This window comes from Balaenoptera acutorostrata, chromosome 4 (genome assembly GCF_949987535.1).
Source record: "Balaenoptera acutorostrata chromosome 4, mBalAcu1.1, whole genome shotgun sequence".
Taxonomy (NCBI): Eukaryota; Metazoa; Chordata; class Mammalia; order Artiodactyla; family Balaenopteridae; genus Balaenoptera; species Balaenoptera acutorostrata.
In genome coordinates, this window is record NC_080067.1 from 34144686 (window position 1) to 34288864 (window position 144179).

Here is a 144179-nt window from a genome sequence, read left to right on the forward strand (position 1 = left end):
TATTTGGCAAGAGTTATAAACTTATGGGTTCAAGAAGCTGAGCAAACCCTAAACAGGATAAACCTAAATAAATCTATGTGAAAAAGCATCATTAAACTTCTGAAAATTAAAGACAAAGAAAAATCCTTGAAAGTAGCCATAGGGGGGGAAAAAAAACATACCTATGGGGAAAACAATTTAAATGATAGCAGATTTCTCATCAAAAACCATAGAGGCCAGAAGGAAGAGGTACAACATTTTTCAAGTGCTAATGGGAAAAAACTGTCAGCCTAGAACCCTATGCCTATTGAAAATATCCTTCAGAAATGAAGGGGAAATCAAGGCATTGTCAGATGAAGGTAAACTAAGAGAATTTGTCACCAGCAAAAAACCTACTCTAAAAGAATGGCTACAGGAGTTTCTCTAAACATAGAGGAAACATTAAAGGAGGAAACTTTGGAACCTCATGATAGAAGAAAAGACACAATAAGCAAAAATATGGTAAATACAATAGCTTTTCTTTCTCCTCTTAAGTTTTCTAAATTATGACTGACTGTTTAAAGTAAAAGTGTAACACTATCTGATGTGGTTCTAAATTTATGTAGAGGAAATATTTAAGACAATTATAAATGGAAGAGGGTAAAATGACAACAACAGTAGACTGTGAGAAGTAAGATATACATAGTAAAATACTTACAGCAATCACTAAAAAATGGCTATCTAATATGATACTCTCAAAAACACTTTATACAAATAAAATGCAATTCGTAAAACATATTCAAATAACCCACAGAAGTCAGGTAAAGAAAACAGAGAAATGAAAAACAAAGAGAACAAACAGAAGACAGAAAAAAAAAGTGAAACAAGCCCTAATATACCAATAATAACAGTAAGTGTTGGATTGGTTTTCCATTGCCACTGTAACAAATCATCACAAACTTGGCAACTTTAAAACACAAATTTATTACGTTACAGTTCTATAGACTAAAAGTCTGACACAGGTCTCACTGGGATAAAATCAAGGAGTTACCAAGTCTGAATTCTTTTATGAAGGCTATATAGGATCTGTTTCCTTGCCTTTTCCAGCTTCTAGAGGCTGCTTGCATTTCTTGACTTGTGGCTCTTTCCTACAACTTCTAAGCTAGCCAAGATGAGTTGAATCTTCTGACATTATATCACTCTAACCTCCTCTTCTGCCTTTCTCTTCCACTTTTAAGGACCCATGTGATCACACTATGCACACCCAGATAATGCAGGTATCCTCATGTCAAAGACAGCTGATTAACAACTTTAATTCCAGCTGCTACGGTAATTCCCCTTTGCCATATAAGATGACGTATTCACAGGTTCAAGGGATTAGGATGTGGACATCTTTGTGGGGCCATTATTCTGCCTACTATAAATGTAAATGGTCTAAATACACCAATTAAAAGACAGAAATGGCAGAGTGATTTTTTAAAAAATATGACCCAACTATATACTGTGTACAAGAAACTCACTTCAAATGTGATATAGGCAAGTTGAAAGTAAAAGGATAGAAAAGGATATATCATACAAACACTAATCAATAGAAAGCAAGAGTGGCTATGTCAATATCAAAAAAAGTAGACTTCAGAGCATAGAAAATTACGAGACAGAGGGGGACATTATATAATGAGAAAAGGATCAATCCACCAAGAAGATGTAGCAATCTTAATTTTGCATACACCAAACAACAGAGCTACAAAATACGTAAAGCAAAAACTAATAGAAATAAAAGCAAAAATAGACAAGTTCATAATTATAATTGTAAACTCCAATACCCCTCTCTCAACAACTGATAGAAAAAATAGGCAGAAAATCAGTAAGGATATAGAACTCAACACCATCAATCAAAAGAATCTGACATTTACAGAACACTCCATCCAACAGCAGAAAGCACACATTCTTTTCAAGTGCCCACAGAATATTTATCAAGATAGACCATATCCTAGGCCAGAAAATAAAAGTCAACACATTTAGAAGCACTGAAATCATATATAGTATGTATTATGGACTGAAATGTATATCTAAAAATTCATATGTTGAAGTCCTAACCCCCAATGTGACTATATGTGGAGATGGGGCCTTTAAAGAGGTAATTAAGGTTACATGAGTGGGGCCCTAATCCAGGTCATAAGAATGGGGCCCTAATCCAATATGACTGGTGTCCTTATGGAAAGAGGAAGAGATGCCAGGAATGTGTGTGCACAGAGGAAAAACCATGTGAGGGCACAGTAAGAGGTGGCCACCTGTAAGCCAAGGAGACAGGCCTTGGGCGAAACTAAACCTTCCAGGACCTTGATGTTGGACTTGTAGCCTCCAGAACCGTGAAACAATAAATTTCTGTTGTTTAAGCCACCCAGCCTGTGGCAGTTTTTTTTAAGGCACTGCTAGTAAACCAATAGGGTGTGTTCTTTGACCACAGTGGAACCACACTAGAAATCAATAACATTAAGATAACAGGAAAACCTCCAAATGCATGCAGGTTTGGAAACTAAATATACTTCTAAGTAATCTATGGGTCAAAGAGGAAGTCTCAAAGGAAAGCAAAAAACACACTGAACTGAGTGACAATGAAAATATATTATATCAACAGGATATAGGTAGCATCAAGAGGGAAATTTATAGCACTAAATGCATACATTAGTAAAAAGGAAAACTCTCAAATCAATAATCTAAGCTCCCATTTCAAGAACCTAAAAAAAGAATAATAAAAAAAAGCAAATATAAGGAAGGAAGTAGAGAGAAGTAAATAAAAAAATAACCCCAGCTTTCTAGAAGTTTATAGCTTATATTTAGAGATAACATTTATATACAACACAAAACAAGGAAGAACCAGAGCCTGTAAAATTCAAGAAGATCAAGGCCACTTCTATTTTTAAAACTCCCAATATACTAAAAAATAAAGAATGCCAAAACAGAGTTTTTTGGTATTGTGGTATATTTTAAAGCTCTACATTTAGTAAATGGATCCTTATAAGACCAAAGAAATGCAGTAATTGTATTATTCACAAGATAATGACATAACCTATAAACATATGAATTTAGAGTGTACTTCAAAAGTCTAGTAATGGCACACAAGGTAAACCTGTATAATAAATGTATTCTTCATTAAGCCTGTCTTAGTACACATGACTATACCTATAGTCATATTAAGAAATAATATCACAAACCTGCGTTAGAGAACTTACAGAGCAGAAAACATAAGATGAACCACCAATTACTCTATTCTAATATTTCTGTGGAAGATGTCTCAACCAATAATAAGTCACTGAAGGTCACAATTTTTTTTCCTTTGCTGCTAATTAAGTATTTGCAAAACTCTGCACACAGCCAAAAGGGCTTACCATTTGTGGTATTATCATAAAGCCATCTTCTGAAATTGCATCAGTCTTCTTGAGTATGACAGTCACGTCTGTTACACATAAAAATGTCAGGATGTCTATTATGCAAATTGAGCAGCTAAACACTCAATTACCCAATACACATGCACAAAATGCAGGCTCTGCATGTGAAAACAGTATCAAAAGTGTACTGTGGTAGAACCTAATAGAATTGTCCTGGAGGGAAACCCAAGGCATCTGAATATATAAATCAGGAATTTATAACCTCTACTTCTACTGTCTCATCTGCCACTGGTTACCTTGGAAACATGCAGCCCCCATGGAGACTTTTGCCAGTGGTCCAGTCTGTTCCAGAACCACATGGAAACAGTTTCTAAGTGGGTAAAGGTAAAAACCTGCCATCAGATCAGGGGTCTGCCTCTGCAAATCTGCCATCTTAGCTAAATACCCAAGATCACACAGCAGCAAGGCCAGAACTTAAACCAGGGCTTTGCTGATACTATAACAGCAGCAATATTTCTGGGGAGTCTACCAGATGCCAGGCACTGAACTAGGTACCTGCTATCTCAGAACAACTAAACTAGTATAATTTTCTTATTTTCATAGATAAAATTTGAGTCAATAGTTATGGCAATTACATGAGGCCAGGTCACTAGTAAACTGGCAATTCAGGATTTGAATCCATGTCTGTCTCCAAAGTCCATGCTCTTTAAAAACACCCCAGATTATTCCCTTGGCTTTTACCCAAGTAGAATTTGTTTCCCAAGATCTCATTTCGCAACTAGAGTTTACAGATCTCAAGATGGAACAAAGACATTCCAAGGAACAAAAATTGTATCTAAGATTTTCTCCTTTATCAAAGTGTATCTAGTATTACTTGTTGTAAGTTATTATATTTTTCCCTCAGAGAAAAATGTTCCCACAGATCTTAGAGTTTGTGAAATGCTCATGAAGAGCCAAAACCTTAAATTAGGTGTTCTCTCGCTCGAAGAGGAACTATCTCACAAAAATGCAAATTTAGTGAGTATTTGTATTAAGATGTAAGGAACTGGAGAAATCATCCTCAATTTGAAAGATGAGAAGAGAGAATTTTGAGTATCTGGTAACTTTTTATAGTCTCACTATAAAGTAATAGAATATTCCTGCTCCAAAGGTACCTTCAAGATCATCTATTCCAGTCCTCATTGTATTTATTCAGGCTTGCTTATTCAGAAAAAAGGATTTGAAGGAACATTTAATTAAAAGATATATGAACTGGAACATTTAAAGTAAAAAGATAAATAACCATATAAAAGAAGGAAACAGATCATTCCATCTGGAAACTAAAGGGAGATCATAATTGTACTTGGGTATCAATTCCATTTGCAGCTTGTTGGCAGCAAAGGCAAAAATGGAAAATGTTATTTGTCTATAACAATTTATATTATGTAATAATGTTAATAGCTAATATATATAAGAAAGGATGAGGTAGTACCTAGCACAACGTAAGTTGCTCACTAAGTGTTCCTGCCTCCCCTTTTTTAAAAGGGCCATTTTTCTTTATTTCACATAAATTCCAGTTAGAGAGTAGCATCCCTTTCTGAAATAACATGGTTTTGAAATTACTTTCTCCTGGGCACAGTTCTTTCCTTATTAAATAAATAAACAACTCCTATATTGTAAGATAAAATTCAACAAATAAGTGATAAATTCTTCATAACCTTAAATTGCCCAAAGGACTAGATTTGAAGAGAAAGAGGAAAGGAAGAGAAGGGAAGGGGAGAGGAGGGATGAGGGAGGAGAAGATTGGGGAGAGGGGAGGAGGGGGGAGGGGATAAAACCGGCATCTAATATGTATGCATGTTTATAAAAGTTTAAGTAAATTTCCTCTAGCTCTCAAGATTCAGCTGACAATATTTTCCCTTAATCACTCAAGGCAACTCACCCACAAGCACCCAGTGATTCCAGGAAAGCCACACCCGTTCATTTATAAATGTTGATGAGGACTAGTGACAGGTAGATGATGGCCATTCTTAAGAGCTATATGCATTTGAGGGTTTGATTACTTAATCAAATAATTTTATACATTTTAAGTGTTGGTTCACTTATTCAAAAGTTTTAAAGTTTTAATAAGTGCAAATATGGCTAAAGCATATGAGAACTTTGAGACCCCACAGACAAAAATCCTAATAAAATAGAGACAACATGGAATAATCCAAGGCTTTCCAATTGGCAGGCCACTGCCAAGGGTACAGATGTGCTAATAGGAAACAGGTGATCTGAGATAGTGCTCTCTCAGCCTCGGGGCTCCGGGAGCAAGTAGCCTTGCCTGTTTACCCCAGTGTGTAAAAATAGTATCATTTTCTACGCATAAAAAGAAGGGGAAAGCACCAAAAGAGACTATGAAACAACAGCAATGAATATGGAGAGAGAATGTTGATGAGAAGAATGATTTGAAACAGAAGAGGAAAATAAAGGCATTGAAAAAACAGGTCACAAATGGTTATAGAGATGTAGTCAATTCAAAAGAACACAATAATTACAAATAAGAGTTACAGTTTGAGCATTTCCAGGCAAGATACTATGGTTAAGAGTTAAACAGGCAAAGAAATACATTAAATGCTCTAACGATGCTAGTGTCTGAAACAACAACTTTATTATAAAGTCTGCTTCTGGGATACTACAGGAAAGTAAACAAATATTTTGTTTTGTTTTGTTGTTATTTTTCTTAAAGCTATACAACTCAAAATTGCATTCCCTTCAGTGTACGCTAAAATGAAATACCCCATTGAACACAGTCACTCAGGTTTTAAATACACAACTGGTTTTAAAATGCATAACTTTTCATTGGTAACTATAAAAATCTGAGTACAAATATATATGCTATTCCACGAACTAATAATTAGTAGTTATTTCCTGTTTCAGTGAGTTTAAAATTCAAAATTTAGTCCTTGGTGCACTAAGAAAAACAAAGATTGGCTAAGTTACAAAGTTTTATTTAAACTTAACTTGGATAATCATATGAAGATTGTTTCTTATTAATATTCAATTCAAACTCAAGTGATAAAATCCCTTTGAGAATGCTCACAATGGCTTGAAATCAAAGTAACTTATTCACTTTCAAAACTTTTTATTCAATCCCAAATGTAGGGAAAACCTTACAACTAAACCTCCTAGGAACTATTTTTACTTTTAAGACACAGCCAGTCAAGACTACTGTTATTATAATTATTTGAGGAATTCTATGGTTTAGGAATGTTTGTCAAAGTTACTTTTCTGTTATCTCTACAGAAAATAAAATTAATTCGATAATAATCCCACAAACCAGAGACAATTACTCCTAACATTCTAATATATTCTTATAGACATTTTTCTTACACGTTATTTTTATTGTTTTACATAATCCTATAGTTTTGTATCATGCTTCCTAACCTAATATTATACTTTAAGCATTTCCTATCTACCTGATATTTCAATCACATTATTTGTAACAGTTACCTATTACTCCATCGTATAACTACATTATAATTTATTCCAGCAGTGTTAACTATTGTTAAACATTTAAGTCATTTGCAAAATTTTATTACTAGAAACAATACAGACTTCCCTGGTCAAACATTAAAATGTGCAACAATGTACAACCAAAAAAATCAAAATAAAAAACTATTTTAATATATAGCCAAGTAAGAGAAAACTAAAAGTCTTAAGGTTAAGTAAGAGATTAAACCTCTCATGAGGGGTATTAGAATCAGATAGGCCATAGGTGCTGGAAGCTGCAATTTAACGAAGTTAGGAAACAGGAGACAAGATGTCACACCCATGAGAGTCAGAACTAAACTCTGCATAAAACTGGGAGCATGAAGGACTGTGCATTCTATTCTACAAGCTCTGGTTGCCAGCCTTGGAAAGCTATAAAGAAACTGAGCATGTACATAGGGATAAGGTTGAAAAAGAATCACCTGTAGGAAAGCAGAGCACCAAACCAGTGCCATGGGTAAGAGGGTCATATTCCCTGGGTATGGAAATTCCAACATGAGAAACTAATAGAACTGTTTGTCCAAATCAGTAAAACTCATAAATCCCTGGAAGAGGCAAGTACAAAATCATTCCACAGGAATGACTCCACAGAGACAATTCCAAAACCCAGGATACTGGGACTTCTGTGGTAAACAACCCCTACTGAAGAACTGCTCACAGTAAAAAATTGTAAGCCCTACACAAAAGTGAGCTACACTGAAGCAGAGTGAGTAGATGCAACTAATGGAATCATCTGAACCCTAAGAACTGGAGATAATAGAGCAGTCCAAAAGAAACCTGCAAATAAATATGAAAGTAAATTTCAAATGGTCAAAGAAATAAAGAACAGAATCTCAATGTCAAGAACAGAGAACAGAATCTCAACATCAAGATTAGATGTACAAATGTGATTTTAAAAAAAGAAACTCTATAAATAAAAATATGTGATCAACATAATTTTTTAAATTTAAATGTTTTAATTCAAAAGCCATTAAGTGGAGTTGAGTATGATGGGTGTCCATGCAAGGTCAATAAGTGGGGGACAAAGATGCAATGAAAAATGGGCCACATACAGGTAGGACTGATGCAATAAATATATCTAGGATAATGGAAGTCAGTTTCCTCATGTTAGAGAAAGGAGTGGCAAATACAAAAAGATAAAAAATAAAGTAGATTGGAATTGAAGGTATTAGGGGAACTCATGGGTGTCAATATAGATGGTTTGGGAAGTAAATGCAGAAGTATATATATGTTTATGTATTTATGTGTATGTATCTAGATAGATACATACAGAAGGAGAGAGAGATAACGTTAGAGCGATCTGAGCGTAACAGCAATGATTCCACCTAACACTCAGGTCTTACTTTTGAAATAACCACTCTCCGCTAAAAGGAACCACAGGGCTCCTTGGAGAAAGGCTGCTTCCTGAGCTAGGGTAAGGAAAGTATAAGGTGAGCCTGAAACATCTTTGGGCCAAAAAGTAATAAAATGCTCAGGGAATCATGGGTAAATATCAAAGACACAGACATCAATGTAAAGAGATTCCCAGCCAATTTTTGGAAAACTTGAGCATCAAAATAAATAATTATTTCAGTGGATTATAATCCATTGAATAAAACAGAAATTCATGAGTCCATGCTGATATAAATAAATAAATGAATATCTAAACATGGAGAAAAGAAAGCTTTTCCTTACAGCAGACTACCAGTGAAGAAATGGAAATAGAATAAAGAAATCAGGAAATCACAATTTGACAACCATCAGAGAAATAATTAATTCAGCCAAGAAACACAATTGGATGCTAGAGCTACTTGGTGAAATTTTAATGAGAAATGGGATGTATAGTTAGTTTCAAAGTACTTCTTCTCAAAACCCTTATTAATTACAAAGGGATAAAGAGCACCTTTACTGTGGAGAATCCTGACAGATACCACTTTAATCATGGTTATGATGATCAGGGATGGGACAAATCAAAGCCATGTGTCACCTGATAGGATGCAATGAGAAGAATATGGTATCACTTCTGTAATATTCCTATCAAAATACACAAGCTGAATCTAACCATGAGGAGATATCAGAGATATGAAAACTGAGGGACAGTCTACAAAATAACTGGGCTGTAATCTTCAAAAGTTTCAACATGAAAGTCAACGAAGACTGAGGAACTGTTCCAGACCAAAGGAGCCTAAAGAGACAGCTACACGCAATGCATAATTCCGTGCTAAATTCTTTTACTAAAAAAGCAATGTTGAGATAACTGGCAAAACCTAAATGGAGTCTAATTAGATGGTAATGTAATGTACCAATGTACCAATGGTTAACTTGTAATGTACCAATGTTAACTTCCTGATTTTGATGATTGTAGTTATGTAGGAGAATTTCTGCGTTTATAAGAATTACACACTACAAGCAGGAAAAACTACAATCCTGCAGCCTGTGGGACAAAAACCACATTCACAGAAAGATAGACAAGATGAAAAGGCAGAGGGCTATGTACCAGATGAAGGAACAAGATAAAACCCCAGAAAAACAACTACATGAAGTGGAGATAGGCAACCTTCCAGAAAAAGAATTCAGAATAATGATAGTGAAGATGATCCAGTAGCTCGGAAAAAGAATGTAAGCAAAGATCGAGAAGATGCAAGAAATGTTTAACAAACACCTAGAAGAATTAAAGAACAAACAAACAAAGATGAACAATACAATAACTGAAATGAAAACTACACTAGAAGGAATCAATAGCAGAATAACTGAGGCAGAAGAATGGATAAGTGACCTGGAAGACAGAATGGTGGAATTCACTGCCATGGAACAGAATAAAGAAAAAAGAATGAAAAGAAATGAAGACAGCCTAAGAGACCTCTGGGACAATATTAAATGCAACAACATTTGCATTATAGGGGTCCCGGAAGGAGAAGAGAGAGAGAAAGGACCAGAGAAAATATTTGAAGAGATTATAGTCGAAAACTTCCCTAACATGGGAAAGGAAATAGCTACCCAAGTCCAGGAAGCGCAGAGAGTCCCACATTGCATAAAACCAAGGAGAAACATGCCGAGACACATAGAAATCAAGTCGGCAAAAATTAAAGACAAAGTATTAGAAGCAGCAAGGGAAAAACGACAAATAAAATATAAGGGGGGCTTCCCTGGTGGCGCAGTGGTTGAGAATCTGCCTGCCAATGCAGGGGACACAGGTTCGAGCCCTGGTCTGGGAAGATCCCACATGCCGCGGAGCAACTGGGCCTGTGAGCCACAACTACTGAGCCTGCGCATCCAGAGCCTGTGCTCTGCAACAAGAGAGGCCGCGATAGTGAGAGGCCTGTGCACCGCGATGAACAGTGGCCCCCGCTTGCCGCAACTAGAGAAAGCCCTCGCATAGAAACGAAGCCCCAACACAGCCAAAAATAAATAAATAAATTTTAAAAAATAAAATAAAATAAAATAAAATAAAATAAAATAAAATACAAGGGAACTCCCATAAAGTTAACAGCTGATTTCTCAGCAGAAACTCTACGAGCCAGAAGGGAGTGGTATGATATACTTAAAGTGATGAAAGGGAAAAACCTACAACCAAGATTACTCTACCCAGCAAGGATCTCATTCAGATTTGATGGAGAAATCAAAAGCTTTAGAGACAAGCAAAAGTTAAGAGAATTCAGTACCACCAAGCCAGCTCTACAACAAATGCTAATGGAGGTTCTCTAAGTGGTAAACACAAAAGAAGAAAAGGACCTACAAAAACAAACCCAAAACAATTAAGAAAATGGTAATAGGAACAAACATATCGATAATTACCGTAAATGTGAATGGATTAAATGCTCCAACCAAAAGACACAGGCTTGCTGAATGGATACAAAAACAAGACCCATATACATGCTGTCTACAAGAGACCCACTTCAAACCTAAGGACACATACAGACTGAAAGTGAGGGGATGGAAAAAGATATTCCATGCAAATGGAAATCAAAAGAAAGCTGGAGTAGCAATACTCATATCAGATAAAATAGACTTTAAAATAAAGAATGTTACAAGAGACAAGGAAGGATACTACATAATGATCAGGGGATCAATCCAAGAAGAAGATATAACAATTAAAATATATATGCACCCGAAATAGAAACACCTCAATACATAGCCTTATGCTTATAGCTGCTAACAGCTATAAAAGAGGAAATCGACAGTAACACAATAATAGTGGGGGAATTTAACACCTCACTTACACCAATGGACAGATCATCCAAAATGAAAATAAATAGGAAAACAGAAGCTTTAAATGACACAATAGACCAGATAGATATAATTGATATTTATAGGACATTCTCCTAAAACAGCAGATTACACTTTCTTCGCAAGTGCACATGGAACATCCTCCAGGATAGATCACATCTTGGGTCACAAATCAAGCCTCAGTAAATTTAAGAAAATTGAAATCATATCAAGCATCTTTTCTGACCACAACGCTATGGGATTAGAAATCAATTACAGAGAAAAAAAACATAAAAAACACAAACACATGGAGGCTAAACAATACATTACTAAATAACCAAGAGATCAATGAAGAAATCAAAGGGGAAATCAAAAAATACCTAGAGACAAATGACAATGAAAACACGAGGATCCAAAACCTATGGGACGCAGCAAAAGCAGTTCTAAGAGGGAAGTTTATAGCTATACAAGCCTACCTCAAGAAACAACAAAAATCTCAAATAAACAATCTAACCTTACACCTAAAGGAACTAGAGAAAGAAGAACAAACAAAACCCAAATTTAGCAGAAGGAAAGAAATCATAAAGATCAGAGTGGAAATAAATGAAGTAGAAACAAAGAAAACAATAGCAAAAATCAATAAAACTAAAAGCTGGTTCTTTGAGAAGATAAACAAAATTGATAAACCATTAGCCAGACTCATCAAGAAAAAGAGAGGACTCAAATCAATAAAACTAGAAATGAAAAAGGAGAAGTTACAACAGACACCGCAGAAATACAAAGCATCCTAAGAGACTACTACAAGTAACTCTGTGCCAATAAAATGGACAACTTGGAAGAAATGGACAAATTCTTAGAAAGGTATAACCTTACAAGACTGAACCAGGAAGAAACAGAAAATATGAACAGACCAATCACAAGTAATGAAATTGACACTGTGATTAAAAATCTTCCAACAAACAAAAGTCCAGGACCAGATGGCTTCACAGGTGAATTCTATCAAACATTTAGAGAAGAGCTAACACCCATCCTTCTCAAACTCTTCCAAGAAATTGCAGAGGAAGGAACACTCCCAAACTCATTCTATGAGGCCACCATCACCCTGATACCAAAACCAGACAAAGATACTACAAAAAAAGAAAATTACAGACCAATATCACTGATGAACACAGATGCAAAAATCCTCAACAAAATACTAGCAAACAGAATCCAACAACACATTAAAAGGATCATACACCATGAACAAGTGGGATTTATCCCAGGGATGCAAGGATTCTTCAATATACACAAATCAATCAATGTGATACACCATATTAACAAATTGAAGAATAAAAACCATATGATCATCTCAATAGATGCAGAAAAAGCTTTTGACAAAATTCAACACCCATTTATGATAAAAACTCTCCAGAAAGTGGGCACAGAGGGAACCTACCTCAACATAATAAAGGCCATATATGACAAACCCACAGCAAACATCATTCTCAATCGTGAAAAACTGAAAGCATTTCCTCTCAGATCAGGAACAAGACAAGGATGTCCACTCTCACCACTATTATTCAACATAGTTTTGGAAGTCCTAGCCAAGGCAATCAGAGAAGAAAAAGAAATAAAAAGGAATACAAATAGGAAAAGAAGAAGTAAAACTGTCACTGTTTGCAGATGACATGATACTATACATAGAAAATCCTAAAGATGCCACCAGAAAACTACTAGAGCTAATCAATGAATTTGGTAAAGTTGCAGGATACAAGATTAATGCACAGAAATCTCTTGCATTCCTATACACTAATGATGAAAAATCTGAAAGAGAAATTAAGGAAACACTCCCATTTACCATTGCAAAAAAAGAATAAAATACCTAGGAATAAACCTATCTAGGGAGACAAAAGACCTGTATGCAGAAAACTATAAGACACTGATGAAAGAAATTAAAGATGATACCAACAGATGGAGAGATATACCATATTCTTGGATTGGAAGAATCAATATTGTGAAAATGACTATACTACCCAAAGCAATCTACAGATTTAATGCAATCCTTATCAAATTATCAATGGAATTTTTTACGGAACTAGAACAAAAAATCTTAAAATTTGTAAGGAGACACAAACGACCCCGAATAGCCAAAGCAGTCTTGAGGGAAAAAAACGGAGCTGGAGGAATCAGACTCCCTGACTTCAGACTATACTACAAAGCTACAGTAATCAAGACAATATGGTACTGGCACAAAAACAGAAACATAGATCAAAGGAACAAGATAGAAAGCCCAGAGATAAACCCATGCATCTATGGTCAACTAATCTATGACAAAGGATGCAAGGACATACAATGGAGAAAAGACAGTCTCTTCAATAAGTGGTGCTGGGAAAACTGGACAGCTACATGTAAAAGAATGAAATTTGAACACCTAACACCATACACAAAAATAAACTCAAAATGGATTAGAGACCTAAATATAAGACCAGACAATATAAAACTTTTAGAGGAAAACATAGGAAGAACACTCTTTGACATAAATCTCAGCAAGATCTTTTTTGATCCACCTCCTAGAGTAATGCAAATAAAAACAAAAATAAACAAATGGGACCTAATGAAACTTAAAAGCTTTTTGCACAGCAAAGGAAACCATAAACAAGACGAAAAGACAACCCTCAGAATGGGAGAAAATATTTGCAAATGAATCAACAGACAAAGGATTAATCTCCAAAATATATAAGCAGCTCATGCAGCTCAATATTAAAAAAACAAACAACCCAATCCAAAAATGGGCAGAAGACCTAAATAGACATTTCTCCAAAGAAGACATACAGATGGCCAAGAAGCACATGAAAAGCTGCTCAACATCATTAATCATTAGAGAAATGCAAATCAAAACTACAATGAGGTATCACCTCACATCAGTTAGAATGGGCATCATCAGAAAATCTACAAACAACAAATGCTGGAGAGGGTGTGGAGAAAAGGGAACCCTCTTGCACTGTTGGTGGGAATGTAAATTGATACAGCCACTATGGAGAACAGTATGGAGGTTCCTTAAGAAACTAAAAATAGAATTACCATATGATCCAGCAGTCCCACTCCTGGGCATATACCCTGAGAAAACCATAATTCAAAAAGACACATGCACCCCAATGTTCATTGCAGCACTGTTTACAATAGCCAGGTCATGGAAACAACCTAAATGCCCATCGACTGACGAATGGATAAAGAAGATGTGGGACATATATACAACAGAATATTAGCCATAAAAAGGAATGAGACTGGGTCATTTGTTGAGACGTGGATGGATCTAGAGACTGTCATACAGAGTGAAGTAAGTCAGAAAGAGAAAAACAGATATCGTATATTAATGCATATATGTGGAACCTAGAAAAATGGTACAGATGAATCAGTTTGAAGTGCAGAAATTGAGACACAGATGGTAGAGAACAAACCTATGGACACCAAGTGGGGAAAGCAGTGGGGTGGTGGTGGTGGTGTGATGAATTGGGCAATTGGGATTGACAGGTATACACTAATGTATATAAAATTGATGACTAATAAGAACCTGCTGCATAAAAAAATAAATATAATTAAATTTAAAAATTTAAAAAAAAGAATTACACACTAGAGTAATCAGAAGTGATAGGGCATCACATCGGCCACTTACTCTTAAATATGTCAGGAAGAAAAGTTCTTCATCCTATTCTTACAAGTTTTCTCTAGGTTTGAAATTATTGCAAGTTAAAAGAATAAAAATGTCAAGCAGTAGAGCAGGCACAGCTAACAGTGAATTATTTGGAACCTGGAACAGAAATGATTTGAAACCAAAGGGACTGTCCAGTAGAAACTAACACAACATTGTAAAGCAACTATGCTCTGATCAAAAATAAATAAATAACAATTTTAAAAATAAAACAAGGAGATTAAAATATGGGACAAAAACTAAGAAAATGAGTGTGAGATTTCAGAATTAAGGATTTGCAAGGGCCTTACATTGGTTCACAGGAGGATACAGATGTACTGTTTAACTTTAGAATTTAAGAAGGCACATAGAAATTTAAAGGTAACATAAGGTAGATATAGAATTAAAAACTTCCAAATTAGTAGAGAAAAATATGAGAAATAACAAAAACATGATCAATCTTATAGAAAGCTGGATAAAGAATAAAACCATAGAAACTGAGTAAGTGTGATTATAAAAAAGTTATCAATACTATAATAAACATTCTTGGATATAATCTTCTTTATATATATTTAATCATATCCTTAGAATTCCCTAGAAATGGAATCACTGTGTTAAAATGTATGTCCACAATTTTATTATAGATGCATTAACTTTTGATACATCAACAAGTAAACTAAGGTTTTATTTTACAAACTACCAGTTTTTAATAAAACGTTTTAACTGCATATCTCTTAAACTTCACTTTGCCGTGATGCCTCCTGTTGATGATGCCCCAGCCACACTATTCTTCTACCTGCTCCCAGAACACGGCAACCTCTTTCTCACCTTAGTGCCTTGCAGGTGTTGTTCCCTCTGTCTGGATGGTCTCCCACTTTCCCTCACAGCCCACGATCAACACGTTCCCTTTGGTCTTCCCACCATCTCCACCTTCCCAGAGAAGTCCTCCCCTAATTCTCCTTTAGCCCTTCCTAGGAGATCATCTCCCAGGGAATCCACAGCCACATTCTCCAGAAAACTTTCCACAACTTTCTCTCCTAAAACTGAGGAGTGCAGTGTCACCTTCTTATATTAATTTTTCTAAAGCAGTCTTTCTCTTCTGACACACTATATTCAATTTTTTTCTTTCATAAATCAAGCTGCTAAGTGCTAATAAAACATGTAATAAAAAGGTAAATGGCCTCTATTAATCTTAAGTACTGCCGCCTGTAATATGATTTTTAAAGCTATATTCTCAAATTATATAAACCCCGTGGGGCTGATTGTCAATGTCTTTCATACATAAGAAAGCCTCATTGTGGCTGTCATGTAACTTATGCCAAATCTGTTTTCTTCTCAAAAAAAAAAAAAAAAAAAAAACCTCGTTATAAGAGACTTCTGTGAACTTAATGCTAGTGAAAGGAGTCACACTAACTAACAGTTCATGACCTTGGCTAAACCACAGGAGAAACACCCTCTTAGATCACTGATATGCCTCACTTGCACTTCAACAAATCCACAGTTTCCCTATTAACAATCATCAAATACTGGTGAAAATTTTTGTCATTTTAGTTTTTTCCATTTCCACTAGGAAATGACTTGGACTACGGCAAGGCAACTGGCTTTAAGGGTCTGGTGATGGCCGCCAGGAACGAGCTGGTGAATTATTAACATTACTAGACCTGTCTGTAGCATTTAGGATTTTCAGAGTGTTTTACGATCCCTTTTCTTAGTCATAACTCACAGACTTGTGAAAGAGGCAGCCCCTGTCATTTTTGCTTTGCGATTTGGATGCTGATCTATGGAAAGGTTAAATACCGTTTCCAAGGTCACCAAGAGTTCTCCTGACAGAGCCTACTTAAGCATTCATTGCTGCTGACATAGGGCTCTGGGGAGAAGGAAAGAGACGAGGTGAGGAAAAGCCCTAGGCTAAGCACATCCTGGGGATAGCCTTTCTCATAAACTACTAAAGACAACTACACCAGGAAATACCCGATTTTGTCCAATTCTCGCTAATATTAAATAGCGCTATCCTTAGAATTCCTGGGAACAGCAAAGCTAGAAACTGAAATAGAATGGGAAGGGGATGAAAGAGAGTACGTTAACTTTTTTCACACCTCCAAGATATACTATTTATTTTCTACTTATATCATGTTGATGCTAATACATGTAGCTTATATTTACAAACACTAATGTAGTCTGTCATATGTGCGGAAAGCATTAATTTTTCTAAGGGTCACAATAGGATCTTAGTGTCAAAGGAACACTCTCATTACTGAGAGTGGTACACTGTCTTCACAAAAGTTAAGTGGCTCCTCCAACATCACACACCCTGTCCCCAAGCCATGCTACCTCCCTCTGGCCTTCCTCTGATAGACACTACTGATACCCTTAAATATGTAGAAAACAACATCCATGAGGACATTTTAATTGGGGGGAGGCCATGAGTGGAGGGAATCAATTAGCAACAAGAGCTACTGATCAACTGGATTTGGATGAAATACTGAAAATATTCCAAAATCACATGATCTGAAGACCTTTAAGAAGAGGAACTCACCATTGCTCAGTAATCGTCAATCCTTGTTTACTGCTTATCCTAAGAACATAGACAAAGAGTTGGAAACCCAGCTGAGCTCTGGAAGCAGGCTGTGCCTCCAATCCTAGGCTCTTAGTCCCCATAATCACTAGTTTAATCAGACTACCTTCTGCACATAGAAGGGTGCAGTTATGGCTATTTCTCACAGAAAGCAAAGTAAGAGCGTAAGAATCAAATCTCTAGTCTTTTCTCTGTTTATTCCAGATACAAATTTATTTCCATCACGCTGTGCTTCATGAATACATTTGATCATAAAATCTTGGCAGCTCTTGGGAGTTAATGTTGTCTAACCTGGAGGAGAATGGATGCCAAGGCAGGGCCTAGAGCAACTAAACAGAACTGGACCTTCAACAAATTTCCTTCATTCACACCATCCTCTAAGCAGAGTCCAAGCATGGCCCTCTTACTCCTGCCTTCAGCAGCAAACCAAAGACTTTTCACTGTGGGATTTGGTTTGTTTTCCCTTAGCCCTGTGACCATGACTTTTCTAGTATGTGAGCGAGTGCGCTCTCTGCCGAGCTCCCCAACTGGTCCCCACAGAACAGACTTGGCACCCAAGGCAACATAGCTAGGCAGACCACAAAGTCTCCAGAATGAGAAAATGTTGGAAGCTGATAATATATCCAGCTGAGCATTCTTCCTGGCAGTGTGAGCGAGAGCCTGATTTGGACCTTAAAAGCTAAGTGGCAACAACAAATGAGCACTGGCCTGGAAAATCCACGTCCTCTTAGGCAAGATAAGGTAGGTAAGGGGATAATAAGGTTAGGTATTTGCAGAATCTCCCTGCATTAAAAAAAATGTTCACAGTCATATACAGGCTACTTTCATAGAATCGTTCAGCTCTACATCCCTTGTGTGTAATCCAAACCTCTTTGCATCTCTGACTGCATCCCAGTACCTGAGGGTCAAGTATCCCACTGAGAGCTTGGAAAGAGAAGCCAAAAAGATTTGGAGCTGATACGGGTGACTGTAGAGCACAGATGGTCAGTTATCGATGTAATCTGTGTATCTGGGAGGCATGTGCTATAAGGAGGCAGCTGCTAAACCAAATGAATTAAGCCACCGTTTTTAAGAAGAGAGGGTGGATTGGAAAAGGATAAAAGTTTTGAATGTATGCAGCTGTGGATTTTCCCGAAGTGCAACCCTATGGAAGTCAGAGGGATAGTCCATTTTACGTGTGTGTGTGTGTGTGTGTGTGTGTGTGTGTGTGTGTGTCGGTGGAGCAGGGGAGGGGGAGGCGGGAGTAATCATTTTGCAAGCTCACCTTTAACTCTCTCAGTCCATTGTTTTCCTGGTATGCCAGAATGTGTTATATTACATCGGTTGTCTGTGCTCTGGGATAAGATAGTAGGTCCAAGTTTAAAAGAAGGTATTGGCCTGCCATTTTCCTATGGAGGGAGAGCAGGGAATGCTTTTACTCCATTTATTGGTCACTTAGACGTGTGGCTTAATCTGTACGGCTGGATAAATTCTGAATTTTCTATCCGTGGTGTAACCCATAATGTTAGTGGAAAATGAGCCAACATTACTTTGTTCTGGCAATGTGAGCAGCACTAAATTCTAATTTTGTTTCTCTATCTAAGCCCCAGAATGGAAACTGCCAAGGTCAATTCATTTCAATAAATCAACTGTTTCAGATGGCCATCTATGCTGAACTACAGCTGCTGTTCTTTTTTTTTTTCCCTAACAAAATGATTATGAAGCAAGCATGTTCCAACTATTACACTGTTTTACTGAACTAATGAATTGCTCTGGGAAGACTGTTACGAAGGCTTTTGATCAATTATCGTATACAAACTAGTTAAAAGGAAATACCTCATAATTAGGCTAACAAAGCTGCTGCGACGCCACCTCTCCTGATGAATGAATTCCTTTGAGACTGAGTGGGCACATAGGGGTGCTTATGTGTGTTTCTTCTGTTTATGGATTTTCATACTTTATAATATGATAGATTAACCAACACTGGCTCACAACTGCTCTTTGTCCAGAGTTTAATGGAGGAAAAAAATACCTTTTGGTCTCTTTAAAAATCTTCTCCTAGATGTGTGAGAGGAATAAGCATATGGTCTCCAGCAATACTACTGAGAACATGCACCTAGATCAAAATGAGGAAACACATTTCAGCTGTCACTACCATGTCATTACAGCCCCTCCTCAACTGCATTTATGTTGCCAACAAGAATCCTCACCAGATCAAAATGATTGGAATCAGGCCCAAGACAGCTGTGGCCTAGATAAAGAAAACCAAGTGATTTTCAGTCCCCTGGATACCAAGGAACAGAATATGTCATCGATGGCCAGTTAGTGATATTATTCTACACTTCAGTACTGCTCATCTGAGTGTGACACTTTCTGTATAGTCCTTGGACCATCATTGTTTGTTACAGTTTAAAAAGGAAAGGATTCCGTTTACTTTAAAGCCTTTTACTACAAAGTTGGGAACTCAGCAAGTGATGCAGAGAAAACTTCAGGAGTCCATAAAAAGAACCAACCATCCAATCAACTACAATGCCCTTTATTCTAATAACTTTATTGTTCAAAAACTGAGGAGAAATTGGCATGTATACAGAGTTTAGATTGGAGAGTACCAAATGACATATGGAGTGTGACTCTGGATTTACTAAAATTTGACCTTATACATTACTTAAAAGGGAGAAAATGACTACATGAAGGAAAAGTCATCAGTCAAACCTCTGGGCATTGAGAAGTTTGGGCATTGAGGAGAAATTAATCCTTTTACAGCTACCCATATTTAAAGACACTGTTAGTGACAGAGACATCAGTGGTTTAATGGATAGCAGGGGGTATCTTACATGTCTGAAGCAAGGTCCTGAGTGACACCCCAGTGTGTGTGGCACAAGGGCCACAGTCTTTGCAGGAGGGGGAGGTTACCAGTAATAGGAGGAAATGACGTCAGTTTGGCTCATCTGTTACCAGGGAAACTAGCAGAAGGGCACTCCCCTCACCGCCCCTTTGATAAGCTCTCAAGGTGGGGATGTTCTGATCTAAAGATTAGAACAATCACCAGCTGGGGCCTGGGGCACGTATGTAGGAAGGTCAGTCTTGTGAGGAGGGTGTAGGTGAAGCAGGCACTGGTCTAACAGGGGATGTACGGAGGGCAAGAGAACAGCCATCTTGGGTGGCCTGATCACTCCCTCTCACCCAGTATAGCATAATTTTATCAGAGTTACTGCACACAAAATAAGCAGAAAACTACAGAAACATTCTGAAATGACAATGCTGGATAATTCCCTAGGCTCATTGTTACCTACGTAACTTGTTCCCTCACATCAACTTAGCATAATATAACTGTTCAGGAAGAGTTTTTTGCATAATTTTTTATATAATCCCAATTTTGACTTAATGTTGGATTTAGTGTTTCATTTCAAAGTGTGCATAAGCATAATAGAAACTAAATACAACCCACAATTTCATTCTCAGCATTAGAAATTATGGAAACAGTGAATGATTTTGTGAAGTTCATGTTCCAATTCTATATGTACTTTTAAGGTATGATGAAATTTTTGTATTAGTGAAATATCAAAATTGAAAACTTAAGGATGTCCATGATAAAAATACACATACACTCAGATGCAAAAAAAAAAACAAACATAAAGACTTTCTCTAAGGAATTCAAAATGCTTCACAGATGATTCTTTATCATTCATGTTAACGAAGGGCAGATGATCTTCATTTTAGTTAATGGCTGTAATTTTCCACCCTACCAAATTTTTAACTGACCCCACTGCTAAATAATTTAAGCTTAATATGCCATTTCTCCCTTTGCATCATCCTTTGAGGGGAGAGCTAGTGAATAATAAAAACACAAAATTGGACGACAGATCTAAAAAGGGCAAAAAAATTCTGAATGGTTCATAACTTGTATAATCAATAGGTGACTACCCTATTTAATCTCATAATTCTCTTGTGAGCTAGAATGGGAAGATGCAATTTGCTAATAAAGAAACAGGCAAAGAGAATATATTCACTATGCTAATTCCACATGATTTATCCAATGTCACCCTGAGCTGAGGCTCAGCATAGAATTGAGTGATTATTGAGATAATCCAAACAGGGCATTGGATTACTAAAGAAGCACATGGATCTCCTTCTCAGAAAATTTAAAAATAGGATTGGTGCTCATGTTGGCTTTGTATAGAGATAATTTTGTCAAAAGATACAATTATTAACTCTGGGGAAAATAATTTCTTTTAAAATAGCATTAGATATTTCAAGTCAAATTAAAATTTTTGTTGTTGTTCCTTTTAGACTCAGGGTACTATGTTGTGCTGGATAGGTGCTGAAGGGCAGCAACATGCAGACCTTACCTTCAACAGACTTTAAATCTAGGAGAGAGTATAAAATGTATGCCAATAGTTATTAAATGCTCACATGCAACATTAGTGCTACAAGAGAGAAACAAAGAGGATGGAGTGATTATGTTCAGCTTGGGATCTGATAAGAGGTTGGGTAGGGGTAGAGATGAAAAAAGACTGGGCATGAATTGATAATTATTGAGCTATTCTAATGTGTACATGGGGCTTCATTACATTATTTTTGTCCATTTTTCATCCATTTATCTTTTTCATAATAAAAAGTGCTTCTTAAAAAGGAAAAAAAAAAAATAAAAAAAAAAAAATAAAGACACTGTTAGCATTATGCTCTATGAGATGAAATTTAATGAGTTAAAATTTTGTAGGTCAGATATGAATGCGGGCAAGATCAAAGTCATTTGAACTTTATGCCCAAACAAATAGAAGAGAGTCTCTGGAACTCAGGGGTAGTACATTTCTTAGGAAGAATCCATGTACCATCTTCCCCTGTTCCACGAAAGAAGCCAAAAGGAGTCCCTTTAATGGGCCTCCATTTTCCCTTGTGAGTGATCTTGTTCTTGTCTGAGAGGCTCTCCCCCACGAACTCTTGAGCCTTCTAGTTTATAGAGCTTCTTGTTACCCTAAGCTCTTCTTCCCCTCTGTAATCAACCCTCACTTTCCCTGAAATAAAGATAATAACACCATGTAGGAGATAATTTGAAAAAGTGTGGTATCCTTGGAAGACCAATGTTAAAAGAGTCCAATCACTAGTAACTTAAGAGTTCTCCCCCAACTTTTCTCATATCACAGGACACATAAAGTTCATATCTGTACAGACAAGGCTGTCTGAGATCAGGCAAGCTGCCTGGGGTTGCTCCAGCTACAAATTGCCACCCTGAGGACTGAGAGCATAAATATCTCAGTTATACTGTAAGCTATTCACGTGGGAAGCTTTACTGTCCAGCAGAGGATCTTAACCCTTTTTGTGCCATTGACCCCTTCAGTATCTGGTGACGCCTATGGATCGCTTCTCAGAATAATATTTTTAAATGCATAAAATAAAATTCATAAGATTAAAAAGAAAACTGATTATACTGAAACACAGTTTAAAATATTTAAAAACCAAATGTATGATATAGTATATATGTTTTTTTAATTAAAGCATGAAATAAGAAGATCTAGTGGCAAGTCTAGTAACTACCATAATTTCAAAGTAGTTGTGAGGATAGTTAATATTTCAAGATATCTGCAACAATTACACTGTAACATGAAAACATTTGTTATTTCTATTAAAGACAAAGTCATGGGTGTTGCTAATATGACAGTGGTTTGTGGCTTAAATTCACAGTTGAGGGCTATGCCAACTTGTAGTTAGAAGTGAGAGGAAATAATCACGTAATTTTTTCAAATCCCAACTCACAAACTCCCTGATTTTTCTCTATGGATCTCACGCTGAGACGCCTGCTTTAAGAGAAGAAAGCTACAGGAGAAAGAGTCTTCTCTGCTGCTTCGTATTCCTCCCTTTCCCCAGACTTGTCCTAAATCTCTTAATCCCCTTCCTGCCCCCTTTTCCTGCAGTTTCTCACTATTTCTTCCTGTATCTGTCTTCCCTTCACTCTTTCCTTACTTCCTCCTCTCATTCTCTTCCTTCACTTCATTCTCTTTTCTCACTTTCCGGAATCCCCTTCCTGACACACCGAGCACAGGAGCAGGCCGATCAGGACAGGCCCTGGAAGTGGTCCATCCATGGCGCGCAGTGGAGGTTTGGGCATAGAGGGAAACGCATCATGAAATGAGGCCAAGGTGTGAGATGGACGCAGCCTGCTCCAGGCCAGGCGTCTCTGTCACGAGTGAAAGAAAGAAAGTAGTCTCCACAGCTCAGAATGGAAATGGGCAATTATTTGCTAACTTTAGTCAATATACAGTCACTAAAGTCATCCAATCTCCAAAGTAGAATGTTTGACATAATTTTTACCACTTAAATATCAAGTTCTTCCTATAGAAACTAAGGTTACATTAGTTAATCCCATATTGTTACAGAAATTAGTATTAACAAAACCCTAAAAATATTTCTGGATACTCAAGAAGATTGGAAGGAAATTCAAGCATTTAAAATTGTTACTCACATACCTCAAATACACAGCACTCAAAAGTGTAGCGATACTACACACACACACTTATCACCCTCCTCCTCAAATAATATTCTAGAAGCATCTTATATGATTATTCTCTTAGAGACCACTGAATTTTCTGGTTGGCCTTCTGGACCATGGCTGAGTAATCCAGAAGATGGTTAAATCCCCAAGTAAGTAGTTAATAAAAGATACCGAATAAAAATGGAAACAATAGGAAAACAAGAGACTCATAAATAAAATTTATTTTCAAATTGTGCCAGATAGATTAGACTTCTCAGTGAGGAAAAGGAATTCATTAAATGTTAAATATTTCATTTCAGTAAAGCACATGTAACAACATTTAACATAATTTTGTGAGACCATCTGAACTAATTCTGCAACAAAAAACTCAGCCACCTGTGTAGAAAACTGTCTGAAAAAAATAATGATAATTTATAAGAATGCCAGTTGGGAGAAAGCACTTAATACTACGTTGTCGAGCCAAAGAAAATGAGATCTATTCCAATTACTTCAATATTCTGACATGAAGTTTTTGTGTTATTTTGTTCTTAATTCACCACGGAGAAGACTCAATCAAGAGGCAGGTAGAAGCATCTGTGTGAAAGTCACACCTGAATTCACACTTTTTTTTTTTTTTTTTTTTCAGATGACTCTCCCCTTTCCAGACTTACACAGGTCTGCCTTCCTGTTCTTTCAAGTACAAATAAACATAATGTCTCTGATTCGGTTCTGGGCTCCCTGACCAATCGTGTGACCTTGAACAATTCCTTTTTTCTAAGTCCCAGTTTCTTCAAATATAATATAGGTGTAATTCATAGAACAAATATGAAAACCACAATAGACAATCTATGGTAAGTTGTTAGTACTGAGCCTGGCACAGAGTAATGTCTTCATAAATAATACAGTGATGGTCTTTAACTGATCCATCCAACTGATCGGATAATATTTCAAACTAGGAGAAGGAAGAACAGTTGAATTTTGTATACTGTGGAATGCCTTTTACCTGTTTAGGAATCTATTTGTTCTCCTTATATTTTGTGAAGCATATACCAATGGCGTGCCAATGCTGTACCATTTTTTACACACCAAAGTTGTTAGAAGTATAATTTTAACTTCAAGTGTAAGCAGTTCATATTCTGCCCGGGACTAACTCTTCTGCCTTGATACAACATAAAGAAAACTCACATCTGCCTAGACAGAGAGAGAGAGGACAGCTATAGCATTGCTTCTATTCGGGAGAACAAATACAAATTTTGTGATTTCTGTACTTTGAAATCCAAAGTACACTGGCTTAGCCTGGGGATTTCCAAAATAATAATTTTTTTTTAAGTAATAATGATCTTTAAAACTAGGAAAATGATTACAAATCCATCTCCTTTATTCAGTCCATTCAAATATAATATCCATAAAAGCTTTGTGTTGTATTAAGCCCTTACCATTTCCTCTCTCTGCTTGGTCTTTTCATTTATTCATTTCCCATTAATCGTAAAATTGAAATAAAAAGAGAATGAATTTTTTAAAGTCACTTTCCATTCTGGAGCTTGGCTAATTTCTTCTAAGTGCACTTTAGTGCTGTTTAATTTGTACCTAGGGGTAGCACACTGTTACTGCACTATTCGCTTATTCCTCCAGATAAAAGCAATTAGCGGGGCTAGCCAAACCCTCCACCTGGCCACCATCCGCATATGCATAACACCGGGAGAAAACAGGAGGCTGAGTGTTCCTTAGGGCATGCTTCCTTGGATAGTCAAAATCCCCACTTTCTCCTGTGGGCCTGTGGTAGTGAAGGCATATTTATGGAACTCAGATCATCTCTGATCTAATCCCGGCAGACAATAAACATAGGTTGTATTCCTATTCTGATAGTTCAAAACCAAACACAGTTTTTTCTACTTAAAAGCTATTGCACTAACAAATAGAGAATCTTTAAATTGCACTTACTAATTTGGCGCTGCTTGATACTTCTGGGGTGTGTGTGTGTGTGTGTGTGTGTGTGTGCGTGTGTGCTTAATACCACCAAGCAATTTTCTGCAACACCAGCTGGGTGTCCTACAATTTAACTCAATTCTAACACTATCTACCTGGAGATAGCATCAGATCCTACAGGTTAAGGGTTCAGACCCACAAGGCTTGCTCACCCCCGCCTCCACTGCTTCAAGATGCCAATCACAAGTCCAGATTATCACCTGTGTTTCTGACCTACCAGCTGTAGACCAGTGGTTCCCACCACCCAATTAATTTGCTAGAGTGGCTCAAAGAACTCAGAGAAACACTTTATTTACTAGATTACTACTTTATTATAAAAGGATATAGCTCAGGAACAGCCAGATGGAAGAGATGCATAGGGCAAGCTATGTGGGAAGGGGCTGGAAGCTTCCATGTTCTCTGGGTGCAGCACTCTCCCTGAATCTTCATGCTTTCACCAACCCAGAAACTCCAAACCCTGTCCTTCTGGAGTTTTATGAAGACTTCATTACACAGGCACAATTGATTAAATCATTGGCCATCAGTGACTGATTCAACCTCCACTCCTCTTCCCTCCCCAACGGCAGGCAAGTGGGACTGAAAGTTCCAACCATCTAATTACACGGTTAGTTCTCCTGGCAACCAGCCCCCATACTTATGTGCTTTCCAAAAGTCACCTCATTAACATACACTCAGATGTGGTTGAAAGGGGTTTATTATGAAAATCAAGACACCTTTATGGCTCTTATCACTTAGGAAATCCCAACGGTTTTAGGAGCTCTGTGCTAGGAACGGGGACAAAAACCAAATATATATTTCTTATTATAAATCACAATGTCACAATACTGGAACTCAATGTTTTGTTAATGTTATATAAGAAAAGTCTAGAAAGAAACAAGAGTGATCCTGGTATGACTCAACCAGTATTATGGATGTCCACACTTTGGAAAATGTAGTATAGATGTTGGACTACAGTAAGATTGTCTTTGTAGGGTCACTGGACAACTCCATAACCCTATGAATTAGAATTTAATAAATTTGAAGTGTAACTTGATATATGCCTGTGTTGAAAATGATTTTCCTCTTAGATGACAGCATCATTAGTTTCTAGGCTTTCTTCCCAAAACTTAGGATGGCATTTTCTCTAGTTTATAAGAAGTTTCACTCCCTAGATGTCATCTGATGAGTGCTCATTTTGATGCAGAAAAGTTTGAATTTAAAAATTAAATCATGCTTCATCTGGAAATTAATCTGGGAATCTGGTACCCAAGAGAGCAGTCATTTTTAACTAAGGATCTATTGTGTCACGCTCAACTGAAGCAAACATTAAGCATCTTGTACAAGATCAATAGTGTAAAGAAATGTGCAAGAATTTTAGGTGAATAGAACACAGCACCACATTTTTATTCTGTGTGAAATGCTTGTAATTAATCTTGCATTTTTATTTTTGAACAATATTTATATCTTTCTCCTTAGGTTTCAACAAGAGACATAGGGTTCAGAAGGCCTCATCTTGGAGGTCTTGGAATTTTCACTTTAGAGAATGATTCTTCTTGTCCTTGGTCATGTTTTGCCTGATCTTAGAAGTTGCTCAGTACCAAATTCATAGGTGATTTAGGAAAAATGCTGACCAAGCTATTGTATCAAAGAGTTGAAGGGAAGCCCCAAGGATCTTTAAACCAAGTAACTCAAAGTTGCAAATTTCTTCTTCCAAAGCAAATTAACTCTTTTTTTAATTAGTTGGGAAAACCATCTGCTAAATAGCTTCTTTCTTTACTATGTACAATTTAAACTGCTGTTCACAGCTGTAGTCAGGGTGCCTAGCTCAGTGTCAAGCACAGGGAAGATGCTACATAAATACCTGTAGAAATAACAAAAGTTTAGTTTAATGAATAGATGAATCAATGAATGAATGAATGACCATATTATAAGTCTTATTCTATCACTACCAACTTAGCTGAAATGTCCTGAGAAGTGTTACTGTTAACATTATTTTAACATTCATCATCATCACATTTTCCCTATTCATACTGTCAAAAATATGCAAATGTAGAATTGGACTCTAGATTGCTCTGCAGTTGTAAGAAGCCAGGCAACAGAGCAAATCAAGGTAGAGGAAATTTTCTAACCTCTTAACTTTTCTGGCAAATAAACTATCTTGCATGTTGTTCTGGATTTGAAAAGGTTTTAAAACAAATAACATTTTTCCTCTTAGCCCCTTTAAGAATCAATCTAAATCCCAGTTGTCAAATGTAAAATGTCCTTCAAACATAAAGGGACAAAAAAGGGAGGAGATGAACTGATACATTCAAGGACACAGTTTTAAAGAATTAGATTGCTACATTGCCTCAGAGCAGTCTGGAAATGAAAATTGCTAGGCTTTTTGGTGGTATTAGCAGAGTAGTAAATATAATGTATGTCATTTTTATTCCAGACAGGAAGACTGGAGGTAGTTACTAGTGAATGACAGTAAATTGTACCAGATGCCAAGTAAATTTTAACAGCCTTTTAGCTGCACTTCTCATATTCACATACTCATTAGTATTTTAATTTTTAGGTATATAACTCAAGGTTTCAATACAACCCCATGTAAAAATGAAAATTGCAAAGATGTCTATAGAACATCCTGCTCTTGAGACAAGAATCCACAGATTCTTGATCAAGAAATTATTCTGTATCTACCCAAGAGAAATGAAAACATATATCCACACAAAGACTTATACGTGAATGTTCTTATTATTATTCATAATAACAAAAACACCCATGAACTGGTAAATGGATAAACAAAGTGTGGTCCATCTAGACAACGAAATATTATTCAGCAATAAAAAGGAATGAACTACTGATAAATACTACAACATGGATGAACCTCAAAAAACATGATGTTAAATGAAATAATCCAGGTGCAAAAGACCACTTACTATATCATTCAAGTTATGTGAAATGCCCAGAAAAAAATCTATGGACATAGAGAGCAGATCAGTGATTGCTTGGAACTGGGGATGGGAGCAGTGATTAACTGCACAGGGGCCTGAGAGATCTATTTGGGGTGACAGAAAGATCCCAAAATTTGGATTTTGGTGATAGTTACACAGCTGTATAAATTTACATCCTCATTGGTTTCTCATCAATCCTCAGATTACATGATCTCTCAGGAGTGTGCTTTTCCGCCTTAGAGTTGATGCTGTAAAGGACTGAGACTGACGAATGTTGGGATGGGTGAATGCATTTGGTACCTTCACCTTTCCAAAGATCCAGAAAGTCACTCCCAAGTGCCTACTGCACATTTCTACTTGGATAACACATTGGCAGTGCAGATTCATATACTGCATTTCATCAAATCTAAATCACCATCAGTTACAAAATAAACCATTACTTTACATACCATTAAGAAAAAAAGTCACCAATTTGATTATGATATGCTATTCATTGTAAGAATCACAGCAAATTAAGACACATTAACACGGGGAGAGTTCCCTGGTGGTCCAGTGGTTAGGATGCGGTGCTTTCACTGCCATGGCCTGCTTTCAATCCCTGGTCAGGGAAATGAGATCCTGAAAGCTGTGTGGCTTGGCCGAAATTTAAAAAAAAAAAAAAAAATGGGGAGGGGGACACTGTGCCTTGGGTTCAAAGAACTGTGGGAAGGAGGTGAAGAATTTCCTCAGCTGGGCTTCAGAAAGAAAGCTATTTCAAGCAGCTGGCAGAGCACAAGCAAACGCATGGGGGTCTGAAAGTGCCAGGTGTGTTTGGGCAACTATGGCACCTGGAAAGACCAAAACTAACTTGAAACAGCCTGTTATCAAAAAGATCTGAGCAACTAAGCAGGCTTTCAACGATCACCCATAATCCCCTACCTCTGAAACGTACTCAGCATCCACATTCAAACTCTCACTGAAGCACAATCTCACTTCAAAAGAAGACGCACCATTCACTTCAGTCTTGAAACCACCCTCTTTTAAATCACCTAGTGAGCAGCTACACATTTTTAAGAATTCTATAACTTAGAAATCAGCAAATTACACTGGTTCTTTAGAATTCTAAATAAACAGAATATACCTTTAAAACATATTCCTTAAAAAATATGTGCTAAATGTAAAATTAAAAAACATAAATAAGGAAGGATGTCTGGTGCTTACACAGATTTTAACTAACAGCATTACGTAGGCTGAAGTTCAGAATGTGCTATGGGGAAATGTCAAGGATAACAAACATCATTTAATTGGATCATGGAGACAAGAATTAACAAGAAATGGGCCCCTCTTCTTTACTTCATTTTGGGGAGGTAGTATCATAACTAAAACAGAAAGAAATTAGAAGTACTCAGCTCCTAGTTGCCCCTGCCCCAGCTTGTCTTCACCTGGAAAGGGTAGAAGGAACCAAGCCCAAGAAATATGGGGAATAGTGAGAAAGCATCAGTCTGTTTACTGCGGTCACAGGCTCTAAGCCCAGCTGGACTGTGCATGGAACTCAAGTTCCTCTGGGGAACTGGAAGTGCTTGCAGATGTTCGGAAGGAACAAATGCCAAGGAACTTTAAAGAATTCAAGTTACCTCTAGTCAAGAAAAGCCTCCCACTCAGTAACTGCCACCCTCTTTGTAGGCAACTGCTGCTGCTTTCCCACTTGTCACATCTGAGCTTCTACTCCTCAGGCCATGTTTCAAGGTTTCTTTTGCCCTGGGTACAGTTGTTCCACTTCACCTCACAAAACCGCAGCTGCCTACAAGGCCACCAACCTCTCTGCACTGCTCAGTTCCAGAAAATAATCCATTGGAGTAAGCATCGTTTTCATGCTGGCATGTAAGTACCTCAGTGTCGCTGATGTTGTCTCGTGATGTAATGCTCTAATAGGTTCTTATGGATGATGATGGAGCCATAAAAGGCATGACTGATGTCTAATCTAAACATACTACACATATACCTTCTTCCTGATTTGCCTCTCCATCTGGGTCTACAGTCTTACTGAAGTTCAGAAGCCTTAGCTTGACTTGGAAGCAAGCTAATCCTACCAGTGGACCAGTGGTTCTCAACAGGAGAGGTTTAGCCCCAAGGGGACATTCAGCAAAGTCTGAAGACACTTTTAATCCTCACAACTCAGAGGGTGTAAGGGGGTTACTACTGGCATCTAATTGGTAGGGTCCAGGGTTACTACTGGCATCTAATTGGTAGGGTCTGCTAAACAGACTAAAACGCACAGGACAACCCCCAAAGAATTACCAGACCAAAATGTCTATAATGTTAAGATTAAGAAACCCTGCAGTAGCCTAACAAAATATCATTAATTCCATGACTTTAAGCTCATTTCTCATTTGTCATGTATTTTTGGAGTACAGAGTTACAGTACTTGCCTTCAAAGATTGAACTAGAATACGAAACTGTTCTGCATACCTACCATGCATACATTTAAACCATATTCAGAGATCACCAGCATCAGATAAAATAATGCATGCCAAAAACACTGTTGACTCTTTTTTTAATTTCCAAAATACATGAAGCTATTAATATGCATAAATCATTAACAATTCATTTAATAAGTGCATGAAAGAGTGAAGTCTTGACAGTTTCTATGCATAATTTTCACTTATGAACCTGTCTCTAGACTCTTTCTCATCCCCATTAAAGTCTTACCTGCCTTAAACATAATATCCCCTACCATAACCAGGAAGAATATATGGAGTTCATCTTTCATATCAGCAGATTTGAGCCACACACCTGACCCTACAGGGCAGGAATGTACATTATATTCTGAATCTGCCTGATGCCATTATGATAGTCTCACTGAGGTATTAATATATATAAACATTCCATTTGATGGACAAAATGCTAAGCAGAAATAAGCAAATGAATGAGTTTAAAAATGGGTATGAGTTAGAGAGTGAAAAAGAAAGAAGACTGGGAACAGAAAAAGAGAGTGAGAGAAAGAGCTTTTCCAAAAAAGAAATCATCAAGGCTTATGCCAGATATGTTGGGGATAATTACTTCAGCTATGTCCTTCTCTCAGCTTCTGAAGCCCTGCCATTGTCCACAATTTGTGACTTGGTCCTGTATTATTCTTGATCAACTTGTCAGTCTGTCGGTTAGAATCTGTCATCAAACTAAACTTTTACCAGCTGCTACCCTTATGCCCATTGGACTTAAACCAGCCACTCTTTCCCACATTTTATATTCTGAACTAAATTGTGTGTGAAAATTACCTTTTATTGACTTTAGTGAGAGCCTTATACAAACAACTGAGGGCAGATTTCAACTGTCCACTGCCAAAATAGCCCTCTGTCCCATCTGTTGTATGCACATATCATTAAGACTTTTATTAGCCTCGGAAATGGAGAACTCATTTTATGGTGTTAGTTAGCTAAAAATCTACAAAAGTCCTTGAAAAGCAGTTCTTACTGGTCCTGGTAACCACTGCATCTGAGCAAACGTTGTTAAAGAGCCAGACTGGGAACAGATATTGAAAGATAAGAATGCCTCTAAATGACAGCACCAAACTGTAATTTCATGTCTATAAATTCATACTTTACATTAAACTGCTCAGAGAAGATGTACCTATTGTCCTTCCAAAATGGAGACTTTTTAAAATTTAAGTTTTGAAAGAAAATAAGAAAAATTCCTCAGAAACATTTGGGAAAACATAATTTCTTAAAGAAACCACTGTGAAGGAAAGACATGGCATAAGAATCACCATCAGAAGAAATCAAGAACTTTCTTGGAAAAGTTATAAAAGGCTTAACCATTAGGGGCCCAGGGAGAAGTAATGATCTTTTACCAGAAGAAGAGAATAAAATCATGGAAGCCTAATATGGCTTTTTACAGTTCTGCTTACAATTACACATTAAACAATTTACCCCTTGTGGATGAGTTCCTGAAGCCTGCTGAGATGTGGCACTCAGAGAAACGAGTACATGCTGCTTTTCTTCTGTTGAGGTTTATTTTTATTAAAACAAGAAACTTACAACAACTAAAAAAAATTCATTTTTGCTGAATTTTACTCTTTCTAAGAAGACCGACAGCATGGATGAATATTTATCCAATGTTTGTAGTAAGTCCAACAATAAAAGACAATGGCTTATACATTCATGCCCAGTCAATGTCCTATGGGCTGGAATTCATAAAATAAAGGCAGCAGATGGCATTCCTAAATTTAATTTGCTATTTGACTCATCCTTGTGTTCCCACTCTGAAATGCAGACACGGAATGTTTATCTAACACTGTTAGAAAACACAAGACCATGCTTTGAGCAAGTTTATCATGTAATCTGATGCTGGATCATCAATCCTGAGAATGAAAACAGTAGCCCATCCACAGAGGCACTCTCTTCAGATTAAGAGGGACCAATATTAAGAGTAATTAAGAGTACTATCAACAGCCAATACGCCATGTATCAGGGATGGCATTGCATACAGTTTGGAATCACTTCTCATGACAGTAAAGCAGTACCAGAGACCATCAAAAAGAAGAATGTGCTTTGATTCTGCTGTTCTAATTTGAAATTAAAGAGGATATTTTTGTGTGTTTCGACCTTACCTCCCAATGTTCCATTAATGTGATCGCTTTTCCTTATGGGTTCTTCTCTTGAATACTGTGCTACTGTCTTTGATTGTCCATTAGTATGTATACATCAGACCAATATTCTAGACCACCACACTCTAAAATGAATACTTTTTGAGACTTACGTTACTGCTTCTGGCAGCTGTCAAAATAATTCCTGCTGACATCATGTTTAACAGACTTGCCTCCCAGTCAGATCAATGTTGGGAAGCAGCATGCAGTGCTACAAAATTAGGTCAATAATTGTGAAGCAAGCTCACCCCTGCTTGCATTTGGAGACCAAAAAACTCTGAAGTTAAAAAAAAAAAAACTGAACAATCAAAGATTCTGGAATCTTCTTTTAAATCTCAATAAAGGTGTCAATTTAGCTATTTAATTCTCAGAGTTCTTCGGAAGAATTTTATTATTTAAAAGTATAGTCCGCCAAAGGGATCTGAAAACATTCCAACATTAAAACATACACCACTCCTAAAGGGTGAAAATCCAAGTGCTAACACCCATTGTACTGACCATCTTTCTGAGCACTCAAATGTTAACTTTTTCAAATGACTACAGAAGAATCTGTTGTTAACCTGTTACTCTCAAGTGTCAACCTGAGTGGTCATCATAGTATTTGCCTATAAAATTACCTCATAATAATATAAAAGAAACACAAGAGTCTCAATGACTTAGAACCTGGAAAGAGAAAAAACCAATCTGGTAGTTAGAACCAGAGTGCCAAATGACAGCATCAGCTGCATTATCTGTGTGCCTGGAGGCTTCCCTTCCAAACTAATTTTAAGAATAAATTGAAATTGAACTGGAGCCATGCAAAGTAGAACACAGACCTTTTTGAAGATTCGTATCAGGTAAAGAGTAAACAGGTTGTCAGAGAATATTGACGTTTTCTTTTTAGAATTGATTTTATGCTTTTATTTTTCTACCCATATGGCATTTTATATTATTAACATTTATTTATTAAAACCCTGCCCTTTCCTCAAAAGGTTTTAAGGAGTTTGAATGTTCTGTTACAGCATTTTAAGATAAAAATAGCTCCCCATTATCTTACAAACTAGAATAAAACAAATATTTCTATCTGAATTAAAGGTGGAAATGTACACCTTCTTACAAGTTTGTTTCCAAAGCTGTTAAGATGGAAATACAAAAAAGGTCATTTATTAATTTAAAAATTCAAAATACCTGGAATCTTTCCCTAAAATCTATCATCTAATACGCAAATCAAAGATCAAAATATTAAGATGGTCTATAAGAATTAACAAAGATAAATCTTTTGTAGATCCAAAAACAGGTTGATTTATTTGGCATCATTCCAATTTACCTCCCCACTCTTCTGTCCTGATTAATTGCCCTCAGCAAGGAGCTGTAACCTAGTTATTCTGTTTTCTTAATTCCTATTGATGGGGTGTTGATAGAAGGATAAAACAAGAACCAACTGCCTTTTAACTAACCCATTCTTCATGAGTTAGTCAATCATAACTTGTCCATTTTAATTATCTCCCAAATTCCTAATAGAGATATGCTTGCAGTTTCCAAATATTTGCATGATTAAAGATGTTTTCCTTGTTTCAATAAGGAACCTCAAATTGATGAGTCAGGTGGCAAGATTTATGGGGTGAAGTTGTCCTGTTTATCTCCCAGCTTTCAAAAATACTGGTCTGCAATTCAGTAACAAAACAACATTCCCACCAGAGATATGCAGACTATGCCGATTAATGATAATGTACATGTTTTAAAAAATATATGTACCAACAGCAGTAGATGCCAGAGAGAAAAGCCTCCAAGAAAATGTTTACTAGCCTCCCTCTTCAGATCCATAAAAAGGCAGTCTGTTTGAATATTAAATATAATTACACAAAGCTAACAGGCCATTGGTACACCTGGATAACATTTTCAGGTCGTTTTTGCCCTCCTTGGAGCCATACCATAGATTGTGTCATCAATCAGTTATACCACTCAAATTACAGGGAAATTCTGGCTGCTTCACAAACTACTGGACAGTTCAGTTATGATAAAAACGTGAGCAGAATTTTCATTGCATTGACTGACAATCAGTTATTTTGATTGGATGCAAACAGAAACAAAAGCTAACTTTTTTCAAAAATAACTTCCCATTTAGGAACTACCCTCTTCTATCACCGAAAATCCTACCATGTTTTAAACATCAGAATTGAAGCAATCATGTTCCTCTTTCATAGTAAATGGTCTAGCAGCTGATGATAGAATATGATGGTGATGACGACAACAATGATGATGATACCGGGTTTCTGAGAGAATAATTTTTATATAAAATTTTTCCTATTCAATATCCAATAGACACAAATATATGTACAAAGTAACTGAACTCCTCCAAGTCATTAGAACTGTTTTCTCTGATTTAACAGAAATTGCACATTCCCTGATTTATCTCTCTTCCCTTGAATCATCTGGTCCTTCAACAGTAAAGAAGAGCCTTCTATTTACTTCTCACCCATCAGTTCTAGGTAGCACTCAAGTTGAGAGAATGGTTTGCCCAGAATCATCAATTGACCCAATTGTTAAACCTACACGCTACAAAAAAGAAGAAAGATGTCAAGAAAACTACTTCCTTAAAATTTGTGTCTAACCACTAACATGCCTGGCACCGCAGGGCTTGAAGAGCAGAAATCAAGCCCTTTTCATCTCTGAATACTCAGAGTCACTTTGAGTCACTCCTCGCAGGAGGGGTGATCATTACTTGCCCCTCCTGAGAGGAGTGACTTATCTGCCTGGTGAAACTTGGGAGAGCCTGACATCCACGACAACATCATCCTGGAGGCAGGGTACTGTTTAGAAACATAGAGAGTGCAGGTCCATCTCTCCTTCTCTTGGACCTGTCTATCCTTCAGTGAAGCTTTTTTTATACAGCTCCAAAAGCAAGTTATACTCCAATATCATAAATCATATAATTAAATGTAATCAAGTGTAACTATATATACATTTGTATATATTCACTGAACTTCCATCTAAACAGTATAACTTATAATCCAAGGTGGGTGTTCAAAACATGCCTGTAAACATTCTTCTGAATATATTCTTAGTATTTTACAATCACACCGATAGCACTTAGCCCACTGACCTTAACACTGAAGTCACAATAAACTTTTTGGCCTTGAATAAAACAGAACAAGAATCCACAAGTTAATGTGATTCCCTTTGTTAACTCAGTCTAGAGTTTCCCAAAATGTGTTCCCAAAATCACTGGTCCTAAGTGATGCTTTTGAGGAAAACGTTCCACAGCCAAATACAATGGTCTAGCAATAGTCCTAAACCTTCTAATTTAGCTGGACTTAACCAACCTGGCACTCTACTGTGAGATAAGTTTGGGAAATGCTGTATCAGAGTCCCTTTTTGATAACTTACAATACATATTAACAACTTTAAAAAGCCCTACACTAAATGAGTTGGTTTATTTTAGTTTAAAGCAAACACATTTGACCTTAGAACCCTTTCCTATTTAACACCATGGAATATGCTTGGGGAAGTGCTCTTCCAGAAAGTGAGACATCACATAGGATGAATCATAACTCCATGGGGCAGTTTACAGCCTCTCCAAAATCTCATGCTGTTACATGAAACACAAACAGATACAAAGGTGCCTCTTGGCTTATTAATCACCAAAGCTGCGCATAAAAAAGAAGAATTTAAATATATAAACATGAGATGGGAAGCAGCAATTTTAACATCTATGAAAAATTATTGCAACTAACAAAAACAAATGTTAATTACTGAAAATCCTAATTGCCCTCCACTTGGATTCACAAAGTACCAATTGAAATAAATTCTCTAGCATGTTTACCATCCCAAGTACAATACCACAAGTCATCCACAAATGATTATGTCATTCTTTTTTTTAGCCATCCAGATCCGAACCCCTACTCGAAGTTGTTACACATGACAGAGTTGCTCTAGACTCCCTTCTTTCAGGCGATGGTGGAGTTTATACAATAGCTAATATTTCCTGTTGTAACTGTACTGTTGTCTCAGTGGAACAGTCAATACTGAAATTTAAGAAGAAAGCTACCTGACTGTCTAAAGCAGACATTGATGTTTTATGGAATTTCTTCAGCCGGTTAGATCTGGTACCCTAGGGAGGCATGGCTGAGGTCAATACTACAGATTGGTTTCCTCATACTGTTGGGAGTCCTGTTGATATTAACCTTAATTAAATGCCGTATTAGGCAAATTGAATGGATTTGGTCCCAGTCCCTGTCAGTCAGATTAGTAAGAGTGACCAACAGAGTAGCACACTCATGGAAAAATTCACCGGAAGTCAAGAGTGTATAGAAAGAGGTAGGAACTGTTGAGAGACAAGTCTTCATGGATCCCTCTGTTTCTGCATGTCTTGGGACAGCTTTTATTTTGGACTATCTTTTCAAAGATGTTTGTACAGCAAACAACTTGAAAGACAGAAATGACATCCTCCTCTAGGGCAAAGGAAAGTTCTGTTTGCCATTCAGGATATTAAAGCTAATGTCTCCTCTGGGGTAAAAGTTGGGCAGATTTGCTAGCAGCTCCCTTATAAGATTGAGAGGTTCCTAAACTTGGTATACCTCAATTGTGACACAAACCTTTGCACCCAGCATCTACCTGGGCCCTCCTCCACATCATCCCTATAGGACTGGGGAGTAAAAGGACTGAAACAAACATAAAGCTTATGCTGTCTGCTGTGCTTGCATAATAAAGTTCTTGAATTTTGATCCAGGAGTTTTGTCTTCTGCCAGCATCTATGAAACTGTGGCTGGATAACCTTTTATCTTGCACGTAGGATAGTATCTCAGACCCTTCACACTTTTTTTTTTTTTAATTTAATTAATTAATTTATTTATATATTTTTATTTTTGGCTGTGTTGGGTCTTCGTTTCTGTGCGAGGGCTTTCTCTAGTTGTGGCAAGCGGGGGCCACTCTTCATCGTGGTGCGCGGGCCTCTCACTGTCGCGGCCTCTCTTGTTGCGGAGCACAGGCTCCAGACGCGCAGGCTCAGTAGTTGTGGCTCACGGGCCTAGTTGCTCCGCGGCATGTGGGATCTTCCCAGACCAGGGCTCGAACCCGTGTCCCTTGCATTGGCAGGCAGACTCTCAACCGTTGCGCCACCAGGGAAGCCCCCCCTTCACACTTTTTGACAAAGACCCAGATTAATGTACAGAGATAACATGCTTATAAGTTGGAAGACTCAAAAGTATAATTATATCAATTCTCCCCAAATTGATCTATAAATCAGTGCAACACCAATCAAAATTCCAGCAGGATTTTTCTATTTTCATAGAAATTGACAAGTTGACACTGAAATATATATGAAAATGTAAAGTACTTAGAGTAGCCAAAGCAATCTTGGAAAAGAACTAAGCTGGAGGATTTATATACTCTCTGACCTTAAGATTTACTATATAGTAATTAAGACATTGTGATAGTTGCATAAAATTAGAGAAATAGATCAATGGAACACAATATGAAATCCAGAAATTACCCCGCACATATACGGCCAAATGAATTTGACAGAGACACCGACTGTAATTCAATGGGGAAAGAAAAACCTTCTCAACAAATAGTACTGGATCTACTAGATACCCATGTTTTTTTAAACGTGTTGATCCATAACTTACATTGTGCATAATGACCTAAACTACAAAGCTCCCATAAGAAAACATAGGCAAATATGTTTGAGGCCTTGGGATAGTCAAAGACTTCTTGGGAAAAAATGTAAAAGACCCAAATTATAAAAGAAAAACAATAATGAAAAGGCAAACAAGGGCTTCCCTGGTGGCGCAGTGGTTGAGAATCTGCCTGCCAATGCAGGGGACACGGGTTCGAGCCCTGGTCTGGGAAGATCCCACATGCCGCGGAGCAGCTAGGCCCGTGAGCCACAACTACTGAGCCTGCGCGTCTGGAGCCTGTGCTCCGCAACAAGAGAGGCCGCGATAGTGAGAGGCCCATGCACCGCGATGAAGAGTGGCCCCCGCTTGCCGCAACTGGAGAAAGCCCTCACACAGAAACGAAGACCCAACACAGCCAAAAATAAATAAATAAATTTAAAAAAAAAAAAGGCAAACAATTAATTTCTTTTAAAAGGCAAAAGAGGGCTTCCCTGGTGGCGCAGCGGTTGAGAATCTGCCTGCCAATGCAGGGGACACGGGTTCGAGCCCTGGTCTGGGAAGATCCCACATGCCGCGGAGCAACTAGGCCCGTGAGCCACAACTACTGAGCCTGCGCGTCTGGAGCCTGTGCTCCGCAACAAGAGAGGCCGCGACAGTGAGAGGCCCACGCACCGCGATGAAGAGTGGCCCCCGCTTGCCGCAACTAGAGAAAGCCCTCGCACAGAAACGAAGACCCAACACAGCCAAAAATAAATAATTTTTTTAAAAAAAATGTTAAAAAAAAAAAAAAAGGCAAAAGACTTCAATAGATGCTACACAAAAGAGGACTTACAAATGGCCAAAAAATTCATGACAAGATGTTCAATGTCATTGGCATCAGGGAAATATGAATTAAAACTACAATTAGATACCACTGCACACTCACTAAAATTACCAAAATTAAAGACTATAACACCAAAATGTTAGAGAGAATGCAGAGCAACTGGATACTGGGGGAAGCTTAAAATGATACAACCACTGTGGAAAAATGTTTGGCAGAATCTTAATAGTGTGAAGCCCTCCCTACATTATTATTTAGCAATTCCATTCTTATATTTACCTCCCTCCAAAAAGAAAACATACATCTACAAAAGGTCTTGTATACAAGGTTTATTGCAGCTTTATTCATGATAACACAAAATTGGAAACAATTTAAATATCCACCAACAGGAAAATAAACTGTGGTATACAATAAAATACCACTCGTTAATAAAAAGGAACAAACCAATAATACAAACAAAACACTAATAAATCTCAAAAATGTTATCTCGAATGAAAGAAGCCAGACACAAAGAAATGTATACCATATGACCTCATTTATATAAAGTTTTAGCACAGACAAAATTAACGCATGAAGCTAGAAATGGGAATAGTGGTTGCCTGAGGGGAGTACAGAAATAGACTGAAAAGATGCTCAAAGGAACTTCTTAGACTGATGAAAATGTTCTACACCTTGACTGGGATGTCAAATTCTATAGAACTTGTTCTATATAATTCTCAAATCAAAAAAATGTTAAAGGCTATAAAATAGATTTTATTTAAAACTCCTTTACCTCCAGACTATTCTAGGTCTGACATCCAAATCAGACAGGCTGAACTTCAGATTATTTGCTCTGTTTCCACAGGTGTTAAGAGAGATATACTCGCAGACCTTACACAGCTACCAGGGCAACAATGCCAGGAAAACCTTTAATCAAGATTTGATAGTGCCTATTTGCAATCAGGAGAAGAAAACAAAGAACACCCCGGATTATAAAAGCAGGTGAAACCCACCAAAAGACCTAATCAGGCACAATGCTGGCGTTCTTGATTCTCGTGACTGTGACCCTAGCATCTGCTCACCATTCTGGTGAGCACTTTGAAGGGTAAGTGACTGACACCTTAAATGAGCAAGCCCTTCCTTGTTAGCCAAAAAATTTGAACACATTACCCAATTTTAAATTTTCTCTCTTTCTTCTGTATCTCACCATTCAGTGAGAAGGTGTTCCGTGTCAGTGTTGAAGATGAAAATGACATCAACTTACTCCGTGAGTTGGCCAGCATCAGTCAGGTAAATAACAATTCTATGCTATAGGGTTTCCTTCACACTTATTTTAAAATCTTAGATTATACTATGATTCCATCAAAGGAAGAATGACATGAAATATTAACTATAGCACTTTTGTAGCAAGAAATAAAAACTTGAAAAACATTTAGTGCCCCCATGCCTTCTTTTTCTGCCTAAATTAGATTGCCATAAGCCCTATAGTATTATAAATCCAGGGTAACTTTTTAAAGAGCTGCCAGAGCATGACAACTGAATGAGCTGAAACTGCTGCAAAGGTCATAGAACATCTAATGTACAGTAACTTCCCTTCTAAGGCAAAAGAGAAAAATGATCAGCTTGGATATTACAGAAAAACTGGGCTTTTGTCCAACTTGATATTCATTTCCACATCCCATGTATCATCTGTTCTCTTTGATTTTCTTTCATTCCAAATCAAACAGCTTGAGTTTTCATGACCTTGATTCAGGCCCTCTTAATGATATGGCATGAAGGGGGTAAAGAAGGTAAAAAGCCAGAAGTGATTTTCATACTTTTACTTTCAAGAAACCAAAATCTCTAGGCTACTTTATTTTTAAAAATCCACTGTATATGGGATGAAAACTGACAGTTTTAATTATATATATATATAGTGTGTCAGGAAGCTATTGCTGACCACAATAGTTTACTTGATCCAATGCTGTCTTTTCATGAATATAGAAACCAAAATATTCTACTAGCTCCTAAGTATCTATCTATCCATCCATCCATCTATCTTTCTATAGTTATCTTTTTAGCTTTTAAGGTGTGGAGGAAAAAAGAAGGTAAAGAGTGTCATAATCTGAAACAGATTCAGAAGGTTAGAATTGAAAGAGAAAATAAAGTCATCTATTGCAGCCTTCCACTCAAATTTGAACTTCCTCACTGGAAACAGCATCCCTGGTTACTAGCCCTGATAAAAACTGTTTATTTCCAAGGATAGTAGGAATACTGCTTTTTCAAGGTAGCAAATTTGCCTTACAAATCATTTTAATCGTCATACTGAGCTGAAAGCTACCTTCTCTATCTTTGACGCATTGGACCTAGCTAAGTCAAATACTGTCTCACTTCTAAGATTTATCTTTTCCAGGCCTTCCATCATTTCTCTTAGTGCTGGTTTACAGACACTTGATCATTCTGGTCACCTCTGAATAGAGCTCAATCTTTCTGTCTATATTTCCTTTTTAAAATGTAGCTCTCAGAATTGACAATGGACTTCCAGGTGTGCTCTGATTAATACATACTGTAGAACCATTGCCTGCTTTCATTTGTAAAGCAGACACTTATTAATGGGGCCTAAGATTCTTTTTAGCATCTTGAACAGTTAGAATGCTCTTAGCTTATAGTAAACCTATTGCCAATCAAAACTACTAGGCTATTTTTTTCTCACGTGAATCACCCTCAAGCAAGGTATTCTTCCTTCTGTACTTGCGTAATTAATTTTTTAACCTAAATACAGGATTTTAGATTTACTCTGTTAAAAATTATCTTGATAGCATATTGAGACAGTTTTAAAAATTAATTCACTCATCCAAATAATTCTTCGCCTTAACTTTGTATCACCAGCAAGTTTGATAAACATGCCTTCTTGACTTTTACCTTTGTCACTGATAAAGAAAAAACATTAAGGAAGTCAGGGGTCAGCACAGAATTAGAGGCACCCTTCATGGTTCATTCATGTAATACCTGTTTATCATGAGGCTCCAATATGCCAGACACAGTGTTAAGTAAGCACTGAAAGTGGTTCATTAACCAACTCTCCTTGGATGAGTTTGCTCTACTTCCCAAGTTACTGTGGTGTGACCTACAGCTAACACTGTGCTTTCCAGCTTGTAAAGAAGAATATAAATGCAGAGACTTGGTCAAACGCTTTGCTAAGATCCAGATTCAGCATTCTATCAGGCTAGTGGTCTCTTTCAGTAATAACATGAAGCTAATTGGGCTTGACTTATTCTTTATTTTTTTGGCTTGACTTATTCTTGCTTTAAACCATGCTGGCTCCCAAGGATCATGGCTTCCTTTTCTGAATATTCGTAGTCCATCTGCTTCCAGTTTACTTCGCCAGTATCCATGCCAGGCCCCTGGAGCTCCCACTTCTGGGATTCATGTGTCTTCCTGTTCACGAAATCCAAGACGTGCCCCCTCCACTCCTCAGTGATCCCTTCAAGCTCTGATTCCTCCAAGATTGCTGGGAAAGTTCTGCAATCACATCCTCAGTATTTTTTTAGTTACCTAAAATTCAGCATTTTCTGGTGGTCAAGAGCAGAGAATCTGGACTCAGACTTCCTGGGTTCGATTCCTGGCTCCACCACTTGCTAGCTGGACCTTGGATGCCTCTCTGGGTCTCAACTTTCTCATTTGTCAAATAAGGAGAATAAGAGCGTTTACCTTACAGGATTGTTGCGAGATTTAAAAGAATTAATATAAGTAAAGCACTTAGAAAGAACTTATATAGTAAAAACTATGTAAGCATTTGTTGTTATTACTGTCATTAGATCCAGGATTTTGAATGCAATTTGCATTACCAGACTAATCCCCTCTCTCCTTATCTATCCTGGGCCTCAATGTTCTCTTTCCAAAGAAGGTTTTTCTGCTAAAATCATAATATTTGAAAATTTCTTTACTTATGGTAATTTCATCTCTCAGTAGAAGTGGAAAAAACAAGAGATAGTATAACTCCTTAGAAAAGACAAAAGCCAAACAAGAGTTCAATCTGGCTACTTCCTCTCTTCCAGCTGCAAACATTATATTTTAGCTCCAAGCAGTGAGACTGCGTGTTTCTTCTTTATTCATTTTATTTCCAACATGATTGAAAAAGAGATTTTTAATCAACAGATGAATGGATAAAGAAGGTGTGGCACATATATACAATGGAATATTACTCAGCCATAAAAAGAAACGAAATTGAGTTATTTGTAGTGAGGTGGATGGACCTAGAGTCTGTCATACAGAGTGAAGTAAGTCAGAAAGAAACAAATACCATATGCTAACACATATATATGGAATCTAAAAAAAAATAATGGTTGTGAAGAACCTAGGGGTGGGACAGGAATAAAGATGCAGAGGTAGAGAATGGACTTGAGGACATGGGGAGGGGGAAGGGTAAGCTGGGACGAAGTGAGAGAGTGGCATGGACTAATATATCCTACCAAATGTAAAATAGATAGATAGTGGGAAGCAGCCACATAGCACAGGGAGATCAGCTCGGTGCTTTGTGACCACCTAGAGGGCTGGGATAGGGAGGGTGGGAGGGAAATGCAAGAGGGAGAACATATGGGGATATATATATATGTATAGCTGATTCACTTTGTTATAAAGCAGAAACTAACACACCATTGTAAAGCAATTATACTCCAATAAAGATGTTAAAAAAAAGAGAGATTTTTACTCTCCTTAGCAATCTTGCAAGTGCAGCATATTCTGGACTGTAGCCTTCCTGATAAGATCACTACAAGGGCATCCAGTCTTTGTATTCATCCTTGGCCATGTGTCCTTCCTCCCTGCTTTTGAACATGTCCTTTTAAAAGTTGAATGTATTGGAGAGACCTGTGACCACAATGGACTCTAGCAGCCTCCCTCTTTCCATATGTAATTGTATAGTAAGGGTTTTATTTTATCTCCTTGCTCCTTTATTGGAGATGTTCACCACAAAACCCATTCTTTTTTCTCAGTACTTTCTTGAACTCTGTTTCTGTAGTTTCAGGTGCATGCCCAAGATAACTTGGTTACAGTCTTCCAATGTTCCCATCACTTCCATTATGATTGTAAGCTTCTCCCTGCTTTCTGGAACTAGGCCTAGAGTAGAAGTCATTTCCTCTTCCAACAAGAAAGGAAAATTCCATCAAGATAAATGAAGAGTCTATAATATGCTCAACTCATAGTCAAACGTAACGTGAAGAAACAAATTTGTGTAAATATGTGAAGAACCAAAATTCCCCAACACAAATATTTATTCTTTTATGAATCCTTCTTATTCCCAAAAGAATTTAAGGTGAATACACTACTTGCTTTTGTGCTGGTTTTGTAATATATTTTAGGAAGGACTCTTTAAGTATTAGCCAGCTGGCTGATTAAGTTGACATTCCCACAGTGGTATCACTTAAAGATATTCCTTTATCTTCCAACAAATTGTTCTTTGTCACTCAGGTTCCTGGATTTATAATTTTATAACCTCAGTTTTGTAACTCCTTTACATATAATAATTCAATTTCCCATATCTCATATCACATATTTTACTCCACTTCCATATTTTAAACATAGATCTCATTCACAAAGTGTTGGTAATTACCGAAATTTATATTTATCTCCCTGTACCAATATTTTAAGTTTATTATTTGTAACCATACTTAATGCATTGTAAACATCTATAGGCCTATAATGTTGCTCCTGATTTTTGGCTCCGTTTCTCCTAAGAACTGGGGACTAACTCCAGGTTACTAAGTCTGCATCATATTTGCAGGACTCCATAGTGCTGGATGTTGGTATGTTTGCTGGCCAATTTTCTCCTTGTCAGACTGGAGTTTTTACAGGACCTCAGGTTAGGTCTGCAAGTCTTCTGTCAAACATGCTTATGAGATTTCTCTACCCCATTTAAAAATATATATATATTTTCTTAAATGGGGTTCAGAAATTATATATATATATATATATATATATATATGTATATATATATAATCTCCCAATATTTGGCAGAGTTGGGACAAACGTTTGCACAAGAGGTTAGAAGATTAGGGAAGGCAACTTTCAACTTAATATCAGAAGGAAAACCATCCAAAAGGCAATTAGGCTGTTCTGAAGTAGTACTAGATATACTCTAGATTGTATTAGAACCATCACCAAGGATATTGTGCAGGTATTTGTTACTCTAAGTGGGACGCTAGCATCTTAATGTAGGTTCTTCCAGAGCAGACCCTTAGACAAAGATTCAAGGGCAAAGATTTCATTTGGAAAGTATAGGGAGCCTGGGTAGACAAGTGAGGAGTGACACAGAGAAGGGAGGGCAGCAAACAAAGGGGGCTCTATGAAGCCAGCTACCACAGAGGATGACTAGAGCTTAATCCTACAGAGAAATTCCAGGAAAGGGTGCAAACCACATGCATCAAAATTATCCCACCCGAGAAATGACAGAATTGGAATATTTAGACATCAACTTGCTAGGGTCATTGGTTAAGCACTTCTCTGGAAAGAGTTATTTCTTTGGCACCTCCTGCCTGCTGCGAGCTGTTAGGCTTTTTCCAGTTTGGGGGAGTTTTCAAGCACAGAGATGCAGATCTTGGCAGTGGGGAGTCTCCAGAGCATGCTAAAAGGCCCCAGTGTTAGGTATGAGTGGGGTGCTGTCAAGTTGCCTACAGATGCTTGGAGGACTTTATGTGCTTTACCAATTCTAAACCTCTGTGTCTATAATAAAGATACAACTCCCTCTCCCATCCCACCATGGAATGACAGGCATTTATTAAGAACACAAATTCAGAGTTAACTTTTTTTTTTAATTTTTTTTTTTAAAGATTTATTTATTGATTAGCTGATTGATTGCTATGTTGGGTCTTCGTTTCTGTGCTAGGGCTTTCTCCAGTTGCAGCAAGCGGGGGCCACTCTTCATCGCGGTGCACGGGCCTCTCACTATCGCGGCCTCTCTTGTTGCGGAGCACAGGCTCCAGACGCGCAGGCTCAGTAGTTGTGGCTCACGGGCCTAGTTGCTCCGCGGCATGTGGGATCTTCCCAGACCAGGGCTCGAACCCGTGTCCCCTGCATTAGCAGGCAGATTCTCAACCACTGCGCCACCAAGGAAGCCCCAGAGTTAACTTTTAAAAATATGCTTTCTCCTATAATGTGCTTGTCTTCATGGCCCTTCTCTTTACAATGCTGGCTAACTAGAATTCATCACCCGCCCTTGCTTTCTCTGTCTTTGTCATGATTAAGCCTTTATACTTCCTCCACTACCTTTTTTTTTTTTAATATTTATCTATTTATTTATTTGGCTGTGTTGCGTCTTAGTTGCGGCACGCAGGATCTTCGTTGAGCTCACGGGCTCTTTACTGCAGCGTGCGGGCCTCTCTCTAGCTGAGGCGTGCGGGCTTCTAGAGCACGCAGGCTTAGTTGCCCCTTGGCATGTGGGATCTTAGTTCCCCGACCAGGGATCGAACCCGCGTGCCCTGCATTGGCAGGCGGATTCTTAACCACCGGACCACCAGGGAAGTCCCCCACCACTATCTTTTAACCTCTCACCTTTATCCTCTCATCTTTGACTCAATAGATCACATTCTGCAGCCAATCCTTGTCAAATTATCAGTACTCTCTCTTTTCAATACCTTAGTGACAACCATGCTCACACTATTTCTTCTGGAATCCCGCCTCTGTGTAATCCTAATGTCCCTGCCTCCCATTCCCCTGACCTTCCCTATGACCCTGACTCATGATTCAGTACCCTCTAGACATCTACAGAGGTTTGAAGATTACCAGGACAGGATATAGGCACCTGGATTCTCCACAGGTATATCTAAAATTGAGTCATCTTATTATCTTACATCATCAGTTTCTATTTAACAACCTCTAAGTCTGCCCAAACTCCCTTCTAAGTTCCAAAGCAATGGTCCTAAATACCACCACCTGTCACATCTCCATCCTGAGGCTAGCTCATAAATATCTAAACAGGTATTGAGTGAGACACAGGGCAGAGAAAGATCCAATGTCAGGGTCACCTCAGGTTTCTAGGCCTTTACTCAGCTCAAGCAAAGAACAGAAAAACAGAGACCTGTGAGAGGCAGAATGTCATTGGTTAATATTTTCCCAAGGAGAAAGGAGATCTGAAACCACACATCCACAAAGAAAAACATTAGAATTATCAAATATGTCATCCTACTTTTGTGCACAATTTCCTCTAAAATCTCCCCATGTTTGATTTGCTCACTAGTGTATTCCTGGTCTCAGGCACAGAGCCTAGCACATAGTAGGTCCTCAGTAATAGCTGATGAATAATTGAACAAATGAAAATGTCAGCACATTATTGGATCCTCAAGAATATTTTGTTTCTGGCCATGGTGCCAACATGGCCACTGTGGAAAGATACATTTTTCCTCCCTGATGGATCCTCCACAGGTCAGGGATGTTCTTGGTTCCACACATTACTGTGACTTGTATAGCACTGAGTTCCAAGATAAACTCATAAAATGAGTCCATTAAAAAGTAAGAGAAAGCTTAATTTCTCACTTTTAAATTTTATGGCTCCAGTTAATTCAGCATCATTCATTCAGCACATACATCCACTACCACAAACATTGCTATCACAATAAGCAACTGTTCTAGAAAACCAATAAATAGAAGAGAGCAGTTACAGAATACTGCAATTAACTAGCATTATAGGAGATAATTATATGCTCTTCATGCTTGTTCATAATCAATTAATGCTATGTATGTATGTGTAAACACTTTTAGTGACATCTAACTGCTTGGTCCCAACTCTTATTCATTCAAAGGAGAGATTTTTAAGAGATTTCATGGATAATTTGAGTCTGAAAATAACTCATTGGAGTACAGCAATAGTGTGCTTGCTGGTGATAATTCACCCACTGAATTATAGGTGTCCAGTACAATATACATCTTATTCCTTATTCAGATTGACTTCTGGAAACCAGATTCTGTCACACAAATCAAACCTCACAGTACAGTTGACTTCCGTGTTAAAGCAGAAGATATTTTCACTGTGGAAGACTTTCTGAAGCAGAATGAACTACAATATGAGTAAGTTTATGTTTTATAGTTATGAAAATTCTCTCTCATGTATGCTCTCATCCTGGTCTCCAAAAAAAACCTGGGAAGATAAAAATAAGACCAAGACAATGGCTTCCCCAGGGCCCCACAAATAGGTCATGGCAGAGCTGGCCCTGAATTCCAAGTCTTAAGATGTCAAGTCTGGTAGATTTTGTGTTTAGTTATTGCTCTAATAAAAACAAGTGTGACTCTTGAATCCCAACTCTTTAGCCAGATATTTGACCTGCTACTGGTTTACAAGTGATATACAGACTAAAGGCCAAACCAGTGGATATTCTATTATCAGCCCGACACAGTTTTAGTCCCAAATCATATCAAGTCTTCTTGCCAGATAATCACCAGACCTATTGTGAGCCATGAGGGTTCTTCATGCTCCTTTAGATTAAGGACCAGACTAGAGTCAGACTGAGTGGTCCTTCTGTCCTTTTTCCTCCCAAAGTCCCCAACTATCTCTAATGATAGGAGAAGGCATGGAGAGAAGGACTGAAAGAAAGGAAAGTGGTTCCCCAAAGGCTTAGAGTAGAGTTGGCTAAGCTGATCACTCCATGAATCTTCCCCAAATACCACACTGATCCATCTAAGCCTTTTAAGATGAGAATGTCCTCTAAGTAGAGACGGCTGTCCATCTGTTGATCCAACACATAGATAGTGAGCATCTACATATAACAAGTGCTGAAAAAACAGATAGGGCCCATCCCCTTCAGAGGAAAATGAACAAAGAATTGCAATATGTGTAACAGATGTCAAGAAGAGTAAAGAGCTGGAATTGCAGGGGAATAGATGAAGTCTAGGGATCACAGAGGGCCACACTAGGAAAGGAGGCTTCAGCTGAGAACTAAAAGACGAGGAGTTAGCCAAACAAAGACAATGAAAAATCATACTCTAGGTAGAGAACAGACTATATGTTAAGGCTTAGAACTTCCCTCAATCTGCATTTGAGGGAAGGAAGAAATGAGGTCTTTAGTCTAAAGCAGAGTTTTTCCTCCACAGAGTGGATCAGCAAGGAGCAAAGAGACAGTCTCACACTCCAGTCTTGAACATTCAAATGTTTATCCAACAGTCCTCTACCACAAGCTCAAGTCTCCATTATATTTTGAGAAACTGTGACCTACATAATTTTAACAGAAATTTTCTCTTATTTTTCACATCCTAAAACTATAGAATAGTATTTATGCTAGTAAAGGTATCAGAATTTTCACCTATAAAATCTGCATCTCCATTAGGAGAAGTGGTACAGCATAATGCAACAAGCAAATGCCTTGGGAAAAAACAGACAAGGCTTAAATCCTGACTCTGCAACTTCCTGGCTGTCTGACCCTGGATAATTTGCTTAACCTTTCTGAGCTTCAGTTCCCTTGTCTTTATAAGGAAAGGATCCTTCTAACCGTATCTTCATAAAGTGAAGATATATATAATGCCACTCTCAGAGGGCTGTTGTGAAGATGAAATAAAACAATATGTAAATAAATTGCAACTGATAGTTTTATTGCTGTGAACGCTGCTATAGTTGACTCTTGTACAAAGAGGTAGATTATACATCTTTTAAAGGTCAACAGAAACTTGTTTAACCCCATTATCATGCTTCACACAGCTTAGCTATCTGCTTCTGCCTGAGGGAAGTGTCAAAATGTGACCTTAAGAATTGACTGTCTTTTTAAAACAAAGATATAATACAGTAAGTTTCAAAATGTGATTAAGATTCACGTCTATGATATTTTGCTCTTTTTATTACACTAGGAAGGACTCCTAAAATCCTAGCCTATAGGAGCCCTTAATAATATTCAAAAAGATGAGTTTCCTTATAATTCTTTAAGAAAAACAGGAGGAAGATCAGTGACCATAAGCTAACCCTAGCCACCTGAATTGACATCCTAATTCTACTCAGATCACAAAGTAGTAAAATGGCTTCTAATCAGGTAACAATCTCCTTTTACCAGGAGGAAAATTCATGTCTTTTTTTAATGGGTAAACTTTTAGGGAACAAAAAGTTCCCTGTGTATGAATGCTGTCTCACGTAGAATATAGGATGCTCCCTGAAGGCTAAGATCTTGTTAATTTTTGCTTAGCACATTTGTGGCATATAATTTTCTAAATATTAAGTAATAATAACTCCCTAGAAATCCTGGAGCAGCACAGCAGCAATATCCTTGCCGGGGCTGCAAGCAGTCCCTGTGCATCCCATTATTACCTCATGTGGTAACTAATATGTATTTAGATGGTTTCCTGCTGGCAAGAATTTGCAGTTGTTTTTCTATGTAACAGGAACCATCTACTGTACAAGTTCTACCAAAATAGCTTTTCAGATTTTTCAGTGGTTCCAACCCTCTTCACTAAGACTTTCATCATTTGGTAGTTTTAATCAGATTCTGAATTACCATGGGAAAAAATTAAAAATGTGTGTACCAAGAAAAATAACTATTTTTTAATAGATCTTTATTGGAGTGTAACTGCTTCACAATACTTTGTTAGTTTCTGTTGTACAAAAAAGTGAATCAGCCAGATGCATAAATATATCTCCATATCCCCTCCCTCTTGAGCCTCCCTCCCACCCTCCCTATCCCACCGCTCTAGGTGGTCACAAAGCACTGAGCCGATCTCCCTGTGCTATGCGGCTGCTTCCCACTAGCTATCCATTTTACATTTGGTAGTGTATGTATGTCCATGCCACTCAAACTTTGCCCCAGCTTCCCCCGCCACCCCATGTCCACAAGTCCATTATCTAAGTCTATGTCTTTATTCTGCCCTGCCACTAGGTTCATCGGTACCATTTTTTTTTTTTTTAGATTCCATATACATGTGTTAGCATACAGTATTTGTTTTTCTCTTTCTGACTTACTTCACTCAGTATGACAGACTCTAGGTCTATCCACCTCACTACAAATAACTCAGTTTCGTTTCTTTTTATGGCTGAGTAATATTCCATTGTATATATGTGCCACATCTTCTTTAACCATTCATCTGTCGATGGATACTTAGGTTGCTTCCATGCCCTGGCTATTGTAAAGAGTGCTGCAATGAACATTAGGGTCCATGTGTCTTTTTGAATTATGGTTTTCTCTGTGTATATGCCCAGTAGTGGGATTGCTGGGTCATATGGTAATTCTATTTTTAGTTTTTTAAGGAACCTCCATACTGTTCTCCATAGTGGCTGTATCAATTTACATTCCCACCAACAGTGCAAGAGGGTTCCCTTTTCACCACACCCTTTCCACCATTTATTGTTTCTAGATTTTTTTATAATGGCCATTCTGACTGGTGTGAGTTGATACCTCACTGTAGTTTTGATTTGCATTTCTCTAGTAATTAGTGATGTTGAGCATCTTTTCATGTGCTTCTTGGCCATCTGTATGTCTTCTTCGGTGAAATGTCTATTTAGGTCTTCCACCCATTTTTTAATTGGATTGTTTGTTTTTTTGATATTGAGCTCCATGAGCTGTTTGTATATTTTGGAGATTAATCCATTGTCTGTTGTTTCATTTGCAAGTATTTTCTCCCATTCTGAGGGTTGTCTTTTCATCTTGTTTATGGTTTCCTTTGCTGTGCAAAAGCTTTGAAGTTTCATTAGGTCCCATTTGTTTATTTTTGTTTTTATTTCCATTACTCTAGGAGGTGAGTCAAAAAAGATCTTGCTGTGGTTTATGTCAAAGAGTGTTCTACCTATGTTTTCCTCTAAGAGTTTTATAGTGTCTGGTCTTATATTTATGTCTTTAATCCGTTTTGAGTTTATTTTTGGGTATGGTGTTAGGGAGTGTTCTAATTTCATTCTTTTACATGTAGCTGTCCAGTTTTCTCAGCACCACTTATTAAAGAGGCTGTATTTTCTCCATTGTATATTCTTGCCTCCTTTGTCATAAATTAGGTGACCATATGTGCGCGGGTTTATCTCTGGGCTTTCTATCCTGTTCCATTACTCTATATTTCTGTTTTTGTGCCAGTACCATACTGTCTTGATTACTGTAGCTTTGTAGTATAGTTTGAAGTCGGGGAGCCTGATTCCTCCAGCTCTGTTTTTATCCCTCAACACTGGTTTGGTTATTCGGGGTCATTTGTGTTTCCATACAAATTGTAAACTTTTTTGTTCTAATTCTGTGAAGAATGCCTTTGGTAGTTTGATAGGGATTGCATTGAATCTGTAGATTTCTTTGGGTACTATAGTCATTTTCACAATGTTGATTCTTCCTCTCCAAGAACATGGTATATTTCTCCATCTGTTTATGTCATCTTTAATTTCTTTCATCAGTGTTTTATAGTTTTCTGAGTAAAAGTCTTTTGCCTCCTTAGGTAGGTTTATTCCTAGGTATTTTATTCTTTTTGTTGCGATGGTAAATGGGATTGTTTCCCTAATTTCTGTTTCTGATTTTTCGTTGTTAGTGTATAGGAAGGCCAGAGACTTCTGTGCATTAATTTTGTATCTTGCAACCTTACCAAATTCACTGATTAGTTCTAGTAGTTTTCTGGTGGCATCTTTAGGATTTTCTATGTATAGTATCATGTCATCTGCAAACAGTGACAGTTTTATTTCTTCCTTTCCAATTTGTATCCCTTTTATTTCTTCTTTCTTCTCTGATTGCCATGACTAGGACTTCCAAAACTATGTTGAATAAGAGCAAGAGTGAACAACCTTGTCTTCTTCCTGATCTTAGTGGAAATGCTTTCAGTTTTTCACCACTGAGTATGATATTTGCTGTGGGTTTGTCATATATGGCCTTTATTATATTGAGGTAGGTTCCCTCTATGACCATTTTCTGAAGAGTTTTTAAGATAAATGGGTGTTGAATTTTGTCAAAAGCTTTTTCTGCATCTATTGAGATGATCATATGGTTTTTATCCTTCAATTTGTTAATATGGTGTATCACATTGATTGATTTGCATATATTGAAGAATCCCTGCATCCCTGGGATAAATCCCACTTGATCATGGTGTATGATCCTTTTAATATGTTGTTGGATTCTGTTTGCTAGTATTTTGTTGAGGATTTTTGCATCTATGTTTATCAGTGATATTGTTCTATAGTTTTCTTTTTTTGTGATACCCTTCTGGTTTTGGTATCAGGGTGATGGTGGCTTCATAGAATGAATTTGAGAGTGTTCCTCCTTCTGCAATTTTTTGGAAGAGTTTGAGAAGGATGGGTGTTAGCTCTTCTCTAAATGTTTGATAGAATTTGCTTGTGAAGCCATCTGGCCCTGGACTTTTGTTTGTTGGAAGATTTTTAATTACACTTTCAATTTCATTACTTGTGATAGGTGTGTTTATATTTTCTAATTCTTCCTGGTTCAGTCTTGGAAAATTGTACCTTTCCAAGAATTTGTCCATTTCTTCGTGGTTGTCCATTTTATTGGCATATAGTTGTTTGTAGTAGTCTCTTATAATCCTTTGTATTTCTGTGGTGTCAGTTGTGATTTGTCCTTTATCATTTCTAATTTTATTGATTTGCATCCTCTCCCTTTTTTTCTTGATGAGTCTGGCTAAGGGTTTATCAATTTTGTTTTTCTTCTCAAAGAACCAACTTTTAGTTTTATTGATCTTTGCTATTGTTTCCTTCATTTCTATTTCATTTATTTCTGCTCCGATCTTTATGATTTCTTTCCTTCTACTGACATTGGTTTTCTTTGTTCTTCTTTCTCTAGCTGCTTTAGGTGTAGGGTTAGATTGTTTATTTGAGATTTTTCTTGTTTCTTGAGGTGAGATTGAATTGCTATAAACTTCCCTCTTAGAACTGCTTTTGCTGCATCCCATAGGTTTTGGGTCATCGTGTTTTTGTTGTCATTTGTTTCTATGTATTTTTTTTCTTCTTTGATTTCTTCAGTGATCTTTTGGTTATTTAGTAGTGCACTGTTCAGCCTCCATGTACTTGTGGTTTTTACAGGTTTTTTCCTGTAATTGATTTCCAGTCTCATAGCATTGTGGTCAGAAAAGATGCTTGATATGATTTCAATTTTCTTAAATTTACCAAGTCTTGATTTGTGACCTAAGATGCGATCTATCCTGGAGAATGTTCCGTGCACACTTGAGAAGAAACTGGATTCTGCCACTTTCAGGTGGAATGTTCTATAAATATCCATTAAATCTATCTGGTCTACTGTGTCATTTAAAGCTTGTGTTTCCTTATTTATTTTCTATTTGGATGATCTGTCAATTGGTGTAAGTGGGGTGTTAAAGTCCCCTACTTTTATTGTGTTACTGTCGATTTCCCATTTCATGGTTGTTAGCATTTGCCTTATGTATTAAGATGCTCCTATGTTGGATGCATAAACATTTATAATTGTTATATCTTCTTCTTGGATTGATCCCTTGATCATTATGTAGTGTCCTTCCTTATTTCTTGTAACAGCCTTTATTTTGAAGTCCATTTCATCTGATATGAGTATTGCTACTCCAGCTTTCTTTTGATTTCCATTTGCATGGAATATCTTTTTCCATCCCTTAACTTTCAGTCTGTATGTGTCCCTAGGTCTGAAGTGGGTCTCTTGTAGACAGCATATATATGGGTCTTGTTTCTGTATCATTCAGCCAGTCTGTGTCTTTTGGTTGGGGCATTTAATCCATTTACATTCAAGGTTATTATTATTACTTTTTTCTTTTCACACACACACACTGTATTTTATTTTTACAAGAGATAAACTGACACCAAGCATTGTAAATGGATGATCACAACAAAAGCAACAATGATTGCAATTACCAAACACGAAACACACTCATACTATGTCATAATATTGACATTCAGTCCAGTAATCCTCCACTGTAACAGCTCCTTTAGTTTGCAGTGAAAACTGATTTGTATATTTTTTTGCCTCTGAGTCCTTGTGGGATTTTTTTTTTTTGTATTCAAACAGAAAGTCACAAAAATTATAATCATCCTCATCAGTTCACTCAGTCCCATGTAATTAATTCTTTTCTTATCTTGATCTTTTGTTAGCACTTCTATGAATTCATCAGTTTTCCATTAGAGTTCTGAAAATGCTTATTCATTCAGTTCAGCAGTATAGTCAGTTACCAGAGACCTGTACTTGTCAGAGTCTTTTCCTTGAATTCCTTGAAGATGAAACCCTTTTACAGGAACATTTTTGCAAAAGCATCACAGTACACCCAGAACTGTCTGTAAATGACAAAAGACTTAAAAATGACCACGGTTAAAGATTTGTTGAAAGTTCATAATAATGCAATTGACAAGGAAATTTAGTTATTTCTGAGATATACATTTTAAAGTAATAACTAGAATTATGGCTTATAACATTATACCAGAACATATAAGATTCTTAGAAATTTCATGTAATGTCTGAAACATTTATATTAACATATTTCCATACAAATACCCCAAAGAAAGTTTAGTATTAGTTGTTTTTTTGTTTGTTTGTTTATACTGCAGGTTCTTATTAGTCATCAATTTTATACACATCAGTGTATACACATGTCAATCCCAATTGCCCAATTCAGCACACCACCATCCCCCCACCCCCGTGGCTTTCCCCCCTTGGTGTCCATACATTTGTTCTCTACATCTGTGTCTCAACTTCTGCCCTGCAAACTGGTTCATCTGTATCGAGGTTATTATTGATATGTATGTCCCTATTACCATTTTCTTAATTGTTTTGGGTTTGTTTTTGTGGGTCTTTCCTTCTCTTGTGTTTCCCGCCTACAGAAGTTTCTTTAGCATTTGTTGTAAAGCTTGTTCGGTGGTGCTGAATTCTCTTAGCTTTTGCTTGTATGAAAAGCTTTTGATTTCTCTGGTGAATCTGAATGAGATCCTTGCTGAGTAGAGCAATCTTGGTTGTAGATTCTTCTCTTTCATCACTTTAAGTATATCCTGCTACTCCCTTCTGGCCTGCAGAGTTTCTGCTGAAAAATCAGCTGATAACCTTATGGGGAGTCCTTTGTATGTTATTTTTTGTTTTCCCTTGCTTCTTTTAATATTTTTTCTTTGAATTTAATTTTTGTTAGTTGGATTAATATGTGTCTTGGTGTGTTTCTCCTAGGGTTTATCCTGTATGGGACGCTCTGTGCTTCCTGGACTTGAGTGACTATTTCCTTTCCCATGTTAGGGAAGTTTTCCACTATAATCTCTTCTAATGTTCTCTCAGACCCTTTCTTTTTCTCTTCTTCTGGGACCCCTACAATTTGAATGTTGGTGCATTTAGTGTTGTCCCAGAGGTCTCTGAGATTGTCTTCAACTCTTTTCATTCTTTTTTCTTTGTTCTGTTCCTCAGCAGTTATTTCCAACATTTTGTCTTCCCACTCACTTATTCGTTCTTCTGCCTCAGTTATTCTGTTATTGATTCCTTCTAGTGTATTTTCCATTTCAGTTATTGTGTTTTCATCTGTGTTTGTTTGTTCTTTAGTACTTCTAGATCTTTGTTAAACATTTCTTGTATTTTCTCAATCCATGCCTCTATTCTATTTCAGAGATTCTGGATCATCTTTACTATCATTACTCTGAATTCTTTTTCAGGTAGATTGCCTACTTCCTCTTCATTTATTTGGTCTTGTAGATTTTTACCTTGCTCCTTCATCTGTGACATTTTTATTTTGCCGTCTCATTTTTTTTTTCTTTTTTTTATAAGTGGAATTGTGTTCCTGTCTTACTGGTTGTTTGACCTGAGGCTTCCAACACTGGAGTTTGTAAGCTGTTGGGTAGAGCTGGGTCTTGGTGCTGAGATGAGGACCTCCAGGAGACCTCACTCCAATGAATATTCCCTGGGGTCTGAGGCTCTGTTATTCCAGTGGTTCGGACTCAGAGCTCCCACCACAGGAGCTTTGGTCCAACCCCTGGCTCATGAACCAAGATCCCGCAAGTCGTGCGGGGGGGCAAAAAAAAAAAAAAAGGAGAACAATAACAAAGTAAAAAATAAAATTAGACTTAGAAAGTAACAGCTATGTTAAAAAACATATAAAATTAAAATTTTGATGAAACAACAACTGGAAGGTAAAACAGAACCACAATAGTAAAAAAAGAGGTGGAAAAAAAAATAGGTGGAAAAAGCCTTGGCTGTGGAGGGCGGGGCCTAAGCAGGGGTGAGGTTTGGGCTGTGGGCGGGGCCTATGCTTAGGACCCACAGGGCTGGAAAAGGCCGGGGGTGGGGGGCCTTAGGCTCAACAGAAAGGACCCAGGCGTGACTCCCGCCTCTGGTCTCAGAGGGCAGGGGACCCCACCTGGGAGCCCAGCAGGCTTCCTCCACTCCTCTCCTGCTCCTCCTGGAGGTCCCCTCCAACCTGCCTCTCCTGATCTCCCTCTTATGCCACCCGGGCCCACGTGGCCTGGAGGGGACTTTGGAGTGCAGGGGACCGGCCTGGGAGCTCAGCAGGCTCCCCCAGCCTGAGTGGGTGGGGCAAACGCCCTCTGCTCCTTTCCACTCCTCTGGTCCTGGAGGGCCCCTCCCACCTGCCTCTCCTGTTCTCTCCTGGGCTCCCTCCTATGCCCCCAGGACCAACCCAGCCCGGAGGGGACCTCTGAGGGTGTAGGACCTGGCCCAGAGAGCCGGGCAGACTTCCCTGGCCGATTGGGCAGGGGAAACACCGGGCCCACTCCCCCCTGATCTGAGTCTCCAAGGGTCCCTCCAGGGTGGGAAACCCTCCCCCATCTCAGCCACCCCTCAGGGGCGCCGGTCCTGTCCGGCCTCTGTACTCCCACGTTCTACCAGTTCGTTTGGGGGTTCTTCCCGTCTCCTTGGGCATCGGTGTCCCCCACCAGCATCCGGCAGGCACCCTAGTTGTGGGGAGACACGAACTCTGCGTCTTCCCACACTGCCATCTTGACTTCACCCCCCAGTAACTGTATTTTTAAATGCTTATGTCACACCCTAAATACAGAAAGACTAGGAATTGGATGGTGTAAATCTCCCACTTATGGTTCTGAAGCCAAGTTGACAGAATCTTTCAGTGGGTGGGCCTTCACAGAATTCCTTCTTACAAATTTCAGGAAGGTGGTCTATGCCCTATCCAATGCAGGAAGAGAGTGATTGTTGCTATCTGCCTATATAACATTTTTCTGCATATTTCAGATTCGATCAGTAAAGTGTCCTTGGATAACAATGTGTACATAGTAATGTTCTTCAGTAGCAATGGGTGTGTAGTCTGGGGACTGACCTAATACTCCTTTTTCAGGAATCTGAAAGGGGGAGAAAACTAAGTCATGTCTCTCCTCCTCAGACACTGTGGTTCTTGCTTTGTTGGGAGTCCCGTTATCTAATTTGCCTGCATGCTAAAAAAAAAAAAAAAAAAGAAGAAGAAGTGGGATAGCACTATAAAAGGAACATATAAAAGTATAAAACAGTGTACATGCCTCTGTATTTTGGAGCTGTAATGCAGTCCCTATTACCTTATGAGTCATTATTTTAATCTCCTAGAATAGAAGCTCATTATTTAGTAATAATATTTTGTAATGTAGCTAAAGTAGTACTTTGTCCTAAATCTAATAAAATCAAATTATCATAGGGCTGGAAAGGATCATTTAAGGTCAATTTCCCACCTTCAGGCAAAAGCACCACATTTCAACCTCATTCTGATACTCTTTTGCAAGTTACTAGACGACACTTTTACTCTTGGGTGTCATCTTAAATCTAACTGGTTTTATTATGCTTCTTTGTCCTGATTATTGATGAAAATGTTTAAATATTAACATAATAATAACTCTAACAGAATGTCTCTTCTTAGTACCAAACAAAACACTAACCTCCACATAGTCACTTATTCTCCCAAATAATCTGAATTTGAGGATTGTATGCAAAAGAAGGATATTGCAATATGCTGTGGAGGCCCTATTTCCCCCCTCTACTCAGAGCTGGTTCCTGGTAGGTCAGAGATCACTATGGTTATGGTCTTAGGGACAAATGTCTACTGAATGTCCTGAGGCTATAGAATGCCTGGGAGCAATTAAGTGATGATTTCTTTTCTCTGGGCAGCCACTAAGAAGCCACGTGACCTAGATGATTATTTTACTTGCTGTCAATGGAAAATCTTGTTAAAGGGAAAGTAGATGTCATTTACCATTTCCTCTTGGATTTTTAGTTTTGCCATTCTGTCAGAGAAGTTCATCCTTGTTAGGCAGGATTTGTTCTTTCAAACTGATAATCTTGGAATACAGTTGTTTTCTTAAAGGTTTCTGCCTGTTGATTTTTAGCTTTCAAGGTTTTTGTTTTATTTGTTTGGTTTTGTTTTTAGTTTTTAGTTATATTTGAAAATCATTTACCTAAACTATCTCTATTCTAGATGTTTCCCTAGAGTTTATGAAGGTGGCAACTGGCAACTTTACTGTAGTTTAATTTTTTTTCTTCATAAACCTTGGAAGACATCTATGTAAATGACCAAGGCCTAGGGATTTGAGTCAAGTCACTGCATTTTAGAACTGAAAAGGACATTGAATACCAGCTAATAAATATCCCATTATACAAATTATGAAATTAAGGCCCAGAGATTAAATGACTTTGCTGAAACCAATTTACATGTTAGGCGAAACTATGACCCTGATCTTTTGATTTCTAATTCTAGATTCTTTCTAATTCCACCCTATTCCCTAACAATCCAATTTGGGTGTTGAATATAATTAATTATAGCACTTACTATAATCATTGTTCTTAACTATAGCAGGCAGAATTACTGTCCCTCCAAAATGTCTACATCTCAACCCCTAGAATATCTGAATATATGCTAATGGCAAAGAGAAGTTAGGATTGTAGATGGAATTAAGGTTGCTAAGCAGCTGAACTTAAAATAGGTAGGTTATCCTAAATTGTCCAGAGAAGTCCAAAGTAACCACAGGGTCCTTACAAGTGGAAGAGGGAGGCAGAAGAGGAAGTCAGAGTGATGAAACATGAGAAGGACTTGAGATGCTATTGCTGGCTTTGAAGATGGAGAAGGGCAAAGAGCCAAGGAATGTGGGCAGCCTTTAAAGGGCAAGGAATCAGACTCTCCCCTAGAGCTTCCAGAAAGCACTTCACTGTTAACACGTTGATCTTAGCCCAGTGAGACCTGTGTTGGACTTCTAAGCTGTAAAATAATAAATTCATGTTGTTTTAAGTCACTTAGTTTGTGGTAACTTATAGCAGACTTAGTTTGTGGTAACTTATAGCAGCCATAGAAATGAAAGCACTAACAAAGTACTGATGGCTGCTTAATGGGAAATTTTCTTTCCACAGAATAAATATTAAACTCTTCTCCTTTTCCTTTTTTTTTTTTTAAATACTACCTTAAGATAGTTAAGCCCTTAAGACAGTATTTGCCTCTTGCTAGGAAACAAATATCATTTAGTATTAATTTATTGCATTTTCCATAAACAGACACAAGTTCATGCACAGTTAACCAAAAGGAGAGACCAGGAGGGAGGTTCAGAGGATGTCCCTGACATACTTCATCAGAATGCCCTTGGGGCAGCCGGAGGAGAAGTAGACTTTTGATATGCGGCTACAATTCTCTGTGTGTCAGATAAAAACATTTCAAGGCTTGACTGTGGATAATAGAAGTTTCTGTAAACTAACTACTGCCCATGATATTTACAGTCTATGATCAAGGACATTAGTGCTCATAAAATTTTGTCCCTTCAGAACACACTTTCCACTCAAAAGTAGCAAAGAGAAACAAAGTCATATATACCCATACCTTCACACCTGCCTCTTATAATAAGACCTTTCACCTGAATAATCATTTTTAGAAATAAGCAAGCCTCAAAGTTTCTGTCACCAATTTTCATATTACCTTGCTACAGAACCATTCTTACATTACTTTAAACCAGCCAAAAGAAAGGCAAGCAGAAACGAGTACTTTAAACTCAGTATTATTTGGTCTAAAAAAATCTTTAGCTTGTCAATATTTCTGAATTTCCACCCATCAAGATATTTTTCTCAAAACCTAGAGAAAGGCCTCAGGTGACCGGCTGTCCCAATCTACCTGGGATTGAGTAGGTTCCTGGGACATGGGACTTTCAGTGCTAAAACGAGGAAAATCTTGAGGAAGAAAGACCATAGATAGGGCTGGAGGGCATGCTTCTGTGTTGCAGCCCAAGGCCCTGATGCAGAATGCCCCAGGTACCAGGGAAATCATTTTCCAAGTTTAAGGTCCAAGGACCCCCAAACAGGTGAAGTTTGGGCCAAAGAAGAGCCTGCCCTGCTCACAGTCTCCAGTATCCTTCTCAATGATTTACTTACTTTGTGTGATGAGCAGCTCAAGTTGAAAAGCATAATCAGAGGACAGATCTGATTTCATGGAGAATGTACTGTACCATTGGCTAAAGCATAAACTCCAGGTTTTTGCTGACTGGGAAACATGCTTATGTTCACAGGAGTACCCCCTTTGATTTATTACAGGGTATTAATAAGCAACCTCAGATCTGTGCTGGAGGCTCAGTTTGATAGCAGGGTCCGTGCAACTGGACACAGTTACGAGAAGTACAACAACTGGGAAACGGTATGACGCGCACCATGTGATTTAGACAGACATTGCTTTGGGAATTGAACCAAGAATGTCACACATTAATCCACAAATGGTTCCATTTGGTAGATAGAGGCTTGGACTCAACAAGTCGCCAGCGAAAATCCAGACCTCATCTCTCGCAGTGCCATCGGAACGACATTTTTAGGAAACACTATATACCTCCTCAAGGTAATCCTTTTTAACCATAACCTTCCCATGTCTGAGGGCTTTAAATCAATGAATTCTAACACATTAACATCTGTTTTACAGACATATTCATCCCAAACATTGTTATAACTCTTTCCCTGACTCAAACAGATTCCCCAGATTGTTTTATCATATGTGAATTTTTAAATCATTATTTTGATTTACTCAAAAGGAAAAATGCAATAAAATAAGAGCAGTCCTATAAATTTAACCACATCCCTGTAAGCAATGTAAATGATCACCTACCTTGATGCAATTGTCCTCTCCCAGATGTTGTTTGCAAATCCATTTGCTAAAGAGGTTCATAAACTTCATATATATCAGACAACGGTACACAGCGTATCAACAATTTGTTTCTGTCGTCCTCTAATGCCATTTTTGTCATGCAATTCTAATGAAGAAAATAAAAAGACGTGGAATAAATGGGAGAGAAGGAAAACTTCTTACAAGATTAGCAACAATCATGATTACTTCTAATTACTCATCCAGTTATCTTGGTCACGTCCCCTAACAGTAGCAGCAGAAAATAACCTCCATGTGAGTACAATTAAGCAGGGTAATCAAGCATCTTCTGAAAAATATGAGCTTGTCAAGCTTAATAAAAATAATAAACAGCCATGTAAGCCTTCAGCTCAAATATTGTGAGTGTCTAGAGGCAAGAACATACCGTGCTAGTATTATGTTTTAATTTAATCGTGGAATGTACCTCTTGCTGCTGTCAGCTTTCACCTTTCGAGTCCAAAGCCCAGATGGGTAGTGAATGTTAACCCCTGAATATGATGAATCACAGTTTCCCTTTTCCTTTTGTTTGCAATAGGTTGGCAGACCTGGACCAAATAAGCCTGCCATTTTCATGGACTGCGGTTTCCATGCCAGAGAATGGATTTCCCCTGCATTTTGCCAGTGGTTTGTGAGAGAGGTCAGTATGTAGAATGATTACTGGCAGAGGAAAGTAGAAAGTTTTTTTTTTTTATTTCAATCAATCCCTTGTAAACTAGCTATAATAAAAAAGAATAATAGCATAGAAAAAATTCATAATTCCAAGATCCAAGCCTCAAAGGTCACTAAGAGAACTTGATAAGGCAAAATTTTTAAACAGTTAGCAAATGGTATTTATTTGTATTTCACTCAACTTTCTTACCCACCTTTGGTAGAAAGGCTAACAGGTAGTAAATATCGTGGATAGGTCATTTAAAAGTTAATGATTGTGGAAAAACCACTAACTTGATCATTATCTCCTAGATAATAATCAATGTATACTTCAGAATAAAAGAAAACAATACATAGTAGTCCCTATTCTAAATGATACTGTTTTCCACTCTTTTATAATTCTAATGGTAAGATACATGTAAAAACCCTTTTAAATATCCATGAGTCCATAACGATATAGATGATTCAATACATTAAAAAAAGGGAGAGAAAGAACAACTCTTTCTTATAGAAGAATTACAACTAATAGATGTACAAATGAGCAAAATAGAAAGTTACCATTAGAACACCACAGTAATAACTACTTCATGAAAATCTACAGATGGATACAAAAATTAGTGGGTAAAAGTTTAAAGAGAAATAGGTTATTTGCAGCAGCAAAGTATCTCTTAAAAAATATGTATTATATTACAAAGGCAAAATTTACAGGTGAGAAGCCTAGCAGAAACTACCTTAACCAAGTGATCAAGGTTAACAACACCTGTGTCAAAGTCATAAAGGAAAGTCTGAGGAACTGTCACAGATAAGAGGAGACATGATGACCAAATACAATGCGGGGAAGCTGGGTAAAAGGTATATGAGAACTCCTTGTATCTGCAACTCTTCTATAAGTCTAAAATTATTTCAACAGTAAAAGTTTAAAATATTGAAATACTTAAAAAATATAAGACTATTATTATATACAACATAATTTCTTTTGGGTAAAGCACTTCTGTATCTATTCATTAGGCTCTTGGTTTCTAGACATGTTATGTGTCCAATTGGCACCATTTAATTTCAGTGAGTATCTCACTATCTGCCCTCGAGAAAGAAAGACTTTCATCATTACTTCGGTTACCTCTAATCACAGACCACTAACAGAACATGGTTCTATAGCTCTTCCAACATAAAAAGCACATGCTTTACCATGTGTTATTTTAATAAACATACATGTATAGAGCCATGAAGACTATATAAAAACTGTTACTACACAGAAGCCTTAAATATCTTAAAAATCTCTTCAAGCAAGCCTAGGGAAGAGTTGAATGTAAATTTAATATAATCCTGGGGCTGAAGAACTGGGACTAAGAGAACACAATAAATGGGTATGAGGTCCTTCATTCATAGACAGGTATCCACATCACTTAGCAGGGAGAGCTAGACCCTTAACAGAGTTCCCTTCTCAAGAAAGAGGAATACGAAGAAGACTTCCATCATTATGCAACTTGAGACTTGCTGAGAGCCTCTCCAAAATCCATCAGTGTGATCTCACTTCATAGTGGGGGGCTTTTTCATTCTTCTTCCTCTACTGAGACCATCTACAGGAGGTCTCACCAAAATTAAACAAATTTCTAGATGACAGTATTAGGAACATGCATAGCCATCCACAGATATTCCTTACTTACTTACTAGGAATACCCTCACAGCCTACTAACTTTGAAAAAAAGTTCTTACCCTCATATCCTACTAACTTTGAAAAAAAGTTATTACAATTACTATTTCAAAGGAAATGAGTATTCATGTTCTTTAAAAGTCTTTAATTTTATTGAATTTTTGTTCATCTTTAAAGTAAATAGTTAAAATAAAAAGTAATAATTATATGAGTTATATATGGATGAAATAGAGCAGGGGTCCCCAACGCCCGGGCTGTGGACTGGTACCTGTCCGCGGCCTGTCAGGAACCTGGCCGCACAGCAGGAGGTGAGCGGCGGGTGAGTGAGTGAAGCTTCATCTGCGGCTCCCCAGCGCTCGCATTACCGCCTGAACCATCACTCGCGTTACCGCCTGAACACCCCCGCTCCCCCATCTGTGGAAAAATTGTCTTCCACGAAACCGGTCCCTGGTGCCAAAAAGGTTGGGGACCACTGAAACAGAGTATCCTAGAAAAAGAGAAGAACTAGAAACTATTTTAAACAAAACTTGCAGTAATATTTTGCTATTTGCTTTTTAAATATTAATAATACCTACTTCAAAAGGGGATGCCACTTTTGTTACCAAAGTCAACATTCATCTAGTCTATGTAAATTTTAGCAGCATAATGCATTCCATTTTTCCATGAAATTCCGCTTTGTAATTTATACACAGGCTGTTCGCACCTATGGACGTGAGATCCACATGACAGAATTTCTCGACAAGCTAGACTTTTATGTCTTGCCTGTGGTCAATATCGATGGCTACATCTATACCTGGACCAAGGTATATGAACCAATACTGAGAGGGGCTAATGAAATTAAAACCAACCACTTTCTACTATACTTGTCCTAACCATAAACTGCACTTTTCAGTACCGAATGTGGAGAAAGACCCGCTCCACCAACGCTGGATCCACCTGCATTGGCACAGACCCCAACAGAAATTTTGATGCTGGTTGGTGCAGTAAGTATCTGGCTGACCATTTTGCATGCGTCTTTTGAAAAGTATAGGAAGAAAGTAACAGGAAAACACAATAGTGTCTAAAATAAGAATAAAATATAAATTTTTATATTTTAGAGTTCTAACTTTCTGAAAGCACAAACAATAAACAGTTTGTTTATTCAGTCAATAAAAATGTATTGCTTATTCTATTATGTTCCCAGCTGTGCTAGACGCTGGAAACATCGGACTGAACAAACCAGACATAATCCTACTACTTATGGAATGTAAAATCTAGAGGAGACCATCATTAAATAATTATTTAAACAATTATTTAAATAAAATTGTGATATAATTATAATTTTGTGATTTAACTCTCAGTAAATGATTATACTAATATAGAAATTTCTCATGGATATTAGTTTGTCCCTACTTATTAATCTTCTTACACTATATTGATCTCATTGTTTAGCACTACACAGGGACATATTGGTGATTTCACATGCAACTTTCTAGCCTGTTAGCTTAAAAACACCCTACTCTTGTGACTAAATGTATGCATACTTTATAATGTACACATACATGAGGATGATTATAAAAACTCCTGTGAAAACAACTTATTTTTTAACTCTCTAACTCTCTAATTTGAAATTTTGAAACATGACCTGTGGGAACGTCAGTAGGTGACCATTTGCCATTAACAACAATATGTTTTTCCAGGTGTCGGAGCCTCTAAAAACCCCTGTCATGAAACTTACTGTGGATCTGCTGCAGAGTCTGAAAAAGAGACCAAGGCCCTGGCTAATTTCATCCGCAACAACCTCTCTTCCATCAAAGCATATCTGACAATCCACTCATACTCCCAGATGATGCTCTACCCTTACTCCTATGATTACAAACTCCCAAAGAACAATGCTGAGTTGGTAAGTAGTCATGGTAGTAGATATAGCATTTCACTGTTGAGATTTTTGAATTCTATTCCTAGAAAAAAAAAATTATACAAACAATTTCTGGAAGTTCCATTCTTGATTTTCAGTAATAGAAGCAAAAAACTTACCACCACAGATTTACAAGGAATCTGAAATTGGCTAGATAAATTGGCTAGAAGAAATGTGATTTTGATGCAGGGAATGATCCCCAAAATGCGGTTAATTTACTAATCTTCAAAATGACAACAGTTCCACTTCCTCCTGCTTCACCACAATACTGACACACATGATGATTTCAGACGCATCTGGGGTAATCAACAAAGTTCCTTCACCTCATACATAATCTTCATCAGAAAGTCAATTTTATCAAGTTGCCTTGAGCTGGATTTGACATGCACAGGCAGACTATGGCAGATGTCATTAGGAATTTGGCACATTTGGTTGATATCAGGTTAAGTGACAAGATCCTAATATTGCTTACTTCTAAATTGTTGGATTAGGTGAGACACAGATGTAAATCAATCAATGAACAAATGATGTGAATGGGTCCTTACTATATATGAGAAATAATGCAAAGAAAATGAACTATCCCTGACTCAAAAAATTAGCAATCTTGTTGGAGAATCAAGATACAACCACATGAAAAGTTAAATAATATAAGAGTTTTATACTATTCAAATTAACAAATATGGTACATCAATGTATAATTTTTTTAAATAAGCAGGTTTGAATCCTTCAAACAACTTTTTTTAAAATTTATGAACATCTGGCTGCCAGAAGTTGGGACCAATGATCTGAAAGAACAAGTGTAAGATTTAAAGCATTTGAGTTATGCCAAAAAAAAAAAAACAGTATTCCGCCTAGACAACGACATAGATATTTGGCTTACCTAAATGCATAAATTCAAAGACCCAATAACTTTATCAACTGGAAATTGTTTTGTACTTTCAGATTCAGTCTTTCAGAGACCAAATAAAACATGTAATGCTGTAAATATTTTGTGAACAGCAAAATGGAAAAATAACTCAGCTTCTTAGAAAACTGATAGCTAATAGTTAGCCAGGTCCTGTTCTTTAAAAAAAAAAAAAAAAAAAAATGTTATTTTTCATTTCAGGAAAATCTTCCCATCTTCCCTATCTGTAGCCAAAAAACAAAAGAGGACATCATTAGCTGGAACCATTAAATATTCCAGTTTTCCAATTAGGCTCAGTCTGTAAGTGTTCCCAGCAGTGGGTGCTCACAGGCCTGCTGTCCCAGAGATGGGTGTGGCCAGCTCCTCATTTCAGTCCTAGATTTCCAGGGCCACCAGAGCAGAGGAGGTGGGGGTATGTTGTTTGCTTAATTCATGTGAATATGTTTAAGCTGTACCACATCAAGAGAAAAAGACAAAGCCATAAAAACTAAGCATGAATGAGTTAGTAAGTATAATATTAAAACTAAAATTATAAACCATATTAAATGTAACAATAACCAATATATCCAATTTGCTTAATAACTAGTTTTAAACATAAACACTAAAAGACTAATGCTAACAGAAAAACTTAAAGTGTTCTTTGGGATTGAGCTGCTTCACAAAGTTTCAATACTTTTTCTTACTTGGGGAATAAGTTTAAGCCCTTTTAGCGATGAAAACTTTGTTGCCCCACTGGCTCCACACAATAACGTAGTATCTGACTGCTCTAAAAGTCTACAAACTTTCTTTTAAAAAAAAGAATCAAGTAAGTTCTACCTTTAGAATCTCATGAATAATTCTTGCTACTTCCCGTGGTTTCTCCAGGAAAAGACCCAAGACTCAAAGTGAGTTTAGTGGGCCAATTCAATATGTGCCCCAAATGGTGTGAAACCATTCCAGAGAATGTGATCCACTGATACCTTCCTCTAAGAATCACTCCTTCACTTAAAATCAAGGAAAGCGAGGTAACAGTAAAATATATACACACATATATATATATATATTAGAAATTCCATCCTCCAAAATTGTTTTTAAATTCTAATTAACAAAGAAGTGAAACAGAACTATATCAAAGTAACATATTCATAATCAATTCTCAAACAAGCATAAACCACAAAATAATCTTACCTTGTTTATATTTATACCCACAAATCTAATAAATTCAAGGAAGAGGACATGTTACTTCTTATGTTTTCTAGAGCATGATAAGATAGGTGAATAAAATACAAAAATTCTTTGCACTTATATCACACACATTGATTTAAAAGTTACTTTAATTTCCAATAATTTTTTCTGTGATTAAGATTTTGTCTAGTATCTTAAAAGAGATATTTAAATGCCATCAGTAAAATCTAAGATGCATATTATTTGATTATTTGATTCATTTGCGATCTGAATTTAGTTTGGCACCCCAAAACAATTTAAATCATTTGAATAGTTAACTAGAAATCCTTTCAGTCTTTTTCTTATTTTGTATAAATCCAATTCACTTACTTCCTAAGAACATTTTGCTAGAACAACTCATAACTACAGTGTTATCACAAATACATGTATAGCCAAAAGAGAATTTGAGTCTCCCAAGAAGAAAGATATTGGCTTTTCCACGGTTTTTATTTGTAATGAGGATATCACTTTAAAAAAGTAAAAGTCTTGACCTAGAAAGATGAATGTTCCACCCAAATCTAGTGCCTCCATATTAATTCTCAATTAGAAAAAATGTGACCCCACTGTAGAAAACAAAAGAGAGTAAAAGACTAATAAGATGAATTATTGGCACCATACCACATTATAGATAACTCAGAATTTTCTTAAAGGACTACAAAGCAGACTTTGTCTTATACAGATTTTAGTATATATACGTGTGTGTGTGTGTATATATATATATATATATATGATTCTTATTTTTCTTTATACATATAAAACTTATAAAATCATATTTGTAGCTAAAAAAATGCTTCAGTGAAATAATCGGAAGGAAATTATTCTGTACAGAAACATTAGGCCTCGAGAGTTCAAATTTAGAACATACCGTAAGTAGCAATCCTTTGACATTTGAGTCGTGATGAAAATGTATATGGCTTCATTTCTGAAAGATCTTACATGTAGATTACCTGACAATTACTTATATCATGAGACAACCTTCAGAGGGAAGAAAGGCAGAGATGGGAATGCAAAAGACCAATGAAGTAAAAGTACAGAAGTAATAGCATGGATTAAAAAGGCTACCAAAAAATACATCTTCAGCAGATGAGTAAGAAGTTTGAGGAAACATAAGAGTGTCTTACATGCATAATGCTTTCCTGACTGCAAACTGCTTTTACACACATATATTATTTAAAGAAAGAATACAAAATGCACTGTGAGTTTCCAATGACTTCATAAACGTCCAGTCCCTCAGTGTTGACTTCTTCAGTATAAAGCTATCACTACCTTCAGAGGAAGTTTTAAGATCCAGAAGAAGAATATCTTTACATCTCCAAAATTCTAAAGGGTAATGAAATATTGAGTTATATGACCTCTTTATCATCAGAGGAAATAAAAACTAGGAGACATAATTGAAAAGGCTCCCAATCCTATCCATATCTTTGCATTTATTGAGCATGGAAAAGCTCCCAATCTTTGGTCTACCTTCCCCTCAAAGAGGCGCACACGGCACTGTTAATAATAATTATTACTATAATACTACTTCTAAATTCAAAAGCAGAAACCCAGAATAATAACCAATCAACTAGGTATCTTCACCCATTTCCCAGACTGACCAAATGGAAGGCTGACGTATACTACACAGAGATGCCAATCCAGGGCATGCATCTATCACTATGTTTCTACATTAGAAGCACAGAATTTCACAGGTGGAAATCTTGGAATTTCTCTGGCTCTGCTTTCTCATTTTCCAGCTTAGACAACGAAGGCTTGGCTAAGCCAACACCAGTAGTAGAGGCAGCCCTGGGCGTGGAGCTATTGGATGCTGAAGAATTTCCTAAGCTGCCCCAACTTCCAAAGATGCACACACACATATTTGTGTGGCCGTGTTCTATGTCGGTGCTCCATGCAGCCGGTCTGCAAAAGACCATTCATTAAATAAAGTCTTTTATCCCACAAATATATCATTACTACCTCCGACCCCAGATATTGCTAAGGATTGACACTGGTCAAGTAAGATCCCTGACTTCTCAGGGCCCAGTCTTCATGATTCTGGCTGGTACTTTCATGGGTATATGTACATTAACCAGGAGAAATATGACAGTCTAAAAATTTCTGAAAAATTATTAAACTTGGCCGAAAGATAGAACTCCATTTCTAAAATCTAACGCCTTCTAGTCCAGAGACACCTCGCTACCTCTTAATTAAAGCTTTAGTTAATGAGCCACCGAGATAGAAACCCACTGCTCCCCCCAAGCACGTGAGCATAAGCCAAGACTATGATTAGAGATACACATGAAAATCAGGGGGAAGAAATACTGCGAGTAGGAGGTGGACAATTGCAGGGCCATGCGCACACTCAGTCGCAGCTGTCACCACGTCCTTGGCTAATAACAAGAGCAACAGGGCACAGTCCCTGTGTCAGGCAGGCTGCCGGCAGCTAAGGCAGACAGGACTGAGGCACAGAACATCTGCTTCAGGAATTTTCTCAGGATTTCTAATCTCACTTATAAGACAAAAAAATTTGAAATGACGACTGCAGAATTTCTTTGATTAGAGAAACCGGTTGCTGATTTACCATTATACATTTTAAGTGGCTTCTTGGCCTGTTAAAATTCTCCTGCAGGGCCTGGTCAGTACATGACTCATCAGGCAATTACCAGAAATTCCACTGAGCACCTATTAAGTGCTCGGCATAAACCATGGTTCCTGCCATGAGGAAGGGAGCAGAGGGGGTCAGCCTGTTGTGAGTGTTCTCTCGTAGGAAGAGTGGGAGTGAGGTAACCAGGTTACGGAGGGACTTGAATGTCAGGATGACTCCTGTGTCACAGCGGGCCCTGGAGCCAGTGACCTGGTAAACAGCATGGCCACGTCAAATACAGAACTCCCAGTTAGATCTGATTTCAGATAAACAACAAATAATTTTTAGTGTTTAAGTATGCTCCAAATATCGCATGGGACAGACTTATACTGGAAAAGCATTCATTGTTTATCTGAAATTTAAATTTAACTGGGTATCCTGTATTTTTGGCTAAATCTGGCAACCCTTCAGGTAAAGTGTGATTTTAGCCGGTGTGACCTAGCAGCGGCACTTCGGAGACACTTGTACTATCGTCAGCAGAGGAAAACAAGGCATTCAGAGCACCTTTAAAACCAGCTGTCTTCTTTATCAGTTTTTCTCTCTAAAATACTTTCTTTTTTAACATAATTACGTCTTTTATCTGCCTTTCCTTTAAGCTAATTTTGCCTCCTTCCCTTCCCCCAGAGGACATCTTGGGGGGGGGGGGGGGCGGGCGGGGCCTTTTTGATTGTTATCACTGTGGGAGTGCTCCCACATGATGTGGGTGGAGGCCAGGGGAGGCTGATAAACACCCTACAAAGCTCAGGACAAGCCTCCACAGCAAAGGATTATCCAGCCCACATGTCACAAGTGCCAAGGCGGAGAAACCCTGCTTTAAGCAAAGGTAAGAAAAGTCTCATTCCTGGCCAAAGGTCCCTGGCTTTCACAGGATCCTACACCTCCTCACAAAGAGCTTACAATTTTCTGCAAATCTCAAGTGCGGCAGAGTACATTCCCATCATACGGCATTTATTTTTTAACATTTATTTGGAAGAAGCACTACCAACACCGGGGGAAAAAAAAAAAAAATTCTGGACTTTGCAACTTCAGCTGACTCATGCTTCACATTTTACCTGAATCTTAAAGAGCTTAAAAATATGTATTCAGATCAGCCAAAGAAAGAACTTGGTTTCCATCAGTGAAAGCACTGCCACGCTCCCCATGGAGTCTGCCAGGATAGACGGGCTCTGCTCTCTAAAGCAGGCCTCCCCACACGCCTTGCCTTTTCTTCCTCTCAAGGCTTTGCAACCAGAGCCTGCACTTGTTTACCCTCCTCCTTTTTCTCAGAAACATATTTGTTTCAAAGGCTTTCTCCTCAGTCCCTGCCTCAGTAGGCCTTGGAGGCTTCTCCTTTTGCACCAAGATTATAAAAGTTCAATTCCTCATTGGTCCCTTGGTGTAAGCTACCCATTATCACAGGACAGAAGGAAGGAAACTGCCCCTAAAGATCATTTTGATGCTTCCATTATCACATGTATTCACCCAGAGGGATGGTTAAACTCAGAACTTCAAGTTAGAAACAAAGTTCTGAAGAAAATTTCCTTTGAATTGGTATATACCCCACCGTCAGTTTGGGGCTTTGGTTTTCTTGTACGGTAATAATGGGCCAGTGGAAGATTAGAAGAGGCAAGACCCCACTGTCGTGACACTTGGCTGTGTACGTAGAGGTTGCAATGAGGACCATGAGCACAGTCACGAGACAGGGCTTCCTGATCACATGTTACCTAGGAATGCAGGTCAGTGGAAAAGGACACCCTCGCCTTATTCATCTCACCAGCCCCCTGGAGCTCAGAGCCTGGGGAAACGTTACACTAGTTGGTCCTTTGTCTCTTGGGCTTTGAGTTAGATGTGACATTTTAGACTCTCTCTGTCTTTTGCTCTATGACCAAGGCCTCTTTTTAAGAAAACAGGTGACAAAAGAGAACATGCATAAGACGTGGTAGGAAACTCATATCTAAGGATTAATAAAGGCTGGCCATGTTTGGCCTTGACTGAAAGCAAAGTTTTCTCTGAGGCTGATTTATATTTAGCTTCCTTCTGTTCTTTACAACTGGTAAAACCAGCTCTAGCAACACTTCTTTTGAAGTATTCCAAGGCCACAAGGAGAAGTGAAAAAGAGCACAGGATTTAAAGCAAGAAGAACCTAGCTCAAGTCAGCCACTTATGGGGCTGCATGCCCTTGGGCAAGTTCTTTTATCCTCTCTGAGTTTCAGTTCTTTTATCTGTAAAATGGGGATAAAAATACCTAGCTCTTATCAAGAGCTCTTTGTCAAAGTCTAAGGTTTTATGTAAATGTTAGTTCTTATTTTGAACCCACTGAGCAAGGATGTAAGATCTCCCTCAAATGACAGGTTATATAGAAAGTGTCATTAATTAGAGTTTCAAGACATGGATCATGCTCTCTGATGTACTATTGTTTCTGCCAGTCTTTTGTCAGCTGTCTTAGTCCCTTTTTACAGAAACATACAAGGAAAAGGAGTTACCTCTCTAATATTTTAGCAAATTCAGGAATCACCCCTCTCTCTACCATTTCCGGCAGGGGTCAGTCACCCAGCTTGGCTGGAACATTCCCACCAAGCGTGCTGCCCCCATGGCATTCCATTCTGCTAGAAAATTCTGTGTTGATGAAATGTGGACAGATAATGTTAGGAAGATAAATGAGTAACATTTGTAAAAGTATTTGAACTCTTAAAAAAAAAAAAGAAAAGACCCACACTGATTCCAAGGATTTTTGTTACAACGCTTGGAACTTAAAATATGGTATTTTGGTTGAGTAAAGTCTGCTCTGACTTTTTTGTCTCTTGGCCTCGGAGGGGCTGAGAGAAAGGGTCCACAGACTTCACTTTTTTTTTTATCAAAGGAAATAAGTAAAGTGCCCAGCAGAGGTCAGTGTGTAAATGCAGTAACCCATCAACCATCACTACACGGCACCACCACTCTCCCCACAAGCATCCTCAGTCTCCACTCAGGGGGGTCACACTCCAGCCTTTGTAGAGCTCAGCACTCTGCACCCCCATCCAAATCAGGCTCACCTGAAGCCCTAGGAAGAGACTAAATCAACCAACCAACAGTGTGCTAGGTGTTAATGCAATCTGCTGAGGATACTAAATGAATAGCCAAGAATCCTCCCCCTACAAAAAGCTCACCTAGGGGACAAACAGATGCAAAAACAAATGATTACAGCACAGAGTGATGGGAACTCTGATAGAGACACGTGAGCCCTCACAAAGAAGGGGTGCTCATTGCTCCCTAAGAGAGTTGGGGGCGGCTTTGCAAAGAAGATGACATTTAGACTGAATTTGGAAGAACAATAGCAAGCCTCCTTGTGAACATAGAGGGAAAGAGAATTCCTACAAAGGGAGAAGGACACCCTACGTCATGGAGGTAAGGAGAGGCGGGGAAGGGTACAGAAAGTAGTTCAGGGAAACCTGGCTCGGAAGGAACACGGGGATGCAGGGCAAGTGATGCAGCCTGAGAGCGAAGAGAGGGACACACTCACACAGACTCTTCATGTCAAGAGAGGAGGCCAGACTTCAACAGAAGGTGAGAGAGCCACTGAAGGATGTGATGATGAGGTGACGGTCAGAGGACGAGTGGTGAGGTAGACATCAGGATGAGAGAGCAACTTAGGACAAGGAGAACCAAGGCTGAGGCACAGACTAGATGTTCCTTCAGTGGGCACCCGTGACCGGAACAAAATAACAGCCATTTTAAGTTCACGTCAATCTTAGGTATTGCTTCAGCACCACAGGCAGAGCAACTGTTTCCAAAAGATGCCTCTGAAGGCTTAGAAAGCACTTGGTTATTGCTCTGAGGAAAGGCAAACTAAACATTTTTGTGTGGCCCTAAGGGTAGTTATGACTAAATGGATAAGTTGATAAATCAGAAGCAATAACAGATCACAAGTAAGCCCCTTCAATTTTGCCAGGTAACTCAAATCTTATGTTACACCAATAAAAATACTGAGAGACTTGAAGGCCATCTGACACACAGGAGGTCAAGAGATAAAGACAATGATCTTGTCCTAAATTGTCTATAGTCGTCATAACTTCTCACATTTGGAACTAACCCTGAAGAATTTCCTTTTTTTCCAGCTCTACTGGGATGTAGTTGACATATAACACTGTGTAAATTTAAGGTGCACAATGTGATGACTTGATACACGTATATAATGTAAAATGTTTACCACATTAGTTTACACACCCTCTACCTCACATAGTTGTCATTTTGTTGTTACCATGAGAACATTAAAGCTCTATTCTCATAGCCATCCTTAAGTATACGACGCAGTATTGTTAACTACAGTCATGCTGCTGTACATCAGCAGTCCCCAACCTTTTTGGCACCAGGGACCAGTTTCATGGAAGACAATTTTTCCAAAGATGGGGCTGGGGGGTGGTGGTGCGGTGGTTCAGGAGGTAACGCGAGCGATGGGGAGCGGCAGAGGAAGCTTTGCTCACTCACCCACCCTCACCTCCTGCTGTGCAGCCCGGGTCCTAACAGGCCGCCGACTAGTACTGGTCCAGGGGTTGGGGACCCCTGCTGTACATCACATGCCTGGAATTTATGAGAATCTTATTTCTACTAACTACAAGTAAGAATTCAAGGTTTAAGGGGGAAAAAAAGCAGAACAGAAGAAAAGCCTGAGGAAGGTAGCTAGGGAAGGAATAAGAGTTCTTTAGGGTTCGAGGTTCTGCCTTACAGAAAAATAAGTAACTAGAAATTTCCTTGGATGAATCGCAAGTTAAAGAAATTGTAGAACAGTAGGAAACATGTTGTTTGCCTACCAAAAGAACAAGTACCTCACCGTGTTTCACATCTCTAAAAGATGGTTTTAAATGTATTCTGAGCATTGTGCAATGTTTACAGATTATTTCTCATTTCAACTGGCAACAGGCCCTATACTAAAGCATGGAGAGAAGACCTAACTCTAGTATGTTGGTTAGAATAAGATTAAACAACAGAAACAATACCTTTAGATCACAACAGTCAAGATTCCATACAGTATGAGAAAGCACATATTAGTTTACCAGTTTGGCAAAAAGGGAAATGAAACCCTAAAATGTTCAAATTACTGTCCCAAAACTCTAAGAATAATAAGTTAGTTCCAAGAAACTGACTGCATCATTTCAGACCAGAAAGTCTTGATTTAAGTTTTATAATTCCTTTTAAATTTCCAAATTTACCACTTGTTTCGATGAAGCATTGATGCTTTGGGAGCTGAAATTCTTGACGTCTTACAGCCATGCCCTCATCAATTTGACTTAAGACTTCACTAAACTGGTTTTAATATTAGAACAAGGATTAAGGGAAGCTGCTATTTTGTAAAAACAGAATTATTCTGATGTCATCACCAACTTCAACAGTTTTCCAGGCATACGTACAAGACAATTATGATGCCAAAGTAAGAAATATAGCTAGTTTCATAGCCAGAATGAGTTACGGCTAATTCTCCTGTAGTAACAATCAGATTCACAAATCTGTGTTCTCCAGACAGAAGAGTAAAGCCTGCTTTCAAAGTGATTCAGTTAAATAGACAATCTGTCAGCGGACACTGGAGAGTTTACTGCGCAGGGGAGAGCTGAGTGCATAGCCCTTCTCCCTGGGGGGCTGGGTGTAGGGGCGGGAGGGCAGCGGGTCTGATGAGAAGGTGATGCTGCTTCTAATAAAACAAACAAAAAAAAACCATAAGTTAATACTTGCTACTTTTTTAAATTCTGGAATTCAAATGTTCTGCCTTTTGAAATAAAATAAATGTTCTCTAATTTTTCAGTCTAAAAAATCTGCCATGCTGGAATTACCTCTCCTCCTTGGAATTGTCCATTCTTAAGCATTTTTATACTATCACTGAAGGTTGCACTGACTATTCAATCATTCTTTTGAGTGGTTTTTAACACTCCTACCCCAACTCACATAATCCTGTCATGACTTAATCTTCGCTTTATAACCTGCCCTATTTCCAGGTGGTTTTTGCATTGTTTTGTTTGGAATTATTTTGTACGTTTTTGATTTTTGTTTGTTTACCTCTAATAGGTAGACAATCTCTTTGCACAACCGTAAAGACCTCCTTGCCTCCTGCTTTTCTCTCACAAGCTCCAGAGACAAGATAGATTTGCCAAACTCATCCTTAGATATAACCTAATTCTTCATACATAGTGACATTTTACTATGTCAATAAATGTGATATCTGGGACAGTTACAAATCACTATAGCCTCATTTCTCCAGCCTGAACTAAGGTTAAAAAAAAAAATGTTTAACAAACCTAAATAAGAATTCCAGGAAAAAAAAGAGCAACTAAATTCTATGTAAATAAAAAAGAAAACAAAGTAAAAGAATAAACTCTGAATACAACAGAATTTACAGCTAGGACCCAGATTTTACTGCAACGGTCATTTAAAATAAATGTAAGGACCTAATTCTCAAATAATAGGGTAAGAAGAGTGCTAACCATCTCAGAGTTTCAACAAACAGTTACTGAGTAACCACTAAGTAACAAACCCTGGGCTAGGCCCTGGGGACATGGAGATAAAGGACAGAAAAAGTCACTGAGAACTCAGAGGGCAGCTAATGGTATTGACACAATATGACACAACTCTGTGTGTGACAAAGGGAAGCTCAGAGTGAGTGCTTGAGGAGGGCATTAGGGAAGACATCCTTCCACAAGAATCACTTGGATCATATGACAAAGTTCGCTGGAAAATGGGGATGCGCACTGAATAAGTTTAAAACACTAACCCGAACTGTGACTTACACGTCTTCAACGTCTTAAAAATAATGTACAGATGTTTGGTTTTTTTGTCAGTGTGTGCTTTTATTTCTTCACTCACTTACTGCTGGCTCTTTTGCAGAACAGCATCGCTAAAGCTGCCGTGAAAGAACTTGCCACACTGCACGGCACCAAGTACACATATGGCCCAGGAGCTTCAACAATCTGTAAGTCTTGGCGTCAGAACTCTGCAAAGAATCCACGTGCTTATAAGGCAACAAATGGTTCCCAGCGTCTTTCCTTTCTATCATTTAAAGCATGTGACTTTTGCCTGACAGTGAATTGTTTTATAAAATATGTAATCAGTTTCCTGTTCAGAAAAAAGGGGGAGAAATATCCCTTTCAGCCCACGGAAACATTTGCTCTCCGTAAACATCTATTGAGCATCTAGCACTTGCCAGGCCCTCAATAGATGCTAGGGGAGAAAGGAAAGAAGGATGGAGAGAAGGCAAGAGGGAAGGAGAAAGGAAGGAGGAGGATGGAGCAATCTTCAAAGAACCCACAGCAGGGAAGCGGGAAGAGTAAACATTAATTGTCATACAGGAGCTAAGTGCTTCAACAGAAGGATGTCTAAGAAAAGAGCACACCCAAAGACTAACCACCCCACCCTATAGTATCAGGAATGAGTTCCCAGGATGATGACACAGAAGCTTTATCTGGAAGCACAATTGCTGGAGGAAAGCAATAGAGGGAAGGTTTTCCTGGCTAAACAGATGGCAGTTTCGAAAGGCTACTTCAGGCTCAAGCTATTTTCAAGGGATGCAAGCAAGTGGCAAAAGAGTTAGATAGGGGCTAGACCCCAGAGCCTTGGGGCTGCAGTTCGTATTTCACTGGGAAGGCACATTCTGCAGGCCCCATTTTCAATTTCTACATATATTTGCCTTTGCATGATTTCTTTCTGCCCCAGGTCTTAAAGGACCAGAAATACAAGGGAAAAAGGCCAGTCCCATCATCAAGGGGGTTTCCATGCAGTTGGAGAGGCTCCAATCCTGAGGGGTTTCTAAAAGCTTCATGTAGAATGCAGTTTCCTGTATTCTTGTCCTTTATTAAACTTCTCTGTATCAGATGGGGTATACTGTTTTCTTAAGGGGGTTCTATCAGAAATAACCCACAGTGACATTGCACCTATTCACATATCGTGAACGTCTTGTAGGTTTTCTTCAGGCAAGTTCAATGAGGTTTCTCTTTCCATCACCGTGTAAGCCCCTGGAGGGCAGGGGCCATGTCTCTGCTTTGTCCTAGCATCTCCAGAGTTGAGCACATGGCCTGCTGCTCAGTGACAGCTGTACGATTGTTGACTGAATGAATGAATGAATGAACAAATGAGTGACTGAATAAATGAATGACATCATAACTGTCACCGAATGAATAACTGAAGGAATGTCTAATCTGTGCCAGGCCACATGCTAGACCCTGAAGAAACAAAAATGAAGGCACAGCCCTGCCCTCAAGCTGCTCCAGTTTCATCATTCAGCACAGTTTCAGCAGGGTTTGGAGTCCTCTCCTCTCACCAGTCATCATGCAGTTTTCCTTATTTTTCCAGGAGATACACATCCTTTTCCCAGAAACTGTATATATTTTGTAAACAGATTACACACTACATAGCACAGTTTACCTCAGCATACAAGCACTCTGAGAAGTTTATATATTACAAATTACATACTTCCTGGGGTATTAAACACATCACTCCCACTAAGTAGACTTAGAGGTAAGATTGGACAAATTTTTAAAACAGCCCCATAGCTTTTGTGATCCAGTTTACTAGAAAATTCGCCTACCTATACTGTTTAGTGCAGTAAAACATTTGTAATTATAAAAGAAAGCTGGCAGGGTTTTTAAATCTCCTTCCTAGATTTAAAACTTTTCTTTCTTCTGTTTGCTCATTTCAGATCCCGCTGCTGGGGGCTCTGATGACTGGGCTTATGACCAAGGAATCAAATATTCCTTCACCTTTGAACTCCGGGATAAAGGCAGATATGGCTTTGCCCTCCCTGAATCCCAGATCCGGCCAACCTGTGAGGAGACAATGCTGGCGATCAAATACATTACTGGCTATGTCCTGGAGCATCTGTACTAGCCCAGAGCGCTAACAGCCTTATTTCTAAATGTTCACTCTTTGTTTCTTTTCTATCCTGAATTCTGACTTTTGTTTGCCTAGATGTTTTCCAGGTCCTCCTCTTTCTTTTAAGATTCTGGGTCTATTAAACTACCTGGGTCTTTAATATTGATCATAATAAAAATGAACCATTACAATTGAAAAACCTGACAGACTGTCTACTTCTTTGGGGGAAAAAAGATGTGAACGAATGACTAAGGCAAGCCGTGCACAACCAATGATGTAGGTCAGCCATACGGGAGGGAAAGTCCTTGGAGTGTTGCCAACCCTGGCAGACTGCAGACGTGCACAGGTTATAGTGGGGTGCTGATGAGGAAGAAGACATATAAGGGGAAACCCAGGACTGTAAAATGTGGTATAGGTGAAACGATCCAATCGTGGTTTAGCTTTCATCTCAGCTCACTCAAGTTATTTTCTGAGCTGTTTACCACATGCCAAGCACTTTGCTAAGCAACTGAGGACAGAGCAATGAAAAAGAAAGAAAACATTTCTGCCCTCAATGGTTCTATAAGCCACTTGAGAAGATGGACATGAAACAAATAATTATTTAACTAATTATGTAATAATTAGTGACAATTTATATTACCTATCTGATGTGGAGGAGAAAGCTCTCTCAGGAAGTGCTAAAGCCTGAGGAATGATTCACAGTTAGCTGGAAGAAGGGAGCACCCCTTCCAGGCCCTGTAACTATGCAGAAGCTGTAAGAAGAAAGCAAGAGAGGGTGGAACTCAGAGAACTGAGGGAAGAGGGGCATGTGAAAGGGCTGAGGAGGGAGTTGGGGATCATATCAGGCAGGGTTAGAGGTCGTGTTAAGGATTTGGAACAACTGATCTAAGAACAATGAGAAGCCTTAGGAGACGGATCCAAAAAAATATTGCTGCGATTTGTGTCAAAGAGTGTCCTGCCTATGGTTTCCTCTAGGAGTTTTATAGTATCCGGTCTTACATTTAGGTCTTTAATCCACTTCGAGTTTATTTTTGTATATGGTATTAGAGAGTGTTCTAATTTCATTCTTTTACAAATGGCTGCCCAGTTTTCCCAGCACCACTTATTGAAGAGACTGTCTTTTCTCCATTGTATATTCTTGCCTCCTTTGTCATAGATTAATAAGTAAAGGAAACCAAAGCAAAAATAAACAAATGGGACCTAATTAAATTTAAAAGCTTTTGCACAGCAAAGAAAACCACTGACAAAACAAAAAGGCAACCTACTTAATGGGAGAAGATATTTGCAAATGATTTGACTGATGAGGGGTTAATACCCGACTTATATAAACAGCTCATACAACTCAACATCAAAAAAATAAACAACCGGATTAAAAAATGGGCAGAAGAACTGAATAGACATTCTCCCAAAGGGAAAATGCAGATGGCCAACAGGCACATGAAAAGATGCTCTACATCACTAATCATCAGGGAAATGCAAATCAAAACAACAACGAGCTATCACCTCACACCTGTCAGAATGGCTATTAGCAAAAAGAACACAAATAACAAATGTTGGTGAGGATGTGGAGAAAAGGGAACCCTCCTACACTATTGGTGGGAATGTGAAGTGATGCAGCCACTGTGGAAAACAGTATGGAAGTTTCTCAAAAAACTAAAAGTGGAACTACCATATGATCCAGCAATTCCACTCCTGGGTATATATCCAAAAATATATAAACAGTAATTTGAAATGATACATGCACCCCAATGTTCACAGCAGCATTATTTACAATTGCCAATATACGGAAGCAACGTAAGTGTCCATCAACAGATGAATGGATGAAGAAGATGTGGTACATATATACAATGGAATACTACTCATTCATAAAAAAGAATGAAATTTTGCCATTTGCAGCAACATGGATGGACTAGGAGGGCATTATGTTAAGTGAAATAAGTCAGAGGGAGAAAGACAAATACTGTACGATATCACTATATATGGAATCTAAAAAATACAACAAAACTAGTGAATAAAAAAAAAAAATAGGCAGATTCACAGATATAGAGAACAAACTGGTGGTTACCAGTGGGGAGAGGGAATGTGGAAGGGGCAATATAGGGGTAGGGGGAAAAAGGGGTTATTATGTGATTATATGAAATCATGTGTGTGAAACTTTTGAAAACTGTAAAGTACTATAGAATTTAAAGAATCTTTCATTCAATAAAAAAAAAGAGCAATGAGAAGCCACTGGAGATGTTAAATTGTAAATGACATGATAAGAGTTTTTTGTTTTTTGTATTTTTAAACACCAGCCAGGCTACGGTGTGGAAAGCAGACTGGAAGTGAAACAAGAAGGTCCCAGGGACCCTGGCTGGACCAGCTGGGCCTAAAATGAAAGAGGCAAAAATAACGCTATGACTTGTAGGTCAAACATGACTTGAAGTTTTCCAGAATTAAAACTGAACGTGCTAGTAATGTTGGAGAGTACTGTGCAAAGTTCAAATTTTAAAATATAATAATATGTATTTAGATTATAATTTGGCGGGACTGCTTACTTTAAAATCATAAAACAAAATATTACCTCATTGTTTTCCATGTAGATTCAAGGAAGAGAAGATTCCATATCTAGCATAATATGTTGAAATATCTATAACAGTGTTGCATTCAGAAACAGAATCCATTAACGTCACAATGATTTGTTTGGAAGCTGTCAAGCCAAAGAATGATTAATTGCATTAATTGTCCACTAGATGGTAGCAGTGCAGCTGCTACAATTTGTCAGGCAACCATCTTCAAAATAATTCAGTAATAGATCATTTAAATAGGCACAGAAAAAGAGAGACCCTTAAGTGCCAAAAAAGAAATTCCCGTAAATTCTTAAGCAGTATTGATGCTAATTTTAAAAATAGATGTAATTTAGCAAAATTATTGTTTCTTTCTCCCATTCTGTTTAAGTTATATCCATGTGAATTGCAAAGCTAACTCAACCATACTTAGCTGAGTGACGTTATCTTGCTGGAGGTGTACCATTCAACTCAGTTGCACAGGACACTCCCTTACCCTACCTCTAGCAGGTGCCATCGACTTCTAACTAAGGGATGCTGTGGCCCAAAGTTCACTGCTTTAAAATAGAAATTAGGAATATACATGGGCTTTTCTAAAATTTCAAGGAATTTTTAAGAAGAATTAGAAATAGGAAAGCAAATAAAATCCATGTACCTGAGATTTCCTGCACTAGAGACATTTTTTGCTATATCTCTTGCCAACTGAAAGTTAACAGCTAGCAGGCCAGCAGTGCCACTTGCCTGAGCTTCACCAAGAAAAAAGAGAAAAGAAGTTTCTGCTTTCGGCCTTCCCAGTGCAATATAGTACTTTATGCCTTCCTGCCCGGCTGACCAGAGACTGCTGCTTTGCCAGACCAGACATTGCCCAGCCTTGCCCACACAGGAGCCCCTGGCTGTGAGGGCACCTCTCTTCTCCCTTTCTTTGGCTAATTCCCACCCTGAGAAGAACCTAGGACAGGCTCTGAGCTCCTTCAGTCCCTAACTCTCACCTCCCCAAAGCAGTAATTAACAAACAGCAGGGGCTCAGCCCCCTGGATCTTTCCTACCTCAAACAGTGCTGCTACAAAATAGCAAGACTGGTTTCCCAGTCTGGAATATGGGAGGCCTACATATCTAGAATCGCATCTCATGTGTTCAGCTGCTTTGCCAGATAACCTATATGCATTGGTCAAAGAGAGAATTTCAGGAGTAGAAGGAAGACGGCGGAACCATGATAGTTAATGATTTGGGGGCCAAATGGGGTCTTGATGAGCCTCTTAGGTCATCTCATTTGAGCAGGTAGTCACTCCCCCTCTAGCCAGGTCTGACGCTGCCTGAATCACTCACCCACGTCTCTGTGCAGAAATGCCACCTTTCCTGCAACTAATAAAGACAAGTTTCTCTGCAGCATTTTCCAGGGCAGTTTCATTTCAATGTTAAAAATCCAATATCCATAACTAAAGGCAACAAATTTTTCTTTCAACATATCCTTTATGAGATATCAAAAGGTATTCCAGACGTTTACTATATTTGATTTGAAGATAGAGAATTATTTGAAAGATTGTAGTAAATCACAGGAGAACTTTCACTTCCATTTTCTAGGACATTACTTTTATAGTGATAATGTTTGAAAAATATGCAGAAAAGCATAGTTTAAAAAATACAGTGGTATTTTTAACTGTGTCTAGACATACAAAAATCCTAGGAGTGCAAAGATCCAGAAAGATGGAAAATTATTGTCGTGTGAAGCATTCAACTTTAAATATTTTTAAAGAGATTAAATTAACCTATGAAACATCACACCATCTTACGTAGTCAATCCTAAAATGATACGGTGTCTAACAACTATTCATCCTACTCCATACATACGCCAAGACCTTTCATAAGTCTTGATTCAGGAACACAAGGTTTTACTGAACTATGCCTGCTAAGAAACCATACTCGTTCTGAGAAAGAGCTCCAAAATATTCTTGAAATCCATCTACTGTACTGTTTTTCAGAGGCTAAATAGATTGGGGAGGAGTGGGAGGCCTTAAAGCATCATATGTCTATGTCCTATTCCAGAAACAAGGAATTGTCAATATGCAACAGATATTAAGAAGTCAAAGATTATTTATCATCAAAGTCTTATCTTGAGAAATACCAGGATCCTTCAAACATTTACTTAGATCCCCAAATAAAAGTGTCCTTCCTAGCTGACCTGAAAAACAGACACACAAGCCTTTTCTATACAGTTTTAAAAGTAGTCACACCAGAAAAAGGCTTTAACATAGAAAATTTAGCATAGAATGCTAGAATTAAGAGTGACTTCTATTTTCTTCCTTCAACTTTTCCATATTTTGCTAAATTATTTTCAATGGGCATTTATTACTTTTAGAATCCAAACAAAATTCCTAAAAGCAAAACTATAACATAATTTTTTTTTTTCTTTAAGCAGTCCACATTAAAACAAATACAGAGAGATATTCTGGTCTTACAGGACACAGCTACCACTTTAACCTACCACATGATACATGCTGATACTCATCAGTTCTGCAGCCTGACAGTGGCCAGCAAGTGTGTCTATAGAACCTGACAACTGTATTAACTGCTTAGAGGACACAGGCATGTTTTTGTACCCACCATCCACCAAGTCCCTTACGTACGCATCTCACTTAGCCCTCACAGCCACTTGTTAGAGTCCCATGTGCATCCCTATTTTACAGATGAGGAAACCAAGGCCTGGAATGACTAGGCAGCCTGCTCAAGGTAGAGTAGCTAGTGCCTGGGAGCCCCCCTGAGGTTACGTTTGTCTAACTCCAAAGTCAAGCTCTTCCTTTTCCTCTGTGCTCCTGCCAAGCGCCCCCTTAGAATCAACAGAGCAAGAATTTGCCTTGGGATTGTCCAGTGCTGATAAGCTTGTCCAATGTCAAGAACATGAAGGCATTTGTAAACCCCTCCACTTCCTTACCTGCAGGGTTGCAGCAAGGGAACCCTCTTGGGGGACCCGTCACATTGCACATCTGTCAGGTGGAGAGGAATGAAGCTATCGCTGCTATACATGTAACAGGGGCATCTCCCCAACAGTATTATTTTGATAATAAAAATATACAACTATGACTCTGAGAAATTTCACGTATGACCATCTATACATGAAGAGGTAGTTTTAAAGGAAATTCTAATAAGTTATCTGATTAAATTCACTCAGTATATATTAGGTTACCTATAATTCTGGGTAAAAGTGTTGCCTTCTCCCGAATAATCCATAATTAACTGAGTTTTGTTCAAGATTAAAGACCCCCCCCAAGACACTGTTTAAAATGGTTTATAAATGACTTTCAGTAATTCAACTTTCAAAAAGCATTTATTGGGCACCTATAGCATCTAGACCCTGAAGAGAGCAGCCCATGAACAAACATTTGAGCAACCATATTATCTTGCCCTCTAAATGTCCTCAAGTTGCTTTACGAATAGGGGTTCCCCCTGAGGACAGAGGGAGGGAAAGGGGAAAGGAGTGGGATGTAATTTAGCAATTTCTGTAATGTTTACTTCTTTACCAAGAGAGGTACCGAGAAACGATGGCAAAAGTATAAAATCTAGACAGTGAACATATCAATGTTTTCCAGACTACTTACAGTATTTTTAGTATATTCAAAATAATTTGTAATCAAAAGTTCTTATTTTAACAATTTACAATGTAGCTTCAAAAACATGTTTTAGAGGGATGGGATAGGGAGGATGGAAGGGAGGGAGACGCAAGAGGGAAGAGATATGGGGATATATGTATAGCTGATTCACTTTGTTTTAAAGCAGAAACTAACACACCATTGTAAAGCAATTATACTCCAATAAAGATGTTAAAAAAAAAAAGTTTTGCTATTAGGGACCACCCATCAAGGTTCTGTGGCCAGATACCCAAATTCATATCATGTTCCAAGTACAAATTTAAACCGATTCCTTCCATTCTTCAATTCAAGCATATGGTAGAGTTGTATTTTAGAACAAAGAACTGGGTTCAAATCTCATCATACTAACTCTGCTTCCTTGGGCAAGTTATTTGCTAAACAAAGAATTTGCCTCTCATCTCATCTGTAAAATGGGTATTCCCAGTTGTAAAAGGTATATGAGTAGCATGGAATTCACCTGTCACAAAATGGGCAATTAGTATTAGTGTTGCCACCCTACTCCCCTCCCCAACTAGAAAATATGGGGTGGGGGCATTTCGTCCACCAGAACCCTAAGAGGAAATGAGCTGCTCCTCCAGATAAGAGCTGAGGCATAAAACTGGCAGAGGGGCTTGGGACAGGCAAAGAAGAACCGCGAGGTTCATCCTGCCTCTGGTTTGATCGCTGTCACCCTTGCAAATGCTCCTGTCCGCTTTGACAGGTGAATCTTGCCGCCCTGCGTTCCAGACTCCATGTGGGAAGAGGATTATGAAACGCTTCTTTATAGTTTACATGTTTCATCTTTTGTATTCTTAAAGGGAGAAGGTGCTCCGTGTGAAGCCCCAGGATGAAAAACAAGCAAACATCATAAAGGACTTGGCCAAAACCAACCAGGTAAAGCAAATAGAAGGGTTTTTTAAATCTTTTCTTTCTGTTCCCTAAAACCTGCTTCTTTTGTCTTTTATTTTCAATGCCCACGGAGCTACCAAAGACAAAGATAGGGGGAAGTGACAGGAGCTACTTGGATAATTCAGCCAGTTGCCAGTACTTCCCTTGTTTTTATTTATTTTCCCCCAAATTACCACTTCTGTTTTCCCACCCAAAAGCTTTGCAAACAACAGCTTTTTCTAGGTGAAAGTGTGAAATAGGGAGACGTTCCTGACACCTTTATCATGGCCTCTTCTCCCTCCCTGCTGGTAGTGCCTTGCCTGCCACTCTCCTCACTGCCACACTGATCTGTACCAGTGGCGTAATTTCTGTCAAAATTATGATAACATCAAGGTACTGGTTAACTGATAACAGCAATGCACTGGTTGATAATATCAAGATGTGACCCTTTCTAAGAGCGGGTCCATTGCGAAAGAGAACTCCTAAAGTTAGATCAGTCTTTTAAAATCCAATGGGCTGAAGTTATCATTTTCTCAGTTATTCAGTTGCTCCTATGCACAAGACACACTGTGCCAGCCACCTTACATACATCGTTTCAAATTCTCCCTCAGACTTTCAGTGTCAGTGTCAAAATGTAACTTGTTGAAAACAGAATAACTTAAGTTCAAAGACAGTAAATTAAATGACCGAGATGAATATCAAATTGAAAGCCAGAATGGAATCTGAGATCTAGTCAGATACCCCCTTATTTCCACACCAAATCAACCCAAAGTTCTGCCTGTACTAATTCCCAAATGGTTTTCAAATCCATCCTCTCCTCTTCGTTCCTCTGTCACTGCCAAATTCACGTCTGCCCTACCTCTTACAGGGACAATTTCGATAGACAGTTACAATTTGTCTCGTGCTCAGGGGTCTAGCCCTGCCTCCCACAAAGCCAAGTCCACATGGCACCCTGCTTGCTGTCTCTAAAGCCGGACAACTGCATTCCTCCACTTGAAGCTTTTCAGTGAGAGGCAGCCTAGTCTGGAAAGAGCATGGTCTTCAGAGGTTCAAACCCCAGCTCTACCCTAGCTCTGTGTCCTTAGACAAGTTACTTAACCTCTCTGGGACTCAATTTCCTCCTCTGTAAAGTGGGGATAACAATCACACCTACTTTCTAACGTTGCTGTAAAGACTAAATGAGCTAATATTTGGGTAATGCTCAGAAGTGGGCCTGGCCGTAATAAGCACCGTAGAAGCATCTTCTGTTGGGATCGGGGTGCTATTCCAAGCGCTTCATAGTCTCCAACCTCTGCACTCCACCCTCTTTCTCACCCTTCAAGCACCATAAACACCAAAAACTCGCCCACTTTGGCCCTACACACCTTTTCTCAGGAGGAATGCACTTCCCTCTTTACTTGGCTCACTGCTATTTATTCTTCAAGACCCAGCTCAGGCAGTATCTCCTGGAGGAAGTCCTTCTCTGTTCATCAACTCTCATGACCCAGTTCGGGTTGCCTGTCGTGCTCCTAGAACACTTGTGCTTGCCTCTGGCATTGGTCAGCATGTTGGAAGTGCATATACGGCTCTGTCTCCCACACTAAACTTCTTGCTTCTCTTTTATTAACCTCTACAACCCTGGCACCCAGCTCTGGGCCTGGTGCTTAGTAAACGCTCATGAAGGTTCACTGAGCCCTAACTCTTGTACTACATTACCCGCTGGAACAGAGAGATTGCTATTGTGATTAGATGGCCCTACCTTTACATAACACGTTACATCTCTCACATGTCTAATTCAGGCTGTAGCTTCCTGATCCAAATAAGCCAATAAGCATTGGTTGGTTCACTGCAGCCCCCTATTGGCACATAACTGATTGACCTAGAGGTAGAGAGGGAGTCAATCACAAAATAGCCAGGTAGATTTAGACACGCCCACAAGCTTGGCATGATGGTTAGAAAGTGAGCACTTTCTCTACATTTCCAAGGTTGGGAAATTATACTTCGTTGGGTTTCACAATTGAGTATGATTTTGAAGAACACGAATTGGAATCTTCTTAAATTACTTTAATCTGAATGCTATCTTTATAGTCCCATTCACCAAATTTCTGAAAGTCTCAGCTAGAGGAAGATAAAGAGAAGGGAATCAGCAGTTGCTAAATGCCTGCATGGCCCACATGTCACAGCTGTTTCACAGTCTTCACAACACTCCCAGTGGAGGACTGTTAGCCCCTTTTTTAGGGGCGAGGACTGAAACTCAAAGAGTTTTAGTAATTTGCCCAAGGACATACGGCTAGAAAAATGACATGGCTAAAGACTATGCTTTCATTGGACACAAACCTTCCAGGAATTCCAGAGTTTACAGGGACATCTGGTTCTAAGGCCTGACTCAGGAGCAGGGGCAGGGGAGGGTGATGTCATATGTTAATCCACATTCCCAATTAGAGGCAGATGCTGTGGTTAAATCAATTGTGAAACAACTCCAAATGACCCCAAGATGGCAGAAGCAAACAGATTAACCAAAAGCTGCTCATTCTTTTCGCAACTGTACATACTATGTCCTAAAAAAGTGATCGGTACAATAGTTCTTTTCCCACTCCCTAATATTCAGCAGTTCTTAAATATATTTGCAAAAATCTCATAGGTTTATTAAGAGAAGAGTCCATACTTCAGTCACGTTGAACCTCAAATTCCTTTCATTATGTATGACAGATAGTCATTTCTTAATAAATATGTGTTGGGTGAGCAAATAAACAACTGCGACTAACACTGAACTCATCTGCACAGCTTGACTTCTGGTATCCAGACATCACCCACCGTGTAGCTGCTAACATGACAGTGGATCTCTGAATTAGTGAAAAGGAATTCCAGTCCAGTCAGGCTGTCTTGGATCAAAATAAAATGCACTATGAGTAAGTCCTATGCAAATATTCAAATGTGCTAGAGACTCAAAGTCTTGGAGTCTTGAAATTGAAAGGCAAGTGTAATTTTTAAATTGGGCCCCCCAAAATGAAAGCTCTATCTATGAGATAAAATTTGTAATTACTTCCAAACAGACTAAGGAGGCCTGCTTATAAAAGTGATGAGCTCAAACTTGGCCACTCAACTTCTATCTTATGTTTGCTATGATCTGCAAGAACGACAATTACGATATCTGCCATCTCTAAAACTCAGCCCCTTGTAAGGACAGAGTGCACGTGAGCAGGCATGGATGGTTTGGTCACACTCGTCACCCCTGCCAGGTAATCAACCCAGAGCTCAGCACTACTGATGACTACCAGTACCACATTCTTGTATTTGAATTCTCCTGATACATAAAAAGAGACCCTAACAATGTTCATCCTTGAGTCAGAGATGCAGGAATGTAAAATACATAATAAATAAATAATTCTTTATGAAAGAAATTCTTCCTCAGAGAAAGCAAAAACAATGCAGTAAAATAAGACAAATCTAAGAGGAGAGAATTCTCGAATGGGCAAAGATGCAGAAATGAGTCGCTGTGGTCCCACAGAGAAATAAAAGGAAATTGGAACTTAGCACTAACCATGGGTCATGCACACGCAGTCTGGGCCCTGGGGCAACAAATAAGAAGGGAGCCTAGAGATGAATATCACAAATCGACATACAATATAGAAAACAAAATGTGTTTTTATACTTTAAAATATTTAGCAATTTGATGTACTGAGGGATCCTGTACTCCCCCAGCCCTTGTCATTCCAGTAGTCCCCTTTATTAAGACCCCCACCACTCAAAACTGCTAAACACCAGTTCTTTCTTTTTGACTTGCTATTTCATGCCTCTGCTACCTAACTTAGTGCTGTAACTCAAAAGGCCTTCTACTTCTGGCTCAGACAAAGATCCTATAATGTCATATTACAGAGCAGGATTTATTGCAGCTCATCATGACTTGATTGTATTTATTTTATTGCTTCAATATTCCTAGTAAATATAAATACTATTGAAATGAAGGAAACACATACATAGACAAGTAAACAAAAAATATTCCTGTCTGTGGTTTAATGGCTTAAAGTCACAGGCTATTATGTGTGATTGTTTTTATCACTGTCTTTGTTTTTGTTGTTGTTTCAAGAGGGCTGTAAAACAAATGTAGAAGTTAATATATGGGGAGAACATACTCAAAATTCATTTATACCAGCATTTAAACCTTTTTAATTAATATATTGATATGTGTTTTTCTATGATTTTATAAATTGTGTCATTAAAATTAGAAGTAGACACTTTATAAATATACCTCCAAATCACAGACATTAGTAGTGCATTATGGACTGTATGCTTTTGCTAAGGTCGCTATGACGTCTTGATTCTTTCATCTAAAAGAAATCACCCCTCTACCCTATATACTCCCTGGTGATTGTGTCTCTTGAATCACTTCACAGCCAGACTTTTCAAATGTGTGCCTCGATTATTACAATCTTCACTTTACTTCATTAATATAAACCTGACCCAGATTCCTATGATCAACTAATTCTTACAAAGTATCTAGCCCAAGCTAAAATATATTTTAGTTGGCAAACTTTGTATAATTTGGTTTGAACAGCAGGGTAAAAATGAAGCAGTATGTTTCCTTAATATCCTGGTAATGTAGACAAGCAGCTAGTTGCTCAACACTGAGTGTCGATAGTGGAATAAATCACTGTCACAGAAGACACCCAGGCAGGGGGCTGCCATCTTTCCATTATATCAAATAACTCACAAAAGCCCTTTCTCCTCTTTGGTCCTCTCCTAGCCTGGAACAATTCTGACTCAAACAGAGGTCTAAATCCAGATCCTCATGAATAGTGTGGTTTTCACTTTGTCTTATGCCAAATACTTCCTTGCTATCTACATCAAGAACCAAAGTGTTAAACTACCTATAAAAACTAGTTTTATCTAATTAGGAGATGATTTCTAGAAATTGGTCCAAATTAGCCACAGTTGTGAGAAAGCCACATAATTAGATAGTTACCTTCCTCAGAAATATAAATATGTAAAGTGATCTGTGCAGACAAGAACTATTTAAAATCTTGTCTCTAAGTACTAATTATATAGATAATTTTATCTGCATATTAATTACATGTGTTACTTGGTGTCAGTCAGTAACAGAAGAAGGTTCTAAGAACAGAAACATCTGGTTGGACCAGACACCAGTCAGAATAAAACCACATTAAGAGGTTGGCTTGACACAATGATTTACTAAGACACCCTTCATTAGACAGTGCATATAAACCACTATTCAGTTTAAAGCATCTGTGTGATATTTTTTTTAATTTTCAAAAAATTAAATTACCAAGACAGATTTTATTTTAAAGTAGCATATTTGCTCCCTTTCTTTCCCTTTACACTCTTACAAAATCACAAAAGGCCAAGCCTAAAAAACAAATAATATGTGTATACTAACAAACCTGAACAGACTGGTCCAATAATGTCTAAAAGAATGCACATCCCTTGGACTGAGCCTTAAAGGACAGACACCATATTTAGAGCCAACAGTTGAAAACCCTAGTGTTTTACTAATTTTTCTACATTTTAGATATTCGTATTTTAGATACATTTTAGATTATCTCTTCTTTGATCAAAAGTTAAAATTAGAAAATAAAGAGTTGTTAATGAAAGGTAATTCAGGAAACAACAACTAATATAATAGTAAAACTCAAATGATACAATTAAGTGTTCTGTGGCCAGATACCCAAATTCATTTACTTAGATCCCCAAATAAAAGTGTCCTTCCTAGCTGACCTGAAAAACAGACACACAAGCCTTTTCTATACAGTTTTAAAAGTAGTCACACCAGAAAAAGGCTTTAACATAGAAAATTTAGCATAGAATGCTAGAATTAAGAGTGACTTCTATTTTCTTCCTTCAACTTTTCCATATTTTGCTAAATTATTTTCAATGGGCATTTATTACTTTTAGAATCCAAACAAAATTCCTAAAAGCAAAACTATAACATAACACACACACACACACACACACACACACCACGTATTCTTTATCCATTTGTCTGTTGATGGACACCTGGGTTGCTTCCATATCTTGGCTATTGTAAATACTGCTGCTATGAACATTCGGGTGCATGTATCTTTTCAAATTAGTGTTTTTGTTTTTTCTGGATATATACCCAGGAGTGGAATTGCTGGATCATATGGTAGTTTTATTTTCAGTTTTTTGAGGAACCTCCATACTGTTTTCCATAGCGGGGCTGCACCAATTTACATTCCCATCAACAGTGTACAAGGGTTTCCTTTCCTCCACATCCTCGCCAACATTTGTTATTTGCAGACTTTCTGATGATGGCCATTCTGACAAGTGTGAGATGATATCTCGTTGTTTTGATTTGCATTTCTCTAATAACTAGCAATGTTGAGCATCTTTTTCATGTGCCTGTTAGCCATCCACATGTCTTCTTTGAAAAAATGTCTTTTCAGGTCTTCTGTCCAATTTCTGATTGGGTTGTTTTTTTAGTTTATAATTGAGTTGTATGAGTTGTTTATACATTTTGGGTATTAACCAAATACCCAAATTGTCAGTCATATAATTTGCAAATATTTTCTCCCATTCAGTAGGTTGTCTTTTTGTTTTCTTGATGGTTTCCTTTGCTGTGCAAAAGGTTTTAAGTTTAATTAGGTCCCATTTGTTTATTTTTGCTTCTATTTCTTTTACTTAAGGAGACAGATCCAAAAAAATATTGCTACAATTTATGTCAACGACTGTTCTTCTTATGTTCTCTTGTAGGAGTTTTATGGTTTCAGGTCTTATATTTAGATCATTAATCCATTTTGCGTTTATTTTTGTATATAGAGTGAGGAAATGTTCTAATCTCACTATTTTAGATGTAGCTGCCCTGTTTTCCCAGCACCACTTACTGAAGAGACAAGAATGTCTTTTCTCTATCATATATTCTTCCCTCCTTTGTCATAGATTAATGACCACAGGTACACATATTTATTCCTGGGGTCTCTATTCTGTTCTATTGATCTATGTGTCTGTTTTTGTGCCAGTACTCTACTGTTTTGATTACTGTAGCTTTGTAGTATAGTCTGAAGTCAGAGACAGTGATACCTCCAGCTAACTGAATCCAACAAGGATTATATAAAAAGAATCATACACCATGATCAAGTGGGATTTATTCCAGGGATGCAAGGATGGTTCAATATTCACAAATCAATCAATATGATATACCACATTAACAAAAGGAAGGATAAAAAATCACATGATCATCTCAATAGATGCAAAAAAAGCATCTGACAAAATTCAACATCCATTCATGATAAAACCTCTCATCAAAGTGGGCACAGAGGGACTATATCTCAACATAAAAGCCATTTATTACAAATCCAAGCTTGGGTTCAAGCTAGGTGAAAAGCTGAAAGCCCTTCCTCTAAATTGAGGAACAAGACACAGATGTCCACTCTTGCCACTTCTATTTAACATAGTATTGGAAGTCCTAGCCACAGCAATCAGACAAGAGTAAGAAATAAAAGTCATCCAAAGTGGAAGGGAAGAGGTAAAATTATCACTATTTGCAGATGACAAGATACTTTACATAGAAAACCCTAAAGTCTCTATCCAAAAACTATTAGAACTAATAAATGAATTCAACAAAGTTGCAGGATACAAGATTAACATGTAAAAATCTGTTGCTTTTCTATACACTAATAATGAACTATCAGAGAGAGAAAGTAAAAAAAAAAAAAAATTCTGTTTAAAATCACATCAAAAAGAATAAAATACCAGAGAATAAACTTAACCAAGGAGGTGAAAGACCTATATTATGAAAACTATAAAACACTGATGAAGGAAACTGAAGATGATACAAATCCCATGCTCCTGGATTAGAAGAATTAATATTGTTAAAATGGCCATACTACTCAAATCAATCTACAGATTTAATGCAATCCCTATCAAAATACCCATGACATTTTTCACAGAAATAGAACAAATAATCCTAAAATTTATATGTACCCACAAAAGACCACATATTGCCAAAGTAATCTCCATTCCTTCTTTTTTACTCTCTAAAAGCAGCAGAAGGAGGGAGTCTTGAAATTATCAACATAGGATTCATTTTGCCTCTTCTCTGAACTTACCAGCTCCCTGATCTTGGGACTCAGGCTTCCTGGAGAGCTGGTCAACTGGACAAACTCTGCACAAGCCTCAGTAGACTAAGAAGACTATAGATCTGACAGCAATACCCAGGGATTTCACTCCTTGTGATGGAGGCATTGCTGTATACGGTTTAGCTAGAGTACTGAAGTCATACATCTCTAAGTTCAAATCCCAACTTCTGTATTTTAGTTATATCCATGTTGGAAATCTACCTAACCTCTATAAAAATGAGAGTTATAATAGTATCCAATTAAGAGTGTTGATGTAAAGATTAAGTGAAAAATGTAAATAACATGCTGAACAGAGAGCCTGGTACATAAGACTCAATAAACAGCCATTTCTATCATTAAATCCTCAGGGATAATTATTTATCCTTTCACCTATATTTAGGAACAATTTTTAACAAATTAAGCAAATCTTGGAGTGCTAAAATAATATTTGAGAGAAAGTAATTTGGTTTCATCTACTTAAACCTGGCTGCTGGTTAGTGGAAGGGCTCATGAAAATAACATCTGGCCATAGTTCTTAATTTCCAGCCTTAGGCTTAATTTCTAGTCCTTATCAGCAACAATCTGTTACCATTCTGATGTCTTCATGCAGCTGCATTTGTGGAAAGGTCGTATTTCAGCTCACACGATTTTCTTTTGCTGCTGTTATCACAAGAGCTAAATTGATATGTGTAAGTCTAAAAATATTCTTAGATACGAGCTTCCTGTGACTAATTAATACTGTCGTATGCTACAAATCAACCTCTGAGACCATAAAATCTCTCTTTTCCCTGGTTCCTCTACTTCTATTAATGCAGGTGGAGCAAAAGCCACATACCCTCTTTAGAGATTAAGACAATTAATTATGTCTGTAGAGACAACTCAGAATATAACTTCCAAACTTCTCAGACTTCATGTGAGTTTTAGTGCAACATGCCCCACCTGATTCCAAATTTGTTGTCATAATTTTTTTCTCAGAAATCCCAGATTCATCCTAAGTCAAAAGCCAAGCATACAGTGAGTTAGATATAATATGCATAATAATGTGCTTGTCAGTGATGTTAATGGGAATCAATATTCATAAGCAGTACTTGGTCTCATGTGCTAAATAAACTCTAATTAAGAGTATACCTCATTTATGTTCTTCCTCTACACTCAGATCAGTCAATCAGCAAGAACAGCACAGCTCTAGATAAATGGGAAGATTGGAAGCCAGACACGTGACACATCTAAAAGACATGGTTACAGAATAATGAAGAAACAGGGTAAACTTGATCTAAGATAGAGATGAAGGAAGAGAAAATTTCTGCAAATGAAAGACAACTGCTTTTCTTTCTCCAGTAAATGTGTATTTTATCATTCCCCCTGTCAAACAGAATCTTGATTCACGATGTACAAGAAGAGGCTGAGAAACAGTTTGATGTCAAAGAAGATATCCCAGGCAGGCACAGCTATGCAAAATACAATAACAGGGACAAGGTATAGTACAAAATGCCTGAACTTCCAAAAAGAAAAACGTCACCCTCAACATTTGTTGTCTTTTAGTTTTCTTTTATTCTAATCTCTCAAAATTGTTTTTGTTCTTAAGATTGTTGCTTGGACTGAAAAAATGGTACATAAGCATCCTAAAATGGTCTCTCGTATTAAAATTGGAACTACTGTTGAAGATAATCCACTGTATGTTCTCAAGGTAAAGGTAACTTAAGAACTAGATTCTTACTATTGTTGAAAAATATGAATGTAAGAGTTACTTTGTGACGCAACTAGCTAATTTTTAGACAATAAAAAGTCTTATTTCTTTGAAGAACATATAAGCTCTAGACATCCATTCAAGAATAGAAGTGCCAGGTGGTTTTAGGTAGAACCAAGAAAGTCCCTGAATAAACCACCTGACAGACACAGTGGACAAAGCCAGACAAGTTTCTTATCCCATATCTTTATAACAAGAGGTTATGATGTCCCTGGTGTATAAAACAGTTTTCCATCCATTAAAATTCAGTGAAACTAATGACTAAATGTCAGGAAGAAAAGAAATTTAAGAATCATATAATCATAGGATCTCAGTACAGTAAGTGAGGCATTTCAACTCTGTGTTGATAGGGAATTCCTTCTCTGACCGAGCTGACAACTGCCATTCAGCTGCTGCTGGATTTTTATACATCCAAAGACATTGCTCCCTAAAGCATCCCCTTAATAACTGAGAAGCCCTTCCTTACCCTGATTTCCCATCCATTCATGCTCTCCAGCCACTCAAAACAAATCTAAATTCTCTAAAATGACAGTTCTTCAAATATCCAGCCACTATCCCTCCTCCCCACTGCAAACACAACTACAAAAATCTTTTCCACTCCAGGCTAAACATCATGTTTATGAAGTAAGAAAAATAAAAGGAACTGGCAGAAACAGAAGCAACTTTATAATCTTTTTCTCAGGTCAAAGGATATTAGCAATAAAATAAGGAAAACAATAGACTGTGATTTCTTTAAACCCTAAAAGCAACTCTTGACACTAAGAAAATTTTTTGAAAAATATACTATGAAATAGATTACGAATTATGTATTTTAAGGATACATGCCATGGTCCTCCCTGAGAAAAATATGTGCATACACAGTTACTCATTCAACAGAAGACAGGTGAAAGAATTGCTCTGAGACTATGAATGAGTATTTGGACAACAAGAGATCAGTGTGTAAGTTCATGTAAAATAATATCTCAAATTTATTTTTTAAAAGATTGGGGAAAAGGATGAAAGAAGAAAGGCTATTTTTATGGATTGTGGCATTCATGCACAAGAATGGATCTCCCCAGCATTCTGCCAGTGGTTTGTCTATCAGGTAAATCAATTGGAACATTCACACAATTCTCCTTTGATTGTCAAGTCTCCATCACTTCACTGAGTGGCAACACCCCTTTACAAATGAGTGCAGTTCCTCTTAACAAGAAGAGCCCACATTTGGTGCTGTCAGGAAATAAACGCTCTGGATTTTACTCATCGTTGAGGTTTTTATAAAATTGACACCTTCCTTTAAACTTCTTGAACTCCAGCTGACAGTTTATAAAACTAAAAAACAGGGGCTTCCCTGGTGGCGCAGTGGTTGAGAATCTGCCTGCCAATGCAGGGGACACGGGTTCGAGCCCTGGTCTGGGAGGATCCCACATGCCACGGAGCAACTGGGCCCGTGAGCCACAACTACTGAGCCTGCGCGTCTGGAGCCTGTGCTCCGCAACAAGAGAGGCCGCGATAATGAGAGGCCCGCGCACCGCGATGAAGAGTGGCCCCCGCTTGCCGCAACTAGAGAAAGCCCTCGCACAGGAACGAAGACCCAACACAGCCATAAATAAATAAAATAGTGTTTAAATTAATTAATTAATTAATTTTTAAAAAAAAAACCCAGCTTGTATATCACCTGCTCTTTAAAAAAAAAAAAAAAAAAAACTAAAAAACAATTTTTGGCTACAATCTGGTTTTTCCTATAGTTAAGTATGGGAAATCTGAAACTATCTTTATATTACAACCTACAAACTTGGCCTTTCTTCAGTGAGTTTGAAGTACAGAACATTAGGTCCTGTTTAGATATTGAATTGGCTATGCACACATTTGGAATTTTCATCCTTAAGTTTCCTTTCCAAGTGAAAAATAACTCACTTTTTTAAAAAAGTAAATCCAGTTTATAAGTTTGTTGTTCTTCTCACTCCATTTCTATTGTATTCTGACTCCTACTATCTTTTAACTTCCTCTTCTCTGCCAGCTTTTGCATACATCATGCCGCTGGAATATGACATCACAGCTGCTTTCAGGGCGAGGATACTTTTCACTAGGAATGAATCTGCCGGTAGAACTCATTTATCCCTGCAGTTGTTTTAGTTCTTCCAGCTGAGGGCCGAGAGCTCAGCTTACTTAAGTAATAAGCTCGCTGACTTCAGCCATAAAGGAACACACAAGATAGGGCTACAAGAAATATCTTGGCTCCAGTACAGATATACCTGGAAGACATTTTCCAAGAATAATGAGAGATTTTAGGTAGCCATAGAGAGTCCAGATAATTAGAGAAATTTCCATCTGATGTGAGAAAACAAGTTGATTGGTTAATCTAAATGCTCTAATTTTTTTATTAACAAAGTGTTTTTTCTTTAATCCTACTTATAATTAATTCATGAATCCTCCCCAATATTTACATATTCCTATGCTTACAAATTCAATATATATTTACCAAAAGATGTGAGGAAAAGAATCTATTTAAAACAAGTTGTACCACTAATTTTTCACTTGGCTTCTATTCTTTCTATGAAACGTATCTTGCATGCTACATTTGGAATGCTACAAGTCTTGAGAATTAAATGATCCTTTAAAGAATATTTAGTTCAATTAATTTCACTAGTCTGAATAAGTGTCATTTTTTTCTGTCATCTATATGGGTTATTTATCTTTATGCAATTTAGGGGAAATACGTTTGAAATCATGTGACCTTGGGCAAATGGACTTAAGGAGTGGTAGTCATTACAACTATAACCACAGCTTTCCACATGGTAGCTAAACTTTATACCAATAGCTTAATTTTTTCCTACCCCTGCAGGCAACCAAAACTTACGGTAAAAACAAAATTATGACCAAACTCCTGGACCGAATGAATTTTTATGTTCTTCCTGTGTTCAGTGTTGATGGATATATTTGGTCATGGAGACAGGTACTGCTCTGTAGTCTCTTGTTTGCATTTAGGTAATATATTATTTACTGACTTTCATGCACATTGAGTGTTATGCATTAAGTTTAAGGTTTGGTTAATCAATTCCAGTTCAGAAAAGTATATTTTTAAAAACTCAGTTTCAACTAAGGAAAGCATGATTTCCTGGTTACACAGGAGTTCTTGAAATAATATGAAATTTCTGCTGCTAGAAGCTAGTAATGCAGAAAAATGAAATAAAGCAGTAAATATAAAGGAAATGTATATTATACAATATGGCAAAAGTATTTCTAGCTAAGAATAAAAGTCATTTAGAGACATTCTGAACATACTGACTTCAAAACAAAAGTCATTGTATTCCATCAATTTGGGACAGAATCTGCAGTGGAATAATTGTATCAAAAAATAAATAAAAGAGTGACACAGATATCTGTCTTTTAAGAGAATTCTTTATACCCTGCTGTTGCTAAATAAGATTGATTTTGAGATTTCAGACAGATACTATCACAAAAAGTTATTTTCTGAAAATTATGCTCCAACAATCACAATTTGACCTGTATTATTTCTGAATCTATAAATGGTGAAAGATGTAATGAAGCTAAAATTCAAATTACAGGTAATATCAGAACAACATTGATCATTTTTTAATACTCAAAACTAATCAACAGTTTTTAAAACTAACTGAATTTTTTATCAAGGCCTTAGACTATTAATACAAAAAAACGCTTCTGAAAATATTACCAGTTATAAGAAAAATATTTTTTTTCTTTATATAATGGGTCTCAGGTTAACTAGATAAATTTCAAATAAAGCTGTAGACACCTGCAGGGAGAATGTGAAATGATCAAATTGAAAAATGCTAACTGAGCTTGTGTAAACACTTCTATCATTCAGTACTGCAGGACCGCACGTGGAGAAAAAATCGTTCCAAGAACCAACGTTCCAAATGCATTGGAACTGACCTCAACAGGAACTTTAATGTCTCAGGGAACTGTGAGTAGCAGACAAGATCTCAAGGGAAATAGCTCTAAAGAGTGTTTAGACACCGAATTTAGTTAAACTACCTACTTATTCAGTAAAGATAGGTATTCCCTAAGTGTTAATTTTCTAATCTAAAAAATGAAAGATAATCATCACTACCATAGAAGTATTATGAATGTTTTGTTGAATGGGTGGAAGTAGGAGGTAGGACTGTTTATCAAACAATCTCTTACTTAATATATCTAGCTTACTAAAAATCAGGCACAATCCAGAAATTCTGATAATCTGAACAGAGATCTCAGGTCCCTCCTCTTCCTGATCTGATAAAATTTGAGAAATACCAGTGGTTAGAACCAACATATAGGTAGTTCTTCAGATGTGTAGTGAAAAGAAACATCTGGGGCAAAGAAAGTGAAAAGGTTGCAGGGAAAAGCAATGATAAGCAGAGGCCTGCTACATCAGATGATGCTGCAGCTGCTACACAAATATTACTTTATCATCACATACATTCAAAGAGGAATTGCCACTATCCCAATTCATAAATTTCTTCTTTACCTAACTTTGTTGAAAATACCACCTCAGCATGTAATTCTATTCTACCATAATGAATATGATAATAGCACATATCCCTAAGTGAAAGCTGCCTACTGAAACAGGTTAAAGAAACTCAGGCTCAGAGGAGGTAATTTACAGCAGTCTCCAATGAGTTAGAGCTGAGGCTGAACTGGAACTGACTCCAGGCCCTGGGCTGCTTCTGCTGAGTTATTCCTGTGACCCTGGGAAATGGAGGAAAAATAAACAAGGCTAAGAATAAGAATATTCAAGTGGGCTAAGTCTGTTACACTCTTGAGTTATGCATACAAGGTTAGTCTGCTGGGACACTGAGGCAGCCCTGTAAACCTGGGAGACTAAAATGTTAAAAACATTTTGTGAATCCCTGTCAAAAGAAGTAAGGGCTGTACTGATGGGGGGGCAGATTCTGATCTCATCCCTCCATGTCCTCTGCAGCTTTCCCTCACACCAAGGACCCATGTTGGGAGATCTATCGGGGCCCTGCACCAGAGTCCGAGAAAGAGACCAAAGCTGTCACTGACTTCATTCGAAGCCACCGAAAATCAATCAAGGCTTACCTTACCTTCCATTCCTACTCCCAGATGCTATTGTTTCCCTACGGATATACATCAGAACTGCCACCTAACCAGGAGGAACTGGTATGTAGGAAAAGCCTGTGGTTTATGCACTGACACCACCATTGACTTTCAGTCTGTTCATCATTAACAACCTGGGTTATCTTGAAAACATTTCACATTTGAATACCAAAGAAGAGAACTAATGAAGTCTACCTTAGAGTTAAAACCATAACCTTAGGTTAATTTTTCATGTGATAAAAGTACATAGATAATAGAATCTTTTGATATGATTCTAAGATAAAGCCAGTATGAAGAAAGGTCTAGGCTACCAGAGTAGAATTCCATTACTACACAGATGTTGCCTAGTTAAATATTTACCATGGGTCATAACATAAAACCATACACAGCAAAAGCCTAAGACAATAGCAAAGACATCTGCTATTCCTGTCACCGAGACACCAGATTTAAGGAGAATAATTGTATTTTTATCCTCCTGATCAACTTGGAAATTACATTAATTCTTTTATTAACCAAGGAAAGAAATTTTGAATGATTGTGAAGCTTCTGCACTAAAAACACTCTCTCCAAAACTATGATCCGCTAAGCATTCTTTTCCTTTCTATGAAAATGAATTTGATCATGTTAGCTTTAAAAACAAAAAAAACTTCTGCGTATGAGGGATATTTTTAATTGCTCTAGAAGAAATAAAAGCTGTGATTCAAATACTGCTTCACATAATTTTTTTTTAATTTTTTAGAGGTTACAATTGCCTTTCTGACTTGAGTCAACTGTTTTCAGCATTCAATTCTGAGTGGGAGCAAAGATTTGAACCAGTCATTAAAACTTTCTGTTTATATACAACAAATATACAAGCAATATGTGGCCCATAGAGCCATTTATTTAATCAATCTAGTTGAGAATCTGAACCCATGAGTTTTATTAATTTATGCAAAGGTACAGCAATGCAATTCAATCTACCCTTAGGAAAATGGTATTATGGATTAAGAAATAAAAATATACAAAACAAACCATTTTGAGTAAAGTAAGTGTTCTTACACAGCAACGAAACTGATTAAGAAAAAAACTTACTTTTTGGTTATATACATTACACATGTAGACTAAACAAAATCTTCACTAGAGTACAAAAACGTTAGTGACTATACTCCATTAAAATGAATTCCAATAATCATTCCCATAGCACAAAACACTATTGTGTATTAAAGGTCATAAGCTGCCACTCAAGAAGAAAAACTCTAATTTAAACAGAAGTACTTTAAAAAGGAGTCAAGCACCTTTCTTCCCTTGGCATACTAAATTCATATGTGGAGAAAGACATATGGTGGTGTGGAACCTATGAAGACCAAGGAAGGAGGAACGTGGGAGAAACTGACTTTGAGAGAGACAAATATCTGAAGCCAAAAAAAAAAACCTGAGAGGAAAAAGAAAGAATATGTTTTTTTAGAAGGAAGGTCAGAAGTCAAAAGGAAGAAAAGGAGGGAGGGAGAGAGGAAAGAAGAGTGAGTATGAAGAAAGGGTAGAAACACGAGCTATGATATTACTGTGCATAACTGATTTCATATTTAGAAGGCCTCACGATGACAGTATGTATATCTTACTGAAAATAAATTTCTCACTCAATCATTTATTTTATTTTGATCTTCAACTGCCAAATAACCAGTAAAATCGACTTTTTTTAATCTCCAGTGAATTAACGGGATTCACATGGTATCTGGTTATCCCACTCCTACTTCCCTTTCTCTCCAGGCCAAAGTTGCAAAGATTGGCACTGATGTCCTATCAACTCAGTATGAACCCACTCCACACCTGTGGTCCAACAGCATCAACCATTTGTACGTTTTTCCTATTATTTATTGTGTCACTTTCCCTAATTCTCTTTTAGAGACATTAAAGAAAGTTATAGAATTTATAAGTTAGGATTAGAACATCTTGGAACTGCTAATTTAAACTTCGGTTTTAACAGGAGATTCTGAATTATACGTGAATCTAGGAGACAGATTCCACCCTTTTGGGGGGGGATAAGATTTTTCTAGAAACAAATTATACTGAACTTTTACAAGGCTACAAGGTCAACAGAAGTAATTACATCAAGACAAATTTACAGTTTAATTCTTTCACCATCCTATTCTCTACCACCACTACCACCACCATTTTATCCTCACAGGAACTAACAAGAATTAACTGGGGCAGAGTCAATTCTTTTTTTTTTTAACCATTTAACTCTGACTCAACTCTTTCTTCCTTGGCCTTGTCCCTATGCCAGCACAGTCTTTTCCCTAGCTTCTGGGGGGAACGGGTAGGCCAACAGTTTCAGCCACTCTGCTCGTGTAAAGCCAGTCTCCTGTCCCTCTCACCAGCCTCTTCCTACTGTGTTCAACCGAAATCTATACGGTGGATTAAGAAAGGAGGTCACAAGGTCCTAGTTCTGCTGCTTTTGCTTTAGTGTCTCAGCACCACTTCTTAATCTTCACTCTTTTTAAACTTTCTTTGTCTTTGCATTTTTTAATTATTGACACAGACTTCTTACAAGTCAGGCACTGTCCTCAGCCCTTGATTTTCACAATCTCAGTTACTCCTCACAATGTTCCATGAGGTGTGCAGTACTCGCAACTAGCTTAACTGGGATTCAGTCCCAGGTTTTAACAAAACCAAGGTCCGTGATCTTGACCACTGCGCAGACTGCTTTCCCATTTGGTTTTTGCAGCTAAAATAACTAGGGATTTCTATTTTCAAGCAATAGAAAGAAATTCATTTAGTTTTCACCAAAGACCATTAATTCAGACCCTGGGAAGTGAGACGATTTCTCCTCAGATCCCACTGATCTTAGTTTGAAAATTCTTTAGTAAAACTCGCCTTTTCTCCAAACTATTTCCAAGTTTAAGTTCTTAGGCCCAAACTTTACAGGAAATTCCAATGAAACTGCTTGCAAAACCTTAACTTCCTAACAAAATTTAATTCCTCAAAAGCAAGGCTTACACTTCAGATCTCCTCTCAGATCATACAATATCTAGCACGGGGCATGGAACAATAGCAGAATTAATTCTCATAAACTTGGTCAAAGAAAATGGTGTCCTGACTTGTCCAAAAGGTGTGAATGTGGATTGAAACCACAACAAAATTAGACTTGATTTAGCCTGTATCACTCTCTAGAGCCAAGATATCCAACATTTTTAGCATGAAGACTGCTGTTTAACTTTTAAACATTTCATAGAACAACTCACCACCACCAAATACAGATGATTATTTCCATGATACTTTTAGAACGTATGGATTGAAAAAATAAATATGTGCATCTGTGGATTCCAGGCAATAACTCTACCTGGCCATACCTCATAAACCACTTCCCTAATCCAAGCTGAAAGAATAAACTGTAACTAGAAGTCTACACCCTCAACAATTGCTATGGAATTTGAAAATGCTTTAGTCATCACAAACAACTTCTAGAGCCTATTTACTGGAGGTTCCTTTGGTGGAATTAGAAAAATGACTTAAAAAAACAGACAAGTTCCATTCCTAGAGAACATTCATCAGCAAGCACGTATCAACCAGTTGTGTGCTTTAAAGGGCAGAAGAGAAAGTACAGTGACACAGCCGATCACCAGCATCCAGAGAGATCTGCTGCAACATAGCCAGGCCAGGGATTCATTACACATACAAGTGGATGACAACAAGATTTCAAAACAGATGATATACCCAGCTACATAAGTGGACAAAAGTAAGCAAAGTAAAGGACCAAAGGACAGACTAGAACACCAGTTTAAAATGGCAGCCTACTTAGTGGATATTGAGAAATAGCAGGGCCAGATAAGCCACCCAGATATGATGTAAGAGGAATTCCTACATCATAAGGAGGAAAAACACACAGATTTTCTTGGCAGCAAAGAACAAAGGGTTCCAAACAGGAGAAAACTTTGCAAATGGCAGCTAGGGCATTAAAGGATTATTACTCTCACTTTATATATATATATATAAATATATAAATATATATATATATTTATATTTATATATTTATATATTTATATATATATATTTATATATACATATATACACACACATATGCACGCATGTATATACATGATGTATATTTGCATATATATGCAAATTATGAGCATATTAGAGCTATGCATTTGCATTGAATCGCAATTATTTAATAAGCAAGAATTTATGGAGCACTCACCTAATAGCCCAGCACTTGGAGCTTTGAGAGATAGGTGAGAAGAGTGAAGACACAATGACTACTTTCAAAGAGTTACATTCTAACTGGGAGGAGGAGATCACCAAAGATAACATAGTTCCCTGCTATCATGTGTCACTTTCAATATGGGAGGATAAACAGGAATTACTATTCTATACAACTGTGTAGTAGTACTTTAAACTTTTATTATATTATATTAGAAGTTTTTTTTTAATTTTTTTTTCTTTTAATTAATTAATTAATTAATTATTTTATTTTTGGCTGCATTGGGTCTTCGTTTCTGTGCGAGGGCTTTTTCGACTTGCGGTGTGTGGGGGCCACTCTTCATCGTGGTGCGCGGGCCTCTCACTATCACGGCCTCTCTTGTTGCGGAGCACAAGCTCCAGACGTGCAGGCTCAGCAGTTGTGGCTCACGGGCCTAGTTGCTCCGCGGCATGTGGGATCTTCCCAGACCAGGGCTTGAACCCGTGCCCCCTGCATTGGCAGGCAGACTCTCAACCAATGCGCCACCAGGGAAGCCCCTATTATAAGTTTTTTAAGCAATTCAGATTTAGAAAGAATTGTCTCTTCCACATGGGGCTACAGCAGCTTGATAGATGTTCAAAACTTTTAGGAGTGACTGCTTTAATAAAGCACCTGATTAAATGTTAATCAAACATTCACAAGAAGCAGGCAGTAACAAAGCACTTGACTTGGTAAGAAAAGAAAATAGGAGCACCCCACAATTAAAGTTTAGTCATTCCAATATCCTAATTGTCATTTAACAAGTTCCAGGATTTGGGGGAAGCATCTAACATTTACCAGTATTTTTCTCTCTTTGATTTGATGGAGACAGAAGAAAAGGACTGAGGGAGCATTTTTAAAACCCAAATTGTGGAGAGATCTCTGACCTCCAGAAAAATATGTTTGCAATTTGAACCTAATAAACAAATAAGTTAAAACCATAAAATTTGAAACCAGGAGGAAACCTAGGAAATGATCTAATTCATGGTTCTCAAGCCTGACTTCCAACTAGCATTATCTGAGGAGGTTTTAAAATATGCAGATGATCAGGTCTTATCCCCAGAGATTCAGATTCCATTAGTCCCTGGTGGGGTCCAGGCACTTGAATTTTTTTAAAGTGGTCAAAGTGATTCTAAGATGAAACGAGGGTTGAGAACCACTGATAGAAGCTAAATCCCTCATTTATAGACTATGAAATTGAGATACAGAAAGATTTCATCACTTAGGGGCAGAATAGGGTCAAAAATCAGCATTCCAGACCAGAGTCAAATTGTATACCAACTATTTGGCCACGAAGCAGCGATATTTAGATGGCACAAAAATTGATATTGAAAGATTGTGAAATGCTTATATTTGCATATCGACAGCATAGCCAATCCTTTACCATCTTAGAAATAACTGAAGATAGTTCCTAGTTAGCAAGAATAGTTCACTGAATTGATAGGAATCAAGTAGCTTGTATCATTAATATCATCCATCTATGAGTCACACGATGAAATAAAAAGTTAATTTCAAAGTGCCTTTCTTGTTCCCTTCCCCACACATCAAAATCGCTAGCTCTGCTCTTGTTTCTCAACTCTGTACTGTTTTCTATACTCTTTACTACTCTATATTTTGAAAAGGAGAAAATCAAGACCCCGAATTTGTAGCTCAACACCCACTATCTATCCACTAAGACATTCAAGCTGAAATTATACTGAGGGCAACAGAAGTGCAAAGTAAATATTTCAGTTCATGCCCATGCATCTCTAGCTTCAGCTCTTGCTTCAAATAGAATTTCCACTCTTGTTGACATAAAAGTGCGTGTTAGTATGTTTAATGCCGATCAATAATATTTTTTTTAAAACATAGAAGTTAAGTCACCAGTGTCACTTTATGTGGATTTTTCTGGGATGAAACCAGAGTGTTAGGTCAGTTCAGTTTTACCTTGACTTGTTTTGACTGTATTACAGTCAGTTCCTTGCACTTAATGTGCCTTGAAAGGAGTAGGAAATTTTTTTCTTATTGTCAACATTTTAAGAAAATGTTAACAACAAAAAAAATTATCTTGTAGAACTCAATTAAGACTTTTTATTGAGAGGACTATAGATTGACATATGGTAGGTAGTAAGTACAATGGTTAGTCATGCAAACTCTGAAGACATGCAGCTTGGGTTTGATTCCTGACTCAACCACTTACTAGCTACGTATCTTTTTTTTTTAATTGACGTGTAGTTGATTTACAATATTATATTAGTTTCAGGTGTACAACATAGTGATTCAGTATTTTTGCAGATTATAGTTTATTTTAGGTTATTATAAGATAATGGCTATAATTCCCTGTGCTATACAGTATATCCTTGTCACCTATCTATTTTACACATCTAGCTATGTTGTCTTTGAGTAAATTGCTTAATCTCTCTGTGCCAAAACTTCCTCTTCTGTAAAACAGCAATTGGTACTTAAGTCATAAGGTTGTGACAGGAATTAATGAAATGAGTTAGCATACATAAAGCACTTAGAAGGGTGCCTGGTGTTTAGCAAGTGATTGTTATTATATTCTATAAATATATACACATATTTTAGTGGGTACAGATGGAGATAAATAAAAGGCTAAGCAGCATGTTCAACAAATTAAGTTGTATAATAATATATTCTTACAAGTACAAGTCTTTCAGTGTTGTATTTATTTTATGTCTTAATATAGTTTTTGCTTGCAAATTTAAGGTTTTGAAGATACAGAAAGTGGTATCATAAAAGAAAATGTATTACACTCAATAACATCACACAATTATGAAAAATCACAAATTACATAAATTCTCAATCACCACTATTAATCTTAATGAGAAATTTCTCATAAAGTAAATTTTTCAAAATGAAATATCAATATTCTTTAACTCTTTGAAATTATAGCAGTTTACTTAACTGCAAATGGAGGGCTGGTACAGCTAGAAACTGGCCACATTTATTGAAATGTCTAGCACACTCTAAATCATCATGCAAGACACAATTCCTATTTACCCTACCTCCATTGCTAGAGAACTCTTATGTTCTTTTTTACTAATGAACTTAAACTCAACTCTTGCTAAAAATGGCAGCCTTCTTGATCACTAAAGCCAGTATATCTATCTCAGCTCACATGCTCCACAAACTCCCTGCAACATTGGACCTTGTTGATATACCTTCTTCTTGCCATTCCCCTGGCTTCCTTGACACCAAACTCACCTGGTTTGCCTCCTCCGCCTTCTTTTCCACTTTGTCTCTGCTGACTGCCTCTAAAAGCAGATATTTTCCCAAAAATAGGTATTACGCAGATATTCCACAAGGTTGTCTCTTCAGGCCCCTCCTCTTCCTTCTGCTTCTTTCTCATCAGGGAAGTACTCTCTATCCTCACAGGCTGGAGCCTGCATTTGCCACCTAGAGGCGCCGCAGTGGCCCAGCTAGGAAATCACCTTCCATCCATGCAGCAGCTACCTGCAGGGATCAGTGGGAGCCCAGCAGCACCAGGGGAACCAACTAGATGAAAACAGCAATGCAAAGGCTCTGAAAACTATACTGACACTGGAACTAGAAGTCACTAAAGAAGACCAGGACCTGCATGCTAAACCTAAACAGGGTGACTGCCTGCTAAAGTAGATTTCCGTTAAAATTTAAGATTTAACATAATAGCCAAAGTGTCTAGGATACAATCAAAAATCCCTTATGCCAAAAATAAAGAAAAGCACAGCTTGAATGAGAAAAGACATTGACAGATGCCAACACTGAGATGATTTAGGTGTTGGAATTATCTGACAAGAATTTCAAAATCGTCATCATAAAAATGCTTCAACAAGCAATTACAGATAGCCTTGAAACAAATGATAATACAGAAAATCTTATCAAAGAAATGCAAGGTATAAAAAGGAAGCAAATGGAAATTATAGAACGGAAAAACACAGTAACTTAAATTTTAAAAACTCACTGGAGAGGATCAATAGCAGAATGAATATGATGGAGGGAAGAATCAGTTAACTTGAAGATAGAACAATAGAACTTATCCAGTCTGAAGAGAGAAAACAAATTGGAAACATATATAAACAAAGCCTAAGGGACCTGTGGCATAATAACAAATGATCAAACATTCATATCATCAAAGTCTCAGAAGGAGAGGAGAAAGAGAATAGTGCTGGAAAAAAATATTTGAAGAAATAAAGACTGAAATTTCCCAAATTTCCTAAAGACATAAACCAACATATTCAAGAAATCAAGTGTACCACAAACAGAATAAGTTCAAAGAAACTCACATCAAGCCACACCATAATTAAAGTTCTGAACACTAAAGACAAAGTAAAAACTCTTGGAAGCAACGAGAGAGAAACAATCTAGAGGGGGCAAAACAATTCAAATGACAGCAGATTCTCATTTGAAAATGTGGAAGGCCAAAAGGAAGGGATAACATTTTTCAAGTGCTAAAAGAACTATCAATCATTAATTCTATATTCAGCAAAAAATATCCTTCAGAAATGAAGAGGAAATAAAGATATTCTCAGACAAAGGAAAACTAAGAGAATTTGTCACCTACAGACCTACCCTTTATAAGGAAAGCTCTCCAAATAAGAAAGAAATGGTAACAGAGGCTTGAAACTGTGGAAAGGAAGGAAAAACAATAGATGAGGGAATGAATGAATGAATAATGAATGGATGGGTGGATGAATGAAGGATAAATAGACTATCTTTCTCCACATGATGATTGAATCAAAAAGTATAATTCCATCTGATGTGATGTTTAATATATGTAGAGAAGTAATCAAGACAACTGTATTTTAAAAGTGGGAAGGGGAAAAAAATCTAAATGCAAGTAGGATTTCTATATCTTACTTGACATGATAAAACAATGATACCAGTAGACTGTGATAAGTCATGTATGTATATTGTAATACATAGAGCAACCACTAAGAAAACTATACAAACTGATATACTCAAAAACATTATTATAAATAAATCAAAATGGAATCCTAAAAATGTTCATGTAACCAATAATAAGGCAATAAAAGAGAAATGGAGGAATGAAAAACAGAGGGAACAAACAAAAATCAAATAGTAAGATGGCAGATTTAAGGTATATCAATAATTTACCTAAATATATTAATTAAAAGACAGAGATTGGCAGAGTGGATTAAGAAAAATATGATTCAACAATACACTGGCTACAAGAAACTCACTTCATATATAACATAGGTTGAAATTGAAAGGCTAGGAAAAAGATACACCATGCAAACATTAATCAGAGGAGTGGCTATATTAAACATCAGATAAAGTAAATTTCAGAACAAAGAAATTTACCAGAAACAAAGAGGAACATTAATGATAAAAGGATCAATCCACCAAGAAGACATAATAATCCTGAATGTGTGGAAGCCAGTTTCACCTGTGATGCTTCTGCCAATAATTTTCAAATCCATTTTCCCAGGCTCCTTCCTCCACAGCACAGTAATTCAGAGAAAGGTGGCAGCGACCCCTGGCTTTCATCAGCCTCCCCACCCTCCCAACTCACGTTTCAATGCAGGACTGAGGCTTCACATATCCTTCTGCGTCAAACACTATGTATTTGGTAGGTGCTGTGCACAGGACTGAGGGGAAAAGGCACACAGAGACCAACTATTGCCTCAAGGACCCTGCACAAGCCCCGCCCATGGAGTCCCCCCTGCCTTCTCTCCCAGGGCTGGACATGACTCTTCTATTCTGCCAAGGCTGGACATCTGACCGTACTCATCTGACTGCTCCGGCCCAAACAGCAACGCAGTGTTCTGCCGCCAGTGCCCAGATCCCTAGCAGAAAGCACCCATCCCCTGTCTGACTGATGCTAAACATCTTTTTTCTTCCTTCCTTTACCCTTTCTTTTCCCCATCACTACTCTCTCTGAGTTCCTGTTTCTGTTAATAACATGTGGATTTTTTTCCAGCTACCCAGATTGAAATCTCAATCATTTTCATCAAATTCTGTGACTCTTCCATTCCAAAGTTTCTTACATAGAGTCCCACCTATTCTATCCCCAGTGTGGTGACTCTACACTAGTTCAGGCTTTCACTTCACAATACCTCCTAACTGGTCTCTTTCCAGTGCTGCCAAACAAAACATCTTTCCTTTTTTATTAGGTTTTCTGAGCTTTGCCCACAAACTCTTTTTTTAATTAATTATTTTATTATTTATTTATTTATGGCTGTGTTGGGTCTTCGTTTCTGTGCGAGGGCTTTCTCTAGTTGCGGCAAGTGGGGGCCACTCCTCATCGCGGTGCGCGGGCCTCTCACTGTCGCGGCCTCTCGCATTGCGATGCGCAGGCTCAGTAGTTGTGGCTCACGGGCTTAGTTGCTCCGCGGCATGTGGGATCTTCCCAGACCAGGGCTCGAACCCATGTCCCCTGCATTGGCAGGCAGATTTTTAACCACTGCGCCACCAGGGAAGCCCTTGCCCACAAACTCTTACTGCTCCATTTTCCAGTCCAACTGTATCTCACTGGTCCCTAAAAATGCCTCCATGCTTTCCATCCTTGTAGTTCACTGGCCAGAATGCTTTTCTTCAATCTCCATCTGGAAAAATACTAGCCTTTCTTCAAGGCTCTCCCCAAATACAACCTCCATCATGAAGGTGGTATTTGAGCAGGTATTGAGCATGAAACGCCATCCTCCTCACCAAGCATAATTGCTTTCTTCCTTTAAATCTTCACAAGATACTGTACCTTTCCTATGGTACTTTTATATTCTGCCCTATCTCTATTGATTTACATAGCTGACTTCTCTCCCCTCAACTGTAAGTTCCAAAGACACCAGTAGCATCTTCTTCATCTTTGTACCCTTGCACCACCCACCCTCCACAGTGCCAAGTAAAGTGCACTGCACATATTAAAGGTTTTAATAAATATTTGTTGAATAATTTTAAAGCCAACCCTGTCTCTCTCTACCAAAATATTCCTTCCCTCTTTCTTCATCATGGCTTTGAATTTTTATCTTTCAAACCTAAAATGTTTGTATCAAACTCATTACTTCTCCTAAAACATATGTAATTTTATGTACAAAAAAATTAGTTTTTCAATTATGTAAATCAAAATATACATAAATGCTTTTACAGTATTTACATACACTTGTATAAGCCGTATATAACCTCTAGATGTTTATATTCTCCGTCTTTTTAACAAATAACATTCTTAGTAAAATTTCACAAAAATTGACATGGAAAAGTTGGATTAGGGGATTAAATATATCCTTAAAATAATTGATTTAAACTTTCTTGGTCTTTTAACTATAAAATAGTTTATCCTAGCAACATGAATGGAAAGAGACCTGAACTACTAGAAAGAATGTAATTTTGCATAGCTTGTATGTGTAGTTTTCCTTGGTGGGTTTTCAGTGACCAGTGACCCCTCCTCAGCTGGTCTCCTCAACTGCTTGCACTTGCTCAGACCACTCCATCTACAACAATGTGCACCCAGAAGACAAACTCAATTTAGACTCAAAATGATCCAAGCAAAATGTAATTTTGAAAATGCAGCACATATTTAAAACGTGTGATGAATTCCAAAGCCATGATTATTTTTTACTCGACACTATACTACGCAGACCACTACTCCCATTCATTACTGCAATTAACTGTACATGAAATTATTTTTATTGCTAATTTTACACCAGTGAATTTCCATTTCAAGAAAAACATTAACATTTGTTTCTAATTAAATATTTATTGCTTATGTTTTACAGACCCGACATCAGGTTCTTCTTTAGACTGGGCTTACAACCTGGGCATCAAACACACATTTGCCTTCGAGCCCCGAGATAAAGGCAAATTTGGTTTTCTCCTCCCAGAATCTCAGATAAAGTCAACTTGTAAAGAGACCATGCTAGCTGTCAAATTTATCGTCAAGTATATCCTCGAGCATACTTCCTGAAGAACTGCCCTCTGTGTGGAATAAACCAGTTAATTCTTCCCATGCCTTTTACTAGAAAGTCAATCTTTGCTTATCCCTAAATGTGGTTTCCACATCACCTGAATAGGTCCTCTCTTGTTCACTTAAGTCCTATGTTATTTCTTTTTGCTTTTATTTACTCTCAATAGTATCCTAACAAATAGCCTTAGGTGAAAGTTTAACCAAGTTAAGTTAGAACCCAGCACAAAGTATTATTTTGAGCATTTTGAAAGGTGATATACAGTGGGTCACGGGAAGGAAATGAGAACCTTCACTTTCTCCAGAACCAGACTTTCACCATGTGGCTTCATCATTTCATGTGCCAATATAATAAAAATAAAACATATTCCAAAATGCACCTTCTGTTTTTTTATAAATTATGTTCTCTACATTCCTCTATTAGCATTAACAAACATGCATTAATGCTTCTTATGCATTCTGTTAATAAGAAAGAACATCTTCAATTTTTCAAAACATATTTTGCCTACATATTTTTTTTTAATACAAGTAGACAATGTTTATATCCTCACACTAGCAAAAGGATGTTCTAACAGGAAATAAAGTGGTTTATTTAGAGATGAATCTCAGTGCTTTAAACAACCAATCCAGTTCTCACCAACATAATGTACATAAAATTCAAAATAGTTTAAACTGCTATAATCAGAGGAAACTACCTGCCAAAACACCTCTTGGCAGTTACAGACACAGCCAGAACATCTGGTCAGCTGTGAGCCCTGCCTAATAATGGATCGAAAAAAAGCCTGGAAATAAAGTTGAAAAGAAAAAGTCATGTCGACCAAGGGCAATCGGAGTAACTTATTACCTTTATACTGTCTATAATAATATTGCTTAAGATAGTGTTACAAAATACCTTTTCCCTAACTTTATTCTTCAATATTTCATCATGTGACAACAGTGGCATCTACATTGTAGAAATCCAGAACATAGATGCCTGATCAGAATTTGAGGGACAAGTAGAGAGTTCCTTGACTTCCTATAAACTTACTTCTCAGAACAATCTGGATAAAATTTTTGAGGATCTTAAAAGACCCTGAGAAACCAGGTTAACAAATAATCTGGGACATTCCTCACGACTCCTTTAAGGGCCCATAAAAGAAAGAGTGCCATCAAATCTACAAGGTGATGGTATTTCTGATAGTTAGAAGGTAGGTAAAAGTTTCCCGTGCAGAATTGTCTAGGGGAAACCAATATAAACTAACAAAATTGCTTCACAGGTGGAGGAGGGAAAGGTGACAGAGGCAAGAAAGTAAAACATAAAACTCTGATTATGAGGTTAAACTGTCCCTTATAAAAAATATAATATCTATACCTAAATATTTAGCATTCAAAACTGGCTCAGAACCCAGCAACACAAATTTGTTCCATTAAACATGCCATATGGGAATTATACACTCATTCACACTTACTTACTCAACTGATAAAGGACTGAAAGAAATTGTAATCTTAAATTTTACATAAATATTTCTAATTCTATTAGGTCTTTAGGTGGCGGAGGTAAAAGAGATAATCCCAATTACTGAATATCATCCAGTGTTCACCTAGTTTATAAAAGACACAAAAGTTCTACTCACCATTTTAATTGAGCCTTTATGTAGCTTAATATTTCTTTTCTCAATCAGAGAGAAAGGATTCAAGTGACTAAAAATCAAAAATCCTAACAAGATCATTCCTTATCTTAACTGAATACCTTTTGCATGACATCTCAGGGTATTTCACTTGAATTCATATGAATTGTGAAAATAAACATGTGAAGAAAAATATCTATCAATATATTAAAATTTTAAAACTATAAAACTTCATTTTATTTATGGAAAAGTTTAAGTAGTCAGTGCTTGATTCTTCCCTTGTCATTTCTCAATTATCAGTAAAATGACTTGGTGCCCACGTTACAAGTAGTGCTGTCTCTTAAAATATTCTTGACAATGTCTCACAAAAAAAATCTTCTAAGTCATCATTCCTCTTCTAGTTTTCATACCACCAAATTCACTCAAGAAACATTGTTTCATATTTTGAAAATTTTTATGGCCATGATCTAGTAGCTGAGACATAGACCTCCATTATATGAGAAAATGAAACATCTTACTGATTACTTTTAGCAATGCAAATAAATTTGAGTTTCCAATGGGCATTATGATTCCAAACTGATTTTAAAGTGTCATATCAGAAGTACCCTCCCCACACCCTACACATTGGATATGTTCTATAACTACATAAGTGCTCACTGGCTAAGTAAACATTAGGCTTATTGACAAGAGTTTCTGTTTCTCATTTAAAACAAACATTTATGCCTGATTTTCTTTAGATGAAAAAACAAACAAGTAATTCCCAGAGAAACGTGCAAGAAATCCCTGAAAATACTCAAGTTCTCTCTATTCTCAGGTTCTACCAACTTGTTCTCACAAAGTGTTTAAATTATTTTGGTCATTTCAAATAGATGAATGTTGGGCTTTTGTGGACATGGGAAAAGATCAAAGAGAACTTCTAACCTTTTACCTTTAACATAGAAAACGTAAATGGGAGTTTTTCTAAAAGAGAATGTGCATTGGTTCCAAAAACCTACAATGAAATATGGTAGTATTAAATTGATGTTGATTTCCCAGGACACAAATTATAAGAAGCAGTAGCAGAAAGCAACCTGAGTTGAACACTCATTTATATGAAGCAATGGCACCTAGAAACTGCGTCCAAGCTTATAAACTGCTAGTTGTCCCCTAAAATCTATTCTCCCCTCTTCCCTAGTAATAGGCCTCCCAATTTTGAACTGGGCACATGGTCACTCAAATAAAGGCTCAATTTCCAAACTTCCCTTTCAAACAGAGGTGACTCTTGGGCTGTTCTGGCCAGTGAGTTGCAAGAGGAAACACCATGTGGCAAAGTCTAGAAAGCTAACTTCATAGACCTCTGGCATATACACTTTGGTCCTTCCTTTCTGTTCTTTTCTCTTTCTTTTGGCTGGAATACAACTGTGATGACTGAGGCTGAGCAATCAGTTTGGACCATAAAATGTTCTTGAGAACTGAAGCTAAAAATATGAAAGTAGGAGCTATCATAACAGTTCCAGATGTGATCTGGATGAAAATCCCCAGAGGGTGTTATACAAAATCACAGGACTAGAAATCAGGAGGTTGGGTTAGACTCCTGAATCCACTGAATGATATTCAGCAAGACACAATCACCCTTTGCCTGCCCTCCTTACCTCCTAGATTTTTGTTAGGATTTGAGATAATAGATGCTCAACAAGGTAAGCTACTTATTTCCATTTTGTTTATATTTGAGACAAAGAACACTTATCCTAAACAGAGTTGGCTCAGGTGGTTCCTAATTGAGGTAGGTGTGAGGTGGTACAGAAACATGACACCATTGCTGCCCTCAGGTGTGGTTTTCCCCCCAGGGCTCTGCTATAATGAGGTACAAAGGGATGTGTGCATATGATATTTCCCTGCATGCAAAGTTTTCATCAGATTGTTACAATCTAAGGGTTACTGATGCTCAAAAGTTTACAAGCACAACTGAAAACAAAATCCAACATAATCTGAAAAATATCTGCACACATAAAAATGAACTCCAACCCAGGGAACTCAGAGTTTGTAGAGAAGTTTGCTTCTTTTTTGTTGTTGTTTATTAATATTGATTGTTTTCTTTGTTTTTTTAACAATATTCAGAAGAAATACATAAAATGTCTACTAGATAGCTGGAAAATATAAAACATTTCCAATTATCAAAGACAAGTAAATTAGACGTCCTAAAATTTTATAAAATAATTAAAGCATGACAACGTATTTGTTATAGTATGTGGCCTGAACGTTTCCCAGCTCTATAGTGTCACCTACAGTTTCCCCAGTCGTTCTGACCCTGAGCTGGTGCTTGTCCAAATGTAGTATATGGAGAGTGACATCACCAAGATGGCCAAATAAGGTGTCCCTCACTAATATCCCCCCCTCAACAACAACAATTTGGCATCCATCCATGGACAAAGGTGCCTCTGTGGGAGCAACAGAATCCAGCCCCATATGCCAAGGGTAATAGACATACAGACCTCAACCCTGGCTGTGGACCCTGAAGTGGCCCATGAACTGGCTCTAGCCCCTCTTGGCCACAGTCTGGGAGCCCCTGGAGAATACTGACTTAAACAATCAGCCTTGGACTTCCCTGGTGGCACAGTGGTTAAGAATCCACCTGCCAAGGCAGGGGACACGGGTTCAAGCCCTGGTCTGGGAAGATCCTACATGCCACAGAGCAACTAATTCCATGCACCACAACTACTGAGCCTATGCTCTAGAGCCCACAAGCCACAACTACTGAGCCCATGTGCCACTACTACTGAAGCCTGTGCACCTAGAGCCCGTGCTCCGCAACAAGAGAAGCCACCACAATGAGAAGCCCGCGCACCACAACGAAAAGTAGCCCCTGCTTGCCTTGACTAGAGAAAGCCTGCAAGCAGCAATGAAGACCCAATGCAGCCCAAAATAAATAAATAAATAAATTTATTTTAAAAAAATCAGCCTCTTACTTTGTGAAAGTCCAGGAGTTCAGTGGAGAAGTTCTAGCCATTGCCCCACTGGAGAAAAAAAATCCAAGACTGGACACATTGGAGAGGGTAAGAGGAATAGTTTGACTTTACCCTCATCACCTCTCCCCCAAGGGGGCACAACTCAGCCTAAGAGAGCCCTTCTTGGCCTGCAACTTCTCCCACGGAGGAAAAGGAGAGCATGTGAGTGAGCACCTGGCTTCCCAGCTACGTGGGACACTACCGAAGAGGCCCATTTCTCTCTCATCTCATCCAGAGTACTGAGTCATGAGCTGCCTGACTGCGAGCAGTGAGCAGCTGGGAGAACAGGAGCCAGGGCTTGGAACGTATCAAAGGGACATGAATGATACTAACCATATCACAGATTCCATCATAGAGACCTGCCTAAGAGTCACTGGGATGCCCTGCCTGCAGATCCCCCCAACCAGCACAGTCACTCCGAGCTCTTCACAAACACACACACACACACACATACCCACACCCCATGGCCGGCTCCCTGTGTGTGCTTCCAATAGTTGTGAGAGCAACCTTTGGCAGACAGATAGTGAGCACATACTCAAAGCAGGCCTGAATCTGTGGGCCAAAGAGAAACCACAAACTTGAACTTTTAGCACTTCCCCTGGGAAAGTAAAAAGGAGGCTGTCAGCACCCAGCCTGGTATATTGCAGGATCAAGAGAAAGCATACAGGCTTAAGAATTCTGCCACAAGATGAAGTAAAAAGTGTGGGGCCAGCATATCTACAGAAAGTCTGAGAAAGTCTCAGGATTTCTAGCACAGCTGAAGGAAGGTTATTTTTCTCCTACTGTCAGTCAGTAAGGACTGGAGGAAATGACTGCTACTTCAAATGTGAAGAGAGCAACACAAAACTACAAGGAACATGGGAAATCAAGGAAACATGACACCACCAAAGGAAAACAATAATATTCCAGTAACTCACCCCAAAGACATAGAGATCTGCAATTTACCTGATAAAGAATTCAAAACAGCTGTTTAAAGGAAGCTCAATAAGCTACAAGAAAACACAGAAAAATAATACAATGAAATTAGGAAAACAATATACACAAAAAATGAGAAGTTTAATAGAGACAGAAATTGTAAAAAAAAAAAAAAAAAAAAAAAGAACCCAACAGAAATTCTGGAGCTGAAGAATACAATGAATGAAATGAAAAAAATGCAATAGACAGCATCAATATCAGAACAGATCAAGCAGAAGAAAGAACCTGTGAAGTAGAAGACGAGAACTTTGACATTATCCAGCCAGAGAAGAATTAAGATGAAAAAATGAATGCCTACATGAATTATGAAATACCATCAAGAGAAGAAATCTGCAAATTACAGAGTCACAGAAGGAGAAGAGAGGGAGAAAGAGGCAGAAAGCTTATTTAAAGAAATAATGGCTGAAAACTTTGAAATCTGGGGAGAGATTTGCTCACCCAAGTTCATGAAGCTCACAGGTCCCCAAACAAATTCAACTGAAAAAGATCTTCTCCAAGACCATTATATTGATAATAAAACTGTCAAATATCAAAGACAAACATAGAATCTTAAAAGCAGCAACAGGAAAGAAGCTTGTAATTTACAAGGGAATCCCCATAAGTCTATTAGTGAATTTCTTCCCAGGAAACTTACAGTCCCGGAGAGATCAGAATGATATATTCAATGTGCTGAAAGAAAAAAACTGCCAACCACACATACTTTGTCCAGAGAAGTTTTCCTTCAGAAATGAAGGAGAGATAAAGACTTCCCCAGACAAACAAAAGCTGAGGGAGTTCATCACCACTAGACTTGACTTACAAGGAATGGTGAAAGGAATTTTTCAAGTTGAAATAAAAGGAAACTATTAGTAACATGAAAACATATGAAAATATACAACACACTGACAAAGGTAAGTATATAGTCAAATTCATAATACTCTCTCTAATATGGTGGCATATTAACCTACTTAACTCTAGTAAAAAAGGATTAATGGACAAAAGTATTAAAAATAACTATAGCTACAATAATTTATTAATAAATACACAATATAAAAGAGGTAAATTTTGACATCAAAAACATAAAATGTGGGGAATAAAAGGGTAGAGTTTTTGTATGCAACTGAAGTTAAGTTGTCATCAATGTAAAACAGACTGTAAGGTAGTTTATGTAAGCCTCATGGTAACCACAAAGCAAAAACCTACAGTAGATACACAAAGGATAAAGAAAAGGGAATTAAACCATACCACTATGGAAAATCATCAATTCACAAAGGAAGACAGAGAGAAAAAAGGAACAAGGGAAGTACAACACAGCCAGAAAACAATAATTTGGCATTGTAAGCACTTATCTATTAATAATTACTCTAAATATAAATGAATTAAATTCTACAATCAAAAGACAGAATGGATAATAAACCAAGACCCAGCTACATGCTGCCTATAAGAGACTCATTTCAGCTTTAAGATCACCCACAGGTTCAAAGTGAAGGAACGGAAAAAGATATTCCATGCAGATGGAAACCATTTAACTCAAAATAGATTAAAGATTGAAACATAAGACCTAAAACCATAATACCCCTAGAAGAAAACTTAGAGAAAAGGCTTCTTGACATTGGTCTTGGCAATGATTTTTGGGATATGACACCAAAAACACAAACAATGAAAGCAAAAATAAATAAGTGGGACTACATCAAACTAAAAAGCTTCTGCACAGGAAAAGAAACGATCAACAAAATGAAAAGGCAACCTGTGGAAATGGAGAAAATATTTGCAAACCATCTATCTGATAATGGGTTAATATCCAAAATATATAAGGAATTACACAACTCAATAGCAAAAAAAACAAAAACAAAAAAACCTCAAAAAATCAAATTAAAAAATGGGTAGAGAACCTGAATAGACATTTCCAAAGAAGACATACAAATGGCCAACAGGTACATGAAAAAATGCTTAGCATCATTAATCATCAAGGGAAATGCAAATCAAAACCACAATGAGATATCACATCACACCTGTTAGAATGGCCATTACTAAAAAGCCAAGAGATAACAAGTGTTGGCGAGGATGTGAATAAAAGGGAACCCTTGGGCATTGTTGGTAGGAATGTAATCAGTACAGCGACTATAGAAAGCAGTATGCAGGCTCCTCACTGTATTAAAAATAGAACTACCATATGATCCCCCTTCTCTGTACATATCCAAAGAAAAAGAAATCAGGATCTCAAAGAGATATCTGCACTCCCATGTTCATTGCAGCATTATTCACAGTAGCCAAAAATGGAAACAACCTAAGCATCCAGCAATAGATGAATGGATGAAGAAGAATATTATTCATCCATGAGAAAGAAGGAAATCCTGCCATTTGTAACAACATGGATGGTCCTTGAGGGCATTACGCTAAGTGAAATGAAGTCAGATAGAGAAAGACAAATACTGTATATCACTTATATGGGGAATATAAAAAGCCAGACTCATAGAAACAGAGTAGAATAATGAGAGGTTGCCAGCCACTGGGAGTTGGGGGAACGGGGAAGTACTGGTCAAAGAATACAAACTTCCAGCTATAATATGAATAATTTCTAGGGATCTAATGTACAGCATGGTGACTACAGTTAACGATATTATATCACATACTTGAAAGTTGCTAAGAAAGTAAATCTTAAATGTTCTCATCACAAAAAAAACACATAATTATGTGAGGTGATGAAGGTGTTAACTAACCTATTGTGGTAGTCATTTCACAATATATACACATATCAAATCAGCAGGTTGTACACCTTAAACTTACACAGTGTTATGTCAATTATATCTCAATAAAACTAGGGGGAGAAAAAGAAAAAATATTTGGCCCTTACAGATGCTGTAATATTTTTAACTGCACATGTTACAATATTGAGACAACTTTACAAACTTACCCTCAAAAAAAAAAAAAATAACCCATTGAAATGGGAGAAGAAGTAGTATTCTACCACTCAGGGAAGAGAGAACTTATAGAGAATTATAGGAAGTTCAGATTACCTCTGGCGGCAGAGGACACCTCCTTTTTATTCAACTAGTGACAAAGAGAAAATTATTAGTGAAAGTCAAATCAGGAGTAACAAATATATTCGACCTTCTAAATTAAAAGGTTTTATTATGTAAAATCACAGCAAAAACAACAAAATTTATTCAATAGTACAACTAATGAATACATGGCAATTTTTCAGACTATCCTTTATACTTCTTTCTCCTTTCAACACAATGGTATTTCACGATTAAAATACCGAGCCATCTTTCTATAATGAGTAGAAATGAGTCATAATAGCATCTTGAAAATTTCGGCAGCATATAGGCTACTGTCAGAAATTCCTTAGGCAAAGCTTTTGGGACACTCTCTTGCATTTCATTGTCACAAAATCCATTATACCAGGACAGATCTCAGCCTGCCTGAGTAGCATCTATCTGAGGGTTATAATTTTGTCATAAAAATTTACTCTCACATGAACTTAGCATAAAAGGTCTCCGTCCAGAAAATAGGAATTGAAATGGATGTATTATCACTTGAACTGCTCTTTTGCTCACTTATCCTTCAATTACAAGCCTTAAGTTCACTGGTGTCAAGAGAGGTTAAACCAGCAAAATGTAAAACAATTTTTGAAATATGTGAGGGAAATTTGACACTTAATGTTCCAAATGCATTATTATTGCCATGGTATCACTGAAATGTGCTATTGATTCATTTTACATCGTGGATTAGAGACTTAAAAGACTATTCATGAAACAAAGAAAAAAATCCATATGTATCATTTCATATATAAAAGAAATTGTAAGAACGCTGGTTTCTCTTCTCATTTAAAAAGTCTCCAATTTCTTTTTTTTAATCTCTGCTTTGCAAAACAAATTTTAAGAGGTAATCAAATTTAATGGGACAAAGACAGGGGAGGTGAGAAGGAAAAATTTGGGGAATTGTAATCATAATGGCAGTAATGATCATATGAAAAGTAACATTTGCATAGCACTGGATAATTTAAAAATTACCCTCACTTGCATGTCTGCATTTGATCACAACAACTCTGAGACTGAGTTGCGGGGGAGACTAGTATTATCTCCACTTTACGTATTAGAAACCATGGCTCTTAAGTGACTTGCATATATAAAGTTGCAACTTGAAACTAGACCTTCACACTTAAAAATTCAAATTCTTTTCCTTACACCACACTGTCCAATGGTCATCACTTTCCTAGAAGGAGAGAGTGAAAGAGGTTATCTAATTTGTGAGTCATCAATTTAGGTTCTAATTCTCCAACCCTGCCAAAGGTATCAATACATCTTCTTAACAACTCATCAGACACTCTTCTAAATGGTTTAGACTTGAACATGTATTGGAATCACCTGGGAAGCTTACAAAAGTACAGATTGCTGGGCCCCTTCCCCAGAGTTTCTGAAACATTAGATCTGGGGTGGAGCACAATAATTTTCACTTTTTTTTTTTTTTTAATAAATTAATTAATTAATTTATTTATTTTTGGCTGTGTTGGGTCTTCGTTTCTGTGCAAGAGCTTTCTCTAGTTGTGGCAAGCGGGGGCCACTCTTCATCACGGTGCGCGGGCCTCTCACTGTCGCAGCCTCTATTGTTGTGGGGCACAGGCTCCAGACGCGCAGGCTCAGTAGTTGTGGCTCACGGGCTTAGTTGCTCCGCGGCATGTGGGGTCTTCCCCGACCAGAGCTTGAACCCGTGTCCCCTGCATTGGCAGGCAGATTCTCAACCACTGCACCACCAGGGAAGCCCCAATAATTTTCACTTTTAACAAGTTTTCAGATAATGCTGATGCTGCTGGTCCAGGAATCACACTCTGAGAGACACTGATATAGAATAATTCTAAATGTTCTAAAATAAAAATAACTATTTTTCAATGATTGTTTTTCTCAATAATTATGGTGATCTTTATTGAAGTGTGCAGTTTATTTGCAAAAGTAATTTACTCATAGGTTTTATCTTCAATTAAAATTGTGGAAAAATCAAATAGATGAAATGGGGATAATATTTCCATTTCAATTTCTATCTTTCCATAAAAATGTTTGTAAATAAGTATTTGAACAAAGATTTACACACTTCAAATCCATTACACATTAAAACAGTTTAAAATATACATAAATAAATAAGAAAGGGTCCCTCCTTTGAAATTCTGTTGATTCTACAGATTTTAACTGGCATTAATTTATTTTTTACTATTTATATTTATATCTTATATTTTTATTTATCAATATATTGAATTTTTAAATGTTTCAAGTTTTTAAGTTAAAGTCATATCCAAAACCATTTTTAGAACATAAAAATAAGACTTCTGCCAAGGCCCAGGTTCACTATGGCTATATCCAACTGAGGAAACTCTGGTTTGGTTTGGACTGAAAAATCCTTCAGCAATGAGCAGTAGCTTTCTTAATAGTAAAACTGAGCAAATTCTATGAGAAATATCTGCAGGAGTCTTTCTGGAGTTAACAGCATTTGTTTCAGTGAAGACTAAGGGGAGGATTCCAGCTGATATGGTTCTTTGGCTGTCACATAAAAAGCTCAGACAGGGTGATGGGATAATCTGAGGACTTTCTTATGGTCTGGCATCCCTTGATGTTGCCACTGGACAAAGCTCAATTGAATCTGCTGCAATTAATCTTTTTCAAAGACAGAGAAATGAAGAAAAGGTAAAGAACACATGTCTAGTCATTTTTGCAGAAGACTAGGAAAAAAGGGTCAGGAAGAAAAAAGTAATAAAATCAGATTCTTCCCTAGCCACTTCCCCGAACACCCACCTTCTCCCAGAATTATTTAAATATTCTGCCTCTAAGCTTCATCTTAACCCAACTGTCCATTTCCTTTGGTCTACAAAAAGCAAGGCTTTGAGATGAGTCAACTTTCCTCAGACTGTGGATCAGGGTAGCCTCATGATTCTGGTGTGTCTAGTATATTCCTATTTACTACTTACTGATTTTTTAATTAAAATAACATTGTGGAAGTTAAAGATTTTTTATTCCCTTATCTTATTCTAAACCAAATATGCTTCTGATATACATTTTGAAAGACGAATAATACAGGAACAACATGTGAATGTACAACAGATGTAAAGGAACACACAAGGACTCTGAAGTCACTCAAAGGCAGGTCTGAAGAGAGGCTTCACCACTTACTAGCTATGGTCCATCTGTGAAATTCAAGTAATGCTACCTATGTCACAAGGTTACTGTGAAAATTTTTAAATAACTATATAAAACATAAGGGTGACCAATTGTTCTAGTTTGCTCAGAAGTGAAAGGTTTCCCAGGATATGAGCCTTTCAGTGCTAAAACCAAGACAGTCCTGGGAAAACTGGGACAGTTGGTCACTGACTTCTACTGAAATGCTTCTCAAGCAAAAATAAACATTAGGACGCCTCCCCTTCCAATTCTTGAGAAACTACTTCACCAGATAAAATACATATCAATATTTATTAGTAGTTATCATTTTGCTATTAGATGTTAAATACTTTACATGAATTATACCAGTTATTCTTTAAATGAACCCTTAGAGCTAAATGCCATTTTAATCACTCCCATTTTGACAGATGCCAAAATGGAGGCACAGAGCAGCGGAATGCCCTACTCAAGGTCACACAGCTAATAAGTGGAACAACAGGCATTCAACTTCTAGCAGTTAAAATTTAAGATGTGCACACTGAACTCCTTCTACTCAGCATTACCTGGGAGCCTGATAGAAATGCAGACTCTCAGCACCACACCTACCCCAGACTAACTGACCCACAATCTGTACTAAAACCCTATGCTACAGTGCCTGAGATGTTTACAGCTGGAAAGAATTTTCAATCGTGAGCTTTAGATAACATGAGCAAATTCTGAGACCATGCCCCTAATTTGAGAGGTCACAAATCTGAAGCCTAGAATTTCTAAAAGCCCCACAGAGACTTAGTGAAGTAAACTAAAGTTGAACTAAAGTAGAACTTCCATCTCTGGAAGTAGACAAAAATACTAAGCACTCTTGAAACTGAAATAAACCCAAGCAGTGCTTTCTTAAAGCACAGGTTTGAGGGGGTTTCCCTGAAAATACACCTACTTTGAACATGACCAAAACTATACCTTTCTTCTAATACAAATGCATCAGGAAGTGTAGAGAGCAGAGACCAAAACATCAAAGCATTTTGAAAAGAAACTTTGAGCTGATCTACTTTTTGTGCTGTGCAAGTTCTTGGCTTTCACATAAAACTGAAAATAGGAAGGAAATTCATAATTAGGAGACTTGCTTATGTTTAGCATGGATTTAGAGTTTTGAATACAAATATAAATTAAGTATTGATAGCCTCATCCACCAGAGGGCAGACAGCAGAAGCAAGAAGAACTACAATCCTGTAGCCTGTGGAATAAAAAACACATTCACAGAAAGACAGACAAGATGAAAAGGCAGAGGGCTATGTACCAGATGAAGGAACAAGATAAAACCCCAGAAAAACAACTAAATGAAGTGGAGAAAGGCAACCTTCCAGAAAAAGAATTCAGAATAATGATAGTGAAGATGATCCAGGACCTCGGAAAAAGAATGGAGGCAAAGATGCAAGAAATGTTTAACAAAGACCTAGAAGAATTAAAGAACAAACAAACAAGAGATGAATAATACAATAGCTGAAATGAAAACTACACTAGAAGGAATCAATAGCAGAATAACTGAGGCAGAAGAACGGATAAGTGACCTGGAAGACAGAATGATGGAATTCACTGGCATGGAACAGAATAAAGATAAAAGAATGAAAAGAAATGAAGACAGCCTAAGAGACCTCTGGGACAACATTAAACACAACAACATTCGCATTATAGGGGTCCCAGAAGGAGAAGAGAGAAAGGACCAGAGAAAATATTTGAAGAGATGATAGCCGAAAACTTCCCTAACATGGAAAAGGAAATAGCCACCCAAGTCCAGGAAGCGCAGAGTCCCATACAGGATAAACCCAAGGAGAAACATGCCAAGACACACAGTAATCAAATTGGCAAAAATTAAAGATAAAGAAAAATTATTGAAAGCAGCAGAGGATACATGACAAATAACATACAAGGGAACTCCAAGGAGGTTAACAGCTGATTTCTCAGCAGAAACTCTACAAGCCAGAAGGGAGTGGCATGATAAACTTAAAGAGAGGAAAGGGAAGAACCTACAACCAAGATTACTCTACCCAGCAAGGATCTCATTCAGATTCAATGGAGAAATCAAAAGCTTTACAGACAAAAAAAGCTAAGAGAATTCAGCACCACCAAACCAGCTCTACAACAAATGCTAAAGGAACTTCTCTAAGTGGGAAACAAAAGAAAAGGAAAGGACCTACAAAAACAAACCCAAAACATTAAGAAAATGGTCATAGGAACACACATATTGATAATTACCTTAAACGTGAATGGATTAAACGTTCCAACCAAAAGACACAGGCTCGCTGAATGGATACAAAAACAAGACCCATATTTATGCTGTCTACAACAGACCCACTTCAGACCTAGGGACATGTACAGACTGAAAGTGAGGGGTTGGAAAAAGCTATGCCATGCAATTGGAAATCAAAAGAAAGCTGGAGTAGCAATACTCATGTCAGATAAAATAGACTTTAAAATAAAAAATGTTACAAGAGACAAGGAAGGACACTACAAAATGATCAAGGGATCAATCCAAGAAGAAGATATAACAATTATAAACATATATGCACCCAACATAGGAGCACCTCAATACATAAGGCAACTGCTAACAGCTATAAAAGAGGAAATGGACAGTAACACACTAATAGTGGGGGACTTTAACACCTCACTTACACCAATGGACAGATCATCCAGACAAAAAATTAATAAGGAAACAGAAGCTTTAAATGACACAATAGACCAGATAGATTTAATTGATATTTATAGGACATTCCATCCAAAAACAGCAGACTACACTTTCTTCTCAAGTGCGCACAGAACATTCTCCAGGATAGATCACATCTTGGGTCACAAATCAAGCCTCAGTAAATTTAAGAAAACTGAAATCATATCAAGCATCTTTTCTGACCACAACACTATGAGATTAGAAATCAATTACAGGGGAAAAAACACGTAAAAAACACTAACACATGGAGGCTAAACAATACGTTACTAAATAACCAAGAGATCACTGAAGAAATCAAAGATCAAAGAAAGAAATCAAAGAAACCAAAAAATACCTAGAGACAAATGACAATGAAAACACGACGATCCAAAACCTATGGGATGCAGCTAAAGCAGTTCTAAGAGGGAAGTTTATAGCTATACAAGCCTACCTCAAGAAACAACAAAAATCTCAAATAAACAATCTAACCTTACACCTAAAGGAACTAGAGAAAGAAGAACAAACAAAACCCAAAGTCAGCAGAAGGAAAGAAATCATAAAGATCAGAGCAGAAATAAATGAAATAGAAACAAAAAAAACAATAGCAAAGATCAATAAAACTAAAAGCTAGTTCTTTGAAAAGATAAACAAAATTGATAAACCATTAGCCAGACTCATCAAGAAAAAGACAGAGAGGACTCAAATCAATAAAATAGAAATGAAAAAGGAGAAGTTACAACAGACACCACAGAAATACAAAGCATCCTAAGAGACTACTACAAGCAACTTTATGCCAATAAAATGGACAACCTGGAGGAAATGGACAAATTCTTAGAAAGGTATAACCTTCCAAGACTGAACCAGGAAGAAATAGAAAATATGAACAGACCAATCACAAGTAATGAAATTGAAACTGTGATTTAAAATCTTCCAACAAACAAAAGCCCAGGACCAGATGACTCCACAGGTGAATTCTATCAAACATTTAGAGAAGAGCTAACACCCATGCTTCTCACACTCTTCCAAAAAATTGCAGAGAAAGGAACACTCCCAAACTCAGTCTATGAGGCCACCATCCCCCTGACACCAAAACCAGACAAAGATACTACAAAAAAAGAAAATTACAGACCAATATCACTCATGAATATAGACCCAAAAATCCTCAACAAAATACTAGCAAACAGAATCTGACAACACATTAAAAGGATCATACACCATGAACAAGTGGGATTTATCCCAGGGATGCAAGGATTCTTTAATATACGCAAATCAATGTGATACACCATATTAACAGACTGAAGAATAAAAACCATATGATCATCTCAATAGACACAGAAAAAGCTTTTGACAAAATTCAACACCCATTTATGATAAAAACTCTCCAGAAAGTGGGTACAGAGGGAAACTAACTCAACATAATAAAGGCCATATATGACAAACCCACAGCAAACATCGTTCTCAATGGTGAAAAACTGAAGGCATTTCCTCTAAGATCAGGAACAAGACAAGGATGTCCATTTTTGCCACTATTATTCAACATAGTTTTGGAAGTCCTAGCCACGGCAATCAGAGAAGAAAAAGAAATAAAAGGAATACAAATTGGAAAAGAAGAAGTAAAACTGTCACTGTTTGCAGATGACATGATACTATACATAGAGAATCCTATAGATGCCACCAGAAAACTACTAGAGCCAATCAATGAATTTGGTAAAGTTGCAGGATACAAAATTAATGCACAGGAATGTCTTGCATTCCTACACACTAATGATGAAAAATCTGAAAGAGAAGTTAAGGAAACACTCCCATTTACCATTGCAACAAAAAGAATAAAACACCTAGGAATAAACCTACCTAAGGAGGTAAAAGACCTGTATGCAGAAAACTATAAGACACTGCTGAAAGAAATTAAAGATGATACCAACAGATGGAGAGATATACCATGTTCTTGGATTGGAAGAATCAATAGTGTTAAAATGACTATACTACTCAAAGCAATCTACAGATTCAATGCAATCCCTATCAAAATACCAGTGGCATTTTTTACAGAACTAGAACAAAAAATCTTAAAATTTGTATGGAGATACCAAAGACCCTGAATAGCCAAAGCAGTCTTGAGGGAAAAAAACGGAGCTGGAGGAATCAGACTCCCCGACTTCAGACTATACTACAAAGCTACAGTAATCAAGACAATATGGTACTGGCACAAAAACAGAAATATAGATCAATGGAACAGGATAGAAAGCCCAGAGATAAACTCACGCACCTATGGTCAACTAATCTATGACAAAGGAGGCAAGGATATACAATGGAGAAAAGACAGTCTCTTCAATAAGTGGTGCTGGGAAAACTGGACAGCTACATGGAAAAGAATGAAATTAGAACACTCCCTAACACCATACACAAAAATAAACTCAAAATGGATTCGAGACCTAAATGTAAGACCGGACACTATAAAACTCTTAGAGGAAAACATAGGCAGAACACTCTTTGACACAAATCACAGCAAGATCTTTTTCGATCCACCTCCTAGAGTAATGGAAATAAAAACCAAAATAAACAAATGGGACCTAATGAAACTTCAAAGCTTTTGCAAAGCAAAGGAAACTACAAACAAGACAAAAAGACAACCCTCAGAATGGGAGAAAATATTTGCAAACAAATCAACGGACCAGGAATTAATCTCTAAAATATATAAACAGCTCATGCAGCTCAATATTAAAACAACAAACAACCCAATCCAAAACTGGGCAGAAGACCTAAATAGACATTTCTCCAAAGAAGACATACAGATGGCCAAGAAGCACATGAAAAGCTGTTCAACATCACTAATTATTAGAGAAATGCAAATCAAAACTACAATGAGGTATCACCTCACACCAGTTAGAATAGGCATCATCAGAAAATCTACAAACAACAAATGCTGGAGAGGGTGTGGAGAAAAGGGAACCTTCTTGCACTGTTGGTGGGAATGTAAATTGATACAGCCACTATGGAGAACAGTATGGAGGTTCCTCAAAAAACTAAAAATAGAACTACCATATGACCCAGCAACACCACTACTGGGTGTATACCCAGAGAAAACCATAATTCAAAAAGACACATGCACCCCAATATTCACTGCAGCACTATTTACAATAGCCAGGTCATGGAAGCAACCTAAATGTCCATTGATAGATGAATGGATAAACAAGATGTGGCACATATATACAATGGAATGTTACTCAGTCATAAAAAGGAACGAAATTGGGTCATTTGTAGAGACATGGATGAATCTAGAGACTGTCATACAGAGTGAAGTAAGTCAGAAAGACAAAAACAAATATCGTATATTAATGCATGTATGTGGAACCTAGAAAAATGGTACAGATGAACCAGTTTGCAGGGCAGTAATTGAGACATAGATGTAGAGAACAAATGTATGGACACCAAGGGGGGGAAAGTGGCGGCGGGTGGGGGTGTTGGTGTGATGAATTGGGAGATTGGGATTGACATGTATACACTGATGTTTGTAAAATGGATGACTAATAAGAACCTGCTGTATAAACAAATAAACAAAATAAAATTCAAAAATTCAAAAAATAAATAAATTTTAAAAATTAAAAATTAAAAAAATAAAATAAACCACAAGGATATATTGTAGAACACAGGGAATATAGCCAATATTTTATAATAACTATAAATGGAGTTTAATCAAAAATTGTGAATTACTATATTGTATACCTGTAACTTCATCATATTGTACATCAACTATACATCAATAAAAAATAAATTAAAATTAAAATTAAAAAAAAAGAAAAAATGTATTTAATGTTCTTTTCAGAAACAGGAACTTAGCAGAGACAGTCTATCAAGCAATCTTACCAAAAGCTAAAAGCACAGCAATAAAATCTCATTCCAGGCTGAAACCAGACACACAAAGTCAGAAGTAATGAAGTCATTATCATTTGCTAAATTAAAAACACTCAGTCTCAAAACAACTCAGACCCAGTTCAGAGTAACAGCTTCAGTCTATCAGAGTAAATATTTTATGTGCCAAAATATGTTGGGTACACAGTCTGTACCAAATTATGTGTTTAATTAGCTGCACTTCATCAGATGCCCATATACACCAAGGCTGTCTCTTCTATATGACATATTTTTTCCATATAAAGTGAATAAAATAGTCACTGAAAACAACTGCATTTAGGAAATAAGACTATAATTCCATCTTCAAAGTTCCTCAGCTTAAATCTAAAGATTTTTCTCACAGTGTTTCTTTTTAAAATAATGCATAAATATCTTATTTTTTTCATTAAATTTAAATTGGACTTTTAAGGCTTTAGCTTCAGGTATCACAACGGACATATTAGGCTGTATTAGAAGGGAGCTGACACTTCTGGAGCTCCATGCCAGGTACTTTACATCATTTTATTTAATCTCCCAACAATGCTATGAGCTAGGTATAATTAACCACCAAATAAAGGAGGAAACCAAGACTCAAAGAATCTAAGAGAATCACCCGTGGTTTTCCCTGGAGGGCCAGCATTAAGGTTTGAACCCACGTCTAAGTCCCAAACACAATGCCTTCCAAAAGTGACCATAAGTTCTTGTGGTTCTTCATTCAAGTCCTCTGGAACTGAAAGCGAACCGTTTCCTGTCTAACAAGTGAGACTCTACAGACACCATAGGCTCACAAGGAATGAGTCAACAAAAGGAAGGTTTAATGCTCCTCCCAGCCACCTTAGACCCCTGCCTCCATGCTACCACAGCCCATGGAAAAGCAATGGTTACAGCTCTTCCATAGTGATGAAGAAGAGGGGAGCATGGCTCCAGAAGGTGCAGGTCCACCCAGGAGCTGGTCAGTGTCACCCACCAGGCCAGGGACAGCAATTCCCCCAGCAATCCGGCCCAGGTGACACGATGGCCTGGACCCAAGTGTGTGGACCGTAGTACATCTGGCTGTCTCAAAGAGCAAGCTACCAGGTTCTCCCCTTTATGGGTCCCACTGCATCTATGGCTCTTATCCAGGGCTTCCAGGCATTCAGAAACTGAACTTCCCATACACAAGTAAGCCACTAAGCCTCTCCAAGGACACTGCTAAATGTCAGTCACCAAGCTCCTCAGCAAGCATAGCATTTGGACCTACATTAAAACCTCAATCCGGGCTTCCCTGGTGGCGCAGCGGTTGAGAGTCTGCCTGCCGATGCAGGGAACACGGGTTCGAGCCCCGGTCCGGGAAGATCCCACATGCCACGGAGCAACTGGGCCCGTGAGCCACAACTACTGAGCCTGCACGTCTGGAGCCTGTGCTCCACAACAAGAGAGGCCGCGACAGTGAGGGGCCCACGCACCGCGATGAAGAGTGGCCCCCGTTCGCCACAACTGGAGAAAGCCCTCGCACAGAAACGAAGACCCAACACAGCCATAAATAAATAAATAAATAAATTTTTAAAAAAAACCACCTCAATCCCACAATCAAGTTGCCTGCTCTTAGTGTCGACAGACTTCAACTAACTTACTAGACAATTTGGTGACCAGAGAGGAATAAGATCGAGTTTTAACATGGCATTTGCTCCGGAGGACCAGAATCTAAAATGAACGTGTCCTAGGAGTCTTTACCAACATCACTCCCTCAATTCAAGTTCACTGCTCAGACCAGCCCCTTCATGGGGCCTTTCCAAAAGGTTCCAGTCTATGGGAGCCTCCTCCCTTGCATTTGTTTCCAGAGTTTGAGTCGCTGACTTTGATAAACTACCCCTTGTGTAGGGTTACTCCTGAGCATGCATCTATACTCCTGGAAATCAGCTACTATTGCATAAACTTCTTTTTTATTCCCCATAGCACCTACCACATCTATGACATGGTAAAGGATAAGACCAATCCTGGCAGGCTGCTTCAGCAGGGCCTCCTAGGATGGCAATGCCTAGGTGGAGGGACCACAGTTCAGAATCCGATGTGCAGAAGTGTGATGAGGAGTGAACAGGCTCTGCTAAATGAACGCATGTCAACCAGACTCACTAGGGTCTGACTTATACAATGAGACTGCCAAATTATTAATTTATGGTGGGCTGATAGGGGTTTGGAGTGAACTGGAGAACGCAGAGTAGACATACTTGGGATAGACAAGCAGCATCCATCCCCAGCCGTTGTTAAAGAAGCAGAAATGCAAACAGCTGGGAGAATAAACGTCATAAGATCATGCTAAGTCTCAAGTTTACACACTTTGGCCTAGCAAGTATCTTGGAAAAAACAAAACCAGCATAGCACCTCCCAGTAGACATCACTCTGTCTTTATCATCATTCTTTCCCTTTATTCAAAACAATAAGGGTGTTTCTGCTTTCTACCGTAGAGAAGCCTGGAAATTGGGGGGCAAGGGACAGTAAATGCCCCCAGGGGTGACATTAATGCCCCTAGAAGGCCACCTGCCTCCAGAGATCACTTTCTAAATATGTTCTCTATGTACCCACATCCTTGTCTCAGGCTCTGCTTTTAGGGGAACCCAAACGAAAAGGGAAATGAAGGCAGGAGAAATGGCCAAATCATCCAGAAGAGATGAAAGAGAGGCTTATGTGAATAATTCACGTACCACCCAGGATTATCCTTAAGGCCCTAAGTATCAATTTGTCAGAAACTTTTAGCTGACTGTGAACAGAAGTTACTTAATTTCCAGCAACACGTGATTCAGTTGAGGAAATTAATAAAGCTTTTTGTTTATTAGTCAAATAAAAAATGTTAAAGAAACTCTAGTGATGATATCATCACTGATAAAGGTGCTAAAGAGATGGCGATCATGACACAGGTTATAAAAAGCAGCCTAAACCTGTAAAGCTATGCATAATTGCCAATAACTGTTGTTGTTATATTTATTTTTTAATAGACTTTACTTATTCTTTACAGCAATTTTAGGTGCACAGCAAAACTGAGCAGAAAGCACAGACAGTTTCCATGTAACTCCAGCCTCCACATGTGCAAAGCCTCCCTCAGCGACATCTCCCACCACGGTGTACATTTATTACAGTGAACCAACACTGACACATCCCTGTCACTCAGTCCTTATTTACATTAAGGTTCACTCTTGCTGTTGTACATTCCACGGGTTTTACATTTAATTTTAAACTGCAAAATGATATACAAAAATGAGACCTTCCCCCAAAATGTTATAGTATGTGCTCAAAAAACATAGGTGTGTTGCCACTGAGCTAACCCAAAGTCCTCAGAATAGATATCCAGGAACCCTACACAACCCACCAGTTAGGTTAGCTCTTGATACATCGCAGAAATGTGTATTAAGATGGGTAAAGAATAAGCCCATTGAGAAGTGCAGAATCTCATGGTCATTCCCGGTGGCCTAATTGAACCATTGCAAATCCTCACATATTGAACCCACAGACCATTTGAGTACTCTTTGAGAATGGAATACGAGTTGACATAAAATCAAGGTAACTCCAACCAAACTGGCAGAACAGTTGTTCGCAGCTTGTAAGAAAAAAGACAGGAGATAATGACGGAGCACTCTAAAGAAATGATCTGTTACCAGTGCTCCTGATGCCTCCTGTTGAGTGGAAAAAAACACACACTGAGGCCTCTAAGTGGAGAAAAATTATTCACAGGAGCAAAATTCTGAATATGAGGTTATTTCAGGAATAACAGCAAATTTACTGTGCTCATATTTGCATTTTTATGTATGTACAATTGTGATATATTTTTTATCACACATATTTTTGAGACCTGTCTAAATAAGTCTAAAAGAGCCCTTTTTAAAAGTATGGAATAAAAATCCTAGGGATTAAATTTTTTAAATCTAATTGGTAGCTCTTTTTTCTTTCATAGTGACACAACTGATGGGATCTTAACTTCAATAAAATATTATAAGTACTTACAAAATCATGGAAAGGTCTGAGGGAGCAAAAGTCAGGGAAACCATCACTGGCTTTCAGAGATGAGAAGGCTTAAGAATCATGGAAAACCTCTGCTAACGATCCTTCTCAGCTGCCCCCAGCGCCAAAGCAAGTGATTCAAAAACATGCCCAGAACTCAAAGTAAACTTTATGACTGCCATTTGCCCTTTACCTGCCCACCTGCTGGCAGAGAATAATGCTTTCTCCTAATTTTCCATTTTTCGTATGTCAAGTAAATGTTTCTCATTAACAGAACCTGACCCAGAACTCTGCTGGCTAGGGGTTCTGGGAAATGTTGCTCTTAGGTACTAGGGACTGAATTGTGTTCGTCCCCCAATTCACATGTTGACAGCCTAACCCCCAATTTGATGGTATTTAGAGACAGTAACTTTAGGATATAATTAGGTTTAAGTGAGGTCATTAGGGTGGGCCCCCCGTGATGGAACTGGTGCTCCTATAAGAAGACACCAGAGAGTTTGTTCCCTCTCTCTACCCACCGCATAAGGGCACTGTGAGAAGGCAGCAAGCCAGGCAGAGAGCTCTCACCAGAACCCAACCATGCTGACTGGCCCCCTCATCTCAGGTTCCCAGCCTCCAGAACTGTAAGGAATAAATGTCTGTTGTTTACACCACCCTGTCTATGGTATTTTGTTATGGCAACCCAAGCTGACTAATACACTAGGCATCCCCCATGAAATGCAGTGCAACCATCAGCACCTTTAATATAATAAAAGGGATGAGGATGATGGTGAGTTAACAGTAGACCATCTACACTGTTGCTTTGAGGATTATGATATACAGGATTATTATTCTCACTTCCTCACTCACTCCCTAATAAAGTTACACATCCACAATCTTTGCCATGTGACTTTTCAGTGTCTCCCAGTGGGGGCAGAGTATATACCCCAGCCTACTGCAGTTGGTCTTGGCCACGTGATTTGCGTGGGATGATGGAATTTTAGCAGATGTGATGAAAGCAGAAGTTTTAAATATGGTTGTGTGATTTGGCCTGCCGACTTACATTTCTGTGGTCTGCAATAAGAAGAACATGCCCCAGAGAGCCGCTGGCACTGGTGAAGCAGATGGGAATCCAACCCACAGCCTGGAGCCAAGGACGGCCAATCCTGGAGCCCAGCTGAGCCACAGACAACCCACAGACCTGTGAAGGAGAAAATGAATGTTTATTATTGTAAATCCCCAAGATTTTGACATTGTTATGCAGCAAAATTTAAAGAGAGGATTAAACATATAGTATCTAAAACAGTGCTTAGCACATATTGACCATAATTATTTCAGGAATCTTATAAATTATACTGAAAATAAAAATGTAAGCAATATATTCTGAGTCTTTGTTTAAAGATGACAACAGTTATGAATAGCAGACCTTCAATATGTACACAATGTTACCTTTTTGCATTTTTTCTAGATTAATTTAAATCTAGTTTGAGTACCAGGCATTAGGGTTGGCAAGAAGCATAACAGCTGTTCTTTCCAATCCCCATCCCTTTCTTACATGACAAAACCCCAGGACTTACATGGCTCCAAACAGAAGGGGTGGGTCACACTTTCAGACAACTTTGCAGGTAACACTGATTTCAAAAAATATTTTGTACCTTTCTGGGACACCTAAGACTTCAAACTATGTAAATAATACATACTCTCTATACTGGTAGAATCTGAGGGAGTAAATGTCCCCCATTGTCTCAATTTTTATTTATATTCCTAATTACTTAAATTAGAATTAGAATTAAGAGGATTTTACAGGGCTATTTGGAAGTAATAGTGGTTTTAAAAAAAGGAAGATGGTCTATCACCATTTAAATTTAATGTATCCTTAAAAAATGTAATCAGAGTAGTGTAAAAAGACAGAAGAGGAATTGTCTTAAGTAATATACAACAAGTTTGTGCATATGCAATTAAGTATACATCAGAATAAGTGTATAGAAAACCATTCAAAGAACAGCATCATTCTTTGAAGGGCAATTTGGCAATACTTATCAAGAGCCATAAAGTTTTTACATCCATGGACCTTGTAACCTCATTCTTAAAATAAATCTAAACCAATAAATCAAAAGAAAAAGATATATTTTTAAAGATGTTATAATCATCTCTAGTAGTGAGAAGTAAAAATAACCTAAACATAAGAGAGCTTTAATAAATTTTAGTATGTAATTTTTTACAATATTATGCAATGTATTAAGAATAAACACTAGAACCATTAAAATAAACAAAAAGAACAAACCAAAAGAAGTATACTCAAAAAAATAAGGTGAAAAAAACTTGCAGCATAAAAAAATGTGATTGTGTATGGCTAAATATTGGAAATGGAACTCAAAGAGCTTCAGTATAGTATTTTATATTCTACATTTATATTTACATGCTAAACACTCTGTAAAAATAAAACCATGAGACAAAACTAATATGTTAATTTGTGCTGAAAAAAAAAAAATGTTAGTCCCTAAAAACAGTAGCAAAGGGTGGTGGATCCATTTCCAGATCCTACTAGGAAGGTGAACAGGCACTATTATTGGCTCTCACACCCAAGATCAACCAAAGACACCAAGAAAGATATGAGAAATCCTTGAAATAAAGACAGAAGGTTGTTCTGAATTACTATAAGAAAGAAAGAGTGGCTTCAACCTGCCCAAGAGGCAGCCCAGTATAAAGTAGAAAAGGTACTGTTGGACTTAGCAAATGAACTTATGGTTACCAGGGGGAAGGATAGGGGGATGGGATAGTTAGGGAGTTTGGGATTGACATGTACACACTGCTATATTTAAAATGGATAACCAACAAGGACCTAATGTATAGCACAGGGAACTCTGCTCAATGTTATGTGGCAGCCTAGATGGGAGGGGAGTTTGGGGGAGAAAGGATACACGTATATGTATGGTTGAGTCGCTTTGCTGTGCACCTGAAACTATCACAACATTGTTAATCTGCTATACTCCAATATAAAATAAAAAGTTGAAAAAAAAATAAAGCACTTAATGCAATGCTTGGCACATAGTCAAACAAAACAAAACCAAAAAAAAAAAAAAAGGTACTGTTGGGACAAAGAATACCCCACACCTACAGCAACTCAGACTTGGTCTAAGTGATCTCAAAAAAAAAAAGAAAATCAATGGCAGAAGTCACTGTGTTATGGTGTAGAAAAACAAGGTAATGACTTTTGGAAGTTGTTATGTTTAAGGAAGATCTCCTTAAAGTTGTTATGTTTAAGGAAGATCTCTAAAGCTGAGGGGCAAGCAAAGCCCTGTTTTCTTTTTTTAGAGTGAGGAGTGACTGGACCTCACTGCCTGGACCTCTCTACACTAGGACTCGTGCATACACCCCACTTTCACCCCCTGAGCTGGTTGTAGTGACAGAGACAGGGGTCTGGCCTTCCCATATATGTATGGCTTGACAGAGTCAAACATACCTCCAGGAAAAACAAGCCCACAAACCAAGAGGATGAGATATTTGAGGAGTACAACTATCTGTATTTTAGATTCCATCAGAAGCAAAATATTTAAACTAATAATTTTAAATCACCTTGATGAAATATATTTTTAAAAAGGGAAGAATGTATCAATATGATAAAAGAAAAAATACATTATAAAGAGTAAAGCAGATACTTTAAAGATAAGATTATAATAGTTGAAACAAAGAACAGAAAGGTAAGATACATTTTAAAAAGGACAATTTTCTGAGAAAAGAAAGAAAAGGCAAAGAAATGAGAAATATAAAAGAAAAGTCAATAGGTATAAAGAATAGAAACAGAAGTGCTAAAATCCAAATAATATAAATCACAGAAAGAAAAGAATATTTTAAAAGAGGAGTAAATATTTGAAGAAATAATGTAGATAAACATCCCAGATTTTTAAAAAGATAACAGGACTAAGACTGAAAAAACCTATAGAGTACCAAAGAGAAGAAAGAAAAATCTACACATTATACTAAAATTTAAGAATAAGAAAGATAAAGAGAAAATTCTAAAAGCTAACAAAAAGAAAAAGCATATCCACATCAAAGGAATAAGAAAAGCAACACTGACTGCAAAAAGACTATAGGAGTACAATTTCCAAAATATTGAAGGAAAAGAATTTAGAAATTAGAATTTTATATCCAGCCTAATATCAGTCAAATGTAAAGGCTTGATAAACATACTGTCAGGCAAATAAGGCCTCAGAAGGTTTGCCATGCGAAGATCCATGTTGAAAATAGGCTGGGGATATTCTTAAATAAGAGAACAAACAAATACAAGAGATGCTATGATACATGAATAAAAGAGACCCAATATATTGGTTGTTATCTTAAAGTTGGTTGCTATTTTAAAGAGAGGGCAAGAAAGAACTCTATTTTCAAAGTAAAAAAAGAAACATATTCATAACAACCCCTATTTAAAAGCTTAGATATTATCAGTATGTTGAAATTTGGGATCTCAAAAGGGATGTGAAAACGTGCTAAACAGTATTTCTCAAAGTGTAGTCCACCAAGCTGGTCTGTGAACAATTTATCAGTTCTTGAAAAGAGAAGGATTCTGCACCAGAGTGTACATCAACCACATCACCACCCACACTGCTGATATGATTTTTACATACTTTCTCAATGAAGGGAGCAGTGCTTTAATTTAAGTTCTGGCATGAGGTCCCTACCTCATTGTGGATCAGTAACAAACAACTCCCAGATCAGCATTTTGAGTAGATATAGCTGCTATCAATTTAAAGGAGGTAAGGAAATGAAATGGGGGAAAGAAATAGAAATGGGAGAAAAAAACAGAAATAATAAGTGAAGATATTTAAAACTGGTCCAAGTATATTAGCAATTAGCATAAATAAATATGAACTAAAACTTTAAAAGATAAAAGTCACAGTTTGGATTTTATAAAATCTAAAATATGCTGTTTATAAAAGATATACCTAAACCATAAGAAAACACAAAGGTTAAAAGTAAAGGATAGAAAATGAAATATGAAGTAAATACAACTAAAAGAAAGTTGCTGTAGCTATACTAATAATAGATAAAACAAATATTAAAGTAAAATGTATTATTAGGGAGAGATAATTCAATTTACTACTTAATTCAATTCTCCAAAAAGATGAAGTAATTTTAAATACACAGTTACTAATAAAATTGCCTTAAAGCATATGAAGTTAATTTTATTGGAACTGCAGGGACAGAGTAATAAATCCACCATCATAGTGAGAGATTTCAGCACACCTCTCTCAATTCTTGAGAAGTCAAATAGACAAAAAAAAATCAGCAGGGACTTCCCTGGTGGTGCAGTGGTTAAGAATCCGCCTGCCAATGCAGGGGACACAGGTTCGATCCCTGGTCCGGGAAGATCCCACATGCCACGGAGCAACTAAGCCCATGTGCTACAACTGCTGAGCCTGTGCTCTGGAGCCCGCGAGCCATAACCACTGAGCCCACGTGCCACAACTACTGAAGCCTGCATGCCTAGAGCCCGTGCTCCACAACAAGAGAAGCCACCACAATGAAAAGCCTGCGCACTGCAACAAAGAGTAGCCCCTGCTAGCCACAACTAGAGAAAGCCCACATGCAGCAATGAAGACCCAACACAGCCAAAAAATAAAAATTAATTTAAAAACATAAAAATTAATTTTAAAAAATCAGCAAAGATATACAAGATCTGAAGGACAGAACTAAGAAACTTAAGTTAATGAACATACATTGAATTCTGCATCCAACAATTACAATCAAAATATTGTTCTCAAGTATATATGACTACTAATGAAATTTACCATGAATTAGGTCATAAAAAAGCCTCAATAATTTATAAAAATAAGTATGCAACTAAGTTAGACATTAATAAAACAAATATAAATTCTTGATCCCCACTTATTTGAAATTCTATTTTAAACCCTGATAAATAACTCATGAGTTACAATGAGGTCATAATGAGAATTTTAAAATATCTAGAACTGATTTAAAGGTTTTTAAACTATATATCAAAATTCATGTGACACAACAAAAGCAGTGATCTGAGGGAAATTTATAGCCTTAAACATGAATATTAAGGGAAAAAAATGAAAGCCCCAAAATTAACAAATTAATTGCCAAAATTAAGAGGTTAGAAAAATAACACGATAAAAACTAAAGAAAACACAAGATAAGGGATAAAAGAAAACATAAAATAGAGAAGACTAACAAAGAAAAAAATGGCTATTTGGAAAAACTAACAAAATAAAACTTTAGCAAAATTAATCAAGTAGAGAGATGACACAAATGATTTTATAAATAAAAACTGAGACAATTACTACAGAAAAAGTAGGGGCTAAAATGGTTTTAAAAGACTTCTACTTCCAAACAAGATGGTGAATCTGGGACCAGATTGACTCAACTGCCAAAAACAACCAAAAAAAAAAAAAATCCAAAAATATAGAACAGTAACTTTTACGTATTGGTCATTAGGCAACAACAGACAGTGAGTGATGCCTGAGAAGGGAAAATTTGAGGAGAGCCCCATAATTACCCCAGCTTACTGCCTGGGGCAAGTTTTCAGGCTGCTGCTCAGTAAGGATCTGTAGTATCTCTAACACATTACTAGTAGTAACATAAATTAGTGCAACCACTTTAAAAAATAATTTAGCATTATCTTCTATAGTTTAAGATTTACATAATCTGTAGCCTAGCAATCCACTCCTAGGTATATTTCAAGAGAAACTCTAGCACATGTAAGACACGATGCATGTAAAAGACTGTTCACACCAGCTTATTCACATGAGTAAAAACCTGGAAACATCACAAATATCCATCCACAGGTGACTGGATGAATAAACCACAGTATATATACACAGCAGTCAGATCGAATAAGCTACACGAGAACGTGCTGCCTTATGGATGACTCCTAACAATGTGATATTAACATTAAAAATATCCCTAAAGAGTAGGTTCAGCATGAGACTCTCTCCATAAAGTTAAAAATAAGTAAAATAAAATCTAAATAAGTAGAGATAAAAATAATCTATATAAAAAGAAAAGCAGCTTCCACTTCCAGGAAGATAGATGTATTTTTACCAAATCTTCCCTCTAAGTATAACTACAAACACAGGATATAATATATCAATATAAGACTAACATCATGCTGTATATTACATCCCTGTGTCATTTATTTTGTAACTAGAAGTTTGTACCTTTTGACCCCTTCACCCATTTCATCCACTCCCCCCTCCTGAATATGTCTGGTGTATTGGTGACCACTGCCAATATGGCAGCACCCAATGGTGTCCACCTGCTTATCCCGCAGAGGCTGGCATAGAATCTTCTTTTCACTGCTCAATCATATCTACTCACACAAGCAGTCAATAATGAAGAAATTTCTTTTTCTGGAGACAAAGAGATATTTCACACAGTGTAGTTTTGCAGGATGCAGTTTCTTCAGCTCATCCAGTCCCTAAGCACATAAGGAAGCTAGACTATGTGATGACAGGCATTGTACCTGACTGTGGAGACAGCAAAGAAGTTAAGAATAAAGATCAGATTCAAGGGCTTTGTCAGGCTCCTCAGCTGGCCGGGTCATGTCCTCCTTCTGGCTGGG

General features: G+C 37.6%; 2 protein-coding genes and 1 pseudogene across 2 annotated transcripts; all 3 read left to right on the forward strand.

Annotated features, from left to right (window-relative positions):
- Nucleotides 1-30391: 30391 nt before the first annotated feature.
- On the forward strand, nucleotides 30392-80443 carry CPB1 (carboxypeptidase B1). The gene is made up of 12 exons (XM_007188109.2): nucleotides 30392-30496; nucleotides 40519-40758; nucleotides 40868-40943; nucleotides 48568-48692; nucleotides 62015-62114; nucleotides 62208-62309; nucleotides 63145-63246; nucleotides 65601-65711; nucleotides 65801-65891; nucleotides 66588-66790; nucleotides 78361-78445; nucleotides 80168-80443. Exons 2-12 carry the CDS (start codon nucleotides 40688-40690, stop codon nucleotides 80353-80355), a joined length of 1254 nt encoding a protein of 417 aa, XP_007188171.1. The 5' UTR covers nucleotides 30392-30496; nucleotides 40519-40687; the 3' UTR covers nucleotides 80356-80443.
- Nucleotides 80444-86422: 5979 nt separating this feature from the next.
- Nucleotides 86423-114372, forward strand: CPA3 (carboxypeptidase A3). Its single transcript, XM_007188172.2, is given in 13 exon segments — nucleotides 86423-86431; nucleotides 87136-87230; nucleotides 87328-87403; nucleotides 90161-90285; nucleotides 96843-96945; nucleotides 97055-97156; nucleotides 98199-98300; nucleotides 100041-100151; nucleotides 101051-101141; nucleotides 102138-102340; nucleotides 104024-104077; nucleotides 104079-104109; nucleotides 114185-114372. Coding segments are annotated over 13 exon segments (1290 nt in total).
- Nucleotides 114373-143840: 29468 nt separating this feature from the next.
- LOC103000315 (methionine aminopeptidase 1D, mitochondrial-like) overlaps nucleotides 143841-144179 on the forward strand; it is a 924-nt pseudogene continuing 585 nt past the window's right edge.

What these genes read in the sequence shown, in the direction of transcription:
- CPB1 (XM_007188109.2), top strand. Translation starts at nt 40,688, where the DNA reads ATGCTGGCGTTCTTGATTCTCGTGACTGTGACCCTAGCATCTGCTCAC. An exon ending in TCTGGTGAGCACTTTGAAGG is followed by an intron (nt 40,759 to 40,867) that starts GTAAGTGACTGA and finishes CTCACCATTCAG; the next exon opens with TGAGAAGGTGTTCCGTGTCA. An exon ending in AGTTGGCCAGCATCAGTCAG is followed by an intron (nt 40,944 to 48,567) that starts GTAAATAACAAT and finishes TTCCTTATTCAG; the next exon opens with ATTGACTTCTGGAAACCAGA.